The 144,179-nt window shown below is 40.2% G+C and overlaps 1 protein-coding gene across 1 annotated transcript; it reads left to right on the forward strand.

The window, feature by feature from the left end:
* The first annotated feature begins 6,892 nt into the window (after positions 1-6,892).
* On the forward strand, positions 6,893-116,768 carry LOC121442582 (tetraspanin-7). The gene is made up of 8 exons (XM_041644174.1): positions 6,893-7,034; positions 98,999-99,187; positions 101,756-101,830; positions 103,685-103,780; positions 105,076-105,231; positions 110,264-110,347; positions 115,421-115,496; positions 115,770-116,768. The coding sequence occupies exons 1-7, from the start codon at positions 6,954-6,956 to the stop codon at positions 115,487-115,489; spliced, it is 750 nt and encodes a 249-aa protein (XP_041500108.1). The 5' UTR covers positions 6,893-6,953; the 3' UTR covers positions 115,490-115,496; positions 115,770-116,768.
* Positions 116,769-144,179: the final 27,411 nt, after the last annotated feature.

Genomic DNA, 144,179 nt, shown 5'->3' on the forward strand with positions numbered 1-144,179 from the left:
TCACATAAGAAACTTTGCGAAACAGTTCAAAGATGTCTCCCTTTAAGCAGAGGCTTCTTTTATAAAATATTATTTTCTGATTATATATATACAATTTGGGAAATTAAAAAAACCATTTTTAAATGTATAAAGTACCTATAGATACAACTCTGAAAAATATATACATACTTTGTTTTAGAGACTGTTTTACTGCATAGTCCAGACTTGCCTCAAACTCACTGTGTAGTTCAGGCTGGCCTCAAATATAGGGCAATCCTCCTGCCTCAACACCTCAAGTGCTGAGATTAACGGGCATGTATCACCATGCTTAGCTCATACATACACTTTTTTCCAGTATCCTTCTAGCAAGTCTTTATATAGATAGTTGAGATGATATCACATGTACTTTACTGTTGTTTCTCAGTAGTATGCCAACAATTTCTCTTTAAGACTAAAAAAGTTCATTTGTGTATTTCCAAATGACTGCTACTTTGTTGTCAATGATATGCTATGATTGCCCACCAGCCAGCTCCCAAATAAATACACGGAAACTTATTCTTACTTATGAATGCCTGGCCTTAGCTTGGCTTGTTTCTAGCCAGCTTTTCTTAGTCAAATTATCCTGTTTCTCTTTAACTACATTTTGCCTCTGGGCCTTTTACCTTTCTTTATTCTATATAGCTTCCTTTACTTCTTACTCTGTGGCTTGTTGTGGGGATGGCTGGCTGGCCCCTGGCATCCTCCTCTCGTTTTCTCCCTCCCCCTTCTTCTCCCATGCCTAGATTTCTCCTCCTATTTATTCTCTCTGCTTGCTAGCCCTGCCTATCCCTCAGTCTTGCCTAGCTATTGGTCATTCAGCATGTTATTAGACCAATCCGGTGGTTCAGACAGACAAAGTAACACAGCTTCACAGAGCTAAACAAATGCAACATAAGAGAATGCAGCACATGTTTGCATCATTAAACAAATGCTCCACAGCATAAACGAATGCAACACATCTTCAGCTGATATCCACAACAGTCTAGTGCAGGTGGAATGGAGAAAATGCTCCAACCTGTTCTTCCCAGCCATTTCCTTAGGTCTGGACCTTCTCTTTCAGTTGGACTGTTAAAATGACCTCCCTACTCCTCTTCTGCGCTTTTCTTCTCATCCTTCATACTGCTTCCCAAATTACTCCCCTAAACTTTGTCAGATTAAGTCATGTCACTAAGGAGGGATGCTCCAACATCAGATTGAGTCATGTCACTAAGGAGGGATGCTCCAACATCAGATTGAGTCACGCCACTAAGCGGGGTTGCCCCACTGTTCCAATTGCCTTGCACTAGACCTAATTTATGGCCTTGGCCAGCGTGAGGTCCACTGCCGTCAGAGCAAAGCCAACTTGTTTCCTTTCCCTGGGTCTTCTAGCTAGCTGCCTTGTTACTTTCCTGTGTGAGCTTTTTGCTTTTGTTCAAGCTGCCTTTGGTCATGTTTTTTCTAGCCTGTATTGGGGTGCTTCTGGAACCCTCAAAGACCACCGTTATCTAATTTCTACTTCAAGGCCCCTTTGAAATGCCACACCCTTCTTCAAGCAGTCAGTAATCATCTACTGAGTCACTACTGGGTATCATTCATTTGTTCAGATCTTTCTTTGTATTCCGACTGTATCTATGTGCTAAGGACACAACGGTGAACAAAACAGACAAAACCCCCATCTTCCATGTAGAGTTTGCATTTTAGTGAGGGATCTGGTGGTGCTGGTGGTGGCATTGGGGGAATCAACAGCAAAAAGTTTCAAGAACACATAAATTCAAAACCAAAACTAAAATCAAGTATATAAACAAGAAAATGTTAGAGAAATGCTGTCAGGAAATAGAACAGACAATGACTAGGTAACTGTGTTGACTGAGTGACTGGTTTAAACCAGAATGGACTCTCTGAGGGGGCAACATCCTGTTTTGTTTATGCGAAAGCAGCTAAAACACAGGGCAGAGCAGATAAAGTTGGAACCTGCTCAGGTGTGCTTTCTAAGCTGAGGTAAAAAGTTGAAATTTGATTCCAAGGCAGTGATAGAAAGCCTTTTAGAAGGCAAGAGAGTGACATGCTAGGAATTGCACTTGAAGATTCTGCTAAAATGTTAGTCAACAGATTAGAGAGAGGCAGGTCAGGGTTTTGATGGTGGTGCTCTTCATCTTCAAGAGATAACAAAAAGTAAATGCTCCCCCTCACTTTTAGAGAAATTTCTTATTATCACCACAAAAGGCCTGGAGAACTGACTCCTCTCTAGCCTTTCACACTCCACTCCTCTTTGCCTCCAGGAAGGGCTTTCTGTTCACCAAACACACCCTTTCTTCAGGTGGCAGAACCTTTGGACTTGCTGTGGTTATATATTATTTCTGTACATGGTAAAGTAAATACAGTATAAACGTTACCACTTTACCTAGCTTAAAGTACAATTTAGGATAGCTCACATGAGTCGGGTAATTAAATCCATGGCCTTTGTGTTTGGTTTCTTTCACCTAGCATAAAGTTTTCAAGGTTCATCCACATTCTCACATATAATAGGTTATCTATTCTGTTTTATGAGTGAAAAACATTCCATTGCAAACATATGCTACATTTTGTTTATCCATGCATGATCTGACAAAACACTTGGGCTATTGTAAATAGTGCTAATGTAAACGTCCATATGCAACTCTTTGTCTAAATGCCTGTTTTCAATTCTTTTTTGATATATACATAAGAGTGGGTTATACTTTCTGTGGCTGCCACCAAAAAGCATGACAAAGTGTGTATCTTTTAAAAAATTATTTTATGTTTAATTATGTGCATGCCTGTATGAATATGTGAATGTAGGTGCCCAGAAGAGGGCATTGAATACCATGGAGTTAGAGTTACAACAAGTTGTGAACTACCCAATGTAGGTACTGGGAATTGAACTCCCTTCCTCTGCCAGAGCAGTAGGCACTCTCAACCACTGAGCCTTCTCTCCAACCCCCAAACTGGGTGCCTTAAAGCAAGAGAAATACTTTCTCTCCCAGGCGTGAAGGCTAGAAGCATGAGATCAAAGGGTCAAAAGAGCCTGCTCTTACTCATACTCTGCACTCCTTAAAGCTTCTGCATTAATGCTCTTCGTCTAGACATTGCATTACTCTGATGTTTGCTTTTGCTGCTAGATGGCCTTTCCCCTATGCGACTCAGTCTTCACAAAGACTAACTTACTTATCACTGTTTTAAAGGACCCAATCATTGTAGTTTAAGGGCTCCCAATAGTCTACTATGATCCCATGTTGACTTAATAATTGTGTTTGCAGCAAACTTACTTGAAATGAAGTCCATTCAGAGGTACTGGGGTTAGAACTTCAATTCATCAGGGACCTCCTGCCAGGTACTTATCTGTAACTAAATCCTAGCAATTTGAACACAGAATTGCAGTGTGATCTTGAGGTTTCACAACTCTCCTAATGGGTGCCAATGCTACTAGTTCACAACAGATGACATGATCTGACATTGGGCCATAGTTTGCAAGCAAGACAGGCAAAGCTTTATTAGGACATTGGTCCAAGCTGACCAACGTCACCTGGAACCAGAGGGAGACCACAATGATCAAGAGGAGAGCCATATTGCTGCTTGTCAGACAAACTAGAACAGCAACTTTCATATATTTGGTGGGGAATGGACTAGAATTTGGTAACTGTTCATGAGTCATGGGCAAAGCTTCAAGAGCTATTTCCCTGCTGGGGCATTGAAATCCTAGATTTGTACTTGGTGAGCTAAGGGGCCAGGAGGCTCACTCAGAAAAAAACTGAGCTACTAGTGGCGTCATCACGCCACATAAATATTCTTGATTTACACAGAACTGAAGGATTCTCAGCGCTTGAGCTGCTGAGAAATCACAAGGGCAGAGCAGAAAAAAAAAAAAGTGTATCTACCCCGAGAGTCAATAGGCTGCGCTAACTCTGTAGTACAGTTTTGAGCCAGAAGTTTCTCAGTTAGTCATCCTGTCACATGCAGAACTGAGCAGAGGCTGATGCAGAGGTTGAGGCAGCAAAGGTGAGAAAACGATATGAAGACAGAGTTACCAAGTTTGGCATCCCACTCCCATGGGATACACGTTGACTCTTTTAAGGAAGCAGATTCTTAGCAAAGACACTCTTTGAGGATTTGTGTATTAACCTAGCCAACCGTTATAATTCCCATGGCAGATGCCTGGTATCCAACAAGCCAGTGGAAGATTTTATGTTGAAAACATGTATTCAGCTTTGGAAATCAGTGCTATTTAGATCAACTAAGAAGAAATGAAGTCAGAGGGCTTAGTTAGATTTGTCTTCAGTGACAGTTCCTTCTTATCTTTGTTTTTTTACTGTGTTGCTTATCTCAGATTGCACTAATTTTAGCTTGGTTCAGTCTTAAGAGGCTCCTAGTCTGTAAACATTCTGGCCTTCTGGCCTTTAGACAGAACAAAGCTGTTGACAACATAGGAGGAAAAAGGCAGAAGAGAAGTTAATGGCCCTGAGGATGTTTGCCTTCTGTCCCTTTGCAGTGGTCCCTATCTTGTTTCATCAAGACCAATTTGTCCTCTTTCCGGCAAGACTTTTTTGGATTTAGCAATGAAACTTGTGGATGCAAGGAAATTCCTCAGTCCTCACTGTAAAACTAGAATGATTTTTTAAATCCCGAATCACAGATCACAATTTGTTAGCAAGGCTGTCTACAAAATATTTTAATTTACTTATTAGTTATGTTACTTAAGATAAGTATATATTTATCTCTGCATTTAAATAGTTTATTTGGGGTAGAATAATCTAAGTTTTCAAGAAATTAGACTTAATTAGACATTCCAAAATAAAGCTTCAAAATTGGAATGATGAGCTGGTTTAAGCTGATGCTTTTCATCCGTAAATATCCTCTAGTCTGTATAAACTCATCAAATTATCTTTGAGGGGCTGTTAGAATTTTTGACTTTACAGAGTCACTTATACACGGCCAAGGTATTTTTCAGCTATGACCTTGAAGTCATTAGAAGCCTTTCCCTGTCCCTCCAGAGAGTTGTAGGAATCAGTCTGCAACCTCTCAAGGTAAAGGAGGAATCTCTTTTGTCAAGACAAATTTAATTTCGTCACAGAAAGGAAACTGGCCCTCAGCTCTCGCTTAGTATTAGATCCACCTGAAGGGCTTTAAAGCCTCTGGAGCCTTCAATTCATTCGAGATAATTGAGACTAGCCTGGACCAGGCAGGGGCATTCACTGTTTCTTTTCAGCTCTGCAGGTGGGACAACTGAGCAGCACTCATTGAGAAGCACTGCGAAGTCTCCCTTTCTTTGACACTATTTCTTATGATTGGTCATTTTCTTCACCAGGTCTTCTTTCTCATGTGTTTCTTGTTTGTACAATGACCTTACTGACCTGCAACCATGCCTAATTCATTGCAGGTAATAATTACAATAGCTGCAACCAATCTTGAAAGGCTTTGCCAAGCTGTATTGACTCTATTATTTTACTCTTTACATAATGTATTCTTAACAATGTCCACATGGAGTTAGCCTATGATGCTGTTGCTTCCTATTGTACTCTTCCTGGGGAAGAAGATTAAATCTCTGGTAGAATCTATACTATGAGTCCCTCTTTGAATTAGCCGCAGGAAATCTAGGTATAGTGTATATTATTTTCTATTCTGTAATAAATCACATGCCATAAAAGTCATTCTCGAAAATTATGCCATTCATTAGTTTTATTTTCTCGCTAAATCATGCAACCACCACCATTATGCAATTCCACAACACTTTCGCCACTCCAAACATCAAAGCAAGCACCCAACCCATCAATAGTTACTTATTCCTTATTTCTGTCCCCTACCAACCACTCAGGGCTTTTTTCTCCATGGGTTTGTTTATTTTAGATGTGGCTCATTTGGTATGTGATCTTTCTGTGTCCGGCTTCTTCCGCTCTGTCTACTTTGGAAGTTCATCCACTTGGAAGCACGTACCAGCAGCACTGATGAACAGTTTTCCGTTGTATATGTACGAGGGTGCCATCCATTTGTCAGGCGATTCCACTCATCACCAGTATGAACTGGCGTTTACATCCCACACTGGTTTTCACACGGCCTTGGGCCTTCATTTCTCTTGGGTAGAGTCTAGGGTTGAATTCCTACGGTGCCTCTACAGCCCACTTTTGGAGGAACTACCAAGTTGTTTTCCCTTGTGTTTCCTTGCTGCAGTGTGGCTTCACAGGAGTGAGATTGTGTTCCCTAGGGGAGGCAAGGGATTCTCTCTGGTAGTTTATTTAATCATTTGATTTTTTTATTGTTTTCTGTTAAACATCTTGTATATAAGAATGTTGTTACATCTTGTGATTTAGTTTTGTCATTTTCAAATGTGGGGAAATCTCAAAATACGGAGTTCAAAGGGAACCTTCAAGTTCCAGCGAAGTAGCAAGGATTTTGGGGTCTCTGAACTCCCCGGTTCTTTACTATCTTCCAGCTGTCTCTCTGGATATCACAGTCTGTTCCTGGCACAAACAGGTGTGCTTATCACCAAGGACATGACTTCTGAGTGTCCAAACGCAGGAACACACTACACAATCTTTATGTAGTCAGGGGCACGCCCTGCTTTGTACAAAGCCGAAATCTTAATGTTGGGGTGGTCTGAGAAAGGTTGCCCTGACCTCCGCCCCAGCTTCTAGGCTCTCGGGTTCACTGGGTCCACGAACCATTGCAGCCTCCAGCTTAGCTGGGGGATCTGTGCCCAAGCTGGAGTGCAGGCTAGGGCTGCATTCTGAGCTTCCAATCAGTCACCAGTTGGCCTGCTCCTTCGGCCCAAGTCCCGCAGGGTGCGCGCTTATGCACGCGCCTCTCCCAGCCTGCGCGCGCCCGCCGGGGAAGCTTGGGCTGCACGCGCCCCGCGCCCCGCCTCCGTTGGCCCCGCCTCCTCCCCCTCCCCCTCCCGCGCGCCGCCCCGCCGCCCGCCGCCACCGCCGCCGCCGGAGCTCAGTAGTATGGCATCGAGGAGAATGGAGACCAAACCTGTGATAACCTGTCTCAAAACCCTCCTCATCATCTACTCCTTCGTCTTCTGGGTGAGTGCCCAAGCCTGGCTGCTGGCCGGGCTACGGTCCAGCAGACCGTGTGGTGATGCTCTTAGAAAGAAAGGTGGAAGAAAAAACCCAAACCCGAAAGCCAATCTTAGACGGTGGATAAGGAGACAGGCGCAGGGTCCTGAGTCGGGGCTGCGGGAAGGTAGGGTGCAGGTCTGGGCTGCTTAGACCGTCGATTTTGTCTGACGAAAACTGTAGTGAGCTATGTGGTGGCGGTGGTTGCAGATTTTTGACCCTTCCAAATATATATATATATATATATATATATATATATATATATATATATATATATATATATATATATATATATATATATATATTGAATGCATTGAGTTCTTAAGCTCCCTGGACAGGGTCAGCCCCTGGGGAAAGTTGGGGATTTGTCTGTTTTCTCTTCTGGACTCCTCTCTCTACCTTACCAGCTAGTTTTGGAGGCCTGCTGGATCTAACCTGTGGCGGGTTGGGAGTGGGCGCAGGACAGCGGGGTTTGATCCCCGATTCCAACTCAGTCCTGACCCGGTGGGGCTGCGGGAGACAGTCGCCGGCAGCCTTCTGCCCGCCTGGACAAGGGCAATCAGTCTCTCAAATGCACTAATGCGGGACAGGCGCCGCCACCGCGTGGAGGCGCACGGAGAGGGTCTTACATAAGCAAGGGGTTATCTATCTTTGAGCGTACTCAGTGAGTTGGTCTTACGACCCCTTTCTGGTTCTGTTCCACCCTTTACTGTTTCCATCTGGTCATTGTGTTTACTGTGTGAACCCAATCTACAGTACATAAGAGGAGGACCCCTACTACCTGGTGGCTGCGGTAGCTCCCCAACTCTGTTCCCTACCTAATTGGTACTGCTACTAGTCCTTGAGCTCAATGCAGAAAGGTGACGTCAGCCCTTCAGCCCAGGCCGGCGATGGGCTGCTTGGTGCACCTCGTTGAGGGATGCTTCTGTGCGCAGGAGGAGGGGAAAAAAGGGGAGGAGGGGGCTCCGGGCTTATGCCTTACCTCATCCTGTTTGGCAATTCATGAAATCAGTGCAGCGTTGACACTGCAGTGATTCATTTGCAGAGGTGGGTGGTACCTAAAGACCATTCCCAGTTCTTTCACCACGTAGATGCCCCCAGTTCCCTCTTCCCACCTCAAGCCACAGCCACCCTGCAAAGGAATGGATTCCTCCCCCCCCCCCCCATAATCTGGGTCATTCTGACTTCCAATATAGTCATTTTGAAACATGAAGCTCTGTTTAAAAAAATCTTCTTGCCTTTGGTTTTTTTTTCTTGCCTTTTCCACCCCAATATTAGCCCCGTTTTTTATTCAATTGTGGAGCACAGTATTGAATGAGGTACCTATACTCGGACTGATGGTAAACTGAATTGTTTGCAGAAGCCAAGACAAAAGCTGAGATTTTTTATATATTAAAAAAAATCCCTAATGTGTCTAGGCTTTCGTTGCTACTGATGTTGGTGATACTTCAGGTCTGAAAAGCCATGCAGTGTGGCAACAACGCAAACCAGGGCTCCGCAATGACACAGAGTAGCATGATCGAGACAGCCCACCACATAAGAGAAACATAGGAGTTGACTTTTTTTTAGACTGGATTCAACACAGGTTGAATCATCTCAGTAGTGGGACTGTGGGCTAGCTATACATTCAAGGATCTTGCTATGTATGCCTGAAAAAAAGCGGTCATGCTTGATGACTATCCAACTTCGCAGTAGCCATTGCTGGGAACTGGTTTAGATCTTTATATATCTCCTTCAATCTGTTGTTGTTTTGCCCTTTGTTGTATACACTTCCTATTTGTTACTGGAGTAAATCTATGAGTGATTATGTTAGGGTCCTGAAAAAGAAGGCTTATGGTTCATGGGGAGGAAGGAGGGTTGTTTTCTGAGCGGCTCTGAAGCCTGGTAAAGGAGGGGTTGCTCCAGGCTCCCGATTTTCATATGGATTATTTAACTCTTTTTGTTTGACAGCCTCCCCCCTCCCCGCTGCTGCTTCATGAACAAAATTGCTTCAAGTCTCCTAAAACATTTGAAATGATCACTGTGTTCTATGACCCTGAAAGTTCCTCATGCTGGCATTTAAATTTATTTTTTGTACTTTCAAGATTTTCATGTTCTTAAGTGTTTACACAAAGTATTTTCAGTAGTTTAAATAGGATTTAATGATCTTTTCACACATTTCATACTTTACAATAAAAAGAATGAGCTCCCTTTAGACAATAGGACATATTAAAGATGTTTTTTAATAAGCCATAGTTCAACTGCTGAGTTTTTTAATGTACCTTGAATGTTGTTTTGAACAAAGCTGCTCTAGTCAGACATAATTCATATGATATATGTCATCCATTTAAAGTATGCCATATAAATATAGTCTAAGCATATAAATAGTTTGCATTTTAGTGTGTTTGTTATCATTTTAGTGTGTTCATGGACACAATCATCACTGCACTCCATTTTTTGTTGTTTCATCATCGAAATAACGATAAGAAACCTTGTTCTGCCCTTAAGATCCCATTTTCTCTCCCACTTGTCCCTCTCCTGGTGCCAGCCGTAGGAAACCACAACTCTACTTTCAATTGCTCTAGATTTTTACTGTTCTGAACATTTCTTATACAAAATCACATATTTGCACTTTTGTGACTGATTGGTTTCATTTAGCATGAGATCTTCATGATTCATCCATGTTGTTAGCATGTGTCAGGACTTCATTTGGTTTTATGGTCAAATAGGATTCCATTTTGTGAATATACTATAGTTCATCCGTTGATGGATAGTTGAGCATTTTGACTGTTATGGATGATGAGGTTATAATGACTTATGTGCTATTAGTTTGGGTATGTGTCTCTGTGTCTCTGTCTCTGTGAGTGCCTATATTTTCATTTTTCTTGGCTATATACCTGGGGGTCTTCATGAAATTACTAGGTCAAATAACTCTATAGTTAATTGTTGGAAGAATGGTCATACTGTCTTTCAGAGAAAGTGTTGCATTTTTATATTCCCTTCAACAGTTAGGGTTCCACTTTCCTTTTATGTTTGCCAGAATTTGTCACTATCTGGCTATTTAATTGTAGCCATCCTAATACCTGTGCATTTATACATCTTACTGTGATTCTTCTTTGAATTTCCTTAATAAATGCTAATGTTGAATATTTTAAAATGCTTAATGATTGTTGGTCATCTTTTGAAGAGATACATATTCATATTGTTTGACCATTTCATTTATCTTTTTATTATTGCATTATTAATCAATCATATATTCTAGGTACAAGCTCCATTTTTCCATTCTGTGGGTTCTCTTCCTTTTAGTGGTCTTTTGAACTATGAACATATATATGAAAAAATGTTTAGATATACATGTAAGTTTATATATGTGTGTGCATATATATATATATGAAGTGCAAATGGATTGGCTTCTCGTGTGTTGCATTGTTCATGCTTTTGATCTTATATGGAAGAATCTTTTGCCAAAGATCACAACAATAACCCTTTAAAAACTGTAAGAGTTATTTCTCAGTTCAGTAAATATATTTGATATATGACTATTTCTTGAATACCAAGTACTATGTCTGGCACATGGTAAGTACTCCATTTTCTTTTTTTACATTTCTGGAATTATGCCCTGTAATATAAAAAGGCTGACTTTTCACTCTTTTAAGGGGAATATGGAAAGATGATTAGTCAGAATTATTTACATTGTGTTCTTTGTGAGTTGTCTTAATTAGACTTCTTTTACTTGAATTTAGGTTTAGGTGTGGAAGGTGTTTTATCTTAAAATGGTCCTAAGTTAGTAGCATCAACAAGTACTTTGGCCTATGCCAAACCAGAAGACTACCGTTACGAAAAAGAGATAGTTGTTTTTATCTGTATTCTTTTATTTGCAATCACTCTCCCTGGCCGCCATATTTTGTTAAAGTTTTGATTCTCGACAGGGCACAATCTCTCCATATTTGGCCATGTCTAAAGACTTTTTTGTTACATCTGGAATGGGTTCCACAGGCATTTAGTGGCTAGAGACCACAGGTGTTGCTAAGCAGCTACCTGATGATTCCTTATAGGGGTTGAGCCCTGCCCAATACCTGGCTCAAAAGGTTAATAGTGCCCAGAAGAGTAGTAAGCGCTGTGAAGAAAAGGAGAGGCCTAATGAGAAAGTCACTGTATTTACCCTACCACAGCATGTTCAACACAATTACCTGTCAGAAGAAAAGCATTCCCTATGACGTGCCATAATGGTTTGTTTGAAGACTAAAGGTAAGTGACTCTTTACAGACTGTGTGCTCGTGGATAGGACAGTTTTCCTTCCAGTTCAATGACATCACCTGAGTGCTGATAACATAATCTTACTTTCCTTGATTTCTATGTTTTATTTTCAGGTTTGGCGTTAGAGGGAGGAAAACACCTAGGAGTAAGTTCTCTTGTGCTTTAAAGACTCGAAACAGTATTACATGGGAGTTTACTTGGGGAATGTTTACATTCTTAATAAATGAATGAAAACTGAAACTTAGCAACACTCCTGGCTAAGGTGTTTAACGCACCACAGCTGAATAGAGCTATCCATAGTGAATTAAATGTGTTCTTTTTCTTCGCATGTTGGTAATGACTAGGGAACTTTAAAAGGACTTGCTTACAATAAAGACTGTTAAATCATTATATCTTTGTGGTCTCTTTTTATCAGATATTTTAGTGAACTGTTATTGAACTTAACTTTGGATAAAAATATCTGTCTTGCTCTAAATAAAAAGAAGTTTCTAATTTTTATGAGAAATGTAATTCAGAAGCAAACAAGAAAACTTTCTAAATATATACTTACCAGAAAACTGTTTTGATTTATAAATTTTTATGGACTTTAAGTACTCATCTGAGTTCTGAGGTAAGATATATGTTGACTACATCTGAACAGTCTTTTGAAGAGAAATGTTCTTTGCTTCATTCTAGTGAATATTGGATTTGTTTATTTTATCATCTATGAATGTAATTAGCTTGCTAATGGTATTGTTAAATCTCTTAATGGTGAAATATCAGTGATTTCTCTTTTCCTTTTTAGAATATCATTAATCATTTGGGGGTAATTAAAATGATATTATTTTTCTCTCTTTTCTTCTAGAAACTCTCAGTGATTAGATTTAATAAAGAGGGAAAATCTTAAAGAGAAGGCCCTAATATTTACAGAGTGTTTGAGATTGACACATATTCCTGGCAAAATTTTCGCATGTCAGTTCACTTCAGCCAACATTCACTGACTGTCTGTCATGTACCAGATATCGTTTATCCTATAAGATGTTATCTGTTCACTGCGTGCTGCATTTGGCATTTTTGTCGGGTTAATCAGTAATACAATCACTTCCAAATTGTTCATAATTAGGTATTATCTAATTGTTGTCACACTATAGAAGTTGGAAATTTAGTTCCTTTGAACCCCTCCTTTTCTCTCATAGTCACATCTTGCAAAGATGTTATCGGTTTATCACACACCATTTTGTTTAAGCAGTGGGCTGTGATGAGGTGACAAGAAAAATCTCTTCATAGCAGAGCCAGCCATGTAGTATGGATATTATGAATACTTATACAACTTTTGATTTTCCCTGTAATTAGCAGCCACCTTGCATTTAGAATGTTTACTAAAATTCATTTCCATATTTTTTCAAGAATTATATATCTGTGCTCAGTGTGTTCAAGCACTCCGTGTATCATTTGTATGGCCTAGTGTTTCATTTTGGCTTTCAACGTGGACTAATGTTCTCTGGACTTCTGCTATGTTGAATCCTCAAAGTTCCTAGATGTTTGTTTGTTCTAGTTCTTGATTTTTTTTTATCTCTTTATTTTGGTAGAGCAAGCTTTCATTTAGTTTTCTTTCTAAAAAGATATATGGGAAGTCATATAGTGAATCCTTTACAGATGCAGACTCCTACTTGATGCTTTTAATTGGCTTGATAGTTTGGCTGAATATATAATTGTAGTTTAGAAAATATCCTCAAATTTTTACTATCTACTTTCTACCAATGTCTCCTTGTTATTAATGTTGAAAAATTAATTATTATTATGATTCTTCTTGAATCCTGTTTTTCCCCTCTGGGAGTTTCTTCTTGCACATTTCCAATGCTCTCAAATTTATCTCTGAAGATATTAGGAATTTTTTTATTTTTAAAAAAAATGTTTTTCTTTATGTCTTCTTTGTTTCTTCCAAACTATTTTTTTTAGACCACGTTATAATCACAGATTTCTGGGGGATTCTGCTAATTGTTTCATGTGTGTTTAAGAGGGGGTCATTTAAAACACATTTGGAAGCTGTTAGCATGACTTTATTCCTGTTTGTTGTTTTTAAGTTGTGTGGCTTTGTTGGGCTAGGTGAGTTTTAGAACTAAGATCAGTATTTTTATGCCTATGGTTTTTCTGTTGGTCTGATCATATGGCCTACAGGAGAATCCTTTCATTTTCCTCTGAACAAGAAGGTAGGGATGTGAGAGACACAAATGTCCATTGTTCTTCTGTTTCTGGTTCAGAGACTTTCAGATATAGTCTCCAAAGAATACATCTCTGAACCTATGGTAGAATGAAAGAGAAACCAGAGACAGGAAGTTGGAGATTTCCTAATTTCTCTTCAAAAAGTATTTTACTAGATCCTTGTAATGTCAGCCTTCTCCCTAATGTCAGCTGTCTATGTCTTCTGGAGGTGCTTGGGTATAAATACTTTATTCTAGGCTGTCCAAAGACACTGCCATATTTTTGTTAGCTCTCAGGATATCAGTATGGTTGTCTCTTCCACTCTTTTTTTTTTAACTGTGGGTTTTTAAAAAAGTGTCATGTCAGTGGAATTTTGGGAGTTAACCAAGATAAATGGATATGTTCAATACATCATCTTTAACAAGAAGTCTTTTCTATCTATATTTATACTTTGCATGCTATTAATTACATGAGTTGTTGATTCTGATTGATCGTATAGAACAACTAAAATGGTAATAGTTGGATTATCATAAGTATTGGTACACACACACACACACACAGGGTTAAAATGAACCAAGAGACTTAGGCATCATAGGCCAGCAGTTTATCCTATTAATATATTTTGGAAAAAAAACTCTTTTGGATGACAAGGAAAATATTCTGTGTTGGAATAGGCTTACTAAAGTCCATCCTCGAAAAGGTCATCAGGTTATCAGGGAGAGAACAAATAGGAATGAAGCCCTGAAGATTTCTGGTATTTTGTCGTCACTTCTCATTTCTTTCCACTGGGAAATGACGCAATGTAGTGTTTTCTGACTTAATTCAGACTCTACTGGACTAACGTAATGTAGTTGCATAAGAGTTTAGCATATGATATGTGTGTGGTGGGAGAGTTGATGTTAAATTACTATTTTTATGCTATTATGGTTATGGGGCATCTATATGATAATCTGGAATCTTCTCGTTTTTAGGCAACTTAATTCCCATATACAATGTGAAGTTAGGACATGCGTACTCTCTTCTATACCATTTGGGGAACATTAAGCCATTTTCCCTAGTAGTTGCTTAGAAACTAGCTGAATTTTTAATCAAAATCAAATGAAATTCATTCATCTTAATCCCAGGAAGAGTTATTGATTTGGCATCGCTGTGTGATACATTATGATGACTCACTGGCTCTTCAGCATTATATCCTGTTATAAGTATTTCAAAAGGTACTGAGAACTGGAAGTCATTTGTGACTGTTTCTTTGTTTAAACATCCTAGATCCTTGAGATGGATGACTAATGTTCTGCCAAATGTACTGGAAATGCACCTTAAAAATATATTCTTGAATTTTTCTACTTTGGTTCCGTTACGGCAGCTTCTGAGCTTTTCTACCACATGGTAGAAAGCAGATCAGTGGATTGATGTGTAAACTCCTTCTGTTGGCTGTTATCCCCCTTGCTGAGATAGATGCTTTTCATTCTTGGCAGAGCACTTTATTCATCTCTATATAGTGCCTCAATATTCATTAAGAAAAGGATGAGTGTAGTAGGAAGCTGCTTGTTTGTTTCCCAGCTGCCCAGACTTCCGAGATAACCGCATAGAAACTGTATTAATTATATCACTGCTTGGCCTAATAGCTCTAACTTCTTATTGGCTAGCTTTTACATCTTAATTTAACCCATTTCCATTTATCTGTGTATTGCCACGTGGTTGTGGCTTACTGGCAAGTTTCTGCATCTCTCTCTGGTGGCTGCTCCATGGCTTCTATCTGACTCCACCTCCTTTCTCCCAGCATTCAGCTTAGTTTTCCCCACCTAACAAACTTCTACCTTGCTATAGGACAACCCAGTTTCTTTATTCATCAACCAATAAAAGCAACACATAGACAGAATGACCTCCCACACCAGATGAAGGGGAGAATAAAAGAGGAGTTTTTCCTTTCATTGTTTTTTATTTTTGATCAGTTGAATATGTAAACATTTTAAACAATCTAATGATAAAATCAAGGATCCTATTCTGCCTTAAAATATTTTCTGTAATGACTTTTGAAGGTGAACATTCCCCATCATCTATTTTAGAAGAAGTTTGTAAGTATCCATATTAAGAGATGAACAAACAAACAAACAAACAAACAAAAAAAGAGATGATTGGGTGGGTTTGGAATAGATACTAATTGAACAACTTAATTGGTGATTCTTAACCCATTTTGTTAAGCAGAAGAACTGCCTGAAATTTTTTAAAATAATGTCTAAACTACATTCTAAGACACCATGATTCAGTTTGTCCAGATGGGGTTCCAGCATTCATGGTTTTGAAATAAATACCTAGAGATTCAACTGTGCAATTAGGATTGGATTGTAAACCCGTGATCCCGAGAAGACATAGTAGCTAATAGCAGGCCATTTCATCTTGAGTCTCTTGGATTGATGTAGGATTTCCCTCTGTACGCTGTGATTACCATTAATGAATAAAGAAACTGCTTTGAACCTATAGCAGGGCAGAACTTAGGTAGGCAGGAAAAACTAAACTGAATGCTGGAAGAAAGAAGAAGGACTTAGAGAGAAGCCATGTAGCCCTGCCAGAGTGTTCGTGATCATCAAGATATTCATGAATTTGTAAATGACATGTAATATCTAGAGTTGGGCAGTGATGGTGCATACTTTTAACCCCAGTACTTGGGAGGCAGAGACAGGAGGATCTCTGTGAATTTGAGGCCAGCCTGGTATACATGTTGAGTTCCAGAACAATCAGAGCTACACAGTGAGACCCTGTCTCAAAAACGAAAGAAAGAAAGAAGGAAAGAGAAGAAAAAAAAGCAAAGCAAAACCAAAGCAAATGTGTTATCTATTTCTTTTAGCAACAATATAACTTAGCATATTTAGTGTTACCCAAAGTTGCACACATGAAAATCATATTTCAAAAATGGAAAGTAATCCCATAATACCAAGAATTAGACTCTCAAGGCAACTGAAATGTCTTTACAGCCCTATTGGGAGACAAAGATTGATTATTTAATAGATATGATGAGCAGCAGTAACCACCAACCTCAACAGTTAAACCTATCCTAGTGAATGACAATTTAGTTCAATTATGATGGCCAGTTTGTTTTGGAGAACATATTCAGAATTGTAAGGAAAAACAACATTCAATTCAATACCAAACCAATCATCAGCAGATAAACACACTTGACAAAATCAAGAACAGCCTTGCACAATGACATGGCTCAATGGTCAAGGGCACTTGGCATCCAGTGATGTAAACCTGAACCCCCTATCTGCACACTGTGTGCACCCAAATGCACCAAGGATACTGATGATGACGAACAATGTCATCAAAGTGTGATGTTTGTAAGGTCAAGGGCAACAACTCATATCCCCATAATGAAAACCTTTCAAATACCATGATACCTTCAAAAGATATACTTTAGTTATAAACTATGATTTAGTTTAGCACCACCACTGCCCAACTCTAGATATTACATCTCATTTACAAATTCATGAATATCTTGATGATCACCAACACTTGACTATGGTGGGTAAGCACAGATTTTTTAAACTCTTAAGAGAGGACAGAGTCTCACAGAGATTATGTGATTCACTTAATATTATAAAACACATGTCCAAATTAAGACTTCTCATAAATATAGTTTGAAATCCCCTTCAGTAGAGGCAATTGTCAAAAGAATAGCAAGTGTATGATATAGTAGGATATGAAGAATAAATTGGGAAGGATAAGGAATTCTTAAAAGCTTCATCAGAGTTGAAGCTTGAATCCAAGTAAAAACAGGGAATATGGATTCTCATTCAATCTCAGTTTTTGTATATGTTGGGTTCACTTCCAAGCCAAAGGAAGTCCGTGTCCAATCACTGGAAACAGGAAGCTCTCAAATGGTGTTTGCGGGCAAAGTTCTAGCTCTGTATTCTTGAGGAAGGAGTACCAACTATTATTTTTAACAGAAATTATTTCCATCCACACAAATGTACTAACAGGAAAATGTTAACATAGTTTTAGTTGATCCGGAATTAGAAAAGAATTTTTGATTACATGTATTTATTTTCTGACTTTGGATTTGGGAGACATGGTTTCACTGGCCTGAAACCCCATTGGACCAGCTTCAAACTTGTGTCTCGAAAGTGCTGGGACTACAGAAGCAAGTCACCATGTGCCACTATTATTTGTGATTTGATTTTTCTTTCAAATGCAGAAATGCAAAACATTAAAATGGAAAAAAAGATAAAATTGTCTTTTATAGCTATAGTTTTTATATTCCGAAACTTCCTGGAGAGTCTAGTACAAAGCAAAGAATTGGATATGCTGGCTAGATACAAGGTAAGGATGAACTATTAACTGCCTATCATTAGTTCATTATGCAAGCTTTAGAAGAGAAAATTTGTTCATTTGCAGTACCATCAAGAATCATGACTGCTGCAGAATAAAGTTAATAAGAAATGCAAAGAAGTCTCTGATATGATGGAATAGAACAAAAATTTCATTGAAAATAAGACCTAAACAGATTTAAAGACACCTATATATTCTTTAGTTGGGAGATATAATATCATAAAATTACCAGTTATCTAAAGATTTGTTTGATATGTATTTTCTTTCATATAGAATCCTGGTAGAATTTGGGGAGCGAGGGGTAGTACTTGATTAAATTATATTGCTAATGTAGGAAACAAATAACTGAGAAATTGATAGGAAATTCAGAAGTTTGTACCTTATATGATAACAGTATATACTGTTTAAGGGGAGATAAAGACAGACCTATGTAATCCTCAATTCCTGGCATCCATGCCTGTGTGCTACCCCTTCTGTTCCAGTGTCAGGAGCATCTATGGCTTGCTTCTCATAGAATATAAAAAAAAAAGTGATCAAATGTGCCATACAACTGCGTTACATAGGAGTTTTACAATCAGTCTTGTTGAGAGGCTCTTTTTCTTTCTGGCTTTGAAAACTTAAGCTGCCTTGTTGAGAGGTGCCTTAGAGAGGGCTACACACTGAGGAATTCTGTGTTGACAACCAGCAGGAAAAGGAAGCCTCCAGTTTGGCAATATGTAAGCAACTGCCAACAATTGGACGATTTTGGAAATGGATTCTTTCACCTACTTGAGCCTCCCAGGAGACTACAGTCCTACCTGATTCTTTAATGGGAACCAAAGGCAGATGATATCACTTAGACTCCACAAAAATCTATGGAATAATAAATGTATTTTGTTTCCTGTATCCATATTTTGGCATTATTAATATTATTATGAAATAATACACAACTAGAAAGTCACTAATTAATTCAGTATAATGTTAGTTTAGAAAGAGGTCAATAAATTAATAGGACACTGAGGAGTCCAGAAATAAGGGTGTGTGTATATTACTTAATAAACGAAACAGTATGTTTTACTAGTTTTAAATGCTGCTGGCACTACTAGATTGGGAAAATTATTGGAGGTTTTGCTTAAATTATACAAAAAATTTCAGTTAGTTTAAGTGTTCAAATATAAAATAAAATAAAATCATATTTTTATATATTTACTATAACATATTTTTATTTAGAAGTAATAGATAGAGCCAAGCTAGTTGGTGCACGCCTTTAGTCTCATCACTCAAGAGGCAGAGACAGCTGGATCTCTGAGTTCGAGGCCAGCCTGGTCTATACATTGAGTTCCAGGACAGGTAGGACTACACAGAGAAACCCTGTCTTGGAAAACAAACAAACAAATGAACAAACAAAAAGTCATAGGTATAATATAGGTGTGAGAGAGACATCTTACAAAATTAGACACTCCGAAGCACGTAAAATATTGATGTAGTTGGTTATTAATTTTTTAAAGGATGTAATAAAAGTTGCACTAAAGTCAATAAATTATAGTGAGGCAAAGAACTTGTGTCATGCTGCTTTCTTCATCTAGACATCTACACAAAAGCTCTCATTTACCTTCTATTGGAAGTCTTCTCTCAATGCAGACCAATGACTGTTTCCTGAGCGGCACTAGGTATACTTGCAGAATCGCTACTTTAGAGAAACAGTTGGCACAGCTCTTCTGTACAGGGCCAAACACTAACTATTTTCAGTTTCATGGGCCATGCATCTAATTAGCACCAGCAGTGTTAACGGAAGCCTGTGCAGCATAGATGAGACTATGGAAAAGTGAGTAACCAAACTGTCTTTACCAAACCAGATGGCCAACCGGATTTGACTCCTGGGCTGAAACTGATTGACTCCTGCTCTATAGGATGCAGGTATAAGGGAGGTCCAATCCTTTTCTTCACTAATTATAGTGTAAAATTTGCTATAGGGGTATGGGAGTAGGAATGAAGCAAGCCTCACATTTTCTACCTTGAAAAGGCTACTTATTCTGTGTCCAGCAAAGTAACCACTAAATTACTTCAGATGTGAATACTTCAAAGTAAAATTCACACCAATTTTTGAAGATTTAGTGTAAAGTGTAAAAAAAACCCTCATTTTCTATTAATTGTATATTGATTTGGTAATATTGTAGATATATTGGCTAAAGAAAAACTTATTATTAAGATTAATTTTCTATTTTTACTTGAGTGTCACTCAGATATTTAAAGCTATAAATGTGAGCTGGGTGTGTTGGTTTAAATCTATAGTCCATGTGCTCAGGAGCTCAGAGCATCATTGCTATGAATATAAGGTCAGCCTAGGCTACATAGGGAGTTCCAGGCTAACCTGGGCTACAATGTGAGACCCTGTGTTAAAAACATATGGCTTGCCACTCTGTCTCTTCTGGATAGCTCTGGGTTAGAAGTGTGGTACAGGTGTACTCCTGTTTCGTGGGACCAGGATGAGGTCCGCTGCACTAAAGAGAAAGGTGTGCCATGGATCAGTTAGGCATGGGCTTTATCATGGGTCAGCTAGGATGGTTTGACTGCCACAAGGAAGACTCATTCATAGTTTGGAGCCTGTAGAGGAGAGCTGCACTTTACATGCCTAGCCTAGAAGTGAGTTAAAATACAAAGGCAAGAGGAAGTGAGACCAGATTAGCTAGCTAGGAACTGAGATCTAATAATAGGGTAACCAGAATGAGCAATGGACAGCAGAAGATGGCTGCTTTAGGATTGGCAAGGACATTAGGAAGAATGAATGCCAGTGTTCTGTACTTCAAGAGTCTGACTGATGTTGATGCCCTCATGACAATGAAGACCCTAAGGAACTGTTTGGAGCCTGATAGGCTGAGCTACGTTTTGTTTTGTATATATTTAGCTTGAGATAGGTTGAGTCTCAGAAGTTTGCTGTTTTCTGGCTGATATTGGTGAAGTTCTTTGTTTTGGCCATCTCTGTACTGTGTGGCACTACCCCCTCCCACCCAAGGTGGTCACAGTTGGTTGACTGTACATTGACTGGTCAGTGAAGCATTTGATCAAGAGAGCAAAACCGAACAGCCTTTTTATACTTTCGAGTGTGCAATAGAATAGAGAAAGCTTGGCAGCTGTTGGGCAAGGTAATAGCAGACACACGCACGCTGGAGAGATGGAATGGAAACCACGAAGACTCAGTTAGGAACTTGTGTAGGTTCCTGGAGAGCCCAGGCATGCCCTTCCAGCCTGCAAGTGGCTTTTCACTTTTCTGGGGAGGCCTGTCCAACTTGGGAGTGACTCCTAGGCTCCTCCTCGCTCCTTTGTTCTAAAATTGCTTGGCTGATGACGGAAGGTGATGAGGCGGATGTTTGAAGTGGTTAGAAAGACAGGGGCGGACTTTCAAGCGCATTACAAGAGCAGTGTGGAGTTGTCAGACAAGGCTGGGGAAAGCCCATAAGGTCATTTAAGAGGCATGAGATAGTAAAGTTATCCTTTACAAATGCGCAGTACGCCCAGCATTCTAAGCACAGTTAATGCTACATTGCTTGCTGATAATAGGTGTAGCAACGCATTGCGCCACCGGTGCTAAAGGAAGCCTGTGTTTCCAGTAAGTCCTGTCTAAGGGATAAAGGTCCTCCTTCATGTAGCAAATTATTTGAGCAAGTTACTCATTAAACTCTTTAATAGCAGCTGCTCTTTTGGGGGAGTGAGCTTTGCAGCTCTCTGAGTTCATATTCTCCAAAGATGTTTCAAGGACAAACAAGGAACTGCTTTGTGTGGTGTGTTCTTCAAAACATACAGGCCTAGAATACACTGGGATGACCCACCCTGATGGCTTTATAAACGGTTTCAAAGGGCAACTTGGAGCGGTGGGTGCCTCAATGGCTCCTCCTTGCGCTCTGCAGTGGCAGGTGGTAGGTGGATCTCCTGAAAGTCTCAATGACCGAGGGAGAAGAAAGGCTTGTCTCCATATTCTCAGGAACACAGGTCAGAGCGTGAGATGTGGGAAGTGACTCTGGGTGGAGAGCATCTCGGAAAGCTTTTAGATGAATATAGACAAAGAGGGCCTCATAAGTGAATATTCTGTTTAAGAAGCTATTGGAACAACATGTGATATGATTTGCCATGGAGCAAATACTGAGCAGGTCTCCACACAAAGTATTAGCAGTTATGGTTAAGAGGCAGAGGAATTTGTGAGTTCCTTTTTGGTGTGTTTTCCAAGGCTTTAAAACGCTAAGTACACGTAGAATGTGTTACTTTTATAATGAAGAAAACAGGAAATGCTTCAAAAAGACACCCTACACGTTGTGTAGTATATGATTTTATTTCTCAAATATGGAATGAGTTTTAAATATGCATCATCTTGTTTATCATGGAGCAGCTCATCAACCCAGTCTACGTTTGTGATTGGATTAAGTTAATGCACATCAAAACCAAATTTAACTTGATTTTTAGTTTTTGTTTTTAAAGATTTATTTATTATGTATACAGTGTTCCTCTGCATGTATGCCTACACGCCAGAAGAGGGCGCCAGATCTCACTACAGACGGGTGTGAGCCACCATGTGGGTGCTGGGAATTTAACTCAGAACCTCTGGAAGAGCAACCAGTGCTCTTAACCACTGAGCCATCTCTCCAGCCCGATTTTTAAGTCTCACCTCTTCAAAATAAAGGCAAATGCCTATTCCTATGGGACATTAAATTTCTGGGTTGGGAATAATATGATAATTGCTTATTTGTCTATTAACCAATTGTATCAGATCATACCATATGCTGTGTTTGCCTTAAGCAGTTAGTTTTCAAAGAAATATGAAAAAATTTACAGTTGATGCTCTATCCTGTCCACTATATCTTAAATACAATTCATCAGTTGAGTCTATTTTTACATATTTAATTATATTAAATAGCCATAATTACTATAAGACATCATCTTTACACCTTTTAAACTCCACATGAATAAATCATTCTAAATTGTAGTGTCTTGAAACTTAGCATTTTCTGGTGAGTTTCCATGTTGATACACATGGGTCAGCCATAGGGATTTTTAAGCTACCCCCTATGGGCCAAATCTACAACCACCTCTTTTGGAAACAAGCTTTATGTATTGTCTATGGATGTCTTCATGCCATAACAGTTATTACAGAAGATTGTTGTAGGGAAGGCTGAAGAACAACTTAGACCACCCTACTTCAATAATGTGATATTTGGCTGAGACTAAGAACTCAGTCAAGTTGACACAAGGCAGATTAACAGGAGAATATATACACATTGTACTGATTTTAAACATATGTAGGGACCTTCATAAGAGAGCAACAATCTAAGACGTGACCAAAGCAGGAAGCTTTTAGACTTTTAAACCAAATACCAATAATAAATGATGGAACAAAGGGATCTAGACAAGGGATAGGGAATCCTAGTGATGTCATCGGAAGACATAAGGGGGTGTAAAGATTGTGGCATCTGTTCCCAATATCTAGTGATTATGGGTTATTTCTTATTCTGGTTTGGGAATACTTCCCCTGCCCTTTGCAAAGAAATCTTTATGGTTTGTTAACTGTACAAAGAGGCAGACAGACAGTTCTTCTGAAGCTACAGTTTCTCAGATGTTTCTAGACTGAGATGATTAATATAAGCAGTGAGCAACTTTGGGATGGTATAGCCACAACTTTTTCATTGTGTGCCACGGAAAATATTTACTATCTGTCCCTTTACAGAGGTCTTTCTAGTCTTAGTTCATTCTTTATATAGATATGCCATTGCTTCTTCTTCTCTCCATTATTTATGAAAAGTTACTTTGATGAAATTTTAGATACACACACATACATGTATGTGTGTATTGTGCATCTCCTGACTGTGAGAGTTTGAGGGTCTCCAAAGTAGCATATTGAATATTAACATCAACCAACTCAAGTTTCATGCATTTTGATCCTATTTTTCACAGTTAGAAATAGTAAATCCAAGATAGATATTGCTCTGTTAGCATCTAGGTGTTTTATTTAGCTGTTTGGAAGGAGATAATACCTTATTGTTGATTAGATTATTTTTGTCACCAAGTGAATTATTATCATTTGAAGAGAGAAGAGGATTGTTTTGTCCATAAGGAAAAACATGAGAATCATGACTGGTTCTGGCAGCAACAAGGAAATATCTGCTGTATACAGCTCACTGGATTAGATCAAGGTGATATTATTGGTCCAGATCAACATTGCTACTGTACGATTATTGAACATTTTGTAAAGTCAAGGATAAGGCTGACAAATTCACATGTGAATTACTGCTCCTCATTTTGAGAGGAGCCTCCTGAGGTCCATTGTGTGGCCCACAGTCACGTCTGAAATGGGTTTTTGGTGTAGACTTTTTCACCCCAGCTGGGCCTAGTGCCCAGTGTCCAGGAGCACATTTCTCCAGGGAAAGCCTTTGGAGATGGTTAAAGGGTACTCTGAGAATCCTTGCTACTCTTAGTCACCAATTCTTTTGTCCGCAGCCTTGCCTCTTATGAACTGGCCGAAGCTTCCTGCACAAGAGAGGATCCTCCAATTTCCAGAATGGTCCAAGTTTACACTTCTAGTAGCTCTAGTGTTTTGATTTATGTTTTCATAGAAATATTCACATTGTTTTCTGTCCCTTTAGCTCTCAGCTTCAGCTTTCCTAGTAAGAATAAATGATTTGCAGATTGGGGATATAGGCTAAGGGACTCTAATACCAGCAACTTAGCAACAGCTCCTGGTTCTCTTTCAAAAGTTTGAATATATAATGATTTACAGATTGGGGATATAGGCTAAGGGACTCTTAATACCAGCAACTTAGCAACAGCTCCTGGTTCTCTTTCAAAAGTTTGAATATATAACGAACCTTTCTTTTTCCTTTTTAATTCATGGCTGATGTAGATAGGCAAGACATAAAAAGTCCTGAGAATTTCCATAGGGGTAAATGATAGTCTCCCTCTGTCATTCAAGATAAAATTATCTTATGTCTATAAGATTCTAAATTGTTGCCCCAAAGTACATGAGTATTATTTATCCTGCTGCTATGAAATATGGTTCACATGTGAACTTGATTACTATAGCAACAAGCCCCAGGCCACTTTGAACAAGCCTGAAGCCAAAGCATTAAAAACTGCTAGAGATGCAAGTTTTCTCTGTGTCGTTGCCATGAAGAATTCTAAAAGCACCAGGAGCCATTAGGCATTTTCCTTTGGAGTTGACACTAGCTAAATGCTTATCTAATGCACACGCAGATAAGGCTCATCTGCACAGCTGCCAACTCGGCATTTGTCGGTTGATGTGATCTTGTTTCCTCTCCCTGAATCTTTTAGGGGAAAAAAATCTGGCCATTCATAACTTCTGTGGAGATTTATGGGACGTTTTGCCTGTATAAAGTTAATTAGCTGTATTATCTCTGGGGAGAAGAGTTTAAGGCACTACAGAACATTGGAGAAAGTCTAATTCAAAACCAGAAATTTCCCAAGGCAGCAAAAGTGCAGTTTCAAAAAAAATGACATTTGTGGATAGACCTTTCCATTTTCTGCTTGTAAGAGCAACTCCACAGTAGCAACAATGTTAATAATTCATCATGATTTATAAACACAAATCTTGATAGTATGAATTATTCTTTAAAATAAGAATAATGTAAATATATTCATCACAGAATACTGGGACACCACCTTCCTTCTCCAGTTCCCACTTCATAGATAGTAAAAGGAAGTTCTGAAGACCTTAGGACTTGCCAGCTTGGGCCAAGCTTTAAACAGACCTGACTTGAGTGACATGTTTCTATGGAACCATGGAAATTGTATGCATATATATATATATACTATATAAAACTTATATGTAATATGTGTTAATATACATATACATATATATTAAACATTCCTTTGTGCTTTGATTCCCCCTGACTTCCCTCTGCATCAAGTCTCTATAATTGTAAAGGTTTTATTTATATGGAATTTGGAATATGTGTATTTTTTAAAAATCCATTTTTAGGGCCAGCTGAACGGATCATCCAGTAAATGATCTGAATTCGATTTTCATGACCTATAAGGTAAAAGAGAGCTTTCTCTCAAAAGTTGTCCGCAGACTTCTACACTCATGCTTGGCATGTCCCCACCAGCACCCAAAATAAATATGTGTAAATTAAAGCATCAGAAACTATTTGTAGACTGGGGTCATGGGCCAGACGGGACACTACATTCAGATTAAGCCTGAACTGAGCAGAGCATATGGAGTTGTGTTGCTTTTTTATGTATACTAGTTCCCTGCACTTCCAGCATTAAGAAGAAATGGAATTTGTCTTTATTTTCCCCCCATCTCATTTCTAGGGTTACCAAATCTCTCTTGTGTCTGTTGTATCCAGTTGCCTTATGCCAGCAGTTCTCAACCTGTGGGTCATGATCCTGCATATCAGATATTTATATTATGATTCATAACAGTAGCAAAATTACAGTTATGAAGTAGCAACAAGATAAATTTATGGTTGGGGTCAGTACTAAAGGGTCTCAGCACTAGGAAAGTTGAGAACTAATGTCTTTTTTTCTTCTTTTTTTTCTCCACATTTTTTATTTTATTTTTTAAAAAAGCAAACGAACTTTTTTTTTTTTAAATTTTACATACCAATCCCAGTTCCTACTCCCTCCCCTCCTCCCATTCCCTCAGCTCTCCCTACCCCCCACCCCCATCCACTCCTCAGAAAGAGTAAGGCACATTGCTTTGTGGAAGATCCAAAGCCCTCCCTACTATATCTAAGCTGAGCAAGGTATCCATCTAAAGAGAATGGAGAACCACTGTCTTAAATTCTAAACTTTTGTGTTGCTGTCCTCTCGTTCATATAACACAAATCACCAAGCCCTATTGAGTCTCTCTCTCTCTCTCTCTCTCTCTCTCTCTCTCTCTCTCTCTCTCTCTCTCTCTCTCTCTCTCAGATTTGAGAGATTTCAATTATTAGGAATGGCTGTACATAGTCTTTATTTCTGCCCAAAGCAAACGGACTGAATTTTATCTGGTAGTGATCTCAGAAAATCTTTGGATCACATCCCTTCTCTCCTTCTCATTGCCACTAGCTTTAAATTTTTTATTATTCATTTTCAATTCATTTCATTGTACAATGAACATGATATGTTGTATAACAACAAAATCAGTGCTACCAACTTTTTTCTTGCTCTTGGACCATCACAGCTACTTGTATTCTCTACCCCAAGCCCCTCTTTCACTGCTATCTGTTCTGCTGTGACTTTTATTCTAACAAATCAGACTGATATTTTTCAAAAGCCAGAATCAAAAAAAACTACCATTTTTTTTTAACCTATAAAAACATCTTCACAAATTTTTGTGTGCTGATAAAACATCAGGAGCCCTACACACCCTCCCTCTCCTATTTTAGCTTCCATTCAGGTCACTATTCCCAGTTCTCTGGTTACTAAAACTAACTAGTCTTCAGGATTTCTTTCAGCTGTCACAATCCCTGGGAAGCCATTTGTAACCTTTCCCTCCACCATGGAAGCAATCTGTACTTTTGAACTTTGCCCAGCTATAATAGTATTCTTGTTGTATAATAATCATTTATTTACTTACCTGTCAATGTTCCTCATTCACCCTCTGCCTTTAAGCAGGAGATTTGCTCAGAATACTGAGTGTCTGCAAAATGCTAAGTGCTAGGATTCAATTGAACAAATTGAGCAAGATGATCCCTTGCAAAGAGAGGAAATAGACAATAAACAAGAAAATAAAGAAGATAATTTCAAGCAGCGAGAAGTGCTGTGAATGAGTAGTTCAGGAAGTGATGGTATAGGGTTATATTTAATAAAGATATCATAAAGGGTCTTTCTAAGGAGGTGTCATTTAAGGTGAAACCAGAGGGATACAGAGACTCAGAATGTAGATTTAGATGTTTCAGAATCTAGTGTGATTTTTGTTATTTGCTATCCATTGTTAAGCTGATTACTCCAGTTATCTGAGCTGAAGCAAGTAATTTAGAAGTCAATTTACGGTTTGAATTGCTATTACTTGACTCCTATTGACAGCTGGGCTAGATTTGCCCTCCTAAAGATTAATTCTTATAACGTGAAAAACAAAACAGAACACATGAACCTAATTTTGGGTAATTGGTATCCTGCCTTGTAATGACAAGAAAAACATTTTGCCATGAAATAGAGTTGTCGCTCAGCGCTTGTTTATGGCTAATGCTTTTCATTTGTAGATCGGGCCCACATGGAGGCTTCTGTACACAATCTTAAGTCTCTCAAATCCACCTTGCCTGTTTGCCAGCTGAAATTGCCTATTAAACATCAGTTCAGGCTTTAATTATTCTAAACCCATTGTCAATTGAATCTCTTCTGTATATTGATTTTTCAATACTACCAGCTCTAGAGTTAATCTGTTATGTGACACCGATCAAATTGTTTTGAAATTATGAACCTGAACACTCCTACAGGAAAAAACACATCGTGATCTTGACCACCAAAGCATTTCCAATTCTCTTGTGGCCTTTGATCTCATACCTTCCTAGTAGTACAGTTAGAATCATCCTAAACACATGGAATTCTGCTTTTCCCAGCTAGTGCTATTCAGGTGTGCACGTGGGTGTGACTAGATGGTTGGGTGTCTTGTTTTGTGTCTAAGATGAAGTCTTTATTTTGTGGGAGAAATGTAAAATATTTATGCCTCCTTAAAAATAATTAAAAATCAAGTAATAATGTAGATAAATTATTGGCACTTCCAGAAGTCATCTAAGTTTCTGTGATACATATTTCTCTTTCCTCTCTCTGGTGTCCCAGGAGATTCTATGAAGCTGTTTTACCTTCTTCTTGACTTTCTCTAGAACTGGAGCTTTTGTGAGATTAGAAGGCAATTAGGAATGCAATTTAGTTTTCTTAATGTTTAAAAATACACCAAAGAGGAAGGAAGAACAAAGAAGGAATCAAGAAGAAGAAAAGAAAGCGAAAAAAAAAATCCTGATTTTGAAAGTAATAAATATTGGTGATAATTGTAGCTCTTCACACCTTCTTGTTTAACTATTCAGTATTAGTCCAGCCCAGCAGACATTTCAGTCTTGTAGTGCTTTGGCTGTGTGTCTTTCTGGTTGATAATGAAGAAGTATATTTTTCATATCTTTGCTATCCAGTCTTATATCAATTTGGGTCATATTTCGTTTTTCCCTAAGAGACATCTTATTTTCCCTAACTACTATGATTGGAAAGATTATTCAATAAGAAGTTATATTTTTAAGAAGGATTTTTTGAACTGGAGATGGAGGTACACAGCTGCAATCTTGGATGAGATGGAAGGATCGTGAGTTCAAGGCCAGTCTGCCCTTAGTGAGAACCTGTTCTCAAAACAAACAAACCACCACCAAGCCAAAAGGGGCCGGTGATTCTACTATTCTAATTGTATTTGTATGCAGTGTTTGTTTAAATGCAGCTGTGGCGTGTGTCAACAGCTATGTCTGTATGGCTAGACAACTGTTCATTAGGTCATCATCTGACTCAACCTATTACACTTGCAACTGAGCCCCATTACCTAGAGTGTTGGCCTGTGCATTTCTTTTTAAAGTCCTAGGAGTACCCTGTGTTGTCTTCTACTCCTTCAGATCTGCTCAGTGGCACAGAGACCTATGATGGGATAACATGGGTTGTTCAGATTCCTTCCAACCGCCATTTTGTGTTGTCTCGTCTCCACCTGCAGAGCTGGGAGTCGTAGAGTATTTGATAAGCCGCAGTGCTTTGAATATTTTTGGGCTTGTTTTGAGGGAAGGTTATTTCCTTAAATAAATTTCCAAATGTGAAGTTATGTAACAGTTTATTTCTTTAAAGCTGGTATGGCATATGTGGAGAAATATAAAAATCAGATTAGCTATTTATACAGAGTCTGTGTCCCATGAAGCCTATTAGTAGGCGTTTTTGTGGCACAATTAGTTGTTAAGAGTACTATGGTTTTTAATTGGAATCTTGAAATTAGAGATTAAAAATTTAAAAAGCCAATTTCTTGAAAGTATATTTATTAGAAGTCTAATATTCTCTCGGCAGTGTAGGGGATAGGATCAATTCTTTGAATTCCTGTGTGTTCTGCTAGAACAAATGACCCGTCTATGAAGCTACTTGGGAGAGGTGGTCAATGACAGTGATTAATGATTGTAAAATTTATCACACGGGCTTCATGACAGCTCTTGGAAAGTGGACTTGGAAGCGTTTCCAGACTCGTATATTTGCATTAGCTAGAGAAGACGCGCTGACTGCATCGATTGACTACATTCGAAGGTGTCCCAAATGACTGTTCAGCCATCCGCATTCTAAATTTATTTCCCTTTCTCTGAAATTGTTACCTTTTAAATTTGTCTTTAGTAAAATGTACATAATATACGTTGCAGTGGGTGTGTAATGCATGGGTTTTGAAGGGTGTTAGTTATGTCTCCATTCCGCTCCCAAAGTCATTTGGCAGTGTCTGGAGGGTTGTGTTTCTCACAATTGGCGGAGGAAAGGATGAATAGCATCTAGTAAGTTCACACTGGGAATGCTATGAATGCATGGATAGCAGCACATTGGCCATCACCATTGTATGACAAAGAATTAAGTAATTCCAAATATTAGGAATGCTGAGACTGAGACACTCCTCTCAAATGTAATAAATTTCTCTCTTTGCTTTCGTTTTATTCCAGGTGTTATTGCCATGTTTTTGTGAGTTAATGATCAGTTCTTAAGTCATGTTCTATGAGATGCTAATTAATATTGTTCAGTCACCTTTTTGTAGATTTTATGTATATATACATGCCCACAATCATATAATTTGGTAAATGAATTTTGACACAAACTCACATACACATGCGTATAGCTATATTTGTCTAGGCATATATATATATATATATATATATATATATATATATATATATATATATATATATATATACAGCTTCGAGAACACTAAAATAATCATGTAATTGTGTATACAGAGGTGAAACTTAAACATGGTGGTGGTTCCCTTGCCTAACACACTTAAGGCCTTGAAATCAATTCTTAGTTCTGAACAATCACAATATTAATATGTTTACATTTTAGTTCTGTAGTTTAAAGTATATCTTAGTTAAATGGCATTCCATTCTAGATGAGAAGGATACTTGTAATCCAGGTACTGATTGGGAGCTTATGAATAATTGGTATCATACATGTGGTAATTAATGAAAACACCGACGGGGCAGTGTGGCATTTTCACTCTCTCTTAATAGTAACTTGATGCTGTTTTATTTTACTAAAGGGTCCCATTATGACATTGGGATGATTAGCAGAGAAGATGTGTTTCACATAATAAAACAAAATCTCTACATTTAGCCCACCTCAGTAAATGCCAACTATTATGACCACAAGTTTCTGGGTTCTCATTGTATTTTCTATATCCAAATGTTTTTCATGCAAGTATAAAATAGAACTAGGTATCTGATGCAGAAATCAGAGTGTCTAGTTTTTTAGTGAAGGTTAGTTTCCAGAATGTTGGCTGTTTGGGAGGCTAAAGTTGGCTTTGCTAGGTTGTCTGTGGTGGAATAGATGGGCGTTCATATTTCTCTAGTTGAACTACTTTCTTAGGGCGAGAGATTTTCCTTGACCACTAAGCCCTGTAAATACAGTTGGGGAGGTGGATTTAGATGAATCTTGAACTGTTAAGTGAGTCTGCTAGCTTAGCAGGTGTTTTCTCATTCCTGTCCTTTTCTCAGTCAATGTGGAACTTGCTTTCATGGTTCTGGGGTAAGATTGCTAATGTATCTGTAGAAGAAAATCCAGAAAGTTTAGAAGAAAGGTGGCTGGCAGTTATTCTTGATTTGTGTTCTTCTATTTGTGCTGTAATGAGAATACACCAGTTCTCATATGGTGGTGAAAGACCCTCATAGAGGACCTTTTCCTCCAATGAAGTCCCCAGAACCAGGACACTCTGAGTCCAGACCACAGGATGCAATTAGCAAGAGGTTTATTGAGTAAACACAGGTACCTGCGGGCAGCAAAGTCTTTCGGGGGACTTGCGAGCCTGCCAAATGGAGAGCGGCTTTTTATAGGGAAGAGCAAAAAGCAAGTTTACAGAAGCAAAAGCGTGGTTATCGGAATGAGATGGGGGGCATGACTGTTCCTATCTCATAGATATCCTGTTTTGCAGTCAACCTGCTTTGTTGATGTCTATCTTATTGACATCCTGCCCTGCAGTCTTCCTATCTCATAGACATCCTGCTCTCTCAAGCATGTGGGATGTTCTTATGAGAGCAGGCTGGCTGCTGATCTGGAGAATTTTTTTAAAGCAAACAGGACGTTCCCCCGGGAGCATGCTAGCTGCGGGTTTTAAGGAGGGGGTCTGTAGGGTCTTTCAGTGGCAAAAATAAGCGGCACGTTGGAGCACTGAAACGCTTAGAGGTGTTTAACTGCATGCTAACACTGTTCTAGAGCTTGCAGTCATCGTGATAATGTTTCTGGTTTTATTTGGGCGACTTACTGTAGGCCAACTATCAACAGCACTAAAATGATACTGTGTGAAAAAGAAGAGAGAATGTACACAAAACGAAAATATGCTTGCTGTTCCCCCCTCTCGAACTTACCCAGCAATCAAGAACTGCTAGAGAAAGAAGTCATACTGGAATGAATGCTGCCATATTCACTATGTAATCTTGTGTGGCTATACATGGTACTTTAGTATTTCAGAACATTCCTGATGAAAATAACCTAACTTGACAAAATCAGGACTATTGTGGCACAGTGTTTCAAATTGGTAAGAAAAGACTTTTGAGGGAGGGTCTGGGAAGGACCCAGGTTCATTTCCCAGCACTCACATAGCGCTTCCCAGCCATTTGTATGTAACTCCACCTTCAGGGGATCCAATACCATCTTCTGACCTCCATGAACACCACACATACCTATGGTGTACATATGTGTATGCTGAAAAACACTTAAACATAAAATTAAATGAATAAACTTAATAATTTTTATAAGAAGAGACTTTGGGGACTAATGTTTGCCCTTAGTCCCATTTTCCTTGGTCTCTGAGCCCCAGGTGTCATTTCTTTCCCTAGGCAGTTGAATTCCAAGAATGAATGTGTTATTCAGAGGAAGTGATTGTTTGAAATGACCTTCTTAAAAAAATAAACTCCAAACAAAATGATTCCAATTGTTTTACTGATAAGAAGAGGAAGTGGTCACAAAGTCCCATACCTAACCAAGAAACTATTTGTAATGGAAAACTGCCAAGAGAGGAAAAAAAAATCAGTTTTCTTCAGTGGGGTGACACTGGGTATATCAGCCATGCTCCAGAACAGGCCTCATGCTAAAGAATAGTTTTCCAATACAAAATGCACTTCATGTTTGAGTGTGATTTCTTTTGTTACAGATTAGTGGGTTTTTGCCTTTGGGGGATTTTGTTTGTCTTGTTTTCTTGTTGGATTTTTTTTTTGGTGGGGGTAAAGAGAAAGAACATGAAGATGGATTGTGGAGGGAGTTGATTGGATTTGAGGATTTGGTTGGAGGAGGAGAAAAACATGATCAAAATATATTGTATGAAATTTTAAAAATTAAAGAAATAATTTTAAGTTATCTATTTTTCTATAGTTGAAGTTCACTTACTTAGCCATTTCCCTGCTATATATATATATATATATATATATATGTGTGTGTGTGTGTGTGTGTGCACATGTGCATGCATCCCTTAGAATTATGCCTAGTTAGATCTCTATATAAAAATTAAAGGACACTATGTTCAAAGTCATCTGTAAAATTAATCTATTTATGAATTTATTCTTTGTTTCTTCAAACTCATAATTTACATAACATGTGTGTGTTTTCTATTTTTGGTAAAATTGTGAATAGTAGCCCTTAAATTGATCCCTTCACATTTCAATATTTGCTTCCTTGAGGTAGAAATAAGTATGTTTTTAGATTTTTAAAGCTTTAATTAGAGGAGCATTCCGAAAGGATGCTTGCCAGTATCTTTCTTTTAAGTGCATAAGAATATCCCAAGTACAAGATTGTGTCCTCATTGATCAATCTTTGAACCTTTTTAATTCACAGATTTTAAAAGTGATAAATTATGTATGGCTTCTTAATTGTAAGGTGAAGTTAGACAATCTTTGTTATTATAGGTTGTCTATTATATTGCTCTCACTGTTAGGGTTTCATTCTTTTTTAGACTGTGTATATAAATTAATTATCTAATGTTTTATTGTAAATTAGTAATTTTTCCATTTCTCTTATAGTTTACAATGTAGATGCTGTTTAAATTGCATTGGCTGGACAAGGACATAAAGTCATACATACATACATATGTTCATATTTATACATATATATTTATTTGTGTGTGCAATGTTAAAGACTGTTTAGAAATTCTTGACCATTAACCTTCATATAAAGCCCTAACTAGGCATACTATTAAGGCATCATGGCTGGGAATTGTCTGCTTTTGATTCTACTATAGTCAAAATGTGGTGCAGAGGCCAGAAGAGGGCATCAAATTCCCTGGAGCTGAAGTTTCAGGTGGTTGTGAATAGGTTGTGACCCTGTGGGTGCTGGGAACCCAGCTCCGGTCCTCTGCAAGAGCAATACAGGCTCTCAACCATTGAGCCATTTTTCCAGCTCCTTGCGTGAAGTCTTAGTAGTCAGCCTCCTGAGAAAAATAGCTCTTGATGTCCCTCAGATTCCTTGAAGACTTTTTAATTTGAATCAGAAAATAGAAGGTTCCTCCCGTAATTCTGAGTTAAGCAAAACCAAATTTGTATGGGGCTTTAAGTAGGATTCTTGTAGTACTCTTCTTGGTATCTAACATTCTCCTTTGAGTGTTAGATTTTAAATTATTTTCCTCTCTTTTTAATTATCACTTTTCATATGATTCTCTTACATTATATGTTTTTAGTTGTAGCTTGACCTGAGATTTACTTATAATTATCAGCATTTTTTTTAATCTTGCCAAATGAAAACATATAACACCAACAATATTCCATTATTGAGATATAGTCAAACGCAGACTGTTGCTTTTGCGGAACCACGTGTGCAGAAAGAAACTTGGTGTAAGGGAAAAAGACAGTTGTGGAGAGTTCTCTAGTAGGGTGAAAAATCAAACTGTCTTAAATGGTGGATAAGCCTATGTTTGATCTCTAGTTGAACTTTGAGTTTTTCAATTATTAAACACAAGCTATCAAGGTGAAGTCAGTGATGTTAAAGGAAGAATGGAAAGCATCCCTAAGGCCCTTCCTGGCCTCAGCCTCCCTCAGAAGTCTGCCCATTTGAAGTTTCCATGAACACACCATTCTTTTTGGCCACAGTGGGCTTGTTTTTGTAGCTCTGCAAACCTTTGTGTTCTTCTGAATTATATCTTATAGATCAAATTTCCACTGGGGGTTTGCTTCAAACTGCCCTTCTCCCAGGCTCTTTGGTGCCAGACTTCCTTGTGAAATGACAGGTTGCCTGATCTGCACTTTACTGCGCTCATTTCCCCAAGTTGTCTTTGATTTACTGTGTGTGTCTCAGGGCAAGGGCACCAAAGCAGTGAGAAGCAATGTCTTTATCTGCAGATAAGAGATTTCTAATAACCCTAACCCTTATCTGCATCTTAAAACAGACAAGGGGTGTTTTTGCCTGTCAGTGTCAGCTGCCTGCTCAACTAAGCATTCTGGGCCATTCAGATGGTTGTGCCTTGGCTTTCTCTCTCTCTCTCTCTCTCTCTCTCTCTCTCTCTCTCTCTCTCTCTCTCTCTCTCTCTCTCTCTCTCTCTCTCTCTCTCCCTCTCTCCCCCTTTCCCTCTTTCCCTCCCTCCCTCCTTCCCTCCCTGCCTCCTTCCTTCATTTCTTTTCTTTCTTTCTTTTTTTGAAACAAGGTTTCTCTGTGTAATAGCCCTGGCTGTTCTGGAACTGCTTCTGTTGACCAGACTGGCCTCGAACTCACAGAGATCCTCCTGCCTTTACCCCCTGAGTGCTGGGATTACGCAGGTTGGTTTTCTAAATGCTGGTAAATGTCTGTTGTGAGAAGGAGGAGGAGAAGGAGAAGACAATGACTCTACATGGGAGGTACTATTTTGAAAGCAATAATGAGATCCTACTGTACATTGTTATATTTTCTTTACAACATGGATAGATTTAAACAGATATCATTGTCTATTATAGAATATTTTCCTTGTGTATCTGTTGATATTCTAAAACCTTATTTTCAAAGTATATATCTTGTACTCATGAGCAGAAGAGATTTTTGTTTCCCACAAGTAGTTATTGTCAGTGGGACATATGCCCATGCTGGAACAGATAAATTTCTGGAGAGAGCTTATGATATCCACACATATTACTCAAAGCATGTGCACCATCAGCATTTTCTGGGAGCGGGCTAGGAAGGCAGCTCCTCAGACATCACTTCAGACCTCCTGAGTAGGAAGTTAAAGAAGTTACAACATCCCCAAAGGGAATGAGCTTAGCACAGTTCGAGAAAATCTCTCTCTCTCTCTCTCTCTCTCTCTCTCTCTCTCTCTCTCTCTCTCTCTCTCTCTCTCTCTCTCTCTCTTTCTCTCTCTCTCTCCAAACAGCATATTTCACAATTTTCTAGAGTTTTGATTTTTTTAAGTATCAACTGTAAGCTATTTTTTCAGGCACATGGGACAAGAGTGAAGGACTCTGAGGTCATGAGATCCACTGTGAACTCACTCAAGGAGAGCATGTACCTAAAGAACTGACATAGCAGCAGTTACTTGGCTCTGCGTGTCTACTAAAGTATATTTAGATACCTCAAGGCAGGCCATGAGTTCTTGAAATGGAGTCAATCCTCACTGTTCACAGAGAGGAAAATTTGCCTACTTGACGGAATTTTATTTATATCCCCCAATCAATATCTGCAATACACTTCCTTGCCACTCACAGACATATATAGAGGTGAACAAAATTGAATCACCTAATAAACACATATTTGGGTATGGTCATATAAGACAGTACCTGCCTTATTCTACCTCTCATTATGTAACACATGCCCTTTTCATAGTCTGTGTAGTACCCAGTTCCCCATCGTTTTCTTTGTGGCTTTTGCTATTTACAGTATCCTCAAAGCAGAATGCGAAAGAGCTGTTTATTGTTTCTGAGTCTAAAAGGGTGGTGATATGCTTTACAGGGAAAATATGTGTGTTGCATAAGCTTCCTTCAGGCGTACGTGATAATAGTAATGTCTGTGAGTTAATGCCAGGGAACTAACAATAAAAACAACATATTAAATGAGGTATGTTTAAACAGAAACATACATACATGGTCAGGTATTGATCACTTAATGTGGTGACCACAGGTTTGCAGGACCCTAATTCAACGTTTTCCCAAGGAACAATGCTTTCATAGACACTTCAGTATTAGCAATGACCTTGGAGAACCTAAGTGCTACAAGCAATGACAGGGAACTTTATAGAAAGCAACTGGACTAGAATTTCAGCACACAATCTTTTTCTCTTTGGTGCTTGACATTGAGAAGGTTTTGCACAGTGACAACTAAATAAACTTTGTAATTTACAAAAGCATATTTTAGTATTTGTAGACGTTCTTGTGATCAAGCAGTATTCCAGCAAGGACCTTATTGTCCTGTGGATTAAATGACATTCTTATGGGCATGGTATTTGAGACAATTATATTGCTAGTATCCCATAATAACAAGTTTCTATGTTAAGCCCTTTTTTAAAATTAGGATTTATGTTTAGAAGGGTGTATGTCAGCTTTGGTGCATAAATATCACAGACTCCTCTACCCTCTTTCCTGTACCGTGATCCTTACAGTTGCTTTAGTTTGGGTTCACATTGCTGATTAGCAGAACCCTAGACTAGTGCCCCAACCACTCTTACTATGGCACACTCTGCACTGCCAGTCACTTCCTGGTACATATTATCCTACCCTCTTCTCTATGAAATCGGAGTGCCCCTGTGGGATGATATCACCTTGGAATAAAGTCCTAGATGACCTGAGATTTGACCCCAAGCTTGCTGCTATGCTTGAAGACCTCTGACTGCTTGAGACAAAAGGACTGCTGTGTCCTTTTGAACAAGCTCTCCCTCCACTTGGTGCACCGTTTCTTATGGCAGTCCGGCATTAGTCAGTGAGAGGGCTGAGGTAGAGGAATGGTTTTGTTCACCTTGCTTTCAACAGTCCCCTTTATTTTGTGTAGGAGTGTCCGTCTATAACACCGTAGGAGCTGCTTAGTAGATCAGAATTTAGGGATAAATCTAACTTGAGTAATAATGAACTTTCTGTATTAGCAGCTTGTGTCTGCTCCGTGGTATAGAGCATATACTCATTTGCTATTGGGCAGTGTCGAAACAGCTGAGGTTGAGGACATCAGCTATGAAGGACAGATAAAAGAGTGATAACGTGTTTTCTGTAGCCCGTTATTTTCCAACTAATGATATAGAGTGTAACAGTTGTTAAGAAGCAGAGCGCATAGAGTGAACTGATGCAGTAAAGACTTATCTGCTAGTTTTCCTCTTTTTCTGTCTGTTTATTTTGAGACAGCTTCTCACTGTGTAGCTGTGGCCGGCCTAAAACCGTTACAATACTCAAAACTATAGAAGAATGAAAAGTAAACCATCAGGGTTACATAACTGGACTGTATGAGAGACACACACGTGATTCCTGATAGTGGCGTCTTAGGATGAAGGTAGGGTGACGAGATAGAAAGGATTACATAGAAGTACATGATCTAGTCTCAGCTGAACACTAGGTTTGCGCTTATGTATATATTAACATAATAAACACAAGTAATCAGGGTTATTGTGAGTGGATTATGCATCAGGGATTTCAGTCAATACAGTTTATTCAGTTCTCATCACCAGAACACATTTCACAATCTCCCTCTCAGGGACTATTAATGGGGCCTCCACCCGTTTACCCTACTGGGATGTTGAATTAATCACAGCCACAAGAATTTTGTGTGTTTTGTGTGTGGAGTGGGGAAGAAACAAAATGACCAAGTATAAAATGTAATATTAGTCGTGAATTCAAAGACAATGGGCATTATGAAAATAAGAAAATAATAGGGGTACTACACAAAGAGCCAGCCTTTTTGTGTCAATCAGGGACTGGGGGATGGAGATGAATTGCAATCAACTGTAATGGAGTCCCATTTTGTGCTGCTCGTATTAGCTTGTCCTACATTTTCTTGGCAGCAGGGAGGAAGCAAAGAACACTATTCAAAGGAAAGCAACTGTGCACGGCTTCTAAGGAGAATATTCATCCTATTCTACATTCCGCATCATAAAAAGAAGCCCTTGCCTCCTAATTTTATGAGAAATATCCTTTATTGGGAAGCCGTTCTCTTTTCCATTTCCTCCAGCAGTGCTCATTCTCCGCTCTTTCAATCTCTTGTCAATCATACATTCTCTTTCCAACTTGCATCCTTGAAATTGCTTTTTAGTATCAGTTTGTACAAGACAAGGTGCATTTATTTTAGTGACAGCTTTTTCCAGTTGCCAGGCCAGAATGTCTGCCTTCACAATGAGCTGGTTTTAAGGTGCTTCAGGTTTCTACTGATTCCCAGCATCAGCTATGAAGAGACAAAATTCTGTCTGGGAATAAACTTTCTCATTATGAATCAGGCATTTTAGTTAACCTCTTGACAGAACCAGAGAACCAGAGAGAGGAATAGGGTATTGTTTGGAGTCCCAGGTCATTAAAGACTATCATGGGGGTCTTCCTGTCTCTGTGGTGATGTGCAGCCATTTTCTTCCTAGAACAGCTAACTCATGTATTTTTAGTAACAGCAGGGGAGGATGGCTATTGGGTGAGCTATCTATCCAGCTGGAAAATCTAAACATACAAAGGGTCTTAAGTTTCCCTTGATCTTGTTTTCCTCATCCTCTACTTTTTTTTTCAGAAAAGTACAGAAATGGATGGTACTTCTAAGTGGCGCCCTCCAGGCTTACTGGCTAAAGTTCTCGGCCCCTTTGTTCTGTTTCTTCTATCACTGAGAGAAGCACATAAGCTCTGCCAGCTGTTCGTCACTTTCAGAGATATTATGCTGTTTCTGTCACGTCTGTCTGGCCAAGCGAAGAGGAGAATCTTATGATCTGACCAGCTATAAATAGCCTGAGCGGGGCATAATTTCACTTGGCTTTTATGTCTTCCAAACTTCTTTCTTCGTGCTTAGTTGTAATAGTTTTTAATTAAAAGTAGTGGTTTTATTCATTTCTTTTTCTTCTGATAAATAGAGAAGCCACTTTGTTATTCCTAGTAATTACAATTGGGTACCATGTCAGCACCTCTCCAGAACACATGCAGGACTTATAGTAAACTTGATTTTTTGTTTGTTTGTTTTTTGGGGCAGGATGGGTTTGTTTTTGTTATGCTTTGTTTTATTTTTGCTCTTGTTATTGCTTTAATTTAAAGATGCTAGTAATAGTATTTTGTTTCTGGCATCTTCCTGATGTAGGAATGATGTTGTCCATTTGGGGCCACATTGAACACCATCAATGGATTCAGCATCAGGTTGTACTATTTGAATTTTCCTTCGTTGAGGACAGGGAGATATGCCCTGAATAGATCTTTGCTTTGTCAATCTCACATCGCTTTTGCAGAGGGTGACTTCCCATGAACACCCTAGGAACAGGGCCAGGAATAGTGGGTAGAAAATGCAGAAGAACATGCTATTCTTCAGCAAATTTGGAAATTGGAAGTGAATAATCTATATAGTTGTTAATTATTAAAGCAGAGCAATTTCTCTATCTGGAGGTATACAGGACATGTCATGTAAATGAACTCACTTCACTTTGAGCATCTTTAATAATAAAAGTCTGCTTAGATAAGAATTGCCGGATTCATTCTTGAGGCTACATTAGTCGAGATGATACCCCTGCCGGAAAATAAAGTATGGTTACAGAAAAAGCCACAGATTACAAATACTGCAAATCTTAAAATTTTTCCCCCTGAAAGAATTTCAGTCTACAAACTGCAGGGGCATTTTATGAAAATTATCATAAATATATAGGCTAGTCAGTTCTGTGTAGTCTTTGGAAGACAAGGCACAAAGGTAATGAATACATTTAAAGATCAACAGACATGCTAACAAAGAAATATTATAAAGCAAACACCCTGACATGAATAAACAAGGAAGACAGAAACTGGGAAAAGTATTGATGGCAGACAAATGAGCAATATTCTTAAAAATTATTGCCAGTGAGAAGGCAAAGAATATGAACAGACACTGCGCGGAAGTGTGTCTGCAAAAGCCAACGAACACATGAACAGTGCTTAATATTATTATATTATTAATCATTAGGAAAATTCAAATCCAAATGATATGATTCAAATGTCCATAACAAACACAGTGTTTCTAGCAAGGATATGAAAAAAAATTCTGGATGGAACTTACAATCGTGCAGATGCTTTGGAACCGAGCCTGGTATTTCTTTAAATGAATGACAGTTGCTCTGAGCCAACAGTTCTGCTGTTAGATATAGATTCAAGAGAACTGAAAACACTTTGTGGGATAGAGAGATAGTTCAGCGATTAAGAGCCTGAGCTGTTCTTCCTGAGGACTGTTACGTGACATATAACCACCTATAATTCAGGTGATCCAAAGTCTTCTTATAGCCTCCGTTGGTACCCACACATATATGAACATGCCCACAGACAAACATGCATATAAATAAGTCTTTTAAAACACTTTTTGTGGATGTGGTGAAGAAAGAGTTTACTTGTTCTGATCATAGTTCATCATAAAGGGAAATCCAGGCAAGAGTATTAGAAGCCTGTTCTTTTTAAATTTTTTTAAAAATTTTATGTGTATGGTTATTTTGCCTGCATGTATGTCTGAACCACATACATGCAGTATCCTTGGAGGCTAGAAGAAGGCATTAGATCCCCCCGTTGACTGGGATTACAGATGGTTGTTAGCAATCATGTGGGTACTGGGGATTGAACCCAGGTCCTCTGCGAGAATAACAAATTCTCTTATCCCCTGAGCCAACTCTCCAGCTCTCAAAGACTGTTCTTTTCTAATGAGAGACAGAAAGGGAGTAGATCCAGAGGGGTGAGAAGGTGGAGAGGAACGTTTAAAAACAATTTTATACAATCATTTGTATAGAAATGTTTATAGAATCATTATTTGCAATAACCCCAGAGTGGAAACAATCCAAACATTCACCAACTGATTATTAATAAAATTTACTGTATTTAACATCAACTGTTATTTGACATTTTAAAAGAATGGAATATTGACCTATGCTACATCATGGATGAACCTTGAAAACAGGCTGACTCTAAACACCAGTCAGAAAAGCCCATGCAGTTCCTAACTCTGCTAATATGACATTTCCAGTTGGGCTCTGTAGAAACAGTAGTAAGTATTTGCCTTAGGGAGAGGATAGGTGAAGGACTGAGGAACAACAACTAAGAACGAGTTGGAAAACTTGTGAGAAGAGGCAGTTGATTTGGGCCTTAGGAACCAAAAGAGCCAGAGCTACGTCTTCTTGAATGGATTAGGTCAGAGTTTCTGGGCTACTAGGTGGTAGGATGACTGTGCTCTCTTGGTCTTAAATCCTGAGTCTCAAGTTCCATAGTATCTGTGCTCTCCAACCTGGAGGCTATGCATGTACAGAGGGTGCCTTCCCCCACATCTCTGTCGTAACATTAGAGTTACTGCTGTGATCCCCTACCTAGCGTATCGCCTGTAGAAGTATCTGGAACTTGAGCATTTTCCCTAAGAAACTACATTTTAAAAATGATTTCGTTTTGTTAACATGAAAGTTTATTCCAAATCTAGTGTGATTTCAGATCATCTGTTATGTGGTATAAAGAATGTGTCTAGGCTTCAAATAAATGTCTCAGACTCCTCTTGGTGAGATGGAACCGCCTATATTCAGGGGAGATAATTTACAAAAATAAGATGAGGAACTTAGGTTATTTAGGTAAAAGTGTAGTCACTGTCAAGTTCCCATTACTAACTTTCTGGGAGTTGTAGCGATGTGCAGTGTAGTTTGTTAGATGTGATTTGCATGTAGCTGAGATCCAAGAACATCCGTGTGCAATGAATTTCATGAATCCAGTCATTTGCTCCTGAGACCACATTGAGGTACCTGGTATTGGTCAACATTTTCTCCAAATACAGTGAAGTAGAAAAAAAAATCAAATGACAGCTAGGGATGCAAGATGACTCAGATACGTGGGCATGGCATTGCAGATAGTGGAACAGGGAAAAGAACTGTAACTTTATGTAGCTGTCCCATTTAGAATACCTGCTTTTTTAGTTAACGTTGATGAGATAAAAAGTTATGCCCTCACTTGACTTCGGTTTCTTCTCCTGAAGGAATAATTTTCACAGATGCAGAACGCAAGCTCCCGGAGAGCTTGTATTCACGTAGATGCACAGACCCAGCACTTGGTCCTGTGGGGAGGCCATAAAATGGACATTTTAAATAAATGCCCAAGCAATGCTGTGGCTGATCCTCCTGCAGCTGCTAAACCAGCTGCTCATCTATAAAATTTAGAAAATTACTTTTAACTCTAGGGTCCTTTAGTTTGTGGTTTCATGTTTGGGTATCTGAGACACATGCTTGAGAATGAAGATGAGTGCTGATCATTTATCTTGCTCGTAGGGTTCATTGTCTTTCTGACCCAAAGTATGACCATAGTTAATGTGGCAGAAAGGCTGCTGTCTGGTCTAATTTGGGTTGGGAGTGGTAAAAAATAGGTGGGAACCAAGAGAAACTGGTTTTGAACAGAAATTAAGATTCTCGAGTGAATTTTGAATATCTTCCAAGGCTCTATCATTTTTCTTCTTTGACATCATCTGGAATCTCCTAAAACATCCCTCACGTAGCTGGATCTTGGATAGGGAAGTACTGAAGCCATTAGGAAATGTGGGGAAATTAGAGAAATAAAGCAAATGCTAAGGTTACAGGCAGGGCTGAGAATTCTCATCAAGGACATTCGGGTGGGCTTTTAAACATGGGTTTCCTTTAATTTGAATGTGCAGTGGCTCTCTGGAGATGGTGCTGTGTAAAAAGAACACAGGGAGGTAGTGGACCTGATGACCTCAGTTATGATCCAGGCAAACAAACATACCAAATAGTGTGTCTGCCCACCCGCACTGCAGCAGGCTTGAACCATGGTCGGTGGCTGTCCTTTCAGGAGACATTGTTTGTTTTGAAATTCTCAGTACTGCTGTTCTGGCCACTTCTTAGTGGATGAGCGCTAACATAACAATTTTATAAGATGCTATTCTTTGAGTTTGTTGCAGATAATTGCTGAGAAATGTGGGGAAAGTGTAGGAGTGCTCCCCTCCCTCCTCTTGTGACATTCCATATTAGTCAATGTATCTGTTATATTTAATCTAACATCTTGTTACATTTAACATTGTGCTGCACACTCATTTTCTTCAGTGCTTACAAAATGGAGCCCTGCTACTCAGATCATGTAACCACTCTTTCCTGAAAATAATATTATATGCTTGTTTTTCTTGCATTATTATGTTGACATGCATGAAGACCATTCCATAAATATATTTTCCTCTAGGTAATCAATGCTTTATGATATTCTTACTCCCATTTTTTTTGCCATTATGCTATGCTGGAATGACCCTCCTTGGAAGTGCATTTTTCCAGGAGTGCCTCCTTATTTCTGCAGGAGAGCGCCCTTGAAGCTGAATCTTCAGATAGATAAATACATACTTTAAAATGCTTTTGGAGCCCAGTGCCTCATTGCCCTGTAGAAGTGCGAGTCTTTTCATAAGCTCTTAGTACTGTCTGAAGCAGCCTGTATGCTATAAAATGAGCGGCTGTTATTTTGAAGATGGGATACCACAGCAGTAGAGAGCACTGGGCTTGGTTTTTTGAATGAAAGTGTTAAGAAGCAGAATGGGGGATATTATTGGAGTTTTCTGTCGTCATCCAACCCCCTTGCATTTGTGGACTGCTGGGATAAGGAACAGGTTCTATTCTTAGTGGAAGCCAGTGTAAGAGACACCAAATGTTTACCATCGGGGTTCTGCTGTGTTTAGAGCTTCGTCTGTGGAAATAGTTTTCCTTAAATACTGTTTTATATTTATCTGTAGTTGAAAAGCTTATGCAGCCAAGTATCTGCTCACACATTCATTTCAAGACTGCCTTCAGTTTTGATCACTAACTTTGATATCATTTAGAATTAATGGATTTCTGTATGCTGTGCCTGCAGGGTTTTTTTTTGGAGTTGGGGAACAATTATAGTAAGAAAATTCAGGAACCTCTGTTTCTTACAAGGATGCAGAGAACCCTTTGAGGGGAAAATGTTCCTATATTTTCCAAGTGAGGCTGTGGCATACACCCTTGAAAAGAAAGCTCGTGATTCTAAAGCTTATGGTCTTGCCAGTCCTTGCAAATGCCCTGCTCAGATTTCACAGCAAATTATTAACAAAGACATGGATGCCCGAAATGAGGAAGAGAAGGGTGGAGACAGCAAGAATGTCTTGGTGTGATGTTAAATTCCCATCTCGGTTCTCAAAAATATCCCCTTTGCCAGAGCTAAAATTCTTTTATGAGTTTGTTCAAGAAGTTTGAGAGATTTGTATTCCCCGTGTGTGCATATTGTTTCTAGGACAATTCCATTTGATTCTGTGATTTGCTGTTAATTCAGTTACTGGTTTTTTTTGCAAATATTTTTATGTATATGTATATAACCATGTACATGTCTGGTGGTCATGGAGGCTAGAAGGCGGCATTAGATGCCTGGAACTGGAGTTACATGTGGTTGTGAGCCACAATGTAGATTCTGGGAACCGATCCTGGTTCCTCTGCAAAGAACAGCAAGTGCTCTTAGCTGCTGAGCCATCTCTAGCACCAAGTTACTTTTTGTTTTATTAGTTTCTTTTTGGCAGAAAATAATGACTCACTAATAGTCACTCATTTAACAAACATTTCTGAGATATATTACAAATCTTAGTCATTTTTTTGAGATGTTTGTAATTACCAACCAACTTAACCACCTACTCCTATTAGCCCATTTCACTATGAGGAAGGAGAGGCACAGGGTCCTTGACAAATTGTTCAGAATCACCCAGCCAATGAATGGCAAAGCTGGAAGTCTAAATTGTATGACAACCTGGACTGTCTGGCATTTATATACTTTACTACAACCATGCCAGGTTTTAAAAAAAAATCGTAATTTATAATTTTTAATATATATGTATATTAATTTTGTTAACACGTTCATAATATAAAGTACTGAATTTCATAATAACATTTTCATTCAGACATAGCTTGTACTTTGACCATATTCATCCCATTACCCTCCCTGCTCCTCTCACTTCTACTAGTTTTCCTCCCCGTTCCATGTACATGGAACATGGAGTACATGGAACTCCCCTTTAGACTTTCATGTCCTATACATGACATATATCTAGCATCCACACGAGAGAAAAGTGTGATATTTGTGTTCTAAGTCTGTCTTATGTTGCTTGACAGGATTATCTCCAATTCCACCATCTGTTTTCTTGCAAATGATATTTTGGTAAGAGGAAAATGGTCACCCTTATTCCAAAAAACAAAAAAAAAAAAATCCTTGTTTTTAGCCTTGATTGGTTATTAGATTTACCTTTGAAAAATTCGGAAAAAAAAAAAAGAAAAAGAAGGAAGAAGGGAAGAAAGAAAGACTCAAGTATCCTAAGCTGGCCTCTGACCTTTTATTTGGGGCACTCATTCCAAGAAGGTAAAAACACTAGGAGTTTTGAATGCTCCTTGGATGATTCTAGTAGCAGCCAAGATTAAGAATCTCCAGTGAAGAGACATTTTCTGATGGCCTATCCTTGTCAGAATTTCCGATAAAAATTATAGCTGGACTTTTGTCTTGGTGTATTTCACTGTGGAGTCTATGAGGGGGAAACCTGTTCTCAAAGGTCAAGGCTTCTTCAAACACGGGTGCTAGAACGTTGGGGAAAGCATTGCTTCTGAAGACCCTGTTTCTGATCGCATTGCAGAAAGCCCAGATGTGGATCCCTTTGTGGTGGCATATATCAACTAGCACTTTCCGTTTCTTATTTCAGTGACTGGATTAGGTTGCTTTTATTGAAATCAGCTAGTTGATTTGAGTTTTCCATACCTGAACTTAGAGATGAATCTAAAAAGAAGAGAGCCTACCCATGGCGGTAGGACATTCAGGCCATATTTCAGCTAGTGGGAGGAGCGCTCTGAGGCACGAGCGTTTTCAGCCCTCTGCCAGTGCTCTACAGTTGACTGGCCAAGCTTTCAGCACATGAACCTTTTGGAAAGGAGTTTTCTACTAGAGCAATTTAGTAAAATGAAACAGCAAAATGCCCCTGAAGAAATGTAGTTCTTGCTCACGATGTGAGCATAGGATGTATAGCATTTAAAGAAGCCCCTCCAGCAGGGTTCATTAGTTAATGGAAGGCATTATTTTTCTCTCCCCATCTCAATCAGGCTGGGAAAGTAAATTTGTTGATTGGGGAATTTATCTTGGAATTACCTCTTGTTCAAGCTAAGCTAAATCGTGTTGAAGAAAATGGCAAGAGCAGTCCCCTTTGAACAGACACTGGTTTGTTGTTCTTAGAAGCCTGTCAGCCTGCAGGAGTCCTCTGGGTTAAAGAGCGTGAAGGCATTTTTATCATTATGGCCGTCCATAAAAGCTAATTACAGAGAACCCTGTCTTTGTTTGTTCCTGCCCAAAGTGTCTTCTAGACTTGTGTTTTGGTGACTGCTGTCTCTGAATTTGTGGTGATAAAAATATACTCCCACTGCTGTTTGTGGGGGAGAACAGAGACAAATAGCACAGATTGTGATACACTTTGTGACATAATCTCTGGCTCAATTTGTATTTAAATTGTGAAATGTACTGGAAATATAAAAACATTAACAGAGAATAATAAAATACATGCTTGTGCATTCTGCCCCCGTTTTAAGAAATGATGCAAGGATAGGTTATTTTAAGTGTCTTCGCCCACTTGCAACACCCTCCCTTCCACCACAGATAATCCGGAGGTTGATTTATATTACTTGTTTTCTTGCGTTTTTATTTTAGCTTCTGCTAAACAGTATGTTGTTCAATTTTGAAAACAGCATCCAAGATAAATTCAGTTTTGTGAGGAAGGGAAGACATCGCATTCAATAAAAAGCCCCAAAGGGAAGGTGAAGTAAACTCAGTCTCCGGGAGACCCTTGACTTCAGTTTCCATGAGTTTATGTGTGGGGGAAGTGCTGTGTGAAACTCTGGCTGAATCTGGAGAAGATAGGGTTCTGCACAGTCAGGACATCTGACCACCATGTGGAGTGGGCTGTGTATTGAGTGTCAGCAAGAATGTGGTCCCAGGCACAGGTCATTTCCCATTGCCTGCTCTTGAGCTCCCAGACAACCCTTTCAGCTCTCAGGAATGGGTTAAAGCAGAATGCTGTGGTGAAGGAAAATGAGGACCCTCGCTGCTCCCAACAGCACAAAAGAACAGGAAATTGCATCAGCCTAGAGCATAGCAAAGCCAAACAGAAAAATCTGGATCCAGTTTGCTGGGTCACCGTTTTACACTTCAAAGACAGCAGACTTACAGCTTGTGATAACAGTCCTGGGGCGCATATCTTTTGAGTGGCAATGCTTCGCTTAGACTTGGCTTCCCTACTTTTGGTGCAGGTGTCCAGTCTTTGCTTTGACGCATCGGTCTCCTCAACCTCTATCTTGTGTCTAAGCTCATTTTATTGTGTGTTATTCATTTTAAATTTTACTGGAATACATCCTCCAGTAACATTCTGAGAAAGTATACATGGGAAATATATTTTTGAGTCTTTTACTTACTTCAGAATACCTGGTCTTCTATCATTTTCTGAGGGATTGGGAGAATTCTAAAGTAGAGACCTGGGGACCGATGTTCAGGGATAGAGCATGGCCTTATCCTGTGCGATCCCTGTGTTCGTCCCTTGCATCAAAAATGAAGGAGAAATCAAATTTCTAGTAAAAGTTCACATATTGTTCTCTGTTATTTTCTGTTTTTATTTTTGTTAGTTTTAGGGGAATATGAAGGCATTTAGGTCCTTATGGGCTATATATGACCTGACTTCTTTTTCTTTGTGTGATCATGTGATGTCTTTTGCTCCTAAGGCTCTTAAGTCCCACACGGAAGGGCCATGGTCCGGCTCTGCTTTTATCCACTGTTTGGAGTTTTCTGTCGTCTACTCTATGTTCTTTCATTCTCACATCTCAATTCCAGAAGGATTAGGAAAAAAAAAAAAAAAAAACCTCTCAAATTATTTTTCCCCTTTTCTCTTTTCATCCTGAAGGTCATATCCAGAGAATGAAGTCTTCACAGCACTTCTACTTTGGAATCTAGGCTGCTCTTAAACCCCTAATTCTCATGCTTCTCCTTCCCATATGCTAAGACCATAACCCTGTGCTCCCATGTTCAACCTTTTCTCGTATTTTTAATATCTTTAAATTTGCTCTAGCATTCTCATAGAGGTAGCTCTTAGTATTTCTGTTGATTTTGATTTCTCGGTATTTTTCATTTCTAAACATATTTAGGTTTTCAAATTTTGTTTATTATGTTATGGATACCATATATTATCTCTTTTAGACTGTAATGGATTTATATTTGTTTATTTTTGTTCTAGCTGTGCAGTCCCTATTCCATTTAAGTTGTTCCCTTGTGCGCTTGTTTTGATTTGTCTTCCTTGGCAGAAACTTTTCTCAGATATCTGATAATCCTTGGTTGCTTAGAAACCAGATAGCTGCCGAAGCTCTAAATAGGTGGGTGGAACTTTTAAAATTTGATCTGGGTTGGGCACTTATTGAGAAACTTGATGGTTAGTATCTTTAGGTCATTCTTTTACCTTAGGTCGCTTATGTGCCCCAGAGAAGCTAATGGAAGTTAGGTCTGCTGTCTGGTCTGGGAGACTCTTGGTGTTGAAATAGGAGAGGCTGGGCTGCGTCCCGCCACCCGGTTGCCCACACGGCTAGCTTTATACCCGAAATAATTACATGGAAACTGTATTCTTTTAAACACTGCTTGGCCCATTAGTTCCAGCCTCTTATTGGCTAGCTCTTACATATTGATCTAACCCATTTCTAATAATCTGTGTAGCCCACGAGGTGGCTTACCAGGGAATATCTTAACCTGCGTCTGTCTGGAGTGGGAGAATCATGGCGACCGCCTGACTCAGCTTCTTTCTCCCAACATTCTGTTCTGTTTACTCAGCCTACCTAATTTTATGTCCTATTAAAGGGCCAAGGCCGTCTCTTTATTTAACCAATGAAATTAACACAAAACAGAAGACTCTCCCCCATCATCTTGAGATGAGAGGACTTGGCGAGTATCTCTCCATTCAGAAGTTGGCATGCACCTGATCACTTCATGCCCATTGTTCTAGCAGTGTGCTCATGGCCTGCCTCTGCCTCGCAGGCGTGGATGCTTTCCTTGGTGGGGATGGGCAGGCCCTCCAGGGAATAAAATGGGGAAGTAGGTGGAACTGGCTTTCTTTTCAGCCCCTTTGCTTTGTCATCCTCTTTATCCCAGTTTCAGTTTCTCCCTCCTCTGGTGTGAGGTCTTTTCTTCCACACTGCCTGCTGGGCTGCTCATGGTTTGCCTTTCAGCTTCTAAAGTGGTGTTGCTGTTGCGACCCGCTTCCACCTCCCGAGTTTAATCTTGTTTAAAAAAAAAAGACAAATAATTTCTCTTGGTGATCTCGGTGTACTTTCAAGGGAGTGAATTTATAATTATGTTTTCTGTCCATCTTAGTAGCTGGAGTTTTGTTTTCCTTTTTGTATTATGTTAATCCTGTTCAGATTTGGTGACTCAAAGTCAAAGCCTTCTGAGTGTGGAGAGAGGCCTGTTGAATGAATGTCATCCTTACTTTGCAAAAGACAACGTTCAACATGGAATTTCAAATAAAGTGCTGCCCAAAGGTGGATCAAAATGTAATTTGATGGGCTGGAGAGATGTCTCAGATATTAAGAGCAACTTCCAGAGGACCCAGGTTCAATTCCCAGTCACCAACACGGCAGCTCACAATCATCTGTTACTTCCATCCCAGAGGAGCTGATGCCCTACTCTAGTCTCTGTATGTTCCAAGTACCCACTTGGTGCACAGGCATACATGCAGGCAGAATGCATATACATGTAGAAAAAAATGATAATGAAGGTTTTTAAAATGAATATAGAGCTATGTATGATGGCAGGTAGAGGCAGGTAGATCTCTTGAGTTCAAGGACAGCCTGGTCTACAAAGCAAGTTCCAAAATAGTCAAAGCTGTGTAGAGAGACCCTGTCTCAAAAATCCAAAAGAGGAAAGAAAGAAAGGGAGGGAGGGAGGGAGGGAGGGAAGAAGGAAGGAAGGAAGGAAGGAAGGAAGGAAGGTGATGTGGGAGTGTCATATATCAATCTGTTGATTTCATTGATTAAGCAATAAAGAAACTGCTAGGCCCATTTGATAGGCCCACCCTTAGGTGGGTGGAGTAAACAGAACAGAATGCTGGGAGAAAGAAGCTGAGTCAGGGAGTCGCCATGGTTCTCTCACTCCAGACAGATGCAGGTGAAGATCATTCCTGGTAAGCCAGCTCGTGGGCTACAGCAGATTATTAGAAATGGGCTAGTCCAGGTGTGAGAGTTAGCCGAGAAAAGGCTATACAGTTTCCGTGTAATTATTTCGGGTAAAGCTAGCAGTGGGGGCGGCCCGGTGCCGGGGACGCAGCCCGCCACCCTTGTTTCAACAGGAAGGAAGGAAGACGTATCTAAGATGTGGCTCAAAACCCTGTGAAAGCTTTGGCCTAGTCTGGTTCCTTTGCCAAGGGCTCATTTGTAATCATGCCTGTCAATCCCATCAGTATCAGCATGAATTAACTAGGCTTTGAAGGAGAACTATTCCAATGTGGTTTGAGTTGACCAACCTTGATTCCCCTTTCTGGAAGCAAATAGGGTCCCCGGAAATCATGAGAGGCATCTGCTTCGCCCAGCTGCAGGAACTCTCTCCCAGCTAGCTTGCCATGTGGCAATGTCATTGTAATGCTATCTGTGCAGAAAACAAAACACGCATGATGTTCTGGCCCACCCAATGGAATATATGTCCTATAAGTGAGATTGTGCTCTCATGAAGGACTTATTTTCTATATGAGTACAAGGTTAGGCAACTCATTATCTATTCAATGTCATGGGCATCAGCATCTCAGTTCTCTGTTGAGGCTTTTGCTTTCTTTGTGCAGAAGTAGGAAACCATTGATCCCTAAAACAAATACAGCTATTCATGTGATCTTCAGAGTTTTTGCAGATTTAATTACTTGCTATTAGGTATTTTGTGCAGACCTTTGTAAAACCTACCAAAGTATGTATCGAAGCTACTTCAACACTGAAGAGACTTAAGTAGGGGCTAGATAAGTTTGTATGTTAGAGTATTAGAACTATTGACAAATACATTTTTATGAGTACCATGGATTTAATTCTTAGCTTTCAAAGAACAGACATCCTTCTATTCATGACTGCTTAGTTATTAACAATAAGATTCTGTCTGTTTTCTTTCCCATACCTATATTTGCTTAGAATAATATAGTATAAAATACCTACAAATAGCTGAAAATATAAAGTATTATCACCCTGTTGCTGCCTGTGAACCCTGGACATGAGCTGGGCTTCCATTTCAAAACCAAGACTTAAGCCAAATTAATTTTAGTACCTATAGAGAGAACCCTTTTCAGTTAAAAGGATTAAACAAGTGCTGGACCAGTTTTAGCTGTTCTAAGATACACATTTGGGTCAAGTTCTAACAAAAACATTATAAGGACATGTGGTAAAGAACCTTACTCTATTTAGCTAGACCTTGGGGAGACAATGATGAAGAATGTGTGGCTTGAGTATTTCTTTTTTGATAGCTATTGCTTGACCTTGTATTTTAGTTTGTTGTTATTGTGGGGATGATCTCTAAAATTCTTACCCAAAAGAAAAAACTAGTCTTTCAGACTAGAAAAATTTGCTGTCTCAAAAGCAGATTTTGAATTCCAGAGGACATAGAAGATGCACGCAAGCCTGAGATTTTTGAGGACATGATTATTTCAAATCTCTCAGGAGAGAAAGCACATTGGACTTAGGAGTTAGCCTTAGGTTTTGAGTCTGCCTTTATTTTATATTCTAAAAAAAGTTCTTTGACCTCTCTAGGCTTATTCTATATCATAAAATGAGGGCAACTGGCAGTTTGAATGGTTAATGTGAAATTTGAAAAAAAAAACTACCTCTGATGGGTATAGATGGACAACTATAGTGTAATGGGGGGGGGGCTTCTAATGATAGGCGTGACACCAATCACCAGTACTTTGTGCCTATTAACCTGTGTTGTAAGAATGTTGTGTATATTAACTTGCCAGACCATCTCTGTGGTAGGTACTCTGTTAATATTCCCACTTACAGAGCAGAAAGCTGAAGCACCGAAAGTGTGGGTTACACCGCCTGGAAGTGGGAGAGCAGGTCTTTCCACTGGGGTCCTCCTCCAGACCCTCTGTCTTTCTCTGTCTTTACTGCTACACGGGAAGTGGCTGATAATGATGTGCTCGGTTGTGTTCATCAGCAGGATAGTGTCCTGTCCTGTTCATTTGCCTACTCTAGCTGGTGATAGGCCCTCCACAAGTATATAATGGTAAGTGGGCGAGGAAATTTCCATAACCTACTGAGGCCACTCTGGGTTCCCCAAACCTGACCTGCTGTGTTCAACTTCCACACACCTCTGTAAGCATCCTCTTAGCTCTGAGCGCCGAGTCAAACCTTGTGCTGATATTTTTACTAAGCGTTCCAACCTAGCCGTAACTACCTTGTGGTGGTTGTGAAAGATTTGCTCGATGAAGACCTTTAGAAGCTATTTCCTAAGAGTGGTGGTGGGAGGTACGGGGGTTAGCCAGGTTCTCGAAAGTGCCAAATAATAAACGGTTTAGGCTTTGTAAGACATAACATCTCTGTACTACTCCACTATAGCTGTAAAACAGCTGCAGGCAGTGTTTGTGACTTTGTGCCAAGAAAACTTTATTTACAAAGAGCCTGGCTTTCTACCATCTGCCTGAGAGTTGTCTTTTGCTGACCCTGCCTCACGGTGCTGGCTTCCCGACTTTGTACTGCTGAAGAGTCACCTTTTAAAAATAGAGTTTCCTGAACTTGTCTGGGCACAATGATAATCGCCATAAAAAAGCAAAGTCATTAGTTCATACAGATAAGACGACTTCAAGATCTCATTCTATTCATGTGAGGGAATCTGGCTATGCTACAAACAGTTCAGAGGGGGAGAAATCAGAATGCACAAATTTATATTGAGGAAAAACTGAATTGCAAATGAAGGTAAAACTGATTTTTTTCCCCTTGCAGGGGGAAAATGGCAGTTTTTATATATTATAAAATTGCAACGAGGGCTTAGAACTTGGAAACATGGGCATATTCTTTGTAGACATTGTCCAGTTTTCCATTGAAGTGAGTGCTTTAGACAGCCCAGAGACTGCTTCTTTATAATTGTTAACACATTGAGAAAGCATGACTTGGTGAAGCAGGATGGCTCCATGCCGCATTTGGAGTAGCAGTGTGTGCATCTCCCATCATCAGGAGAAGTACGCCTCCTTGTACAGTGTCTTCTCCATCCTTTGTGCCCTGAAAACTTCTTCTCTGACTTAGTGAGAGCACCTCTTCATTGTGAAGCGCACCTTTCCATCTGACCGAATGGATGACAAGTGGTTTGCTCTTTTCTTTCTTCTTTGTTTGTAGGAAATAATGGAGACAGAGGAAGACTGGGTGTTGGAGAAAAATCTCATCCTTTTATCTGTTTGCTCAGGTCAAAGATAAGGGCCAAAGAGATGGAAGGAATTGTAACTTGTATTGACTGATCATAAAAATATTTTAGGTAGACTAAGAAAATAATATTTGCACTGGAGAGAAACTAACCCTTCAAAGTTCTTGGTGCAGTTATAAGAAGGAATGGAAGTGGAGGAGAAACAGTCTCCCTCTGCACAGGACTGTCATGTTGTACAGGCTGGGATAGGAGCAAGCGGGAATGTGTAAATAGTACAGAAGACAGAGACTTCAGTAAATATGCCAAGGAAGCAAGAACTCCTTAACTTGGCAGGCCCACATACATTTCTGTTCTTGCAGAAGAACTCTGATTGCAGCAGCTTTCCTGAAGTTGGAATACTCTTCCTCCCTTGACAGAGCAGCAGATCTGACCTGTGCATTGCTGAAAAGACGGTGTTCAGAGAGCCCCTTCCCACCCATACTTTCCCTTACTCACCTTGCTTCCTGTGAAGGTGCAATGAATTTATCAGGTGGATGAGTGGCTGTTTATGACAGGAGTATTGGTAAATTATGGTTAAGTTAGGGTAGAAGGAGCAACATTTGCACCTCTGCTGTTATTTCCTGTGGAAACAACCCTCATATGTGGGAATGCTGACAGAATGGTAGGGACATTCAGTTTCCCCACAAATCTTTTGCAAAAGCCGTCTTCCTTCTCCAAGTCTACCCACTATCATGGAGCTACCTTCAGTGCCATTTCATACTAGGCCAAGAACTTGGATGCAAGTCTTCTCATTTGATGAGCTTACAAACTTCTAAGGCAGGTGTCTCCCCATCGTTTTCTGAAAGTTATCATGCTGTGTGCCCAAGAGGTCCAACCCAAACCACGGGTTTGCAGGCTTGTGAGAGTGGTGTCTCTGTGGAGAGGCGTAAGAGGGAAGATATGCCAGGGTGGCAAAGGCTGTGAGGCAAAGCCATGGAAGCTTTACTGAAAGTTGGAGTGGACAAAGGGGCTTGAAATTCTGGAAGTAAACGTGACTCAAGCACATTGGGCTACTGTGTACCCATATCTTGCTAAGGGTTCCATTGCAAGTGTGCCTTTTCCCCAACATGTGATCTTAGGACCTGTCAGTTTTCCTGGAAATATCAATTCACTATTCATTTTGAGTTCTTAGACAGGCCAGACATGCAATTTTCAGCTAGGGTCAAGATCCCAAAGAATAAGGCTGCCCCTTAGCCACCACTGGCCACGGCATTTCTCAAGCCTCTTGCTTAGTGAAAGGCAGAGGAAGCAGAAGCTGCAGCAGCTGTTTGCTCTCTTGGGGCACCAGGAATGGACACTGGAATCTGGCCTGCTGGGATTTGGTATGCAACCCTCCTGCTGGCTTCAGCCTGCTCTGAATGCTTGGTGTTTCCTAAAAGAGCACAGCAAATGTCCCATATTCTTTCCCCACATGTTCTCATCTTGTTTAGATGCCAAAGTCTGTCCCAAGCACAGGATGCTCATCAGTATTCCTTAGCTAAGGCACAGGCTTGTCCTTCAGTCCCTCTCTGAGCACGGCAGGAAAGAACTTCTTGTCTCTGAAAGAGCCATTTGCTTTTAAAATGGTTTTTAGAAAAGGATTTTAAAGTTGTGGCCGCAGAGCCTGAAAGGGCGCTCAAAGCTGCATACAAGACAAGAACCTGTTTTCACGTGATACTTGTGGCCTCTTTCTACTCATCACCCCTATTCCTAATTTAGACTGACAATCAGAATGGCTCTGTGAATGCCATAGCATTGACATTCCTAGTTTTGTGTCCATTAGTTGCCTGCACAGAGCATGTTGAAACCAAACTGAATCTTCTTTTTGCTCTGTTTTTTTTTAATTTTATGTTTTGTTTTTAATTGCAGATAATTGTGTGTGTGTGCGCATGTGCCTACGTGTGTGTGTGTTTTATAGTGTAATCCTTTGCTACATGTGTGTACTTTGGAAGGATCAAGCCAGGTCGGTTGGCATATCTATCACTTGGAGTATTTGTTGTGATAAGAGTAAAGGTCCTCTTGACCATTTGGAGATATGATATACATTTTGTTAGCAACAGTCCCTGTTGTATGCAATAGGACACGGGAATTCATTCCTCTTATCTAATGGAACTTTGTTCCTATTAACCAAAATGTCTCTCCTTATGCTGTCTATTCTCAGCCTCTAGAAACCTCCATTTTATTCTCTATTAATATGAATATGACTTTTTGATTCTATATCTGTATAAAAACATAAGGTATCTGTCTTTCTGTACCCACCTTATTTTACTTACCATGTCATAAGGAAACCCATCCTCAAGCAGAGGCTAGACCTAGGGAAGCTGGGGTTGACTGCATTTTGGTACCCCATTTGGCAAAGAATAATGAATGTGGGAACATGTGTGGCTAGTCTCTGTTCCTTGACATTCAGAAATTGCTGACTCAATGGGGCGGAGCATGTAGTTTTTACTGCTCTATTTCCAACACAATAGTTGCCACACAATAAACATATTTGGAACCTGCCAGAATTGGAGATGCTTTCCCATATGAATAGATTGGATCATATGGATCCTCTTGACAGGAGTACCATAAACAAAAACAACAACAAAACATATACTACTTCACTTTTCTTTTAAAGGCAAGACCTGCCCATGATACAGAATTTTGTTTTTTAGTGATATCGACAGTGTTCTTTTTGTGTCATTTCTTTTAAATATTTGTTAGACATGGTAGTTAATAATAAATTCTAAGTAGGAGCTTGAGATATGGCTCAGTGGTTTAGAGTCCTTGTTACTCTTGTAGAGGACTCAAGCTTAATTCTCTTCAATATCTATCTTCTTGTCTCTTTTACATGTTATATTGAACTTATTTCTGTTCTTTCAGAAAAAAATGAATTAAAAGCAAAACTGCTTGACTTCTTCATAAAAAAACAGAGTAGTGTCTATGTCACTTTGCCTTTCAGAAAAATAGCAGGCAAATTGCTGGTGGCTGTGCTGAGCCACCGCACTGGCTTTACTGACGTGGCTCCTGTCACTAAGGCTGGACCTAGAAACAGATAGATGTGGAATTGATTCAGTATATGCTGAAGTGATAAGGTACTTCTTCTGTTACAACCTACCATTTTCCTTCTCTACCCCCGCCTCCTTGGTTTTTCAACACAGGGTTTCTCTGTTGTAATAGCCCTGACTGTTCTGGAACTTCCTCTGTATACCAGGCTGGCCTCGAACTCACAGAGACCCTCTTGACTCTGCCTCCTGAGTGCTGGGATTAAAGGTGCGTACCACCACCATCCACCTACCATTTGCCTCCTTATAGCTAATAGTTAGTCTCCAACATAAACTAACTTATTAAGCCAAGAATAACCTATTTAATGCAGTATGTACATAATTCCAGAGCCCTGAAGTGAGTCAGAAAATTTTCAGGTTTCTAGATCTTGGCCATGCAAATTATTGGCTTGGAACTTAGCTCTTTATGACAACATGAAACTGATGATGATTCGTTATCATGTGTAACATGCTTTGGTTTGTCCAGGCTTGTAAAGCTCAGAATAACTGACTTTCTTGGCTCTAGGTAAGTTTCTATGCCGTTGATAAAGAGTTTGACTATCTGGCATGTGTTATTTTTATCCTAATTAGGCTGTGTTAAGAGTAGATTGATTATAAGCTTAGCCATTCCCCCTCCATGAAAGTAAAGTAGGACCATGTAAGGCAAAGAAAATGGTGAGAGACCTAATGTCTACCATTAATTTTGGTTCTCCTAACTTGCTCAATTTGGACTTATTTTTCCCCTTTCCATGATATTGACCATGCTACTAATATGATCTGAAAGAGAGTATGCAAATATTCTTTATGGTCAGCCATGGTGGTGTGTGCTTATAATTACAGAATCCAGGAGACTGAAGCAGAAGGACCATAAACTTGAGGCCAATCTAAGAATCATGCTGAAGCCGCTATGTCTCAGAAAAAACAGAACAGGTGTTCACTGTGTGCTTATTTCGGTGTTTGACATTTTCTGCCTTGTCAAAGCTAAAAATCTGAGTTTTCATCATTTGTATGACAACTCTTCTGGTGTGAGCGGCAGGACCAAAGATCTAAGGTCAGAAGATCCAAGTGCTCGGCCATCTTTTCAACAGTCTATGGTTGATCTTAACCATACACTGAGTTGTAGGTATTGAAGAATTTTCCATCTTCACAACAGAAGCCAATGTTTCTCCAGCATGGGGAAGTTTTGGAGTTCCAAGGGAAGCTCTGAGACAGCCCTTTGTCTACACTGAAGTGTTGGCATTGTCAGTTTTGTTCATTCTCACTCATAAGCTCTACCAGCGGCAGGCCCTTTGGTTTAGACGTGGTTTTATTACAATAAGGAGACAAGCTGTTGAAGCTAATGTTATTGTATGGTAAGCTCAAGGGTTCCATTCCTCCAAGCAACCCAGAAAAAGATGCCTGAAGCTTGTATGTGTCACCCTGTATTCTGGAGCTTTCTCTTCCTGACTTTGCAGAGTACGTTGCTCCCTTAGTTTTCTTCTTACATCATTTGTTGTTCTTTCTCAACCTCCTTACTAACTCTTCCCCTTTGCCCTAATTTCTCCCATTAGGGCAGGTCCCAGGCCTCAGCTCGTTGATGACCTCATCCAACCTTACAATTTTAAATACCATCTCCATCTTAACAACTGACTTTTTCTTGATGTTGAGGCTTGTATTCCATGCTTTCCCGGCTTTGATATATGAAGCCAACATGTTCACAAGCTCAAATGGTCCTTTTCCTTTCAAACAAAACCACACCCAGCTCTACCTACAGCTGTACCCTTCCTTAAACTGCGACTTCTTTCTCTCCCAAAACTATGTTCTCTACCCTCCTTCTTCTCACACTCTCATTCATTGCCAAGGGCAAGACATTAGAACTGAAACACAATACAGGTTGTGACCTCAGAGTTTAAGGATGAGAAAACAGTCCCAAGGCCGTGTATAGCCAAATTGTGTAGATACTTCTTCTCTCAGAAAAGAACTCTGTGATGATTTGGAGGATGATTTTTATTTCCTGGGCCATCCAGGATGATCCTTTATAAATATGAGATATCCCAGGCTGACTCCAAGTAAGAGAGATAATCAGTCCAGTGATATATAGCTATAATTTTCTCAGTATTTTTCTTTCTACTTGGTAAGCTATAACCTCCAGCCCACAAAATTATATTATTAAAACACTGAGTCATAGAGTTTAATCAGGCCAACCTATTGGAAAAGTGCTGCCAGATTGGCTCTGAGGCCCTTGAGTCATGGGAAGAGGTGCTGTGGAACAGCAGATTTCTGCACTTAGGTTCAGCTTATCAAGTTATTCCGTTCATATTTGAGAGGCTTCTTTGATTTTTTTAGGCCAATAATTGTTGAAGTCTCTTTGTAGGGTCTTTTTAGTCCTTAGTAATCTTATAGGGTACATAGAAACGGGATTCAGTTCTTGGTACTTACCAGGTCCAGAAGTATCACTTACAAATAGTTTCTAGAGCCTAAAGGATTAAGAAGCAAATGATTAAGGTAGAATCACCTAGTCGGATCATCAGTACCATATTTGACTTTTCTGCATGTTGCTCACTTGAAGTAAAAGGCAAACATGTCAGATTGAATGTACTTATCTCTAAGATTGTGATTATCTACATCGGGTTCACATCCGCATCACTGAAGGTACTTATGGAGGGCTGACGCCTAGAGCTCACAGCCAAAGACTCTGATTTTATTGTATTTGAATGTTACACAGGCACCTGAATTTTCAAAGTTCCTCAGGTGATGCTAATATGGAATCAGTGGTGGAGAATCTCTACAGTAGTGCCCTTATAAGTATGGGACTCAAAAAGAGACCCAAGGGAGACAGTAGTTAGTGGTCAGTGTTGGTGTTCTCGTCTACTGACAATAGGATTCACGGGAATTTGTCACTGCCAAGATGGTCTTGCTCAATGCTGTTTCTCCAGGGCTTTGTATGATGCCAGGGAGTGGCCGGCCATGAGTAAACGATTGACTGACTGACTAGTAAATATAGAGGCATTGAAGATGGGAGAGCTGGAACAAAATGGGGAGGGGGGACGACAATGGGCAAAAGGTGTGATTTTTAATTGACTATTCTAGAAATCAACTAGAAGTCAACTAGTCCAGGTGCTAACAAATCGTATGCTATGGTCATGGAACTAGCTGCCAGGGATGGAATGGAGGTGTAGATCATTGCCACTGGAGATCCTTTGGAGTGAGGTGCCAAAAAGAAGTGACCTGGATGATAGGGATGGAGTGGAGAGCACAGCAATGAAGCAGTTGTCAGTACTGATAAAATAATAAAGAGATTCGTAGTTGAAGCAAAGAGAAAGCCAGATAGATTGTGATAGACGGAATAGCCAGATGGTCTGAGCCTCAGGGGAGAAGGCTGGCTGTTAGGGAGTGGCAGGACAGTGGTCTAGTAGCTGCACCAGGGTACCAGAAAGAAGCCAACTGTACCTGATGGCGATGCGTCTGCTGAGGCTAAGGGAAATGGCATGGAAGACGCAGGACTCTGAGGAGAACTGTCTTCTATAAAGTGCCAAGAAGTGAGTGACACTTTCAGAAGACAGGCACTTAATCCTCAACAAAGGAACTGGTTTATGCTAGAAAAGGCCTTGGAGGGGGGTTTCAGTATGCACCAGTATTTCTTGCCAGATGACTACTGCGTAACAAGAAACCATAAAACCTCAGGGGTGTACAACAGTAAGTGTTGATTGCATATTTATTGTGTCAACTTTTGGAGTTGAATGGGAGTCACTTAAGTGGCTATGGTGATTTTTTTGGCTGGGCTTAATCACATGCCTGGGAATTAACTAGCTGTCAGATGATCTCTGCTGGCTTGGGCTGGAGGCACTTGAATGTACTCTGTGTGTATCTCATCCACCCCCTGGGACCTGTGAACTTGTCTAGACATGGCCTTATCAGAGTGAAGATGAGGGCAAGGTTAAGAACAAGTTCAAGTGCTCAATCCCTTTCAGGTTTCTGCTTGGGTTATACTTCCTAACATCCTGCTGTCTAAAATTGTAACTAGACTCAGAGTAAATGGTACGGGTGTATGGCACAGGGTGGGGATGCTAGGCAGGGCAGAGAACTGCGACCATTTTTGCTGTCTGTCACATGTTGGGAAAGAGGATAAGGAGAGAAGTTGAAGACTGGAAGTGGGGAAGTTCCCACCTTTGGATGAGCAACAACTCCTATGGGCAGCAGGCATGCCGCTTGGCTGGCAGAAGCATCAGTTTCCATAGCCATCTTGGTTGATAGAGACAGACTGTCTGAGCCCTCTCACCAGAACAGGGGTCTACTTACCCACTTGGCCTTTGTTCTTCGCAGTAAATAGGGATTTTTACATTTTTTCCCAAATTGCTGGGTTACAGTAAGATAATAATTTTACATATTATGAACTTAATACTAGGAGTAGAACATACCTCCTTCTCTTTTCCCATGTAGATAACTGGCAGTTGGCTGACACCCAGGCATGTATGCAGAGCCACTTGAAAGAATGCGGTGGCCAAATTACTGCCTAATGTCTCTCTATCAAAGCCCTACTCATACTGCAGTACCTCAAGCCACAAATGTCTTGAAAAAAGTTTTTATTTCTAAGCCATCAAATTGAGTAGATTTTGTCCTTGGGGTAGTTTACATTAATGACTCTGGGTTAGTCTGTTCTATTTTATTGTAACAAAACTACTTGATGCTGAAGTTTTGTTTTGTTTTCTTTCAGAATAGAGGTTTAATTGGATCAGAGTTTTGGAGGGTGAAAGGCCTGAGCTGCTTACCCTCTGGTGAGGCCTTAATGGCTCTGACCTTACATGACTGATGGCACCATAGTAGCATGTGTAGGTGAGAGTAGGGAACATGGGAAGAATTCCTATAATGAGAGAAGAAGCAAGACACCAGGCTAACTTTCACAACAACTCATTCTCAGTAGACTAACCTGGCCCTTTAAGCAATACATTAATGCCTTCTAAACAGGATAGCCCTGGATCCGAATCACGTTCTTGTAGGACCCCACCTCATTTTTGATTTTTACTTTTATTTTATGTGAATTGTTGTTTTGCCTGCACATATGTCTATATGAGGGTGTTAGCCCCACCCCCCGCCCCAGAACTGTAGTCACAGATGATTGTGAGCTGTCATGTGGGTGCTGGGAATTGAACCCTGGTCCTTTGGAAGAACAGCCAGTGCTCTTAGCCACGGAGCCCTCTCTCTGTGTTTGTGTCAGGACACTGAGCCAGATGTTCAGATGATGCCTGAAGTCATCACAGTTACATCTGTGAACAAGGACATGTTTGTGACTATGAAGCACTGGGCCCAATCTGGGTTTTCCACCTGGGATATACTTACGGTGGCCATTCTGATGGTTTGGTTGTTATATTCTTTTCTCTTTTGCTCAACAGGGAAAGAGACCTCTCCTGTGTGCTGTCTGCTTCAGTGCATGATATCCACTTGTGAGAGCTTGCCAATGAATGGCATGAATTTTGCTTAACTGGCGTAGTAAAACTTGCACATGCTCACTTGTACTATTGCCTTATTCTTCTGTGAGTCATCTCAGATCAGTATTAGAGTTGGATGTTAAAGCTATGTGTTTTCTGCTCAGCTTGCAGCCAGCTGTTCTTGTAGTTCTTAATGTCTCTGATTTCTTGGTCATTCATTGATGAATTTTGAAAACTAGGTTACTTCAAATATTCATATTTATCAAGTTGATTCTTCTTCATGACTACTAAACATTTGTCTTGGGGGGTTTTATGATACCATCTTAAAGAGGAGCTCTATATACTAGCTATTGTGTGTTTAGATTTGCCTTATGAAACTGACATATGGGGTGTACATAAAAACTTGTATCTATAATGTGAAATTGCTGCCATTTATTTTAGAAATAAATATGTAATTTAGTATTGGCCTCAAGTTAATAATGTGACTTTCTACTGTGAGGCTTTATATTTTGGCTACAGTCCATCCCATTTGCAAATATACTAGAACAGAAACATATTATAGAAATATGGCAAACAATTCAGAAACTCAAGGTATAATTAGCCTATTTGCTGCTTATATGTTTAAGAAAATGTATCTGCTGTTGAGCGTTGTTGCCTAGAAGATTTCTGAGAATTAGGGCAGAAAGTATTGTCATTATGGTATCCCAAGAGATGGCCCAGTGATTTTAGTCCCCCAGAGATATTGAAGTATTGTTCATGGCTTTCCTGGTTGGAAGTCTACAGTCCCTGGGAGGAGTTTGTCCTTGGTTTAGCAGACACCATGTTCTGCTAAGATTGATGGCTCTACTGTAGCATGATTTTGGCCCTGGGAATTTTTTTCACAAGTCATGTAATGCAACCTAGTGTTGTAATATGAGCAGTGGGTCTGTGTCCCCAGCACCCCGGCTGCCTGCTAGCTTATGCCAGAAATAACAACACACAAACTGTATTCATTTAAACACTGCTTGGCCCATTTCTATCTAGCCTCTTTTAGGCTAACTCTCGCACCTGGACTAGCCCATTTCTAATAATCTGCTGTAGCCCACGAGGTAGCTTACCAGGGAGATTCTAGCCTACGTCCATCCTGGGTCAGAGCTTCATCGCGTGTGCCTCAGAGAGCAGAGCTATGCATCTGCCCAGGAGAGGGGAGCATGGCGTCTCTGCTCCAGAGAGCAGAGCTGTCGAGTCTGAGCTCACTTCCTCTTCCTCCCAGCATTCTTTTCTGTTTACTCCTCCCACCTATGTTTTAACCTATGAGGCCAAGCAGTTTCTTTATTATTTAACCAATGACCTTCCTCCATCAACCTAGTTCTGCCAGTCCTTTATTTTTTTCATCACCTACCAAGATGTTTTCATGTCCTAATGAGGAGTTGTATCGGGAGACACCAAGAGTGCTCCTTTGCTTATAAGTAAAACTGAGAAACTCTGAGTAGGGCTTTGCATTTGGACAGTTACTTAGAGTGGCCAGTTCGTTTCAGGCCTCAAACAGTATGTGAGCTTGTGATAAGTAGCAGATATATGTATAGTTAAAAATCATAGTATAAATTTCAGGTGTATGTGTTTCCTATTTTTCTTTTCCTTTTAAGGAAATCTGCCGAAGTTTTAATTCAACAAGACTGTAATATATACTTAATGTTCTAGTACCCATCTTCAAAATAAAACATAGGTAGGGGGATTAGGTGTCTTGTAGTCTTTATTTCTCATTCACTGGAATCCTCCATATGCCTTTCAGTTACAGTCCATCCCAGTTTTCATCAGGCACGTTTGATGTGCTCGGTTGGCCCTGTGGTTAATGGCAGCTTGTGGGTAGTACCGCGCTATGAAATTGAGACAGTGTGCATGTCAGGCGCATTGGCACGCAGCTGTAATCCTGTCTCTCAAAAAGCAGGGACAGAAGAATTTTTGGCTTCGAGGCCAACTTGAGCTACAGAGTGAGATCTTGTCTTTAAAAAGAAAAAAAAAATCTGTGATACAATGTGGAGAGCCTTTGACCACAGTTCTTGTGGAGTATTATGGTATTGTTTTCTCATATTTTTGTTGTTAGCAGCAGCATCTTCATTAAGTTTGGGACAGTTCCCCTGAAGCACTTAAACTGCATCCAGAAGCATCTCACCCTTCACCACCATGTTGTTTTTTGAATAACATTTGAGAAAAAATGAGAACTAGTGATATCTGTAAAAAGGCTTTTCTAAACTTAGAATTTTATTAACATACACAATAATGGGTTTTATTATAACACGATCCTCCACCTGTATCTTTATCCTTTGCTCTTAACATGCCCCATTGCCCTCCCATGCTCTTTCCCCTCCTGCTGGTCCCTTTCCTACTCTCTCTGCTTTCCTGTCATTTTTGAAATCTAAATTCCACATGAGAAAATACACATGTCTCCTCCTAATGGAAAAGTGAGGCTGAAAGTTTTAGGGCTAGCTGTAATAGGGGTAGCATAGACGTGGTTGAAGTTTCTTAACATCAGCCACTCCCGAGGAGGAGGGCAGGAGATGAGAGAAGGGCCGAAATGTCTAAGTACATTAGAGCTCGTTCAATTTAATGCTGCTTTTGCTTGAGGCCCTCCAGCAAAAACCTGAGGGATGGCTACCACCACACATGTAATTAGGAGCAGATAGGGCTTCCAGACATTTGTGATGTCTCCTGACATCTATCCAACTCCAAACTTGTTTCATTTGAGGTCAGCTCAGTTCAGTATTTGCTGTTCTTCAATGGTAGAGTTGCCTTCAGAGCCTCATCCGTCAACTCTGGAGACTAGTTACTTCTCGCCTCAACACCGCTGGTTCCTTTGCATCAGCTCTGCAATGGGCAGTTGGATATTTGTGATGAGAATGTTTGGCTTCTAGCATAATCTTCTAGTATGGAAGATTTAAGACTCTTGTCTTATATGTCTAAATATTTTCAATATTTAGAATGTTACTGGGGGGAAGAGGGGCAAATAATGATAATGCTAATTTATGAGTTTTGTTTATTTTTATGTTAAGATATATTCCACAACATTTTAGGATATGATTGTATCCTTCATGTAGGCTCAAAAGTACTATCATACACTGCTCACTATGATTTCTGGTTTTGATTTATTGCCAAATACGTAACTGTTGAGAGCAGATGATGTCTCCTTTTTTCTCTTTTTTTCTCTAGTTATCTTTAATATTAGTGCTTCTTGAAAATTAACAGGGCTTACAGTATAGGGACCACAGAGGCTTCTCATAACAATGCCTAATTTTATGGATTTACATTTTAAAATTTGAATTTAAATATTCCATTGTATGACTAAATTTATCTCTATCTAGATTCAAAGTTGGGCCTATTTGGTCTGGAGGTGACTAGTTTTGGAAATCAGAGCATCCTTTCTCTAATGTAATTTTTAAAAATGCAAACATCCGAATGGGGACCAAATATATGTGGAGTGGCACGTTTGCATGTTCTGCTATTGCTACGCTTTATTTACTGTGTGCCTTCAGGTGATTTAGGAAGATAGCATGCATGTCCTTTTTCATCTTCCTCTTGTTTTTCTTTCACTTTTAGGAATTTCTTTTGGCTGGTTTTTATTGGTTTTGGGTTTGGGGTTTTGTGGTTGTTGTTTGGTTTATTTGACTTTCGTTTTGGAGACCATGTCTCTCGTGTAGCCCAGATTACTTCAAACTCGTGCTTTCCCTGGTGCTGAGCAGGATTACAGATGTGCACCACCACTCCTACGTAGGACTTTCCAGACGGTCTTCTTTTGTGTCTGAACTGCCTAATGAAGACTCCTGCAACAGAGCAACAAAATGGCATAGCAATGTCCCATCTGTGAGTACAGATGATGTTTACCGCTACCCACTGGGAGGGCGGAAACAGCACCAAGAACTGGACTGATATCAAAATCCCAGCCTTCTTGCTTGTGCCGCCCACTTACACATCTTTGGAGGGGTAGAAGGAAGAATACATGTTTTTCCTCTTATATTAGACACTAAAAGTTTAAAGAGCTAAAAATTTCCACTAACTAAAATATATTTTTGAAACTATGAACTGCTTTTAAATAAATTGCTTTCACATTTTTACTCTATTAAACTGGAAGGACATATTTTTCCACATGGATATTTTGTTTGCCTGTCAAGCTCGAAATCTCTGTTTTATTTCCTTATCTTCTTTCTTAGCACAAATTCACTATAGGAAGAATGGGCTTCAACACAGCATACGTGATGCATAAGAATAATGTACTTAGATCAGATGTACCTGCCCATTTACCTATCTTGACCCCCAATACCCTTTCCTCTTTCCTAAATAGCTCCCCTCTTACTTTTAGTGCACGCGTGTGCACTCGCGCGCGCACACACACCCTAACTCTTGATAACACATAAGAATGGAACATTGGTATTTGTCTTTTAGAGTCTGGCTAATGGCCCTTAACGTGGTCGTCAGCAGTTCTACTCAATTCCAAATGACACAATTTCTGCCGGGTGGTGTTGGCACACACCTTTAATCCCAGTACTCAGGAGGCAAAAGCAGGTAGATCTCTGAGTTAAAGGGCAGCCTTATCCTACAGAGTGAGTTCCAGGACAGCCAGAGCTACGCAGAGAAACCCTGTCTTGAACCTTACCCCACACCTCAAAAAATGATGCAATTTCAATTTTCTTTGTGGCTGAGTAAAATTTCCTTGGAAATTTTACTTTGCCGCCTGTTTATATAAACACTATTTCAGTAAGAATTATTTTACTCTTATTTGTATTTTTTTGTTTTTCTACCAGAATGTAAGGTTTAGAATAAAGTCATTGTTATTATCTGTTGCTCCCCTAATTTGAGGGATGTGGATTGACAAAAACAGTAATTGCTTCTGGACTGTTTTGCTTTCTTGGTGTTACACTATCCTATGAAAACATTGTGTATGTGTGTGTGTGTGTGCATAAATTTTGAAAAGGTTTTCTCTACTATTTTCCAGTTGAATGTATAATTTGTGTTTACTTTTGTATTAATAGCTCTTATGTCCTGCCTCATGGTAAAGTATAAAGAAGACATATGACTTAGAGAACATCCTCTGGAGGATTGGGTCTAAATTTAAACCTTCTTTAATTGGTGTAAACTGCTCACCTTCTAATTGTGCTAATGCTATTGAAGTTTCAAGAACACTGAATTCCAACATTGTCCCAGACTGTTAAGCAGCATTTTGTACCTATAGCAATGATTACACTAGTTAGTAAAATGCGCCTGGATTGGGCTATAAGATTTTTGGCAAGTGCATATTTTTTTCACTTTGCCTAAAATTCATATTCTTTACTTAACTGCTCTAAAAATCCTCAATATATACCAATCTGCTAACTTCCTTTCTTATTATATTCTTTTAATGACTGTTTTATTAGTTAATGTATTAATTGTGCTGATTAATGCATCTCACTGTGACATTTCCATAAATGTACATTTTCTGCGTGAATCATGCCCATCTTTTCCTTCTTGTGAGGAACTTCCCTTTGACACAGCTCACTACAGTGTCCAGTGGTTGCTCTCCTGACCTCTTTCCCAGCCTCTCATGAACATGAGCCGCCAGACTCTTAGAGATGCAAGAGTGCTTGACCCTCAACCGGCTCATCCTCCTAAACTGCTTGAGCACAGAGACCGCTAAGAAGCCAAGTTCAAGTGGATACCAGAAAGTGAACTCTCTGCAAAATACAGAGCTAGGACGTCCAACTAGGGCAAAATCCTCAGGGAAGCAGGATGGGGCACTCCAGGGAGAGGCCAAAGGTCTGGTTCCCAATCCATGCTGAACTTCCAGGCAGGGGCCTTGAGTGCTGCTCCTTCAGATTGTCCTTCCTGTCCGCGTCCTTTCACGGCTGTGGGTTAGAGGAGACACTTCTAAGACTTATGACTTCCCTTAGCAGAAATAGATTATCTTTTCAAATTGAAAGTTTGAAGATTATCCACAAGAAGGGCCAATCAATCCATCCTGAAATTGGTTTTAAATAAATTCTAAAGGAAACATTCACCATGATCAAGTTTGCATTTTCTACATTAGCTTGGGAGCAGGGGGTTCTAGAAGAGGCAAAGAAACCTTCCAGGGAAGAAAATGTTATGTAACATCCCTTCTGTTAAACGTTGGTAAGACTTGTGGGAACAAAGATGGTGTCATCAATGATTTTCTGTAATAGTTTCATTTCCTGAGGAAGATTATGCAGACACTGGGTGACGTTTCTTAAGAAATAGATTCTATTTCCCATCTCTTTTGAGGAGTACTAATAATATTTTGTTTTCGGAAAGAATAGAAATAAAGTTCACTCTGTAATAATCTAAAATAATAATGGTAGCACTACCTCTTGAATGTTTACCATATGCCTCAGAGGGCCTGAACATTCACTACGGAGTGAGAACATCTTTCTGGAGATCACAGTAATGGTAGGAATGCCATTCAATAGACGAGGACACTGAGGCAGAGAATGTGTCGCCTGTGCTAGTTTCCACAACAGCAGGCTGTGGAGTGGAACTTCTGTAGCTCTGTGTGTGTAGCTGCTAGCACAGCTGTGTGGGCTCCTTTGGTTGAGGTGGACTGTGGGTCAGCATGGACACTGCATTGGGAACTTCAGAGATGCGATGTGGCCTCCTTTTATGAAGACAACACTGGAAGTATTGTTGCAGGCATCTCATTTCTACTAAAGTATTTAATTTTTCATGTTGAGACAGTACTTTCGAAATTCCATAATCGTAGCACGAATAAATTTATTTATGCTCACTAATTAAGACTGACTGACTTTCCTTCCTTCTTTCTTTCCTTCCTTCCTTTCTTTTTCTTTCTTTCTTTTTTTCTTTCTTCTCTCTCTCTCTCTCTCTCTCTCTCTCTCTCTCTCTCTCTCTCTTTTCTTTCTCTTTTTTTTTCCTGGAAATCTAAGTGAGTCACAAATGTAGAGTCAATGAGTGGACATGGATTTGTCCCCTATAACTTCTCCAATAAAGCTATAGTCCTATTGAAAAAAAAATGCAGGGCAGCTAGCCAAGGTACTACAAATCCTGTGGCTTTAAGAAATAACCCCTTCATAATCCAGGCTCATTGTTTCCTCCTGACTTTCTGGAAGGTGTTTCCTTACCCTGCCACACTGGAAGTTCCTGTGTCTGGCTAGGGTTTCAGCTTACTGCTGCATTTTGGTATCTTGAAAACTGCCCTTTGGGTGGCCTGATGGACCAATCTCCTTCCTGTAAAATTCCAAAAGTGTTGCTTCAATTTCATGTGACCTGTGTATTCTTATGAATACAATTAACTCAAAAGGCACTTTAATCTTGTGACTTCTGGCAATGCTTGCTTATTTTAAGACTCCTTCCCGAGTTTGTGTCTGGCTTACATGCTTAAGGCTGGTCTATTCTGGTAATGTATAATCTAATGGCCTTAGTGTAAGACTTAGAAATGCCCTACCAGTTTTGGGAATCATGTTGGGATTTCCTGGAGGGGTCAGGTCCATGGAGCTTCTCTTCCTTCATATGGTACTTATTGGTGAGGATGCTGAAGTAAGTTTTTCCTTCAAGCTGCCTCTTGAAACACAGCCGTCTTTCCTAACAGAACAGAAAGCCCCTGCTGACAGGAAATCTTCCTGTGTGTGCACATGCACACAGCAGTTTGCCAGCATGGGTGGCCGTCAGCAGTTTTCTCCTAGTTGCAATGCCTTTATTTTCTCTGGACGGCAGTGCTATGCAGCCCAGGTGGCCAGCAACACACTAGGCTCCCATGGATAGAAGCTTCTTTCTGGCGAAGTGCCTGAAACATACTTGGGGTTCCCACAGGCATGTGTGACACTTGAGTGATGAAAAATATTTTCACATTGCAGTGGTTTTTGTTTTGTTTTTGTTTTGCTTTTGCTTATTCTGTGACAAAGGATGTGTCACTCTTACAATATGCTGCAGGTCTCTTAAGAGGTTATAGGTTGTCCAGTTCTGGAAACAGACTTGGTGCCTCTGGAGAGGGCCAGGTACCTATGGCCGATCTATTGAATGGTGCCAGTAAGAATGTGGAAGGCATTGCTTGGCCAAATCTGTGAAGGGGAAAGAAGGAGCAACCCTCGACTCTGTCTTCTTCCTCACCAACTTTCCAATTCAGGAAAATGTTACAACAACCTTCCTTCCATTGTTTTGAAGTAGCCTCTCAAGTAGCCCAGGATAGCCTAGAGATCCTTATGTAGTGCTAACTAGCTTGGAATTCCAGGATCTACCACCTTCAGCTTCCCAGTGCTTCAGTAGCAGGTGTGTAACTATACCTGGTTCTTCATGTTTCTATTAAGTGAACTTGTATTAACCTACCTTCTTTGCCTCTGGGATTACAGGTCGGCCTCCTATGGTCCAATCCCAGGGGCTAACTGTAAGAAGGTTTATCAGACTCTGGAATACTAAAATGAATTTAGTAATCCATATCCATCCATTGAAAACTAAAATACATAAAGTAGAAAATACATACATGTTCTCAGTGAAGCTGAGTATGGGTTTAAGAAGCCTTCAGTACATGTATGTATATTAATGGATTCAGCATAAATATCTATTTCTTTTTTGTTGGTTTTTTTTAATTCAACTAAGGTTTTCACACTCTAGCCCAGACTGACCTGCAACTGGCTAGTATCCCAGGATCACCTGAAAATGCAGTGATCCTCCTGCCTTAGCTTCATGAATGCTTATGTCACAGACATATGCCAACATACCCAGCTAAACCATATTTCTTCTGTGGTTCACAGTCAAGTCTGACAGCCCTAACACTGAGGGCCCTGTCTTCTTTCTTTTTCTCAAATTTTCTCCTTCGCCCAGCAGTTTGTTTTTGCAGTTGGTCCAGATCTTCATCTTCAAAGTGTCAATTATGTGGAATCTTCCTTAATTATCTGGACTAGCACTGCTTAGTCATCACAGGTAGATGAAATTATGGCCACTCTGCATGTTATGAGGCAATGAGTATACACACTGACTTAAGGAATTTTTGAGTAAAGACAAATTTGTTTTATAATAATTCTTAGTTACTGTGAAAATTCAGTGAAACTCCTGTAAAGCTTTTTTTCTTATTTTTAGCTTCTCTTTAGAATACAAGTGTTTAAAATCAGGACCTTGCTGCAAAAGTGCTTGGTGCCTTTTGTTTGCCATGGTTTAGTGGATAGGAGCTCTCTAGGGTACATGGAGAAATAGCTTCTGCCGTGAACAAATGGCATGGGTTACAGAATTATTGTAGCTAGCTTGTGTGTGTGTGTGTGTGTGTGTGTGTGTGTGTGTGTGTGTGTCTTGTGTACATGTATACAATCATGTGGGTATGCACTTGCCTGTGTGCATACACGTGGAGGCCAGAGGCTGGTGTTGGAATGTCTTCCTTCATCCCTTCTCCACCTTCTTTTTCTGAAATGAGATCTCTCACTGAGCATGGTGCTCATGGCTTTGGCTAGACTGTCTGGTCATTGTACCCATGGGCTCTGCTTGTCTCCATCCTCCAGAACTAAGTTTATGGGCGCACACTGCCATGCCCAGCTTTGATATTGGTGCTCATGATTCAGGTGCTCATGAAATGCAAGTTATTTTTAGTAGGGACATTAAATGAGGAAGGTTTTGTCTAAGGTCACAGGTGAGGGATTCTTGGGAGATGGGCTTTGTAGCTCCAAGTACTTGGCCTTTCTCTGAGGGAATTTTGTTTGTAAATTCTTCACCTTGGAGACAAGGGCACAGCCTCCAAGTGGGAGACCTCAGATGTGTCTGTACTATGATGGATGGTGACTGAGTACAGTAGCCCAAGTATTTCTTGCTTCTGCCATTCTGAAGAAAGGCTTAAGACTTCTGCAAGTGAACATTGGTTGGTCCTTTCCGATGTTTGTTTGTAGTTGAGGAACAAAGAAAATTGTGTAAAATGAATAATGCCAGTTCCCTTTTCAGTTAACTTGCTGAATGCAGGTTCTCTCTTATCCTTACCTTCAAAGGGCTGGTACCAGAGTTAACTGAGTCCAAGTGCCCCACCCAACACCAAAAGAAGCAGCTGTCCTCTGAACAGCTCCATGCAGAAGTAGGGCTCTGGTCATCATGTTTTCTAATGCTATACCAAGAAAAGGAAGAAACCATTCTGCCCTTCCATCATTCTTTCTGTTTTCCCCTCTTACTTCGCCTTTTTATCCTTTCTTTAAATTTCTTTCACAGACTTTTTCAAGCTCCTATGAGCAGCAAATTTTGAAAGTTGTTAAAATTCAGGATGCCCTCCCACGTTGTCCCTCACAGAGCAAGTAGCTTCTTCATTTTTCAGCTGGAAGGTTGAATCAGCAATGTTAGCCAGGATCACAGCAAGGAAGTGGCCAAGGGCAGATGAAAAGGAGACAGATGGAGTCAAAAGAAGAAGAAATACCTTTTTCCGTGACCTCTTCCTCTACACTAGTAGGTTTTTATCATCTCATCCCCACATTGTGAACTATCTCTGCCGCTCAGCCTCATACTACCATTGCCGGTTTAGTGCGCATTACAAACTAAGCTAGTGACATCGCTCAGGTAGGAAAAAGTCTCCGTCTTTCATTTTCATTGAAAGAAGTTTTCATACAGTATATTCTCATCACTGTTTCCTCTTTTCCAACTCCTCCCCATCTCCCCTCCCACTCAAATCCATGCCCTTTCTCTCTCTCTCTCTCTCTCTCTCTCTCTCTCTCTCTCTCTCTCTCTCTCTCTCTCTCTCTCTCTCTCTCTGGCAAATAATTAGAATTTATTAAAAAAAACTAGAAAAGAAACATACACTGTAAAAAAAATGGCAAACATAATATACAAACAAAAGACCATTTTTATCCTAGATGCTTGTCGTGTTTTCCTGGACGCCATCAGCAGTTTCTTTTGTTCTGTTTATGGGGAGCATTCAGTGTGGGTGTGTTTTAAGAGCGGATCTGTAGTTTATCTATAACTTTCTTGGTTATGATTCCCCAGGTTAAAAGGTACACACGTTGAATTTGCAAGTGCCATTATATAAGACAGCTGTGGCTAAGGCATGTCAAGACTAAGGTAGCATTCTTGGTGGCTGTGGTTAACTGGGAGACTCTGAAACTATTTGTTGACTAGGGGAAAGTGGACAAACACCATCCCATCTTCCAATGTGTATTCATAAAATAATTGGCTGCCCAGTGTACTCAGTACTGTGATGGGCTCTGGTGGGAAGTTATTTCTACCAGCCCCCTTTTCATGTCTAGACCCAGAATGACATGATGGACTGGGGAGGAGTCTACAACTGTTTGAATATTGTTGTGAAATCATATTTCAGTGTAAGACATTTAAGTCCTGTGAAAAATGTGACCCTGGTTAGACGTTAAAAGATCAGTGGAATAATAATCATTATTACTTCAGATTAGGGAGACTATATAAGCAAATATGTGGTCAAATAATTTAAAAAGAGTATATTGTACAATAAAAAAGGTCGAGAAAGGTTATATATTACTGCAGTCTTTGATTGCTAAGACTCAGAGAAAATATTTAATACTATAACGTGAAATTTGGCCTGTAATAAACTAAAACTTCCTCTGTTCTACTAAGAGAAGCAAAATTGCTGCCTAGGAAGCTAGACATGAGAGGGAAGGGATTGTTTACAAAGGGACAAAGCCATGATTAAGGCTTTAAAGCAAGTTGGGAATTTATACCCATTTTCCTACGGAATGAGAGATGATGGGAATGAAGGACCGGGGGCCTTGTGTATATTGTACAACTGCTCCACCATTGAGTGACCCGCTCGCCCTCTGGATACTGTCTTTGCTGTAAAAGGCCAATAGGAAACTCTGGAGTTCATGGGAGCCTATCAATAGGAACCTGTGCGTCTCTGGCTCTGATGTGGTAGGTGTTGCTCTCAGAATGGGACAATTAGCTCCAGTGGATGTGAAAATTTAGCAGAGTCCAGCTCCCAGCCCTCAAGCCACACACTTGGCAGACTCTGCTGGCCTCTGTAAACTATGCTTCAGAGAGAGAGTTTACTTCCAGAGAATGAGCTATAGGCTAAAATTATTTCCAGCTGTCTGTTTGGACGAATATTTTGCTGACAAGAACTGATGCTTCTGACCTCGTGTCAGTGTTGTTCTGATGGGATTTCCTGATATTAATTCTTATCTCAACATAGCATGACCACCAGATGGTGATTGAGAGTAAGAGAAGGCACCCTACTATGAAAATAAATCTCAAAGCGACATATTTTAGTTTGTTTTTTCAATCATTTCATGTATCTTTTTTGATTTCTAGTTTTTGCATTTCCTTGATAAAGTGAATCTCAAATTATTGTCACATGTTGTTATAAGTGTTATCACTACCAGCAGTCCCGAGAACTCTGTCCAGGCAACCCAGAGACTTTCTAATACAAGGCGCCTGGAAACGTAAAGGCGACATTTTGATGGCATCTACAGGGATTCATGAAAGGCTTGGGTTCTAGTTTTGGTAACGCCTCCAATTCACTGTGTTCTTGGGCAAGTGCTTTGCTTCTCTGGACCCCGGTCTTCTCATATGTAAAGTTGTAAGGATTCAACTAATGTTGATGTTGACAGAAAAATGGTGACTGACATCAGTCGGACGCTTTCGATGCATAAAGTATTATTTTGAGTATCTGAGATGCATCAATGCGTTTACTACTCCCACCAACACTATCAGGTAGATGCTTGACCCTAAGGTTAGCCTGCAGGTGAAGACTCTGACAAGCTCCCTTTCTAAGAGCTCTTTTTGAAAACAGCTATCTCTCCTTGATTAAAAAGAAAGAGGAGCAAGTGTTCTCTGGGGTAGTGAGCTAGAAGTGACTGTGCAGAATATGGGGCCTTCAGTCTTCTCTAGCTCCAAAACAGGATGGATAATTTTCCCTGAAATCTGAAGCAGACCTCTGGATTCACAACTCCCTGAATTCCTAACTGAATAAAGACTTTTCTCCAGAAGCACTAGAATAGAAAAGGATTCTAGGTAGTACAGTTTCTCGGTCGTCAGCATAGCTATGGAAATAATCAGACGTGCTCAATAATGTCAACAGGATAACAGTAAAATGACAATAGGAAAGCCACGGCTTCCATTTCAGATTTCCTGCTTCCCATGCCTGGCTGCCTGCTGAGTTTGTCAGCAGTTCTGTCTAGCCCAGCTGCTCAGCAAGCATGGGAAAGAGACAGGCGAGCTAGTTTGCGCATGTGAAACTGAAACCCATAGGGCTATGGAGGGGGTTCTGGGTTGGTTTTGGTGTCTGCCTAACCTATATTTAAGTTGGTATACTTCTTGCCAATCCCTGGTAATGAGTTACTGACCTGGAAAATTCCTGACTTCTGTTGGTCAAAAAGACTTCAGCTTCTGTTTTTCATTTGTAACAGTTGGTGTGCTTTCTAACAAAGCCTGAAAAAGCAACGAGACATTGGAGAAAGGCGCCTCACGATGAAAGCAGAGGCAATGGCTCCCAGCTTCTGCTGTTCTCCCTCTCCTGCCTGCGTGTGGGGCAGGTGGGCTGTGGCGATGCCTCTGTTCAACATACTCTGTGGAAGCCTGCCTCGTGTATGTGATATGCATAGTTCTGGGATCGTGTAATGATGGTGGCTAGTTTTGTGCTTGCCTGGGTGTCAGCACAATCAAATAGACAGATGTAGAGGGATGAGTAGCTGTGAAATAGGAGATGTTTGGAAGCACAGTAGAGAGATGGCTATTCCTTGTGCCTTAGAAAAGCTTCTGAAGTTCTAAATGATCTTCAAGGGGGAATGGAGCCATGATGGGTTTACAAAAGGAGAAGTTTGGAACTCAGAAGCCCTAGTTGTTTCTAGGTTCAAGGGCATAGATGCTACAAATATATGCATTTCCATGGGGTGAATTGATTCTGAATTTCACCTTTTACATTAAGGTGATGAGATTTGAAGGTGTGATTCAACTTTTAAGATTCAGCTTTTAAGAGAGAGGACAAGAGCTTAGGTAGCTACTGCTTTTTCCATTGACTTCTGGGATTTTTGTGTCCTCGTGATACCAGATATTGGTGGCCACAGGAGAGCAGATTGTTTTCTCGGTTCCCAGTCCCTCACTGAGCTCAGTGCTTGAATTCCCTAGTGTTCTACTTTGGAAGAACAGTGCTCACAAGGCTCTTGGAGGTGATTCAAGCTGAAAGCCACCTTGCTGCAGCGAGAACAGGTCTGTGCTGCAGGAGAAGGCCCACATCACAGTTGAGAAATACTTGTTATGATGCTCAGGATGAAAGGAACCCATGTAAAAACTGTTCCTAGTGTGCTCCAACACATTTCTGAAAGATGGTTCTCCTAATTGCACTGCTTTAGTTAAGTTCTGTAAATGATTCCCCCACTTGGATGAAAGGGGAAGAGCCAGCACAGTTAACTCAGAAACCACTATAATAACATTGCCCTGAGTTTTACTGAAATCCTTTTTGTTCTATGATATCAAGTCTCATGCCAGAGAATTGTCTGCTTGACACTCATACTAGAAGGTGCCAAATGTATTGCAAAACAAGCATTTATTGAATATGTACTATATATATATGGAAGGCACTATACTGCATGCTCCTGGAAGTATAAAATGTTTGGTCTCTAACTTCAACTGATCACATGCTGTTAAGAGGACCAGGTCGACATTCATGAAGCTGTAACAAGTTGAAACTACAATCTACAAAGAGACACAGTTATGGTATTAATTTTTATTAATAGAATTTATTTTAACCCATTGATTATCAGCTTTCAATACTGTAGCTTGATTACTGGGAAGCCTAAATGTTAGACCCAATGGAATGCAGTAATTTGTAGACTTGATCTATATATATTTAAGTAATGATGACGTTAATAAACTTATTGCTTAGGGACCTAGTCACTTAGACAAAGACAGATCAGTGGAAATTGGATATACAAAATGCAGTGAGTTAAAGCAAGTAAGCAAACTAAATTTAAAATATTCCCAGCAGAGTGTAGTCCAAAGGACTTGGCCTAAGAGTCACGGTATTAACTTTTTATTCTTGGTCCCTTAGAGACTGTGGGACTTGGGTAGCATTTAATTTCCTGTGAGCTTGCTTCCTCATCTTACAACCAGGTGTGCTAACTATGTGGACTTTGTGGGGGTCGTTGTGATAAGTGGAATTGTGTGAGTGACAATACTGTACAAATTGGAGAGCATCTTGGAAATGCTACCGGATAGTTTAAAGTGTTGTCAAACATTCAGAGCCGTTTTCTCTCTCCTGTTGCCAGTGAGGATGTGCTAACATTTCTGCACTCTCTTTTTCCACTTGCATTGTGAGGTCCTTCCTTACAACCCCATGCAGACTTTTTGCTTTCTCATTGTTTCATGAACAATCGAGTACAATAGCTTTTTCCACAGCATTTGCTTTCCATTAACTACCACAAATAGTCTGTGGATATTTCAGGCTATTCAGGACAAGGTGTGCAGATTGTAAGGGAAAACTACACCTTTTATAAAAGAAACTAGAACTTAGGAAACTTTTGGTTACCACTGATTTTTTTGGAACCAAGTCCCTGAGTAACAACTCTTATCTACTTGGTAATTAGGCCTTTTGACTTCCCAAATGAATACAATAACAAATTGTGCAGAATATGGCATCTTTCTATATGCTATGTTCTTTTAATGTGTGTGTGTGTGTGTGTGTGTGTGTGTGTGTGTGTGTGTGTGTGGTTATTTTGTTGACATGTAGGTCTATGAACCATGTTGAGTGTCAGGTGCCAATGGAAACCAGAAAAGGATGTCGGATCCTCTGGAACTGGAATTACAGGTTGTTGTGAGTCACCTGACATAGGTGCTAGGAACAGAACCCAGATCCTCTGCAAGAATAGCAAGTGCTCTTGAGACATGTCTTCAGCCCCTGTACTATGGTCCTGTCTCCCCTATTAGCCAAGACCATGTTCTCATGTGCTCCAGTAGTGGCAGCAACTGTCAGCTAAACTTGCAAGTTAGAAATGGCTGGTATCTAACTAGATGTGAGAGGGTTACTGTGAGCTGGAGGCTGTCCTTAGAATCCCACAAATGCCCCTAGATTGTTTAAGAGGGATGTTCTGTAAATGGTACATAGAATATGCTGAGTTTGGCAACAGACCTGATTGGGGATTCTTTAGATGCTCTTCTGATCAAGGCTTCTGCCAATAATTTGTCTGACACTGGAATTTTCTAGTTCTACATGGACTACAGACTGTTTCGAGAGAAGTTGAATACCTACATACGCTGCTTCATAGTCCCTGTACTCTGTTTTAGGGAGAAAGTCTCATAGAGCAGGCATCCGTGAGTTGCCTGGATCATAGCATTTTCTGGGCCACTGTTTTCCTAGCACTTACAGATATGATGGTGTCTTGGGACAAGGCTCTCCCTGTGGCACCCAAGAGCTCACCTGACTTGAGATCCCTCAGTGTCTCTCTTCCCTGGATGTGAGATTACTGTCCAAAGCCGCTCATTGGTCTCTATTGGATATTGGGGTTGGGAGGTGATCTAATCAGAAGCTTTTGATACTGTATATAGAAAGATGATTTGTACATATAGGGAAGTAGATGTTAGAAATATAAAAGCAAGGAGCATGCAAAAGGTGCTTGCTGTGGAGACTTTAAGACCCAAGTTCAAATTTCCAAGATCCCATATAAACTTGAAAGGAGAACTCCACAAAGTTGTCCTCTGATACACATCCACATACATCACACACACACACACACACACACACACACACACACACACGTAAATGAAATATAAAATGTGCACAGCCTTATAGAAAAGAATGATTCCTATGGCTTGTCTATGAAGTTACCAATTGCTTTTACTTTCCCACCAGATAGGCACTATATATATATATCTATATATATAGATACATAGATATGGATATATATAGTTCCAGAGAGCTTCCTGTCTTCCTTAGAAAGTAACTGAGAATGCAAACAATATATTCATAAAGTTTCAAAATGCAAGGTGAAATACCATTCACTATTATATATATATATATATATATATATATATATATATATATATATATATATATATATACATCCCTAGGCATGTTCAGAGAAGTTCATTGTCTTTACATGTCAGAAAAAAAATTCTTGGTGGAACACAGTTTATTTCACTTGTATTTGAAGGGAGAATGCATTCTGTAGGAGTAAGCTTGGCAGCTGTGCTACTAATCAGTACATATTACAGCTGTGTTTGCTTAATACCCATCTAAAGAACTACATAATCATTTAAAGGAATGGATCGCTAATGAAAAAGACCACTATTCATAGGAGTCCTCTAATTCCAGTGTGTATGTCTGGTTTGAAGAAACAAAATTCCTTGTATATATGTTAAAAAATTATGCAAGTTGATTCTATAATTTTTGAAAATTTACCTTCAACCCACTTACTTGGCTGATTTTTAAAGTCGCACATGATTTCTGACTATAGCTAAAAAATGGAAAGAGTGTATTTGCCTTGGGAAAAGAGAGGTTTGAAGATAACAGGGCAAATGTTTTTTCAAGTGCAGAACATGGCTCATTTTAGTTGCAACCTCATTACACTGAGCAGGTATTTCCATTGCTTTTCGTGGGACAGAATTGTGTGGCCTATCTGGGATTCCAAAGGAAATGAAGCTCGGGGTCTGAGAAAATGGTTTCTGTGGTTCTTACATTGCCACGGGTCCTGCTCATTCATGTATGAAAATTGAGGGAGGGAGCTAATTGGGGGGAGACCATAAGGCTTCCTTGATCCCAGAGAAGATGATAAGAGCTTCGGAGAATCAGTGTATTTCAGCCTGGACATCTTAGCTCTGCAGGCTCCATGGAGTGGAGATTGCAAAAAGTTCTTTGCCTTCTGTGATAACACCTCTTAAGGCCAACCACACCATTTGGGGCAATGACTGTTATTTTAAAACTCTATATTGCGCCAAAAATCTGTTTGACTCTAGCTTTCCCTAATACTGGCTTAAATACAGAATTTTGAATACTGGCATAGGAACACAGCCACCATATATAACTCTATTCCCAAAGAAAAGCAATTGCAGTTCCAAAAAAGTCATGTATAAACAGTATTCTGGAACACAACCCTGCTCTTCCATTGGAGCATGCTCAATAATGGAGAATGCCCAAGGAGAGGAGAAGGGACCAGATGAGTGTTCAGAGCATCAGGCTGGAGAGGTATGTCTCCCTACTCTGCCTTTCTTTTCCAGGATTAGCAGTAATAGACAGCCTAAGAAAATTCTCTATGGGAAATGCTTTAGAGGGCTGCCTTCCTCATAACTGACTCTAGGGAACACCTAAAATGTGTGTGAAGAAACCGAGCTTACCTTTATGACTCTTCCTTAGCTGTTGGAGAGTGGGTGACTGGACAACATTGAATGAAGCGGAACTTGGTCCTCCACCCTGCCTGGATTCCCTTACCCAGCTACGGCAGGCAGAGCACTATAGTGGCTTAGAAAACTGCCTCCAGTTGGACAATGAATTTGACTCTAGGGTAGACCATTCATTAGCTCCATGACTTTGAGCAAGTTATTGACCCTGGCGCCTCAGGTCTGCATCTGTGAGACAGAGATTGAGAATACATGTCATTAGCCATAACAGGAACACGGTTTGCTCAGTAAAAGCCATTTATCACACACATACTCTGGGAAGCGTGTTTCTACACTGTTTGGAAACAAATCAGATCCCACTCTAGGCCACAGGGAGCATAGATGTGATATGACTCAACCCATTGCTTTGGCTGAGAGCCTGGCAGTTCTGCATGTTCAGGATTTTCTTTCTATTATTTCGCTATGAGTCCTTCTTTCTCTTCTCAGGACTCAAACCAGGGTACTTTAGTTTAACATGTTTCCCCCCAGAATATGTTCGATGGAAAACAGCACTCGTGACACTTTGGTTTTTGTTTATATGTCAAACTGGACTGAATCTTCAGATTGATTACTCCATAGGTTTGCACCTGCTCTTTGTAATGTTTAACACCTCTCGTTATCCCCACATATACCCGAGGATATTTATTCCTTGGCCTGGATTTTAAAGAATTGAACTAGATATAGCTTGATGTGGAATATATTTCCATTTCTGGAGATGTATGTACTAACAGACTAGTGCCCATGCCTGCAGATTTTAACTTTTCGTGGTAGCCGTCAAATTTTCAAGGTTGTTTCATGATAAATCAGTACCGAGAGGTACCACACTGGCTTGTGCGTTCTTAATATAGGGATAAGGAGAAAGAGAATTCTGGAGACAGGCTAAAGAATACATTAAGGATTGAGGGTCAGAAGATTTGTGTTCCTGTTTTCCTATTAGTGGTAAATAGCCTAGGGCAAAATTTTGGGCTTACTCAGGAGATTGACAAAATATTTGGCTTATCTAGCAGATTGGCACAAATGAAACACCGAAGCCATTAACATAGTGCCCAGCACCAGGTCCTGGTGATGCATTTCCCTCCCCCTCCGCCCGCCCCTCTCCCCCTCCCCCCACTCCTCTCCCCCTCCCTCTCCAGTCCCAAGAGCAGTCAGGGGTCCCTGCCCTATGGAAAGTCCAAGGTCCTCCCCACTCCATCCAGGTCTAGGAAGGTGAACATCCAAACTGGCTAGGCGCCCACAAAGCCAGCACATTATGTAGGATCAAAACCCCATGCCATTGTCCTTGGCTTCTCATCAGCCCTCATTGTCAGCCACGTTCAGAGAGTCCGGTTTTATCCCATGCTTTTTCAGTCACAGTCCAGCTGGCCTTGGTGAGCTCCCAACAGATCAGCCCCACTGTCTCAGTGGGTGGGTGCATCCCTAGTGGTCCTGACTTCCTTGCTCATGTTCTCCCTCCTTCTGCTCCTCATTTGGACCTTGGGAGCTCAGTCCTGTGCTCCAGTGTGGGTCTGTCTCTATCTCCATCCATCGCCAGATGAAGGTTCTATGGTGATATGCAAGATATTCATCAGTATGGCTATAGGATAGGGTCATTTCAGGTTCCCTATCCTTAGCTGCCCAAGGAACTAACTGGGGACATTGCCCTGGGCACCTGGGAGCCACTCTAGGTTCAAGTCTCTTGCCAACCCTAAGGTGGCTCCCTTAACTAAGATATGTGCTTCCCTGGTCCCCTATCCAACCTTCCTTTATCTCCAATCATCCCGTTTCCCCAAGTTCCACCCATCCTCCCCATCTCACTTTTCTCTCCCCATCTCCCCTTACCCCATCCCATCCCACCCCTAAGATCCCAATTTTTTGCCCAGCAATCTTGTCTACTTCCCATAGCCAGAAGGATAACTATATGTTTTTCTTTGGGTTCACCTTCTTATTTAGCTTCTTTAGGATCACAAGTTATAGACTCAGTGACCTTTATTTAGGGCTAGAAACCAATTATGAGTGAGTACATCCCATGTTCATATTTTGGGGTCTGGCTTACCTCACTCAGGATAGTGTTTTCTATTTCCATCCATTTGCTTGCAAAATTCGAGAAATCATTGTTTTTTTACCACAGAGTAGTACTCTAATGTGTATATATTCCACACTTTCTTCATCCATTCTTCCATTGAAGGGCATCTAGGTTGTTTCCAGGTTCTGGTTATTACAAATAATACTGCTATGAACATAGTTGAACAAATGCTTTTGTCATATGATAGGGTATCTCTTGGGTATATTCCCAAGAGTGGTATTGCTGGGTCCAGGGGTAGGTTGATCCCGAATTTCTTGAGAATCCGCCACACTGATTTCCAAAGTGGTTGCACAAGTTTGCATTCCCATCAGCAATGCATGAGGGTACCCCTTTCTCCACAACCTCTCCAGCAAAGGCTATTGTAGTAATAGGGGCGGCGGGGCTGCATCCCCAGCACCCCAGCCGCCCGCACGGCTAGCTTATGCCCGAAATAACAACACACAAACTGTATTCATTTAAACACTGCTTGGTCCATTCTCTTCTAGGCTAATTCTCACATATTAATTTAGCCCATCTCTAATCATCTGTGTATGGCACCCCAAGGTGCACTTACCAGGAAGATTCTAGCTTATGTCCATCCTGGGTCGGAGCTTCATCCCGGGAGCGGGGCATGGCGTCTCTCTCAGGCATCTGCTCCTGAGAGGAGAGCTGTCGAGACTGAGCTCACTTCCTCTTCCTCCCAGTGTTCTGTTCTGTTTACTCCTCCCACCTATCCTCTAACCAATAAAATGGGCCAAGGCAGTTCCTTTATTAGCCAATGACCTTCCTCTATCAGGCTATCATTGGTGTTTTTGATTTTAGCCATTCTGACAGGTGTAAGATGATATCTCAAAGTTGATTTGATTTGCATTTCCCTGATCGCTAAGGAGGTTGAGCATGATCTTAAATGTCTTTTGGCCATTTGAACTTCTTCTGTTGAGAATTCTCTGTTCAGTTCAGTGCCCCATTTTTTAATTGGGTTAATTGGCATTTTAAAGTTTAGTTTCTTGAGTTTTTTATATATTTTGGAGATCAGACCTTTGTCTGTTGCGGGGTTGGTGAAGATCTTCTCCCAGTCAGTGGGTTACCTTTTTGTCTTAGTGACAGTGTCCTTTGCTTTACAGAAGCTTCTCAGTTTCAGTAGGTCCCATTTATTCAATGTTGCCCTTAATGTCTGTGGTTATACATAGGAAGCGATCTCCTGTGCCCATCTGTTGTAGGGTATTTCCCACTTTCTCTTCTATCAGGTTCACTGTGTTCAGATTGATATTGAGTTCTTTGATCCATTTGGACTTGAATTTTGTGCATGGTGATAGATATTGGTCTATTTTCATTCTTCTACAGGTTGACATCCAGTTGTGCCAGCACCATTTGTTGAATATGCTTTCTTTCTTCCATTGTATACTTTGAGCTCCTTTATTGAAAATGAGGTGTTCATAGGTTTGTGGGTTAAAAACCGGGTCTTCTATGCGATTCCATTGGTCGACTTCTCTGTTTTTATGCCAGTACCACGCTGTTTTCATAACTGTAGCTCTGTAATAGAGTTTGAAGTCAGGGATGGTAATGCCTCCAGAAGTTCCTTTATTGTATAAGATTGTTTTGGCGATCCTGGGTTTTTTGTTTTTCCATATAAAGTTGATTATTGTCCTCTCAAGACCTGTGAAGAATTTTGATAGGACCTTGATGGGAATTGCATTGAATCTATAAATTGCCTTTGGTAGAATTGCCATTTTTACTATGTTGATCCTCCAAATCCAAGAGCAAGGGAGGTCCTTCCATTTTCTGGTATCCTCTTCAATGCCTTAAAGTTCTTGTCAAATAGATCTTTTACTTCCTTGGTTAGAGTTTCCCCAAGATATTTTATGCTTTTTGTGGCTATCGTGAAAGGTGATGCTTCTCTGATTTCCCTCTCTGCTTCCATATCTTTTGTGTATAAGAGGAGACTGATTTTTTGGAGTTGATCTTGTATCCTACCACATTACTAAAGGTCTTTATCAGCTGTAGGAGTTCTTTGGTGGAGTTTTGGGGGTCACTTAAGTACACTATCATATCATCTGCAAATAACAAAAGTATATCTTCTTCCTTTCCAATCCAAATCCCCTTGATCCCCTTATGTTGTCTTATTGCTATTGCTAGAACTTCAAGCACTATATTGAAGAGGTATGGTGAGAGTGGACAGCCTTGTCGTGTTCCTGAGTTTAGTGGGATGGCTTTGAGTTTCCCTCCATTTAATTTGATGTTAGCTGTCGGCTTGCTGTATATAGCTTTTATTATATTTAGGTATGACCCTTGTATCCCTAATCCCTCCAAGACTTTTATCATAAAGGGATGTTGAATTTTGTCAAATGCTTTTTCAGCATCTAATGAAATGATCATATGGTTTTTTTCTTTCAGTTTATTTATATGCTGGATTACATTGATAGATTTTCGTATGTTGAACCAGTCCTGCATCCCTGGGATGAAGCCTACTTGATCATAATGGATAATTTTTCTAATGTGTTCTTGGATTTGGTTTGCCAGTATTTTTTTGAGGATTTTTGGGTCTATGTTCATGAGTGATATAGGCCTGTAATTCTCTTTCCTGGTTGAGTCTTTGTGTGGTTTTGGTATTAGAGTAACTGTAGCTTTATAAAAGGAATTTGGCAATGACTCTTCTGCTTCTATATTGTGAAATACATTAAGGAGTATAGGTATTAGGTCTTCTTGGAAGTTCTGGTAGAATTCCGCATTGAAACCATCTGGTCCTGGGCTTTCTTTGTTAGGGAGGTTTTTGGTAACAGCTTCTAATTCTTCGCGACGAACAGGTCTATTTATATTGTTCACCTGGTCCTGGTTTAACTTTGGTATATGGTATTTATCTAAAAAAAAGTGTCCATTTCTTTTACGTTTTCCAGTTTTGTGGCATACAGGCTTTTGTAGTAAGATCCAATGATTCTCTGAATTTCCTCTGTGTCTGTGGTTATGTCCCCCTTTTCATTTCTGATCTTATTAATTTGCATATTCTCTCTGCCTTTTGATTAGTTTGGATAGGGGTTTATCAATCTTGTTGAATTTCTCCAGGAACCAGCTTTTTGTTTTATTGATTCTTTGGATTGTTTTCTGTGTTTCTATTTTGTTGATTTCAGCCCTCAGTTTGATTATTTCCAGGCTTCTTATCCTCCTAGGTGAGTCTGCTTCTTTTTTTTCTAGAGCTTTCAGGTGGGCTGCTAAGTCTCCAATGTGTGCTTTCTCTGTTTTTTTAAGTGCTATGAATTTTCCTCTTAGGACTGCTTTCACAGTGCCCCATCAGTTTGAGTATGTTGTTTCTTTATTTTCATTGAATTCAAGGAAGACTTTAATTTCTTTCTTTATCTTTACCTTAATCCAGGTATGGTTCAGTAGTTGACTGTTCAGTTTCCATGAGTTTGTAGGCTCTCTGGGGGTAGCATTGTTATTGAATTCTAACTTTAATCCATGGTGATCTGATAAGACGCAGGTGGTTACTAATATTTTTTTTGTAACTGTGGAAGTTTGCTTTGTTATCGAGTATGTGGTCAATTTTCAAGAAGGTTCCATGAGCTGCAGAGAAGAAGGTATATTCTTTCCTATTTGGGTGGAATGTTCTATAGATGTCTGTTAAGTCCATTTGATTCATTACCTCCATTAATTCTCTTATTTCTCTGTTAGGTTTCTGTCCGATTGACCTGTCCGTTGGTGAGAGAGGAGTGTTGAAGTCTCCTCCTATTAGTGTGTGCGGTTTGATGGCTGCCTTGAGTTTTAGTAATGTTTCTTTTACATACGTGGGTGCTTTTATATTAGGGGCATAGGTATTCAGGACTGAGACTTCATCCTGATGAATTGTTCCTGTTATGAGTATAATATGTCCCTCTCAATCTCTTCTGATTGATTTAAGTTTGAAGTCAACTTTGTTAGAAATTAGTATGGCCACACTAGCTCGTTTCTTAGGTCCATTTGCTTGATAAGCCTTTTCCCAGCCCCTTACTCTGAGTAGGTACCTGTCTTTGTGGTTGAGGTGTGTTTCTTGTAAACAGCAGAATGTTGGATCCTGTTTTCGTATCCAATCTCTTAGCCTGTGCCTTTTTATAGGTGAGTTGAGTCCATTGACATTAAGTGATATTAATGACCAGTGGTTGTTAACTCTGGTCACTTTTTTAGTAGTAGAGTTTGTGTGTTTCCCTTCTTTGAGTTGCGCTGGTGAAGGGTCTCTAGATGTCTGAGTTATTGTGGTCATTGTTGGACTCCTTGGTTTGTGATTTTCCTTCTATTACTTTCTGTAAGGCTGGATTTGTGGCTACGTATTTTTTAAATTTGTTTTTATCCTGGAAAATTTTGTTTTCTCTATTTATAGTGAACGAAAGCTTGGCTGGTTATAGTAGTCTGGGCTTGCATCCATGGTCTCTTAGTTTCTGCAGAACATCTATCCAGGACCTTCTGGCTTTCATGGTTTCCATAGAGAAGTCAGGTTTAAGTCTGATAGGTTTACCTTTATAAGTAACTTGGCCTTTTTCCTTTACAGCTCTTAATATTCTTTCTTTATTCTGTATGTTTTATGTTTTGATTATTATATGGCGAGGGGATGGTTTTTTTTTTTTTTTGATCCAGCCTATTCGGTGTTCTGTATGCTTCTTGAACCTTCATAGGCATATCTTTCTTTAGGTTGGGAAAGTTTTCTTCTATAATTTTATTAAATATATTTTCTGGACCGTTGAGCTGCACTTCTTCTCCTTCTTCTGCTCATATTATTCTTAGGTTTGGTCTTTTTATTGTGTCCCATATTTCCTGAATGTTTTGTGATGAGAGTTTGTTCTACTTGCTGTTTTCTTTGATCAGTGCATTTATTTTCTCTATGGTATCTTCAGAATCTGAGATTCTTTCTTCTATCTCTTGTATTCTGTTGGTTATGCTTTTTTCTGTAGTCTCTATTCATTTACCTAGATTTTCCATGTCCAGCCGGCCCTCTGTTTGTGTTTTCTTCTTTGCCTCCATTTCATTTTTCAAATCTTGAACTGTTTCCATTATCTGTTTGATTGTTTTTCCCTGGTTTCCTAGGGTATCAGTCACTGATTTATTCAATTCTTCAAACTTTCTGTTATACTTCTCATCCATTTCTATAAGGGCATTTTTTTACATGCTGTTTAAGGGCGTCAATCACTTTCATAAAGTCAATTTTTTCTACTTCTTCTTGATTAAGGTGTTCATGTCCTCCTGTTGTGAGGTAGCTGGGTTCTGGTTGTTTCATGTTGTTTTTCAGATTGTTGGGTGAATTCTTGCATTGGCACCTGCCTGCCCATCTCTTCCTCCGAATGCCCCCCTATGGATCTTCTTTTACAGGATCAGGTCTCCTTGCCTACTGATGTACCTTCCCAGTGATGGCACTCTCCAGTGATAGCTCTCCTGGTGCTCCAGTGATGTCTCTTCTGGTGCCGAGATCAGATCTCCGTGCTGGTTGGGTAGCTCGTAAACAAAGCGCCTACCTTGCTTGGTGCATGCAGGCTATTGAAATAAAGGAACTTCCGCCCGCCCGGTTGCCCTCAGGATTCGGCCCCAGCGCCCAGACAGGCTGAGCTGGGTGATGTTATGTGCCCGAAGAGGGAAGGGCCTGGTGATGAATTTTTAAGAGAAGAGAAATCTCACTGTTGCAAGCACTGTTTGTTCTCTAGGCTCCTGCCCATTAATTGCAGCCACTGTAGAGGATGAAAGATATTCGAGCTTCAAATTAGTTTTCTATTCGTGGGAATCAACTGTTTCCATGCTTGCTCATTTAGTCCTCATTGTGGCCCAAAGCAAACATTCGGAAAACATTGTGCTTGACTAAAACCAAAAAAACAATTTTGACATTTTTCATTTTTGTTGTTTTATTTTTATGGTAAAATAGATACATGGGTCATAGCAGAGTCAGTCGTCCGTGTTTGGCTTTCTCAACATGGTGCTGGTGAAAGTATGATTCATAGCCTCAGACCCTACCTACCATCTTGTATTTCCGCATTTAACAGATACATACCGAACACTTAGCTATAAACAGGCATCTGTCTTGGGCTGGGGAAATAAACCAATAAATAAGATCAAATCCTACCCTTGTGGAGTTTAGATTGGTTTTTGGAGATAAATCAAATAAATAGCGTTCAAGTCCAGTGGTATAAAATAAAACAGGAGCCTTAGTGGAGAGAAGAGCTCATAGAGAAAGACCTTGAAGGAAGCAGAGATTTCAAAAGTCTTCTAGAAGGAACAACAAATGTGGAGAGAAGGAAGTAGGGAGCTTGAGAGGCAGCTAAGAATGGATCAGGGAAAGCAAGAGGAGAGTCACAAGAGGTCACAGAGAACACCAGTGGAGGCTGCAGGTCAAAGAGCGCCAGCCCAGTTAGAGGAGAACGTTGGCTCTTTTCCTAGGAGATGAGACACTGGGCAAGAATCTTGAACAGAGGAGGGGTGCTGTTGAATGTAGGCTTTAGTGGAATCACCCTTGCTGCTTCGCGGGGAATAGAGTATGGGGACAATATGGGGACAGTGAAGGTTCAGAGAGCGACAGAATCTTCTAGTAGCAGGGGTACTGCGGCGCTCTATCACTTTTCTTCGGAAACAATATATTTCTTTTTTTTTTCCTTTCTTTTTTTAGTGGCTGGAGAAACAGACGTGGGTGCTGGAAACCCAACTCTTATATTTTTGGTTGGGAGCAAAGCCTTCAACGGCTGAGCCATCTCTCCAGCCCAATATTTCTTGTTTAATTTTTGTTGTATTTGTTTATTTATTTGCCAAGAACATATTATCTTAGGGTCCATTGTTTTCATACTTTCTCAGTAGTAAATGTGTGAACTTTACCTGTATTACTCACACTTACACATCACTTAACTGGGCTATATCCTGAGAAATGCATTGCTAGGCAGTTTTATAGTAAGTACTATCAGAGCAAGTGTATACAAACTTTAGAAGTCCGCATGTCATAGCAATATTATCTTGTGGGATCACCATGACGTTAGTGATTACTTGTTACTGAAATGTTGTCATCCAGTTCAAAACTATACATTTTACTTGGTGGTATTATCACAAATGTGCGCAATATGGACTTGTGAGTACTGAGGGAAACTTAATTAAATCGCTATTTTTATTTGTCTTTTAAACTATCTCAGGGGAGAATTAAGGAAAAACTCTGCCTTGTTTTGTTTTGTTTTTTTTATCAGAATCTTGTACTTGCATTTTCTTTGTCTCGTATTTCCTCATTTAATAGCTGACCCTCTTTTGAAAGTATGCCTCCCAGCCCCAGTTTCATGCAGAAGGAGACCTGAGGCTCCCATCCCACATCCCGCCCATCACACTCCCAATATACAACCACAGAGAGTATGGGAACTGAATGACTACGACTTGAGGTCTTCCTCTTATTTCCATATGTACATATACTACATATATATATATATATATATATATATATATATATTCAGATAAAGTTTTATTTTTGTGACTTAGAGATGATAATCATGCCAAAAGACTAGGCAAAATACAGTCTCCCTTTTGGAAATAATTAAACCCCAGAACAGGAATGTGTTTAATGATATAATCATAGCATGCATGGTACTCTGTCACAGAGTGTTGATTAGGTTCATATTTATGAGTAATTGTTAGGATGAGTTTATTTGGGTTTATTCCCATCTGATACCTCTGAAGGATACAACCCATGAAAGGAGCATTGCTAAGATTCATCCCGTGTTTGTCAAATTCCCATGATGGGCCCCAGAGGGACATTGCACTATAGGCAGTGACTGATTTTCAAATTGAAAATTTGGACTTCTAATCCCACAAGCAGCTCTTTTGCTGGGCAGATATTAGGACAGAATGAGTGCCATGTGGTCTTGGAGAATCAGACACAGGATGTGGCTGAGGCACTGAGTGCTATAAAGAGGCAGAAGACTTGAGTTTCCTTCACATGACTCTTGAAACCTTGCTGTGTATTCAACAAGAAAAAATGGGATAAACGTGGTTACAGGCATTTTCAACACCCATTAATACCATTGTGGCTCTTGGTTATACACTTACTTGATGTGGTCTTTTTAAGAAGTCTCTTTTCCTTACTAATGTGGGATTCGAGCCATCTTCTTCTCACAGGGCTAGTCCCATGAGGAATGGAAGCCAGGGAAGTGGCTTCTCGCACCACTCTTCCTTCAGTGGTGGCTGGCTCGCTGCCAATGTCACTAAGCCTTTTAGTACTACTGGCACTCATGTGGCCTCTTTGTGTGTTAAGCTGCACCAACCGATTTTCAAGACAAGTGATCGACTTAGGAGTTTGATGGGGGAGGCGTACCATAGAGGGAATTCCCCCAGCATTAAGCTTCTGCCACTTTAACCACTACAGCTGGTCTTGGATTCTAAGTACATAAATCTCCTTGTAAGTGGCTTTGTTAGTTCCAATTCCTAGTTCACCTGTATGATTTCTATTTCCGTATCTGGGTCATCGTGAAGCCATTCTGATGTGAGCTCATTCTGGATAGTCTTCTGCTCTAGTGTGCTTAGTTTTATACTTCTGTTTTGGGACAGTTAAAAAAAAATAGCAATACACTCTCTGTGAGCGCAGGTCAAAAGCCTAAGGCTGCTCTTCAACTTTTGCAAGTAGTCAACAGTGCTTATTAGTATAAAACATTCATGCCACACAGCTCACAACGAGCTCCCCTTGACATTCGTCCCTGGTGTTCACTTCACCCCTCCAGGTGAAATACAGGGCTGGCTCAGGCCAGGTCCTTGGCCAATGCAGTTAGCAACGCAGAAAGCAATTGGCTTGTCCTTTCCTCCCTTCCATCTTCCTCTCTTTCACACACACACACTCCCTCTCCTTTTACTGTACATAGATTTTTTTCTCACATAGTTTTTACTAATTAGTTTTCCCTCTTATTACTCCTCCCAGTTCCTCTCCACCATCCCTCCCATCCAGATCCACCCCCTTCTGTCTCTCATTAGCAATGAAGCTTCTAAAGTGTAATAATCATAAAATAAAAATGAACGCATCGGTATAGGACAAAACAAACAAACAGAAGAAAAAGGGCCCAAGAGAATGTATAAGAAATGAAGACCCACTCATTCACACACTCGGGAAGCCCATTAAAAACACAGAACTAGAAGCCATAATAGATACACACAGTACCTATAGGGTAAAAGAGAGAGAATATTATATTAAAACCAAAAAAGCTCCAATGCAACATTTTGAGCCCAAGAAAGCACCAAAGATACCCCTGTTATGTGCTGGCCCCCACTGCTGGGCGTGCAGGCCAACTTTAAGAGTAGTTTCTTCCCCGAGTGAGCCCCCCTTGGTGGAAGCTAAATTTTCATTTGCAGGTGAGTATCAATAGGAAATGACTTCAGGATTAGAGATGAGGGAATGTGTCTACTTCTTATAGCTCTGGGACCCCATCTCGTGCAGATCCATGCAAGTCCTGTGCATGCATACTGCCTCTGTTTCTGTGAGTTCATATGTGCTTTGAGGATTGGAGGAGAAGGTCTGTCTACATTATCCACTGGAGATGGGGATGGGGGGGGTGTCAGAGAGGAAGGGGAGACCACAGCAGGTGTTCCACTGCAGAGCTGGAATGAGCCTGGGGCAGTGGGTTTGGAGGAGGGGTGGGGGCAGGTGAAGAGCCGCAGCTAATCTACCAACTTTCCTGACTGGGGTGACCTGAGAATTCCCAGCAGACAGCTGATGTAGTTCAGTGCTACCATAAAGCAGTGAGCTGAAGAAGAAAATGTAAAGGCGAAATATCTGTGATACACTGGAGGTGGGGTCGGGGGGCCTTAGCAAGTGGTCTAGTACAGAACTGGGATGGAAACGGGGAAAGGATTTGGAGACGCCGAGGAAGAGGTAGCTAGCCTCCCTGCCTCCTTAGCTGGACTGGCCTGTAGTTCCCAGGGAATGCCGGCTGGAGTTGGGCAATGGAATAAAACAGTGGATGGCAGGAAAGGTGGTTTCAAGGGAAAGATCTGTGCGACACACTGGAGGTTGTAAGGGGAAGGGGAAACTATAGCAGGTGTTCTGAGCTGAAGCAGAGGTGAAGATCTGCAGTCAGCCTACCTGCCTCCTTGACCAGAGTGCAACCTTGGCCCCTTTGAGGACCTTTGAGCACTTCAAAGAAAAGGAAAACAGCAGCAGCAACAACAACACTCTAGTGCTATAAGGAGCCATGTAGAGTCATTGGATCCGGTTCTGTGACTTTATAGATGACAAAGTAAGACAAATATGTGTATACTGACTGAGTCAAGCTGATGGAGCCAACTTGAAAAGATAATTGGAAAAAGAAGCACAGTTTGCTAGTCTTACAACATGCCCAGAGCCATTTCCTGTGAAGTGATCACCTGCTTCACTAAGCACATGGAAAGTCTATGCTGGACGCAGAGCCAGAGCTGAGTGTCTAGCTCTTTGTAGTGTCTTTCAAAGCTCTTGCGTATCTTCAAAAGGATCTGGAACCTCTTACAAAATCTGCGCTATAGAACTTGGCTGTATAGTCACAGATAAATTCAAAATAGTAGTTCGGATTTGTGACAAATTATTCTAGGCTCATGCTATGGGTCTGGAAATTTGAAGTCTATTGAAATGATGTCAGATGAAGTGATATTTTCATGCAAAGCATTGTCTTAGTGGGCTGTGGTGATTTGAATGAGAATGGTCCCTGTGGGTTCATATATTTAAATACTTGACCCCCAGTTGGTAGAACCATTTGGGAAGGGTTAGGAGGGTGTGCCCTCAGTGGCAGAGGTGTGTCACTAGGGATGGGCTTTCAGATTTCAAAAGCCCATCCTTTCCCAGGTAACTCTCGTGCGCTCTCTCTCTCTCTCTCTCTCTCTCTCTCTCTCTCTCTCTCTCTCTCTCTCTCTGTGTGTGTGTGTGTGTGTGTGTGTATGTGTGTGTGTGTGTGTGTGTGCGTGCGTGCGTGTGCCTGCCTCCTACTTTTAGATGAGGATGTAAATTGCAGCTTCTGTTCCAGCACCATGCCTGCTGCCTGCCTGTTGCCATGTTCCCCATCATGATAACCACGGACTCTAACCCTCTGGAACCGCAAGCTCCTGCTCTTTCTTCTAAAGGTTGCCTTGGTCAGAGTGCCTTTCGCAGCAATAAAAATGTAGCTAAGACACAGGCTTTTCTGAATCTATAAGTAAAAAATACCACAGCTGCTAATGAACATGGAACTATGATGGTGTTTTGTTCCCCATATGCCTTTAAAATGTGAAGCTTCCCTCTCTTCCATAGCTTTTTCTCATATTTAGAGCCACCTTCATAGGTATGGCTACTTGGTTCTGTGTCTCTCACCATTTTCCATCTGGCATTTTCTTCTAGTGCTCTACTGCTCGTCTGCCTCAAGCCTTACCCTCTGGCCTTCTTACCATTCTCCTCTTCTGTTTCCAGGCAACACGATTCCCTCAGCTAGCCACAGCCCTGCAATCATTATTGACGCTTTAACTCAAGCCCCATGCTCGCAACTGTCTTCTGAACATGGTACATATATGACCTTTTGTCTTATCCAAGCCCCACAGAAAACAGAGCCTGAACTCTGGAGCTTTTGCTGGTCCTCAAACTCAGTTTGAGCAAAGCAATGATTAAGGTGCTCCCATTTCTCTCATTTCCCAGCTTCTCTTTTCTTTGTACTGAAAATCTGTTGGCTGTGCAGCACATTCTGCCTTCCACATTTGTGCTGCTAAATGCACATGCATACACACTCACACGCACACCTGTGCATGCACAAGATAAAGAAGAATTGAATGGGCCAAAAGAACTTATTTAGAAGGAAATAGTTTGTAGTAGTGTCTTATTTCTGTTGAGATAACAGCTATCTTCATATAAAGAAGAAAACTGTGGTTATGCCAAGAAGCTCATGGATTTTGGGGTGTCAGTATAAAAATGTAATCCACTGGGCATTCTCCTCTCTCTGATTGAAGAGCTTGGTGACTTCTAGAAAAGTGACAAAACCGAGAGCTTTGTGTCTAGAAACGAACTGACTGGCTTGTCCTGTGCCTAATGGTTTGTCACGTGCAAATAGAACCTTGTAAACTTTCCTTTGTTTATTTTCCCAAAAATCACACATAAAATTTATTACAGTTAGTAAACAACCAAAGTTTGAAGCTCAGGTCTCTCAAATCGGAACATTAGAGCTAGGTCACGGGAAAGCCAGATTTGTCTATCTCCTAGTTGTACTGGAAAGGGAACTGAGACCCAGAAAGCTTTGGTGATCTGTCCAAACTCACACAACTCTCTACAGAACTGCAAAGGCCTTGTCTCCTGACCTTCCAGTCTAGAACTCTGGCTTTGAAATACTCTGAGTCCCTTTCCTTTGCCTGTCTTCCAGTGCTTTCTCAAGCCTACCAGAAACCCCATACATTCTAATTCTTAATCTAGTACATTTTAGTGTACTAGATACACAGACACATAACTCATAATAAGAAACAAAGCTATAAATATAACGAGCATACTTCTCAAAGTTTAAAGAAAAAAAGACATCTTAAGATAATGGAGGCTTCTGGTTCTCTGCAATCTGGCTCCTATCAGTACTCTCCAGAGCCAGACCCCAGTGTCTCCAGTGCTGCAGAAAATACGCAAACACACTCACCTAAGAATTAAGTACAGGAATACTTTGTTGCCCAATTTTCCTCTTAAAATCTGACACCAGAGGGAACTGTATTTTAACCACTGATAATTGCCATAGGCTTTCTGCATCCTGTATTTTTCTGAGTTACAGAGCCATGGAGGTGGAAGAAGACTACTCTAGCATACCTCTATGAGTAGTCACCAAGAACAAACCAACCTGTGACATTCTGGGATGTTCGAGCCAAGGCTTTCACATAACATGTGATCTAGCTGAGATTTCTGCCTGCTGTCTCTTTGGCATTGCCTTTTCTTAGTGCTTAGATACAGTGCCTTCTAATCCCACACAGCGTCTTAGGACGGGACTCTTAGTTATACTGTATACCCCCATCACGTCATTTCTTGCTGCCCTTCACAACGTTCCTTGACTCTTGACATGCTAAATATGACCTCATCTCATCATTAAAGTGATTGGGCGTGTTCACTCCGAAGGTGGAGCTCCCAAGCTGGGTGTTAGGGAGTGAGAGTGAAGACAATGGGGACTTTACCCTTTCACAACCACATTGGTCAGATCTATGCTCTATGTAGTAACAGAGTGGGAAGGTGTCACATGGCTGCGGACTCCTGAGAAAGATCGAGATGGTACAGAATTGGCAAGGAGCCTGCCCAATATTACGTGGAATGATCTAATAGGAACAAGAAGAATCACTTACGTCTGCTGCCTGCTCCCCAAATATCCAATTTATGATGAAAATGAAGCCTAGTGAGTCTATTCCAGGAGCCTCTGGGAACACTGTGGCACATGGCCAAACCTTTCCATGACGCGCTTTCATTATAACTTTAAAGTAACATATGCTATTTTTTAAGTCTGAATTAATGTTTTGGGTTTTATTTTCTCCTATACTAGAACTTGAACTTAGATTTTCATTCATGCTGGACTGTGTTGCACTAACATTCCAGCACTGATATACCTCTTCTAATGCTAATGATTTTGTATTCTTCAGCCTCGTTTCAGAACCTATATTAATAGCAGCTAGTGGTATTCTGCTTCTGTTCGTCATAATTCAGAGTTGTGCCCAGACTGTACTGACACTTACCCCTTAGCTTCCATCACATGGGCTCTCCCCACCCTCCTTCCGTCCCATTGTGCCCCCTCATGTGTGTATGTGTGTGTATGGTGTCTGTGGCGACCACTGCAGCCATCCAACACACATGACAGCTGTCATATATACCCTACCTAGACCTAGCCCTTGCTATTGAATGTCTTAGAATCCAATTATTATGGAATTCTTTGTAGCTAATTTGAGAGTGGAAGGTTGGTGGCAGGCATCTTATTTTACCAACATGGTCTGTTTTTACCCTGGGTAACATAAGAGTTGATTCTAGTGGGTAAAGATCATTTTAGGTTTGTTCTTAATTGTCAGAGTACAGCTAAACAAACTGTTCAGGGAAGGTGCATTTTTAAAATGACCACCAGGTGTCAGCAGAGGATGTGAAACTCTTGGCAGCATCTGCAGTCTTGGTTTTAATTCAATGAAGCCATTCCCATAGGCAGTCAGCCTCCACTGGGCCCCCTGCTCTTCAAAATTAGTGTCAAATTCTTTCTCCTCAAATCTGCATCCTATATTTACTCTTTTATCATATAACATGTAATTCTCTCATGCACATTGATAGATCTATAAAATAGGCTACTGGGACAAGACCGGGGAGTTAGTACCATAACAAATCTCATATGCATTTTATGAAATTTCAAGCAAAGCCTAATTATACAGCATGCATTGTTAACACTACTTTATGCCTTTCCTTCTTTCAAAAAGTAATTTGTGTGTGGATGTGTGTGTGCGCGCCCGAGCACCCGAGCACGTGCAGACACACTTTGCTAATTTTCTTGAGTTTCTCATCTTGCCTCTTTGGTAGACTGACAGAAATCTGAGATCTTTAGTGTGGAGCACTGAGCTGCAGCATGGGACAAAACTGTGGAAATACTTCAGCCTCAGTTGGAAAAGTAGTGGTAATTTGAAAACTTTCCCTTTTGAATATGTCACCAAGCTATTAGTGAATTTAAGGATCTAGCAACTGTGGGATGGTGGGGACACAAAGACACTCACGGCTTCACCATCCCCAATTACTGAGGCCTGGGAACTGCAGGGAATGAAAAGCAGGGCCTAACACACAATCTTGAGCCTGCTACCCTACGTAAAGGCCTTAAAAATACACAGGGCTAGAATTTAGACATGTTGTAAGGTTTCAGTCAAAATGGTTGATGATATTTGACAAATAGCATCATAACCAATCTCAAGAGATCGATAATCAGACTCTTCTTTTGCTTTATAATGAATAAAGTATTGTGTGACAGTACTTCAATAGGGATTCTAAACTATCTAGAATATTTTCTTCATAGAGAGTTTGATGATAATGGACAAGAATACCCTTGTTCTTCAAATATTCAGGATAGCCTTAAGACTTGCTCTATCCTCATATGCCATTGAAGGAAGGAGCCAGCATTCTTTCTGGGATCATGCCTAGCTCAGTACCAGACAGACACACACTGGAAGAACGCCTCTCACACATGTCTTATGATGTTCTTTAAGAGGTTTTTTTTTAAGTGTCTTTATTGACTTGATTTCCAATTAATGTAAAAACTACATTCAGGATATGTAAGGGGCAGGTCTAATTGCATACCAATCAATGTGCCTTTACTCTGTGACAGTTTTGGATAATGGCCTCTGACATTTCTTGCTGTTCAGGGAGTCCTTCAACAAGTGTGCCTTGCTCATATATGCTTTATTCTTGAACTGTAATCATATTGCTCTATGTCTATGGTGGTTTGAATGAGGATGGCCCATGAATTTAGATGCTGTATTTGTATATATTCATATTCCCTCTGTCGGTGAAACTGTTTGGGAAGGATTATGAGCTGTGATCTTGTTGGAAGAGGCGTATTATTGGGGCCAGACTTTGAGATTTCAAAATCCCATGCCATTTTTAGCTTTCCCTTTTCGCCCGTGCTTATGGATCAGGATGTGAGCTTTTAGCTACTGCCATGGCACTGTGACTCCCTGCCTGCTTCCATGCTCCCTGCCATGATGATCATGTGCTCCTTCTGGAACTTTAAGCACCAAGTAAACTCTTATGTAAGTTACCTTGCTCATGTCTCTCTTCACAGCAATGAAAGAGTAACAGAGACAATGCCCATTCTCACCTCTTCTGACTATAGTTTCATGCTGTCTTCTCTTCCATTTACAGATCACCGGAGTGATCCTGTTGGCTGTTGGAGTCTGGGGAAAGCTTACTTTGGGCACCTACATCTCCCTTATTGCTGAGAATTCCACAAATGCCCCCTATGTGCTCATCGGAACCGGCACCACTATTGTTGTTTTCGGCCTCTTTGGATGCTTTGCTACATGCCGTGGTAGCCCATGGATGCTGAAACTGGTAAGTTTATTTCAGCATAATGTGCTTTCTCAGTTACTTTCTGTAAAACAATAAATCCACATGATGGTTAAGTAGCCCTTCTCTGAGCCCCACACACCGACACAAAAGACTTTAATATTCATTGATTTTAATTTTACACCATACTTGTAACTAATCCACCTTTCAATCCTCCCAGTGGGAAAAACAATCCCAGACACAGCCTGGCACAGTAAATATAGTCCCAGTTTCCTGAGGTAGATTGGCAAAGCGCTGGCCATTGATCCCAGTGAACAATTAATGTCTTCTTGGCAAGATGCCCTGTACTAGTCTTCAACTGTGGCTTGGAAATCTCCTCAGGCATTCATTGTGTGACTTTGATGAGCAGGAGATCATCCTGAGCCCAAGCATCCTTACATGCCCACGTTGCCATTGGAGCAGGCCTTCCTGTGTCTTTGAGTTTTGATGTGCAAGGATGCCTGTGTATGCTTTTCTCTCCCCTCACACTCTCTGGCCCACTGTGGGAGTTCAACTAAGGTAGACCCTCTCACTCAGAGGACTGATGCAATGACATGAACCGGCCTGTGCACTCCTAGTGCAGACAGAGCAGTGACGGTGACGGATCCCCAAAAGTATACCGCCAAAAGGCTCTTACTGCGCCTTTAATAGTATTTAGAATCTTAGGGGCCTCTGTTAGCTTTAGCCTTAAGAAATGAAAAACCACAAACAATAACAACTTGTCCTATATGGAGGCCCAAAGAGGTTGTCTGAACACAACAGTAAATGCTCTTTTTCCCACTTGCCTTCTTATAGTTATCTTCCCAGAGAGCTTTCAGGTAGATGGTAGGCCTTGTATGCACTAGGCCTTTTATGCACAGAGTAATGACACTTCTGATCATATTTTCTTTGAGGTCTAAAGATAAATTATATACATAGGCATAGGGAATCATAACCTCATGCTTCATATTTTAGTGGTTGTACTGTTTGTAGAGAATTTCACTAATATTTAGAAAACATAAATATTTTAACCCAGTGCTTTCTTAAAGTATGTGTCACTAAGAAGAGTTATATATGACCCTATGTGTATTTGTATTTGACTTATATACTTATAAGTCATATGTACACATTTATGGGTAAGTTATGTGACATTGTGTAGTCCATCCAGATCATCATTTAGGGTCATTACAAACATTCAGAACTGCTATATTTCATTTGGAGAGGAGAAGAAGCAGGTCATAAGATATATGACTTGTTGGTAAGGAATTAATTCCTCTTCTTTTTGTCTGTTTTTCAAAGTCAGAAAATGGGGAAAGCCTTCCTAACTCCTAAGTGCTGTGTAACATCTTTGAACTCAGATGTTTGCCTACGTGTGTACAGAGACCCAGAGAAAGAGTGTGTGTGTTTCCAACTGGGAAGCGCAGGTAGAATGAGATGAGAAACACTTGGGATTAGTAGTAGTAGTGCCTGTACTTGTAGAGGCTATAACTGAATTTGAATTTGTAGAGGCTATAAATTCCATTCCATTCTCAGTCCAGAGGCAAGCATCCCCACAAGAGCCTGCTGAGGGTACAATGTTCAGGGGTAGCCAAAATAGTGAAGAGGCACATCCTGCTATACACATCCTGGTCTTTGACAACAGATAAGATGGTGCACTTCAAAATAAAGTGGGTTTTTAGTCATTTACTCTGAGATGTGGCCAAGAAGATGGAGAAGTTTGCCCAAATGGCTGATGTTCATACTAAGTCTGAAAGCAGGACCAATATCAGCAAATGGAAATTGGAAGTAGGTAGACCAACAACCGGGGGGAGAAGAAGTCTTTCCAGTAACTGGAACAGTTTACAAAATAGAATAGGGAGGGCTGGAGTGGCAGTTCAGTGGCATAATACTGGAGGTCCTAAGTTTCACTGCAGAAAGAGTGTAAAAAAGAAATGAAAGTTATCTGCATAGATTGACTTTACAGGCACTCTCTCACCATTAAGAAGTTGGCTGACGAGTCTCCCAAACACCACAGAATTATTTCCTGTGACCTGACCTATAGAGCGGATTTTTTTTTTTAGCCTGAATATTTTCATATTGAAGGTAGATGACACTTTGGAGTGGGTGGTCCTTTTAGGTCTCCCCTGATTGGTCTGGGCAGAAGGGCACAGTGTCAGTGTTAGCTGAGGTCTCCCCAGCATCCATGCCCCAAAACGTTTGTGCATATTAAAAAGGCAGTTTTCTATGTTGATACTCATGCGTGAAATTCCAAGAAGGCTATTTCCATTTCTGAACTTTCTCGAGGATAATAAGGACTTGTCTAATTGCCCCTAGCAGAAAGGTTTACCCTGAAAAAGCACGCTTTTTAAATATCTGTCTGTTTCTCTCTCTCTCTCTCTCTCTCTCTCTCTCTCTCTCTCTCTCTCTCTCTCTCTCTCTCTCTCTCTCTCTTTCTCTCTGTGTGTGTGCAGGGGTCTGTGTTTGAGTGTGGGCATATGCACCCAAGTACAGGTACCTACAGAGGCCAGAGGGATTGAATGACCCATTTTTCCAACCCTTCAAAGTCTTCTTCTTAATCCTGCCTTGTGACTTTGTCCCTGTTTGCTTCATTTTTAGTATGCCATGTTCCTGTCCCTGGTGTTCCTGGCTGAGCTTGTAGCTGGCATTTCTGGATTTGTCTTTCGTCATGAGGTGAGTATATTCATGGTAGGAAACTCAGTTCAAGAGGCTTTGTGAAGAGGAGTTTTGAAAATGAACGGAATGTGTAAAGGGCGCATACGGACTAGCCGGGAACATCCTCCAAACTTTAGGCCCTTCATTGTGGATCCTTCCTTGAGCTTTCTCTCTGGCTCTTTCATAAAATGAGTCTCCTCTCTGTTTTAAAGCAGTAGCTTCCAATATGGAGTCCTTTGAGAGTAGCTATTTGCACAAAGCACATGTATTTCTCTGTAAGATTTCTGGCGCTAGAAGCGAGCTGAGATAATTGGCTTGCTTATAAATCCATTATTCTACCACAGAAAGAGCGGGAAACGCTGCAGCAGATAGGCGCATGGGAATGGAAACCTAGCACACGGATCTAGTGCTCCAAGAAGTAGTGTGGCTGCGGTTGAATTCTAGCAGCATGCCTTCCTGGGTTCTGTTTTTGCATGCTGAGTTATATTCCCCAGGAGCTTGCCTTGTATATGTTCTCTTACTTTCCCTATTATCCTGATTTTGACGTAGACTGTAGGTAGCATCCCAAATACCAAAGCTATGTTCCAGGACCAGTTTCCTATGATGCTGCATCTAGAGGTAGACTGCCCACTCTTTACTGTCAGCTGAAGAGAGAAGGGGGGCAAAAGCATGACCTAAGTGCATGTGTGAAAAAGAGAAGTTCTCTCTTTTCCATGTAGTCTCTAGGGATTTCAGTCTCGCCCTGATCACTTTGACTAAGTGGTACAACTCATGGGGTGGCAGTCGCTCACATTGGTACCACTTGCTTGGACTAATGCTGTCAAGAAGCCTGGATTACCTAGAGGACCGCCACAGCCTTGTTTCTTGAGCATATGTCCTCAGGGTGACACAAGGCCTATTCTGTATACAATTCCCCACCCTGAGATACAGCACGGGAGTAAAATGAGGTGACAGAGTTGGATCCTGTAGCCACTTTGGCTTGTAGCTAAATGTCCCATAGCTAGTGTCCCTTAACTAGCCCCTGGACATTATTTCCAGGATTTAGTAAGGAATATGCCTAATTGGGAGGGTTACCATATTTAGCTTTGAGCATGCTGCCAGCCAATTACTGCCACTTGCTGCTTTTGTAATTCAGAGGCACTTCGCGAATCAGGGGTAAGGTTTGCCACAAGCCGCGTGACCCAGTGGTCTACCTACCAACTACCTATCTTCCTCAGATTTTCAAAGAGGTGAGATGGAACTTAAAAATGATCCCAAGGGCAAATGTGTTCACCGACAAGGAGAAAAGGCTTCATTAGCTTTCTCCTAACAAGAAAAGCTTTTGTCTTTTAGCCTCTTCTCTTTTGGTCGTAGTAATCAGAGCTAACATGAGTGGTGGCTTTGTCCCACTCCAGTCAGGTAGAATAGAGGTCAATTTGGAGCCCAAACCTCAGTCTTCCCATCCTGCTGGTGGCCTGTCTGCTACAATTCAGTCTGCAGAAAGCCAAAGAAGGTCGTAAAAAAGGAAGTTTGGTATGAATCAAGTCAAAGAAAAATAACTAGCAAAATCATGTCTGAGGTTTGGCCAGTCACCCTTCCAGCCCTTCCAAAACCCGCCTAGCCTCTTCAGTGAGCCATCTGACGGGCGGCAAGCGTGCTTCCTTCTAAATTGGTGGTTGAAACCAACTTTTTTTCTTTAAATCCCTCAGCTAGTTAACCCTTTGGTGAATTTTTTGAGCATCTTTGTCTCAGAAAACAACAGGGCTTGCCCTCCATAGTCAGCACTTCCTGAGAAAATTTCAGAAGAAATGGTGCTGGGGTAGAAGCTGGGAGGAATCGGAGTCAGTTAAGGCTACAGTGACCTGGAACCGCATTCCCCTTTACCTTCCGTAGATCAAGGACACCTTCCTGAGGACTTACACGGAGGCCATGCAAAACTACAATGGCAATGATGAGAGGAGCCGGGCCGTGGACCATGTGCAGCGCAGCGTAAGTTCCCGGAAAACAGAGGAGAATGGAGCTTGCGTAGGAAGTTTCAGGCTTAGACCTCTAGGCCTGGTATCGGTAGTTTAGATCAGTTGCTTATGCTGTTCATCCTCACTCTCTAACTCTTGGTCCAATTCTGTTCTGAAGAGTTGGTTCCAAACATTTGTCCAGGTTTCGGTTTTCCAGAAAGTTAGCGTCAAGAAGGCGTCCTCTCTCCAGCGTGTCTTGTGTTGGTAAAAGTGCTGAACGTGCCAAGAACACCCCCATTTGTCCTGAGAAGGGGCACCGTGGGAAAGGGGCTAAGGTGGTGGATTCGTGTCAGTCTAGCTACCAGCTAATGCCTGAAGGCTGGCTCTCTGGAATTGGCATCTCCAGGGTAGATAGAGAAGTCAGGGGAGTAGCATCCACTTGTTGGGGTCCTGTAGTAAGGGTAGAGAGTAGACAAACAGGAACTGAGAATCTGTTAGGTATGATCTGCAAAGGGGGAATGACGTAACTGTATTTAAACTCCCAAAAATTTCAAAATTTGAAACAGTAAGATTTTAAATTTTATTTTGACAACATTTCAGACTTCTAAAAGTCAAAACTATAAGGAACTATATGCTCACATTTACCAGTCAGTAACGTTTTTTGTTTCATTTGCTTTCAAAGTCTACATGAGAGATCAGAAAACCTTTTCTCAGAAGGGAAAAAGAGAAGATACTTCAGGCTATAGGGGAGGGCCTTATACTCTGCAAAACCAACTCTGCCACCACTGCACAAAAGAAACCATGGGCAACAATAAACAACACATAAACAAACAAGCATGGCCAGTTCTCAAAACAGCTTTACAAAACCAAGTCGGTAGTAGACTATAGCTCACCAACAGTGGCTTTCTATCCCATAGATCAACTGTTCTCTCGAAGCTATTTATTTACTTATTATTGCACATCCAGTGGAAAACTTTGAGAAACCATTGCCTGCCCATCAGGGTTCTGGGTGTAATTAATATATGCATCTGCGTGTTTAAGAGCACTCTTACACAGCTGTAATGTTTAGCAAGGGCAGAGACATACTACTTCACAGTGGAGAGGGTAAGAAAAGCAGCATAATGTAGAATCAGCTTCCTTCTCTGAGCTCAGATGGGCACCATAAACAAGATGATCGGCAGAAGAGCTTGAGTTCATTTCTTCCGCACCAAAGGTGGGTGCACTATTATCGGAAGCCTGGCTGCTCCTTTTCTTATAAAAGTTTCAGGGCAGAAAGGGAGGAGGCCACATTCCAGTGCGCTTGAATTCTTTCTATTTCCCTGTTACCAGCTGAGCTGCTGCGGCGTGCAGAACTACACCAACTGGAGCAGCAGCCCCTACTTCCAGGACCACGGCATCCCCCCCAGCTGCTGCATGAATGAAACTGATTGCAACCCCCTGGATCTGCACAATCTGACTGTGGCCGCCACCAAAGTGAACCAGAAGGTACCTCTTCCTCCCCGCGCTAGTGGGACAGGCAGGTGCTGGCAGGCTCACAACGATGGCTCCTTTCATGAAATTAAGACAAATAGGTTAGAAAGGATAGTCTCGTGGGAGTCGAGCTTCTTCCTTTGTGGCGTTTGCTTGTCTAGGAGAAGCACTTGAGGCTGCTCACTTCTGAAAGAGGAAGCTGTGCCTCCAATTGGTCTCACGTGGCTCTCCCACAGCAAGCAGCTACCAGGCACAGCTATGAAGGGTTAGCAAATGGTTTCTGTTAACCTTGATGCCCGTGTCAGACAGAGACGGTTTGCTTTCTTCTTTCTGGGTGCCTTTCTTCTACTTAATATACCATCGAAACATGAAATTATTCACAGCTGGGTGCCAGTCTTTGGCAGGAAGAAGGGAGTAGAGTTGACAGACAGTGTCTGCTTCTGCTAGGAGGGTGGCCTTTATTTTAGGGAGTTCACTGTTGTAGGAAAAGAAATGAACAGCTCCAATTCAATTCACTGTCAACATCCCGATTCCAAAAGAAGCAGAGAGAAAAAAGGATGGTGGGACGAGATGTGGAAGTCTGCTCATAGCGCAAAGGAGAGCAATGAACTTCCAGGAGTCAGAGAGAAGGGAAACCAATTCTGGATTACTCTTTATAGGGAATGCAGCGAACACATGGCAACTGTGCGTGAATGCTATCAGCTGTCTTAAACAGTTCAAGAAACGCCCTATGATTTGAGAAACAAAAGAGCGGAATGTACAGTTGGATTTGCCTATAGTTAATCACCCATGGGGCGAATTTTCTTCTCTTACCAAGAAAACTTCCTGTTCTTCTAATGTCGTCACAGTTCTGTGTTATCTGGGCCATCTATTGAATAATTCATAAAGCGATGATAGCCATTCTCTCAAGATTAGAATATGATGAGGTCTTTTCTGTATCTTACCCATTTTATATTGGGCTCTGTAACAGGAATGCTGCAAGGCCTTGTTGCTGCCCTGGGTGCTCATTTTGTCATTCTGGAATTTTGACTTCACTCTCGATATGATTCACAAAGACTGGGTACTGACTATCTCAGCTTCAAGAACACCGACTGCTATTGGAATATTCTTAGGAACTCAAACTTTGAGGTTTCCTTTGCCTCTCATAGACTATGTCTGCCTTTTGGATGGGAAATCGCCCCTGATTAGAGAGCCATGTGTATCATTTTGCTGCCATTTTATGGAGTGTGCATATACACCTACTAGCATATGAGAGACTCTTGATTGACAGATAACAAGAAGTAATCTATGGGCGTGAGTGCTTTGGTCCATATGGCTTGTAAAAACAGCACTTACCAAATTTTGGTAAATTTCTTTTTTTTCATGTAAATACCCTCCTTTGTGAAAATTAAGAACCTAGAAATCTGAATTCAGAGGCTAGAGTCAGTTTAAATTTTGAATCAGGCACCTTCTCGTTGTGGGATCTTAGTGTAGTTACTTAACCTTTCTCGGGTTTGTTTTTTCCGTATGTAAACTGTAGATTATAAGGGTTCTTGCTCCTTAGAGTTAATATGAGGATTGAATGAAATAAATTATCTAAAGCATAATGCCAGGCACAGAGTGAGATGCTCTAGGTATTATCTGTGATGCAAATGTGATCTCAGCAATGTTGAAATTACCTTTATTTTCTCACAATGATTTTTATAGGGGATATTTTCTGTTAGCATCTGAAAGAAAGGGGCTGGAGAGATGGCTCAGAGGTTAAAAGAGCTTGTTGCTCTTGCACAGGGCAGGAATTCAGTTCCCAGCACTGAGGCTGGTTGGCCCACAACTGCCTTTAATTCTAGCTCCAAGGAATCTGATGCCCTCTTCTGGCCTCCACAGACATGTGCTCTTGTGAATACACACACACACACACACACACACACACACACACACACACACACACACACATTAAAAGATAAAATGCATCTTGAAAACATAAAAGAAAACTTGGGGCCTATGGTGTATCTGTAATTTGTAAAATTATTTCTAGAAGAAAAGATATGTATCAATTTTTTGCCATTTTGGTGACAGCCTATACTTTGACCTCACTCCCGCTATTTATTGTTCCCTGAGTGCCTCAAAGACTTGGGGAAATTACATAACTACTCTGTCACTGCATTCATATTCTTGCCAATTTCTAAGAACAAGAGGAAGAAAGACTAACTCTGCTTGGCAGCTAAAGAGATACCTCTAGAACCTTTCTGGAACTTGCCTTCTCCAAATAGTAAAAGTCTCCCACAGGCAGATGCTTTTCCCTTGGCGACTGTAGGTTTAGACATGCCACAAGTACAAGGGAATTAATTGTTCTGTTTCTCAGTGTTTCCTAGGAGACTTAGCAGGTCTCTGGATTTATCTCATGCTTGACAACCAGGCTTTCCTATTAGGAAATTGAGAGAGATGGCTGTAGGTAGACAAGCTCATGCCCTAGCGCAGGACTTAAGGTTGAACGCAAACATGACCTGTGGTTGTAGTACAAAGCAGTCCTTGCATCTCCAGAGCTGTGCTACTTGAAGAGTAGGCCTTAGGACTGAATGATGAATCATAGAAAAAACCTCTTCATTAAGGGGTGGAAGACATTTTTAAAATCATTCTCATTTTCTCATTTTGCTTTACTCTATTACTGGTAGGGTGTATTAATCTGGTTTCTTCTTTGTAGTAAAACTAGATAACTTTTTGTTTTTTACAGAACAGTAGTTCTTTTTCAAGCTTTAATGGGTATGTGAAAAACAGCTGGAGAGCTTGTTAAAAATGCATTCAGAGTCACTAAAAATGTTTTAGAAGGAAATATCCCGAGCACCCAGCAGAAGCTGGTTCTACAGGTCTGGGTAGGACCTCCAGTTTGGCATTCCTCCCGAGTTCCATGCTGCTCTTTCAGGAAATGCAGAAGATTTAACAGGGAGAACTATTCTTGCCACAGGTGAACTCATACCATGCAGTTACTTGGGTTTGTGGCTTCTCCCACTGGTTGACAATGAGCATATCAAAAATAAAGTTCCTCTTGAAATGTACAGAAACAGAACTGGGATATGACTCAGTGACAGGGCTTACCTAGTGTGTTTGAAGCCCTGTGTTAAAGCCCCCTCACTGGAGAAACAAAAACAAACAAACCCCCCTCTCAATAGATCACACTTATAGAAACACAGATTGGGTTTAAGTACAGAATTAAAGCCGTGATGGAGGGAGCAGAGTCATCTCTGTCAACTAGTTTCCAGAGTAAGAAAATTACCCCTGTTGTTTCTATTCGTGTGGGATTATCAGGCTAGTGTTTTAATACTTGGAACAATCTAATGCTGATGATATGAAGGTCACTTCCACACTTGGACATCACTAAGTGAAGGGAGGTTGTGGTGACGGCCAGCTTGGAGAAACATCATTTGGGAAAGGGTTAGAATAGCTGCTTATCTTCCTGCCTATTGAAGCCTTCCTAACCCACGTGTTTCTCCTTCCTGTTACCGTTTGGAAGGTAATGTGATGTATCATATCGCGAGTAAAAGTGAAATCAGCAAGCTTCACCAGAAAGAATCAAATTGCACAACTCCCCATGAGCCAGCAAGCACTTCCCTTCATATTTATACCAGATAGTGAGGAGTATGTTTTGTCAGTTGAATCCATGTTATAGCACTGCTCTAAGCTAATGTAACCTCTCTCTGGAAAGATGCGGTGGATATGATAGACAATATAGAGCAGAAAGCTATTGTAGAACTTCCACGCGCTATGAGCTTTGTTAAACAAAATTGGAATTTAAAAATGAAAGACAGTGGAGGTGGTTGTTGTGGTCATTCAGATGTTATTATGCCTTAGTATGATCTTCCAGAAAAACAAGAACCACTTTGATTCTGTTTATTAAATGTCTTTATTTTTTTACACAATTTGTATATTCAAGTCATAGTCCTTTATTGGAAGACTGGATATTCTTTGCTGAATAAGTCCACTCAAAAACAGGTAGATTTGGTTAGTTGCATATAAATGAACGTTTAAACACACGTATCCATGTACACATATGCCCATGTACACTTTGAGTCCCACTGTTTGATCTAAAACCCTTTCTTTATATTATGGAGGATGCAAAATAAGTGGGTATTTCCTACCTGGACTAAGTTGATAAAATATAATCTACCTCAACGACATTTTAATTTTAACATTAAAATGCTGTCGATTGTTCTATTTAGCTATTAATATTTGAAGATTAAAGATGAAGAGGAAATTTACTTGGTCTTATGGATAAGGTTAATGACATTCTGAAAGGTGAAGTGACTTACTCAAGGTTACATAGTAAATGTTGACAAAGCTAATTCTAGAATATAGAGTTTTGTTATTAAGAAAAAAATCTTAAGGAGTAACTCAAACTTTGTAAAATTTGTAGCAATTTGAACATTTTCCTCTGACCAAATGATTTCTCTTTATCCAAGAGTTCATCATTCCCTGACAAAATGCTAATGGCGGTGTTTGTTTTTGTTTTGAGACAATATCTCATTTTCCAGCCCTGATTGGCCTAGAACTTGCTACATAAACCAAACTTGTGTCAAACTCACAAAATTCATCTGCCTCTGCCTCCAAAATGCTGGGATTAAAGGTGTGCACCACAATGACCAGCCTAATGACTGTTCATGAAATTTTCAGCTCGAAGTTTTGGAATACCTTTTGATCTTTGAATGTTTCCATTTGTGTCTCTACAGAGTATACTTCATAGAACTTTTATATTTCTTGATAAATTTAGCCCTACTAATGATAACTCCATGGGTGGAATTATGTCTGGAATTTGTTAGGGAATGTGTATTGGAGAAGTCTCAGTGAAACAATATTGACTATATATATATATATATATGTACATATATATATATATTAATTATAATATTAGGGAAGTGTCCTGTGTGGGTTCATTTTGCTATCCTCTATACTTTTTGTATGCTTGAATTCTTGTTTGGTTGGTTGGATGGATGGCTGACTGGTTGGTTGGTGGGTGGGTGGGTTGGCTGGCTGGTTGGCAGGTTGGTTGGTTTGACTACCTGTATTCTCTTTGTAGGGCTGTTACGATCTGGTTACCAGTTTCATGGAAACTAACATGGGGATCATCGCAGGAGTGGCGTTTGGAATCGCATTCTCCCAGGTACTCAGTTCATGGTGCCTTTCCCAGTCTCCCGGTCTTTTTTGCCTCCCTGACCTCCAGATTCTCAGCCTGTCTTCCCATGCTCTGGGGAATGCTGGTCAGAGGTCCTTGCTCATTAGGCCTCAGGTCATCTGTTTATTGATTTTTCTTTTTCAACTTAAATGAAGTTTTGCTGTCAAGGGAATATTGCCAACAGTTCAACTAATGACTACCTCCAGTAAAACAACTTGCTTCCTCACAGCTCAAATGGAGGGTAACAGAACAAGCTTCTGGCTTTATTGAACTATAAACAACTCCAAACATCAACTGGCTGCTCTAGATTTGAGGGAGCCTCTTTCCCTGCTTGACCTGGTTTTTTTTTGTTGTTGTTGTTGTTATTCTTTTTTAGTTTCTGTGGGTTACATATGGCATTGCTCCCTTTAAAGGAAGCTCATATTTAGCAATCTTCATCTTATAAGCATTATTTGAATCTTTGGATTTGACTCTTCTGTTTCTTAGGAAGGAACTTAATTATTTGTGTATTAAACTTTCCATCTCCTGATCTCCGTTCACATTTTACATACCAGTGGGAGATATAATTATGCCAATTAAGTAAGCCATACATACTAAAGGATAAAATACATTTAAGCTAATTCTGAAATTTAGCCTTCTTCTAGCCAGTAAGGTCCTGTTTTACTGGCTTCTGATCTCTTGAACAAGCGGTATATCCTTGTTATGGATATAACATTGCTATGGGTACAAGGACTGACATGTATACTTAGAAGCTTAATAAGAACTTTATGTTAAACTCAGATTTTTTTCACACTACCAGATCATTTTTCACAGAAAGCCCAGTTGGTGTCTTAGTAGTGACTGCAGAATTCCATGTCTCTAGAGGTTATCGCAAAGTCTTTCCCCCTCTGCATCTGTTGTTCTGCTTAGCAATGCAAATGCAGCTTTGCTTTATTCAAACTTGTTCCAGAGATGTTTTTATTGAAATATGAAGTTCAAAGAAAAGTAGCTAAATTGTATTTTTATAGTTTAGTAAATTATTACCTACATGGCCCTTGCTTAGACCAAGGAGTACTTATTAGTATGTCTCTGCCGGGCAGGGCTTAGCATTAAAGAAAGTGAAATGCTTTTCTTCCTAACCTGTGTGACATGTCAGCTCCCAACGGTATGTAAATCACTGTGATTGTCTCTTGGGTTGCAATTTAAAAATCCTCCGGAAACATACTTCATTGTTTTTGCACTCTTGGAGTGAATTAAACCCCCAACATGCCAACACACGGACAAACCAGAGTGGGATCACAAACAGTGCAATTAACTCAGTCTCCAGAGACATTTCAAAGGCAGTTACTGCCCTGAACTTTCTCCCAATTGCGGTAACATTTCAGTAATAACACTTAGCAACATTCTTAATGGCCTAGGGACAATTTCAAGGAACCCAAACCTTGTGACTCATGCAAATGTTAGGATACAATTGGCGGCCTTGAGCATGTAGTTTCAACACAGGTTGTTAACACCAGAAATGTAGAAGTGGTTGGCATGTGAGCATGTGTGCACGCACATACACACACACACACCTGAAGTCTTCCATCATGGCTTCCATAGAGAAATAAAGTGACATGATGCCAATACACTACATAAGGAGACGTGATCCTGGGAGCTTGTTGATCAAGCTTCTTATCTAAGAACATGCCTGTGTAGTTATATGTGTGGAAGTGAAAGGGTAGGAAGATCCTGTTTTCATCAGTGAGATGCATCAAGTGTTGTCCATGCTTCTCTCGAGCATCCCTGTAGAGGGCTTTATGCTTAGGCAAGTAGCTAGCTAGCATGATGATCATTAGTCTAACCGTGCTGTCTTTAAGACATATGTGACTTGGGAATGTTTGAAGATGCTTGGTGGCACACTAGAACAACGAAAGAGGAGCTTTGACGTTGAGGATCATGAAAACAGTCTCACCAGAGAGCAACACAAATGTTGAGATAAGAAGAGACATCACGGGGCTGGAGAGATGGCTCAGAGGTTAAGAGCATTGCCTGCTCTTCCAAAGGTCCTGAGTTCAATTCCCAGCAACCACATGGTGGCTCACAACCATCAGTTATGGGGTCTGGTGCCCTCTTCTGGCCTGCAGACATACACACCGACAGAATATTGTATGCATAATAAGTAAATAAATGTAAAAAAAAAAAAAGAAGAGGCATCACAAAGCCCACTAGCATGGTGCATGCCTTACCATTCACTCACATGGCCAGGCCGATCCGACTTGACAACCGTGTTCAACTTGTGTCTGGGAGGGGAATGGTTATGGCTGGCTCTTCCCGGCTGGGAGGGAAGGGGATGGATGGTCATGGCTGCTCTTCCTGGCTAGAGATAGTAGGAACTGCAGTTATTTTCTCTGTCTCCATCAACCAAATTCCTGGAAGATAAGGGATGGCTTCCACACACCAGTAGATCCAGGACCTCCCTGGAGCAATGGTAGCTAACCACTTACAAGATGCCTGTTCAGGAACTATCACTCCATAGAGCCTAGTCAGTGTCCCAGAGGCCAAGCTTTACAAATTTAATTCAGATATGGTAAAGCCAAACCTCACAAATGCTGGTTGCTATGAATTAAAGTGTTCTGCCTTGGTTTCCCTCTACTGAATAGAGGTCAAAGTGTGTGGGAAAGATCAGCGGCACCCACCCCTTGCTTTTCTCTCGTCTTTTCCCACTTCTCTGTATCTGCCTCTCCCTCTCCCTTTTCTTCATCTACTTTCCGTCTTCTCCTTGCCCTTTCTCTATATGCTGTTCTGAGAAACTGGCCTTTGGCACACCTGTTGTGCCACATGGGACAGGAGGTGTAAGGGTGCAAGGAAAACTGCGCTGAGTCCAGTTTTCTGACTGAATTGTAAGCACCACATCCCTTGTTAGCTAAGTTGGCTTAGCTCTCCTGTGTGGATGGCAAAGTTTGAGCTACCGCTCCCCAGAGCTCCCATTCCCTCTGTCCTCTCAAGGAAAAGCACATTTGGCTGAGCTTGATGAGCACATCCTGCCTGCCCTATCAGTTTACAGTAAGAATTGAGTGTGCTTCGATGGGGTGTGTCTTTCCTTTTCTTTGAGAGGAGACGGTCTCACAGTTTATCCCAGACTCTTGGAAGTCACTGTGTAGCCCAGGTGAAACTCAGTTCAAAGAATTCCTCCTACATGGGCCTGGTCTCCCTAATGCTGAGGTTATAGGCATGAGCCAGCACATTTCTGTCTTTCCCTGTGATTTTGATAGCTGCCATCCTCAGAGAGAGAACTTGGGCAGGAAGAGAGGAGAGGATGGGGGGAGAAGGTGGGAGAGAGGGAGGGAGAGGTGATATATGTGTATTCTTTCCATCTTTCCTCCCCCTCTCCCTTCCTCTGTTTTTCCCTTCTTTTATTAGAAAAGTCTTCTAATTCAAAGGCAAAAGGTTTTTACCAAGAAATACAGAATCCATTTCTACCAATTCATCTCCTGGCCTCTCCCCTCCTTGCAGGACCTTCCTTGGGGCCTACAGTTTGATGGGATGAACACAGTTTTATTCTGTGTCAGTAATTTTTTTAGGAGTCACTTACCAAGGACCTGTTTCTTTTTCCATGTACAGGGCAGAAAAGAGCTGGGACTAGTCCCAGATACAGAAGTGGCCGCAACATTAATCTTTATGAAGACTACCTGTGTAGTTTGAGGAAGATAGTTGAACCTATTAAACACATTCCCTTATCTGGAAGGCTGAAATTAAAATATTACAAAGAGTTGTGGTAAAGAATCAAAATTTTGTTATATCTGAATGTGTTATACCCTTTCAATACTTATTTAGTTTTTTATTGGAATATTTTTTCACGCTGTAAAATATATTCTGGAAGTTGCTGGCCTCAGAATATATCAGTCTCTATATATAATATAGAAAGAGACACACTGTAAGTTTCAAAGTCCCTGTGCTCCTGGAGGAATTTAGGTTCTCATTCAGCAACAGAACCTGAAAGTTGCAGCCACGATACCTTTGACAACTGCACAGTAAGTGCATAATATGTATTTTGTGGATGGAATAATGCAGTTGTATTTTCAGAGGTCACAGCTACCTATGCAACAACAAAACATAGCCAGTTGCTTAAAGAGAAAACACTATTACCAAAGGAAAATGGCCTCTGGACTCAAGTGTGCCATCAGGCGCCTCTCCAAGAAATGCCAGTCCTTGAGGTTTATGACTCTTGGTTACTAAACGTGTGACTAAGGGTGTCGTCCTACTGCCAGAATCATTTTTCATCAGATTCACCTGTGCCACTGGCTAATCCAAGGCACAAAGACTAGGGGCCAGAGTTCTCTATGGAAGTGGTAAGATTCTCTGTGGGTGGCTTTTGTGTTCCCCTGAAAAACTAGGAGATGGCCCCTGAATGAATGTGGGCCTGTCTAGGCCAGTAATAGCTACGTGATTGAGAGACAAACAGAAATTAAAGCTCTGCTTTCACACTTACCTTCTCCCCACCCACCTCTTACAAGTGATAACCTTGTTATCTCACTGGAAAGTGGACCCAGTCAAGAATTAAGTCTCTCTTCTTGTCTCAAGGGAAAAAAGCCACTATTCTGTCAGCCAAGTATAACTAGAGTATCATACTAGGTCGAAAAATCTGCCAAATATATTTAGCCTTCCAATAATTCAAAGCTTATGTGTTTGAATTAAAATTTAGCCTTTCCGTTAATATCACACCAGCTCTGTGCCATTTAATTATTTTTTACGTTAATCTCACAGCATGATCATGTTTCAATACTAGTTGGTATTAGAAGTTGTTCTGAAATAATCAAAGTGAGCTGCTTCTGGACCTGGTAGCCAGTTTTAAAACTTCCCACTAGTACTTAGACTACCTCAAGCTTAGATACGACAAGTCAAATCCATTTGTTCTTCACTCCTTATCTTTGTCCTTTCCACATAAGGACAGCTCCATTTACTAAAAGTTTTATCTAGGGATACACGAGGATCATGTCAACTCTTTGTATTGACAGAGAGATATATGCAGTTATTATGTATCAAAACTAAATACATCTGTTTGTGACTTGATTTTTTTTCATTTGTTTTCCTTGGCAACAGTTGATTGGCATGTTGCTGGCTTGCTGTCTGTCCCGGTTCATCACTGCCAATCAGTATGAGATGGTGTAAAGAGAAGGTAAGTGGCAAGTGGGCAGTATTGCATATGGGTATTTTTCCCTTTGGTGCCCGTACTACCCTTCAAGTGGTCAGGAAGAGGGCTCAGCCACCGAACTACCCAGTGTTATCCATGTATAGAAATCTCATCTCCTTGTGCTGGGGAGGAGACGGGGCGGGTGCCATGATGAAAAGATGGGCATGCTTACTCTTCACCTTGGGCCTCTGGGTGCAGGCTGTGTGTGCTGGTGTTTCACTCACATATTCTCTCTCTCTTTCTCTCTCTCTCTCTCAGTCTTTCAGAACTATGGAAAAGAGGCCTGTTTTTAAAAGAAACTGCGCAATCTCTGAAAGACTTCCAAAGAACGTTAGAGCACAGTACATAATAGCCCTCCCTGCTCCCCCCCCACTCCCCACAACCCCACCCCCTATGTGCAACTGACACACCTACCCAGTCTATGCTCTGCCTTTCAGCCCACATCATGTGTAGTGTCCATCTCGTGAAGCCCTGTAATGCCACACAGTGTAGCCAGGCCCCCTACAGCTAGTCATAGTAAACCCCGCCCTAAGGCCCCGTGAGTGCCAGCTCTCTCACATGTACTTGGTCCAACTGTAGGTGACTGGTTATCACATCATCACTGGCCCCTTGTGGCCCTGCATGTAGTAGGGGAGGCTTCAGTCAGTCCCTCACTGTGGTCCATGAATGCCATGCACCTTTCCGTAAATAAGCAGATGGTAGTTCTCTTTCCTTTTGCCTTGATCTGATTTGCTGTGGTTTTCCCTTTACTGGGGTTCTTTCCTACCTTCTTTAGGCTGCCTAGGACATGTGGAGAGACACAGTGGGAGTTATTTGTAAGGAGGAAATGGCATGTCTCATGCATGGTGGAATCTGGTGTTAACATTGGGTGACCTCCTTGCTCGGAATTGTTCCACACGTGGGTTTGGAGAAACAGCTTAGTGAAGGATTTCCTCTCAGAGGAAACCTGTATAATCCTGTTACAAGGCTATGTCGTTACTCCCCTGAAGGCACAGATACTCCTTTTGATTTGCCCCGCCCAACTAATTTCTATCATTTTCCTTTTTCCTGCTCTCTCTTTTTTTTCCTTGCACTGACATTATAGACTTTGAGGACCTCATCAGATCAATTTCAAAGTGAGTGTAGAGGGGAAATGAAAGTCAAAATATTTTTTAAAGATCTTAAAAATAATGCCTCTGTCTAGCATGCCAACAAGAATGCATTGATATTGTGAACATTTGTGATAATATGTATTAATAAATAGAGCAATTCCAAATGGCTGTGTTGTGGTTCTTTTCTTTGACTGTGATTACAATCTTTAACACACGCTCCCATTCCATTCTGCTCTTCCTGGGATTGGGAGAAAGCCCCATTTTATACATGGATAGCTATCCACATGTATCCCTCCTAGCCAAAATGCTGGAGCGTTGGGCTTTTAGCATGGGTATTTCAGAATCGTGAGTGGGCTATCATGAATAAGAGAGACTGTTAGGCCACAGTGCCTTTGTAGCACTTCGTGCCTCTGCAATTCTTGAAGACAGTACAAAGATTTCATCAGAGTTTTTAAAGTCTGATTTCCATTTTAAAATGAAATGAGTATCTGTCACTTCTTTTATCATTTCTATAAACACGTATTCTTTCCTCTTCACTTTCTCCTCCAGATCTGATTGAGTATGCATGATGTAAGGAACAATTCAATGTCCCAGTGCCCTAATCTGAATTAAAGTATGAAATGCTCACATTTGATTTAAATGCCATTTTAATAACAGGTACAATATGATGCATTAATTGTAATCATTGGGTTTTTTCTTCCAGCAGCTCCTGCTGGCATGTGCCACCACAACCAGCACCAATCATTGCTTTTTGATGAGTTGTCAAAAAGAGAAGTGTGAGTGAAAGCATAAATTTATTAATTAGCAAAGTAGTGGATCTGCAAAGCTTTCTCCCCCACAGAACAACCTGTAATTAGGGCAATAGTGGCTTTCCAGCTAAGTGCATTTGTGAGTCTGAATGCTGCACACCATAAACCCTACAAGATGTACAAAGACAGTGCCCCAGCATTCACATGTCCCCTTTGGAAGGTCACTGTCTTAGAAACAAATGCCTCTCAAAACCTTTTCACTATTTCAGTTTTAAGGCTGCAGTGTATATTAAAATGGGGCTTCTCTGTAAATTCTTAAATATATCTGAGCTCTTGGTTCACCCTCTTGAATACTATAGGTTTGTTTGGTCTTTTTAGTGTATTTTGGTAACAAATCTTTCTAAATTGAATTCAGATCTCCGCATTCCATATTTTAATATGAAACATTTGGACTGAGATTGCTTTTACTTCAAAATTTAAAGTAGCCACATTTCAACTCTGAATAACCTGTATACAATGCATAGTCCTCCTTTAAGTAAAATGTAAAAGACCCAAATTTTAAAATCATCCTTGAATCATTAGAAATAAAATGGCAGACAATTTGCTAAATATATACCTCAAACTTATTATGCATAGTGGAAGCCAGTATACAAAATATTAGCACTCCTGAAGTTTCCTATTCTCCATTAGCAACCACACCCCATTTCCCCACCTAGGAGTAGCCAATGCTCAGTACTCTTTTGCCGAAGGTTGGTTTTGTCTGTTTTTAAACTTCATGCAAATATAATTGTATATGTGGGCTGTTTTATGTACATTCTCTCATTTCCACTGCCATACAGGATTCCACTCCATAAATATGGCACAATTTGTCTGTTTTATTATTGCTGTGAACTGACCTTATTTTCAGGTTTTGGATCATATGAATGAAGCTGGAATGAATACTATGGGACATCCTTCTTTATGGCCATAAACACGCGTGTAGAATTACTTGAAAATAATATATATTCCAAGTCAGGAGGTACTGCTTAACATTTTTTCTAAAATGAATGTAATAATTTCTAGTAGGAAGGCCACTTGGTCGTTTCAGCCATTTAGACCCAAAATAATCACACAGAAACCATATTATTTAAATCACTGCTTGGCCCATTAGCTCTAGCTTCTTATTGGCTAACTCTTACATCTTAATTTAATCCAGTCTCAGTGTTTTATATTTTACTATGAGGCTTGTGGCCTACCGGCAAAAATGCAGCACGTCTGTCTCTGGAGGTGGCTCCATGGCTTCTCTCTGACTCCACCCTTCTTTTTTTTTTCTCGTTTCTATTTATTTATTTATTTATTTATTCATTAAAGATTTCTGTCTCTTTCCTGCCACTGCCTCCCATATCCCTCCCCCTCCCCCAATCAACTCCCCCTCTCTCATCAGCCTGAAGAAGCAGACCAGGTTCCCTCCCCTGTGGGTAGTCCAAGGACCTCCCACCTCCTTCCAGGTCTATCATACAATAAAAGTATATGCTCAACTATGTTCATAGCAGCATTGTTTGTAATAGCCAGAACCTGGAAACAACCTAGATGGCCTTCAATGGAAGAATGGATGAAGAAAGTATGAAATATATACATATTAGAGTACTACTCAGCAGTAAAAATCAAGGATTTCTTGAATTTTTCATGCAAATGGATGGAAATAGAAAACACTATCCTGAGTGAGGTAAGCCAGACCCAAAAAGAGAAACATGGGATGTACTCACTCATATATGGTTTCTAGGCATAAATAAAGGACATTGAGCCTATAATTGGTGATCCTAGAGAAGCTAAATAAGAAGGTGAACCCAAAGAAAAACATATAGACATCCTCCTGGATATTAACCTTCATCAGGCGATGAAAGGAGACAGAGACAGAGTTCCACCCTTCTTTCTCCCAGGATTCAGCTTAGTTTTCCCCACCTACCTAAGTTCTGTCCTATCAACAGGCCAAGGCAATTTCTTTATTCACCAATGGTAATCACAGCATACAGAGGGGAATCCCATATCAATGATTTATAATTCAAACAGCAGTACAAAGAGTTCTCTAATTCCATATCCTCCCTAGAACTCACTATTCTCAATGTATTATTTTAGCCATCCAGTGAATATATAGTGGAATCTTACTTTAATTTGTCTTCTCCTTGTGACTAACAGTACTGATTACTTATTTTTCTCCCCATTGGCCATTTTGATATCCCCTTGACAGGTGTTCAAGTAATTTTTGGTTGTCAACAATTCAGCAGTCTTTATCAATTTGTAGTAGTTCTTCATATATTCTAGGTACAGGTCCTCTCCTGGATGTACGTGTGGCAAATCTCTTCTATAGTATGTGTACCATATCTTTCTTTGGACTGCCTGCTCCCAAATAATGACATAGAGTCTTATTATCAAGTATGGCCTTAGCTTAGACTTGTTCTCAACTAGCTCTTAAAACTTTATTCTTAAGCTATGGTGTTAGGGACATGCAAATTTAACGTCTCCTTGGTGACCTTGTTCCCTTTTCCCGCTGACACTGATTTCTCTCAAATGTTCACTTTGTGTGAAATTACAGTTGGTCTAGTCACTTTCTTTTGACTTGTATTTACTGAAAGAATTGTTCCCTATATCTCTCTTTTTAGTATTTTTCTGTGTAGTTCAGATATGCTTCTCAGTGGCGTATGACTACATCTTTAGATCAGTTTGAGGCAGCCTTCATCAATTGACAGCTGAGTTTAGTTATGTGTTATTGTTACTGACACATTTGATTTTATTTCTACCATGTTACTTTTTTATAACATTGTGTATCTTTTTCTTTGTCTTCTCTTGAATTGTGGTGTCATCCTGTTTACTTTTTTCAAAAAAATACGCATGAGGGCTGGAGAGATGGCTCAGTGGTTAAGAGCATTGCCTGCTCTTCCAAAGGTCCTGAGTTCAATTCCCAGCATCCACATGGTGGCTTACAACCATCTGTAAAGAGGTCTGGTGCCCTCTTCTGGCCTTCAGGCATACAGACAGAATATTGTATACATAATAAATAAATAAATATTTAAAAAAAATAATAAAAAAAATAAAAAAATAAAAAAAATACGCATGATATATTTATAGTATAAGATAATTCACATTTCAGTGATCAACATTAATTTCTTAATGTGCAAACTTGAAATTTAAAGTTAATCAGAATCCCCATCTTCCTCCAAAATGACACCAAGACTGTAGAGTAATCTGATCCCAATCAACTGTCAAAGGCATGCTTTTGTTGCCTGACATTTTTTTTTCTACAATCGCCTAAACCTAATCCTATTAGTGTCTTTAAAATTTAAATTTTCCTAAATGTGTTTCAGTCTCATTTTCTTTGTTGCTTCTTACATCTCAGTCCTTTGGGTTTTCAGAGTGTATTTGTATGTGATTAATTACACTGAAAATGCTCGCTACTCTTGCAAAGGGCCAGTTTGGTTCCCAGCCATCCTTAATTCCAGTTCCAAGGATCCAACGCCATCTTCTGACCTCTTCACTCATCTTACACACACTTAAAAAATAGATAGATAGATGGCTAGATGGCTAGATTAAAATATTTTTAAATGAAGGAGATGGATCATTGTCTTAGTGGTTAAGTACACATAACTGCTCTTAAGGAAGATTGGAATTTGATTCTTAGGACCCACATAAATCAGCTTACAACCACCAGTGACCACAGCTCTGAGGGATCCAGTGCCCTCTACTTTCCTGCATCAGGACACACACATACACACACACACACACACACACACACACACACACACACACACACACACAGTGCTCACATGATTGAGAAAATGTCCTCGTTTAAAATCTAGTTTGACATGAGTCACTCCATTCTGTTTTGGTTTCACCTTTTAATGCCTAATACAAAGAAAGGTTCAGTCCAAAACACCTGCTTTAGGTTTTATTTATCAATGTATATTGAATGCAGTTCAGCATATTTTTATCCAGCTCGTAAATTTCTGCTTGTATAAGTAGCTTCATCTTCCTTCAGGTTGTCATGTTACCAGGAACTATTATTTACGTTATTTTTAATGTATCATAGTCTGCTTTCAAATTTCCCTAATTGTTTCTCATGCAATTTCCCTGACATTTGATGGAGAACTTTGAATAGAGTTCTTGAGAACAAAGACAGTCTAACAGTGTCTTTATATCCCTACAGTGACATGCAGAATTGATCACTTTTGGGGTTCTCAGATTCCTTTATGAATAATGAATGAATGCACTCCCAATCTTTAGCTATGTGCCAGAAAAGTAACTTATCTTATGTGGATATATTTTCTTTGTTTCATTTCCTCCTTGAGTTTTATTTGTGGATTTAACTCTAGAATTCTGAATTTTGTAGTATTCCATTTTTGTGCCATGTTCTGTTTGCTAATTAATGATCCATATCTTTATCTCATGGGTGTGCCTTCCCAATAAAGAGTTACATGTCTTGAGTAATAATGGAATGATCCCATCTGGATTTTTATGTAGATTTGGATTGTATCCCTAGATATTACTTTTTAGGTTTTGTTTCTTGAGTGAAGAAATGTAGGTTGTGCCCTCTAACAGAATCTGGTAAGTGTAAAATTGGCTAATGGATAAGAAGAAAAGGATCAAAGAATTGACAAATGAGCTAGTGCTAGTGGTTCTCTGCAGAAAATAGTACTATGCAATACATGCACAGAAATTTTAGTCTATATACTTTCCAAGGACTTTTGCGGTTTAATTTAAAATGATTATTTGAAGACGTCCTGAATTTAGACTGTGAGACGTGAAAAAGAATAATGCATGCACCTTCAAGCAATGTTGATTAATTGTTGTGTATAGTATAGGTTGTGAAAGTGCTTGATGCTAGAATAATTCAGAACTGTAGAGTTAAGTGAAAAAATCAAATACAATACAATCTGTGTGTACAACTGCATTAGCTGTCTATTGCTATTTTCAACTGATAAATGATGGGACATGCATCACTTATCAGTTTAAAAGAGCAACTACTTATTATTATAGGTTTCAGGGAATCACCATGCCAGGATGGCTTAACTAGAGGTTTCTGGCCCTAGAGTTCTTTGATGAGTTAATAGTGAAGCCATTGGTTGGGACTGCAACCTACTGTGAAAATTCAACTTGAGGTGGGCACGCCAGCTTCTAAGTTCAGTCACTTGTTGACAGCCCCTGATCCCTTGCCACATGTGATTCTCCACAGGGTATCCTTTAGACTAAACAGTTGCTTTACCCCAGGATGAGCAATCAAAGCAAGAGTATCTGAGACAGAAGCCACAATTTTCTATCCTAACGTCAATTCAGTAGAACCCAGTTGTTAGAAGTCTTTGAATAAATGTAGCTGATGAAAAGGGAAGAGGTTGATACACAGTTGGAGTTACTGGGAGGTTAGGATCACTGAGCACCATCCTTAGAGCCAACCTACACCAATTCTACTTGGGTTTGCTTCCCCTTGGGACTTGCTGGAAAACTCACATAGGTCCTAGGTAATGGCAGCTAAACTAAGAAAGAAGCATGATTTGCACTAACTTTATACTCACGGATCTTAATGTTTTCTGTTTCTTTTATGATGAGCCAAGGCTTTTTAAAATTATCTCAAATAATCTCCCCAGGAATTATAAGTTCTGGTAAACAAATAAAATGCTACAAGTTTCAAAAAATATCAAACTATCTTTCTCTTATCTTCTTTTAATTGCTGGATATCTATCTATGTTCTCTTTTTTTAAAAAAAATATATACTAATGACCACAGTTCCATATTTCCACATATGTCATGATAAAATATAGCCCCCAAAAGAAATCATTGAAAGTAAATTATTTGGTATTTGATTTTACCCTTTCTTCTGTGAATTTTATTCATTAGGACTAGTCCACTTACATGATTCAAATAAGCTTTGTAGTCATCTTCTCTGTAAGATCTTTGTGGAAGGAGAACATTGGCAAGCTAGTAAATGATGTCAAAAGTACTCTTCAGACTAGTAAGGGTCATCTTTGAGTTGAAGGAATTTGTGAAGCTCATCGTATAAGTCTGAATGGATGGCAATGGGGGCACATTAAGGAAGAAACTCATTGTCTTCTTTAAACACTGAGTTCATGGGGAATCATACTTGGACCATCATCTCAACCCTCTCCTTCTGGGCAATTGTATCCATCCAGGTTGTTTCAATTACTATATAGATGGCAGTGTCTTCCATTTTCACTTACCCAACTCACACTCTTCTTGCAAACTACACATGTGTATAGTTTAGCTGACAACAGCTCCGATGCAGAAAAGAGCCTAGAAATCCGAAGTGCTGGTGATGATGTGACTAACTGGTTCAAACCCAGGAGAGGTCCAGATCAGTGTGATTTGAACTAAAAGAAATGAGAATCCAAATTTCTTTAGGATTCTCTTTATGTAATAATTCTGAATGCAAATGCTATGTGCTAACCACCACTTTCAGTGCGAGACTACAGTGCTGACAAGACAGATCAGGCCATTGTCTGTTGGGGGGAGGCTGCTCGTTCATTTCCCAGCCACCAAGACTCCTGACATAATCACTCAGAAATTATTGTTTAAATCACTGCTTGGCCAATAGCTTAAGCATATTTCTGAATAACTCTTACATTTTAAATTAACCCATTTCTATTATTTTATATTTTACCATGAGGTTTGTGACCGATTGGCAAGGTTCCAGCTGGCAGCTCACATCTTTCCCCTCTGGCACCTACATGATGTCTCGCAATGTTGCCTTCTTTCTCCCAGCATTCAGTTTAGTTTTCCCTGCCTAGCTCTGCTCTGCCCTATCACAAGCTAAGGCAGCTTCTTATTCATTAACCAATAAAAGCAACACGTAGACAGAAGGACTTCCCGTATCAACTATCCATATGAAATTTTTGTTTTAAGAGAAGATGGAAAAGAACTGGAGAGATGGCTCAGTGGTTAAGAGAACTGGCTGCTCTTTCAGAGGACCTGAGTTCAATTCTCGGCACCCACATGGCAGTTCACAACTGTCTGTAACTCCAGTTCCAGGGAATCTAACACCCTCACACAGACATACATGCAGGCCAAATACCAATGCACATAAATTTTTTAAAGAGATATTTTTTTAAAGAGAAGATAGCAAATAATGTTTTTCTCAATAAGACTAGTGATAGACTTTAAAAAATAAATGTAAATGGACAGGAGAGATGTCTCAAGAGGTTAAGAGCACTGACTGCTCTTCCAGAGAACCTGAGTTCAATTTCCAGCATCCACATGGTAGCTATTAACCACTAATAATGAGATCTAATGCCCTCTTCTGGCCTGCAGGCACATATGCAGGCAGAATACTGTGTACATAATAAATAAATCATTAAAATAGTAAATGTAAATGAGTGACATTGGTGACCCCACTTTAGCAGTTGAACTCTCAGTTTCATTTACGAACCTGAACGGCCAAGCTCTGTCACCTCATCTAAGTTCATTTAAAAGTGGCCTGGAATCAGATGATATATGCTTAAGGTTTGGGCTCAGGCATTGTGGCTACAAGAGAATAAGAGTATTAAAACTAGCCATTTACAATAATATAAACAAAGCTAACAACTTCCCCAAATGTGGACCCTGAACAATTTGCCACAAAGACAGTACATCAGTATTTTAGATATCCTTTTACATAAAAGAATTGACTTCAGACAGAAAAGAATGTGTTTGTGCAAGAATATCCACTGAAGGGGTATATTGTGATCCTGCTAGATTAGCTTAGTGCGCTAGCCCTGGTCCTTCACCCTTGTCACCCACATCTGTTCTTTCTCACATACAAGGCTTTGCTGTAAGGGTGGATTTAAAGAAAGGATGCCAATAGCCTTAAGAAAGGGTGTTTTCTTCCAAACCATTGTGCTAGATTACCATACCAATGAGAGGATTCAGAGCTACACAAATGTGATCTTGATCAGCACTGTGTGCAGTGTGTGCAGTGCGCATGTCACCTGAGAGCCTGGTGAGAAGAGCAGAATTTCAAGGCACACTCAGAACCAGCATCTACATTTTCTGGAAAGACTTTACAGGATTCATATTCACACAAAGTTGAGAAGTACTTATTTAGGACTTAGACCACTGTTTTCCCAACTTAGCTGTAATGCTGAATGACCTGAGAGTTGAGTAATTGGCTAGGCATGGTTTTGTTTTTGTTTTGTTTTGTTTCTTTGTTTAGTTCTGATGTGCATCCAAGTTTGAGGACACTGATTTAGACCACAAATTGAGCCCTAATGTGATTGGTGTCTAAAAATGTGGGCTGTGTGGCTACCCAAAGAAGCAGATTTATAGTGTGAGTCTATCAACTACAACCCTCTACCAGTAAAGCAAAATAAGAGCCCCTCACCCAACCCCATCCTTTCACGTGAAAGCTGGTAAGTAATGGAGAATGGCTATTCTGGTAACTGGGTGGGACAAGTGTCAAGGGCATTGAGAATTCCTTTCCAGCAGATGGAATCATTTATCAGCTGGATTCGACAGCAGCGATATCTCATTTATATGCAGTGATTTTTTTCCCCCTCTTCGCTAGGGATTAACTCCACAGAAACAGTCAGAAAAACTAGCCTGCCTGCTCCTCACCCTATTCAGTTTAAATTTATTTTATGTAATTGTATGCAATAATTTATCTGTGAAATTCCTCCAGGGAAAGAAGCCACATGGGTAGTTCCAACTGCTGAAGACAGTAAATAGAAAGGTCTTATGCATTCATTAAGCCATAAAGCAAACTGCAGAGGATTGGTGGACAAGGGAAAGTAGTTTCTAACCATTCATGAAAGGACCTTGGGGTTTCAGCGCCCTTCTTTTATCTCTGTCCATCTCCCAGAAATGTGATTTGAACAATTAAATCTATATGAGTACTTCCAGGTTTCTAAATGAATATCAAACCATGGAAACACGCAAGCCATACACTACTTTAAGAATTCTAATATATTAAATTCCCCATGGTCCTAAAGCTACATTAACTGAGACATTGTTAGAAGGAGGCATGTGTGAAGTGAAGTTTTAGCTTGATGCTCAGAAGGCAGGTAGCAGTGAGCTTTTCATTATGATTCAAGCATGCACACTTGTAATAACAAGTGAAAACTGGTTTTCTGAGAACCAATGTTCTTTATGTTACACATATGATAGCACTAACACCTCTGAGTCCTGTGCTCTTCCAAACTGAATGTCCATGGTAGATGAAAATGCCAAAATGTGCTTATACTGCAACTATGGGATTCATAATTCAGATTTGTGTTCTATTTTTATACAAGTTTACCACGGAAATGCCCACAAGTCTACCACTACACATGGGATCCATAAGTAAATATAGCATAGCTGATCCACTGGAAATAGGTTATTACAAGTAATTTCATCCCAACCCACTTTCTCCACAATCTTAGCATTCATTCTCACGTCTGTGACTCTTGTCTAGAGGCAGGTGCTGGGACTTTTCATAAGCTGGAGACTAAAACTCTCAACCCTGACTCTTGCCTCTCAAGTATCATGTATTCTATGAGAATGTTTTCAATGAAGGTGTTTTAAATAGGCCTGGAGAGATGGCTCACTGGTTAAGAATGTGTACTATTCATTCTGAGGACCCAAATTTGGTTCCCAGCAGCCAGTGTGTGTGTCTCACAATAATCTTTAACTCCTTCTCCAGGGGATCCAATTCCCAATTCCCTTGCCTAACTTCCGTGGATGAAGACATGTGCGTGTGTGTGTGTGTGTGTGTGTGTGTGTGTGTGTGTGTGTGTGATCGCGCGCACCACAATTAAAACAAAATTTTAAAAATAAAAATAAAACAAGAATTTATAAAAATAATTTCAGTTTCCCCAGTGACCTTTGTTTTGCTTAATCTCTTCTAGACAATGTATATAGCATAGAATTCTTCTATGAAATAGTGAAGTGAATGGAAGATTTTTCATTTTTTATCTTCTTGATTCTAGTGCCTCTTTATATCTTCACTGTTTCAAGGAATCTATGCTTTCAAATGATCAAAAATGGTGGTGGGGAGAAGGGGAAATGGCAACACCATCTTTTCTATCACTGAAAACAAAATTATGCATATTAATTATCAAAATTTGTATTGTGTAAGCATTTCTTACCGATTTTTTCCATATACTCCTGTCCTGATACTGAATGAAAGAATTGGAAAGAGGAAGCAAATGGCTCTGGTGTATAAAGCATGAGGATCAGAGTTTAGATCCCTAGCATCCATATAAAAAGACGAGTGGCATCTTTTTTTTATAGCATGAAGGCCTGCCTGTAATCTCAGTGCCCCAGAGAGGTGGAGGCAGAATTTCTGAGACAAGCTAGCTAGATAGACAAGTCAAATCAGTGAGCTTCAGGTTCAGTGAAAGAGCCTGTCTCAGTCAAGAGTGATGGAGGATAACACCTGACATGAATCTCTGGCCTTCATATGTACGTGCATGCATACCCACACAAATGTGCACCCACATTCTTGTGAACACATGCAATAAAATTAGCAAGTTTTGATTGATAAGCAGGGGCAAGGAGAGATGCATCAGAGGTAGGGAACCTGACCACTGAGGCAGATAGATACAAAGTTAGGATCTTTGTAGAAGAATGAAAATAGACCCATATCTATCACCATGCACAAAACTCAAGTCCAAATGGATTAAAGACCTCAATATCAGTCCGAACACACTGAACCTGATAGAAGAGAAAGTGGGAAGTACTCTACAACACATGGGCACAGGAGACCACTTCCTACGTATAACCCCAGCAGCACAGACATTAAGGGCCTCATTGAATAAATGGGACCTCCTGAGACTGAGAGGCTTCTGTAAAGCAAAGGACACTGTCACTAAGACACAAAGGCAACCCACTGACTGGGAGAAGATCTTCACCAACCCCGCAACAGACAAAGGTCTGATCTCCAAAATATATAAAGAACTCAAGAAACTAGACTTTAAAATTCTAATTAACCCAATTATAAAATGGGACACTGAGCTGAACAGAGAATTCTCAACAGAAGAAGTTCAAATGGCCAAAAGACACTTAAGGTCAAGCTCAACTTCCTTAGCGATCAGGGAAATGCAAATCAAAACAACTTTAAGATACCATCTTACACCTGTCAGAATGGCTAAAATAAAAAACGCCTTGTTCATATTTTAACATTAAAAATAAATTGCAAATGTTTTTGGACAATTATATATATATATACACACACACACCAAATGTCCTAGGCTAGGTTGTGGTCAATGTGGGTAAGAAGAAAAATGAAGCCAAAGTTAGCAAAGTTCACCAGAAATAAGAGTCAGCTGTTTTTGGAATGAAAGCAGTTAATCAATGAGAAAGGAGTTTGAAAACCCGCACCATATAGACTATTATGTACTGTGTTTCAGGTCACCATTACCATTTCCTCATGAGTTTTAGGTTAATTGCCATTCTACTAGCAACCTGGAGGATGTTATTGTGCAAATGAACCGTTTTGTAGACTATTCCAGATGCCAGGATGTTTCTCCGAGACAATAATCCTCTGCAGCCTGATTTCCGGCCCACAGTTGAAATAGAGTAGTGGAGTCCGAGCTGTCAGCCCAAGACTCAGCAATCTGTTTCCACTCCAGCATTGATTGCACTTCTGTACTGATGTCCAAAAAAAAAAAAAAAGGATTCTTTCCCCAGGAAAGCCCAAATGTGGCTGTGAAGTCCTTTCTCCTAATCCCATTCACACTCTGTCTCTTACATTGAAGCCATCACACTGCTGGTAGTAGAGACTACCAAACAGTACAGTGGGAAGGAGAGAAGGGAGGGAGGCAATGGAAACACTTCAGGTACATGATTGCTTCACAGAGAGTACTGAGATCTCAGGGAAAGAACATCTAAAGTTCAAAATAACTACATATAAAAATTAGCTAAGATAAGCAAGTGAGTGCTGTAAATTGTACACAGATGAGCAGTCTAGCCACAGCAAGGATATTAATCCGAATTCAGTACTGTCTTCTGACCAGTGTTTGATGAATAAATGTGGCACACACTCTGAAAGAGAATCAACAGCTGGAGACCCAGCCCTGAGTGCTTCGTGTTTTCAGATAGGAAAACAATCATAACCAGGAGGCCAAAGTTCCTTGGGTCCCACAACTTATGACAAGGCGGTCTCCCTACAGAGAGTAGATAATCATGCTGATGAGCATATATGTTTGGCTTGCTGTTTCTTTATGTCTGGTTTAGCTGAAGAAAATCAAGCATTTCCATTTTCCCTGCTGATGACAAAACAGTTTTGTTCACTGGCATACTTTGAAGATCTGCTGTCATCCATCCCATTCATGTGAAAACAAACCAACAGGAATTCATTTTAAAACTTCCAAGCCTGTTGGGGGCTATAAGGGATTAGCATAGTTGTGGCGGACACTACACAGGCCCAAATATAATCTTGAAAGTTGTAAAATATTCAACATGTATTTTTACTAAAATTTTGTGGCAAGGATAATCGTAGCAGCTTCCTTTACAATAGGTTCACACTAGACTCAACTCAAGTGTCCATTAATGGGAGAATGGATATTGAAACTATACTATATGAATTAAATTCTAAACATCCTTAACAAAAAACAAACCTTTACACAATGATATTAATGAATATCTTAGGCAAAATATAAAGTGAAAGACTATACAAAAGAGGATGTTATTCTACTAATATGAAAGTCAAGAGCAGATAAAACTAAGCAATACTCAGAAGTCACAAGAGTGGTTACAAAGAGCCAGAAAAAAATTAGAACTGCCATATGATCCAGCAATCCCACTTCTGGGTATATATCCAGAGGAAATGAAATATGTATCTCAGACAGACATCTAGACTTTCATGCTCATTGCAGCACTAGCCATAAAACCAAGATATGGAAACCACATATGTGTCCATCAACAAATGGATGGATAAGAAAATATGTGTGTATTGGAAGATTAAATCTTTGTAAAGAAAGAAATCCTAACGTTTGATAACACAGATGAACCTGGAAGGCATGCTAAGCGAAAAAAGCCAGACATCACATGACAACTCCTGATGGCATGATTTTACTTTACAGCTAGAGTTTTACAAAAGACAAATTCTATGGAAGCAGAACAGAGTGGTAGGAGGCAGGGGTTAGAAGTTTTCTTGTTAGAGGAACAAGCTCAGTTTCAATACGTTCTGGATGTTGAATGTAGAGCGTAGCGATTATAATTGTTAATGTATACTTCCAATATGCTAAGATGGTCGATCTTAATGTTCTCACCACATACACAAAAGCAGCTGAAGGGCTGGAAATGATAACTACCTTGATTGTGGTAATCATTTCACAATGTATGCATATATAAAAAACATACTGTATACCTCAAATATATAAAATTTTATTGACAATTATATATCATTAAGTGAGACATGGGGAGGAAGGATTTTTAAAATCCTATCTTGAGAACCACTACTTCCCAAATTAACTCCCCAGAATTATCCATGATTCAGTTATCACTAATATCTAGTTTTTAGACCCCTCTGCTTCAGTATTGGGAAATGCCTCATTCTGCTCTCAGGCCAAAACTTACCTATGCGAGAATCTAGGGTCTAGATTACTCACGAGCAAGGAGTGAGGTGACACTAATAAGGAGGTTGGATTAAATGTCAGTCAGCAAGTAACAATGTGTCCGCATTGTCATTACTGCACACTAACATTCTCATGGTTAGCGAGGGGCGCTATGGCACCATCTAACCAGAGCATGGCCAGAAACGAGCTGAGGGAAACACGCGTCTCAGCTTACGCCAAAGAGTTTCCTGGGGCTCTTTTAAGTGTTTTACACTTCTCTTTCTTCATCTACAAACCAAGTGTGGAAATAGATGGTTGTAAACACCCTGAACTAATGACTGCTACTCGAGTTCCTTTGAATTCTTTGTTTTCTTTGTTCTTAAGACAAGTGGGAACCAAACGAGGCCTCCTTGACCAGAAAGTGAACACAATACAGACCGAGCCTTCATTTATACAGGTTTTTCAAAACCACCATTTGTACAATCTTTCTGGCAGTGCACATCCATAGCCACGCAATTATAGGCAGGGTTCCCAGTGAAGCACCTGCCTAAAGGAAAAGCCATCTTTGGAGTGTTTTCTTTTTGCATGAATTCCTGTCTGCTAGGGAAGCACACAGTGTAAAATCATTAATTAAAATACTACATCACTTGTAAAGCACAAAACTCAGAATAAAAGCTGCACAAAGAAAATAGGACAATGTAATAGAAGGATTGGGAGGGAAAGATCTCTTCTATTTGAAAAGAACTATAGAAAAGAAATGATCAATTGCAACAAAATGAGTTGCCCTCATACCTGAAACAATGGCAGACCTTGCCAGCTCCAGCTGCATGAAACAACATTGTTCAAGACTTTGAAATCAAGTGATGAGGAACAGAAATACATTAGGTAACGTTACTTTATCGGACATTTTTAATAGGAACAGAAATTCCAGAAGCAGGAATCAGAGGAGATGAACCTTCTGATATCCTCAGCTTTACTTTCTTGAGAATTTTGATGGCTTCATGTTGGAAGAAGGAACTCTCTGAGGTCAAGACCCTGAATTGAACAGACACTTCCTGATTCCAGGAGACCAAAGCAGCTAGAGTTTCCCAGACAGAGTAGCTAGTCTTTTCATCTTCTTACCAATAAATTTAAGAAATTTAAGAAAACTTCATGTGACCTATGGCACTTATACTTCTCTTGCATATGGACAAGAATAGAATACACATATACATATTTGATGTACAATAAATGAACCTATCTGAAGGGTATAAACTGATAAGTTGTGATATGTATATACGCACTTGAAGCCATCACAGTCATGAATAAATACATATATATTCATCCCAAATCTTCTCAAAAAAACAACCAAAGGCATCTTCTATATAGACAGGAAATCTGATGAAATCTCAAAAGCTGTGAACTAATAAATGAATCGCCAATGAGTCATCTGAAATTAAAGTCTTAAAAATTTCTCTTAAAATTAAATTCTTCCTCCACCCCACCAGTAGACTAGAGCTGACCTTGTTGGTCGTGGTGCATGTCAGCCAGCCCTTAGGGGCAAGAGAACAGCAGTGCTGACCCCGTCCTGCCCCCTCCCACATATGCCTCCCCTTCAGCAAGAAAGGGAGAAGGAGGAAGAGAGAGAGAGAGAGAAAGAGAGAGAGAGAGAGAGAGAGAGAGAGAGAGAGAGAGAGAGAGAGAGAGAGAGAGAGAGAGAGAGAGAGAGAAGCTCTGCACCTTGCCTGGGCAAGACAATGGAGCTGGTCCTGGTTGTGTGAGTGTGGATTAGACAGATGACGGCCACAGAGCTGAACTAGCTCTGCTCAGTGCTGGAGAGCTCACCTGGGTAGAGTCTGTTGGAGAAAGCTGGCAGGCTAACCCAGCTATTACCCAGGCCCACAAACAGAACCATGCATTCCCCCACCCCACATCTGCCTCATCTGTGAACTGTTGGAGCATGTGAAGAGGACAGACCTACAGATCCAAAACTTCAGGATCCCCACAGGACGATCAAAGAATATGGAAGAGGCACCCCAGTGAGAGTCCAGTTTTGTTTGCTTGGGTTTTTGTTGTTGTTTTATTTGTTTTGGTTGGTTTTTGGTTTTTCTTTTCAATTTTTTGGGAGAAGGTTGCAAGAACAGAGGGAGGGTGTGTGGGGATGGGGAGATGAGTGGGCTCAGAATGCATGATGCGAAATCTGCAAAGAATCAATAAAAGTAGAAAAATATTCAATAAATAAATAAAATTAAATTCTTAATGATAAAATTGACAAAAGATCACAAAATCTATAGGTTGAAAAGTAAAAAAAATCATTACTGACAAATTATAGAATATATATATATATATATATATATATATATATACCATGTTAATTGTTCAGAAGACTCCAAAGTGATGTCAGTTCCTATAAATTAACAAATTCAATATAGTCTCAATAAAAACTCTGGAAGGCTTATTATCTTAGTAAAAATGTATGCTTGACATTAAAGCTCCATATGGAAATATGAAAGACTCACAATAGCCAAAATAATTCTAACAAAATTGAAGAGATTTGGAAGTCTAAATGATAGAGCAACACAGATGTAAGATGGCTGAGTTTTCACAAAGGTTCCAAAGCAAAGGGGCAAATAACAGTCTTTTTATCGAACAGTGTGGAAAGGTTTGAGTGGCTGCATGCACAAAGAACTTGTAGTCACACTTGCATAAACAATTAATTATACATTTACTATAAAACCCAAAACTATAGTAGCTCCTGAGTGAGTGTGTAAGGAATTGATGAAGTCCTAAGTGAATATCTATTATTGACAAGGACCAATAGACCTCGGATCCATGGGAACTGGAAAAGCTTTCCTACCTATGAGGCTCAGGGGCATAGCAAAGCTTTTCTCTGGTCCAAATTCAACTGTTTGCAAATGATGAGACCAGGTGGTGGTGGTACACGCCTTTAAGCCCAGCACTCGGGAGGCAGACGCTCGCGGATCTCTGTGAGTTCAAGGCCAGCCTGGTTTACAACAGCTAGTTCCAGGACAGGCTCCAAAGCTACAGAGAAACCCTGTCTTGAAAAACCAAAACACAAAAAACAACAATAACAAAGATACAAATGATGGACAAGTGTGTACTAACCACAGCCTCCTCCTCGTGTATGACTGCAACCTAAGATGGCTTTCCTACAGAGATCTCCTACAAGACTAGCCAACTCCTTCTCATGCTGCACATGATAAATGCCCCAGGTTCTGGTTGTTGCGTAGTTGGTGCTGATCCATCAGAGTGAGCACAGCCCTCCTGCTCCCTGCTGTATGTGTGTCTGTCTTTTTTCCATTGCTTCATCTTCCTAGTCAAATTTCCAGGACCAAGCCATGCTGGATGTGGCAAAATTCTAAAAAAATAAATGATTATATGTCACACAAAAATTTCTTAGATAAAACACCAAAAAAGAAGTGAAAAGACAAACTACAGGTTGGAATAAAGTCTTTGCAAACCATGTACAATAAATGATGTGTTATTGAATACATTTTAAAATGTCACAAAATCAAATAAGAAATCAATCCTAGTAACATAGACAAAATAGTTGAACAGGTATTTCCCTAAAGAAGACACACAGATGCTACATAAGTGCATACAACTATGATTGATAACTTTAGTCATTTTGAAAATGGAAATTTAAATCATAATTGTATAAATCAATACCTAATAGTGTAGCTCATCTTTCTTTGTCTCACCAGCCAGCTCACAATCATAACACAGAGACTTCTTATTAATTATGAAAGATCAGCCCATAGCTTAGACTTCTTCCTAACTAGCTCTTATTACTTCAATTAATCCATATTTTTATTAACCTAGTTCTACCATGTGGCTTTTACTTCTATCCTATTTTGTGTCTCTCACTCATTCTGCAATTGTCTGGCTTCTCTGCTCTTTTTCCCAGCGTTCTTTCTGCCTTGAAAATCCTGCCTAACTATTGGTAGTTTATCTTTTTATTAAACCAATCATGGTGACTTATGTTCGTGCAGTGTAAAGGAATATTCCACAACATAATACTTAACTATGTAAATCATAATTACCTATGTATTCACGACAATAACCAAAATTAAAATAATTTACTATATAATACTGATTACCATATCCAAAATATCATAGGTAGAATTGGCTGTCAGCAGGTAAATTGGTGAACAAATTATAGAATATTTATACATGGGACAATAAAAATGTGATGATGAACTAATACAGAAAGGAACATGGGTTACTATCATAATATCAAGTGAAAGAAGCCAGCCAAACGAAGAGTATGTATTTTATGATTCCATTTATATGAAACTATGGAAAGTTCAAATCCCCTCAGTGATGAAAATCAGATTAAAGTTTTTCTCAGGGCAGTACTGGTGATAAAGAGTGATGAAAGCAAATGAGGAGATTTGGGAGGAGACATGATAGATGTGTTCATGACCATGATTCTGATAGTTTGAGGTGTGTGTATTTATACATCATCCTTTACCAATTTCTATGTTATGGTGGATTCATTTGCTGTATGTCAAATATGTCTATGTATATTCTACTCAAGAGAAATGAAACCATCTCTTCTCCAGACTGAAAGGGTCACAACAGCAGTTTTCGTAATAGCCAAAATGTTGAAATAACTTAAATGACCATCTACTGCAAAGTGAATCAAATGTCCATAGACCATTTTCCAAGCCATTGAAAGAAGTGAAATACTGGTACATGCTATAACATGGATGAACCTTGAAGCATCCTGCTAAGTGAATGACAGAAGACTCAGAAAGGCAAGTACTGTATAATTCTACTTGTTTCTAAATAATAATATAAACTCAGAAAGTAGAAGTGATTGCCTCGAGTGTGTGGTGGTGAACACGGGAGAGAATGAAGAATGCCAGCTGCAGAGTGTGGAGTTTCTTCACGAGATTATCAACGTGGTCTACAGTTAGTTGTTTCAATAGTTCTCCAACTCTAAGAAACTACTAAAATCATGATTTATAGTCTTTATATAATTTATAACATAGAATTATAAAGTAAAACTATTATAAAACGGTGTGTCAACTATTTCAATAATAACCAATAACAATATTAATTATTTTAAAGGAAATCTTTTGTCACTGAATTCTTCTGAGTCTTCCCCTAAAAGTGATTGGTTTTTAGAAAGTAAATGAGCCGAGTGGTAGTTTCACACGCATTTAATCCCAGCACTCAGGAGGCAGAGGCAGATGGATCTTTGTGAGTTCAAGGCAGTCTGGTCTACAGAGTGAGTTTCAGGACAGCCAGGGCTACATGGAGAAATTGTGTTTTGAATAACCAGAAGACGAAGCAGAAAGAGGAAGAAAGGAAGAAAGAAAGAAAGAAAGAAAGGAAGGAAGAAAGGAAGGAAGGAAGAGAAAAAGTATATAAAACTCTAGTGCATACTGAGTAAGAATTCTATCTCCATTGCACTGCCAAGTTTTCCTCAGTTTATTGGAATATTATGTGACGGGTGTAGAATTTTTTACATTCTGAGCACACCTGCAGACTCTGGATGATCATTTCTGTATGGAAATACATTGAAAATTATTTCTCCAAACAGTTGTATATTTGTCCTGGCTGCATGGCTGTATGCTTCAGTCAAAGGAAATCCCATTCTTTGAAACCCTTTCATTAGTGTAAAAGACATATAGGAATTGCTTTTTTTTTTTCGAGACAGGGTTTCTCTGTAGCTTTGGAGCCTGTCCTGGAACTAGCTCTTGTAGACCAGGCTGTCCTCGAACTCACAGAGATCCGCCTGCCTCTGCCTCCCAAGTGCTGGGATTAAAAACACGTGGCACCACTGCCCGGCTTACTTTAAAAAAAAATTAAAAACATGTTTTGACAAAATTTCACCACCCACAATACCTAAAACTTTGACCAAGGTCAAGAACAGAATAATTACATGTTCCAAGAAACTCCCAGATTTTCAGAACAAAATGCCTTTTTTTTCTATTGTTGGTAAAACTACACACAGACACAGACACACACACACACACACACACACACACACACATTTACCACCTTTGCCATTACTGGTGTAAGCTTAGCAGTGTTGTATATAACCACATAGCTGTGAAATGGAATGCTGCAACCTTTTCATCTTGGGGACCCGAAATTCCATACCCATTAAGCAATTCCCTCCCTCCCCTCCCTGGAAGCCCTGTGAAGCATCACTCCACTGTCTATAAGAATTTGATTAGAGATCTTATGCAAGTCCAATCATGTAGCACTGTGCCTTGTGGCTTATGTCACTTAGTGTAATTCCCTTCAGAAGGTTTATCTGTATTATCACAGACACAAGGTTTCTTTTGTGTTAAATATGAATGATATTCCACATTGTGTGCTTCACTTGGTTTGATACATTTTGTTTGTCTAGGGACCTCCTACCTGTTTTTTTTTTTGGAGGGGTGGGGTGGTTGAGACAGGGTTTCTCTGTGTAGCTTTGGAGACTTTCCTGGAACTAGCTCTTGAAGACCAGGCAGATGCACCTGCTTCTGCCTCCCGAGTGCTGGGATTAAAGGCATGTGCCACCACCGCCAAGCCTCTACCTGTTGACTGTAGTGAATAACACTGCTATGAATATAAGAATTCTTCTACTATTAACAATAGCAAAAATGTTGGTCCTAATATCTGCTAGTGTTTTCAAGGATTTGTAAATCTCATTTACTCTTCACAACAAGGATAAGAATTAGGGAGTGTTTTTCTTCCCATTTTGCAGATTAATAAACCAAGTAATGGACCACTTTCCATAAGGTCACAGCAGTGGAGCTGGTCCCACTGAATCAGTGGGAACAGCCAGGGATGGACTGTTACCCAGAATGCACTACTGCCTCATCTTTATTTTCTAGAAAGGGTCTCCTACGAAGCATTGTTCATACATGCAATCATAAATGTTCAGGTTACCCCATTACAGTTCCCTATAATTAAAAACATGGGTATTTCCTCTTAAGGCCCCAAATTTCACTCAATTTTGACTCGTTCACAAACTGCAATACATAAAGCATGTTTATTAAACACTCAACCTTCAAAACCTCCTTTTCTTATTTTGGATAAGCATTTCAGATACTCTGTACATTGGATAGAAGAAATCAAAATTAGCTTCATGTACTCAATTCTATAAAAAGTTATTAGCAATTAGTACCGACTTAAGGGGGAGGGGAGTAATTAGCCTTCCTGCTCTGAAAATTAATGGGTCCCTTTCATTATACCCCTAAGGGGTATTTCACCCAATAACATTCCATTTCAGATTAATGTAAAACAAAATGTACATCATTTGAGAATGCTGGTTACATAACGATTACAAATCACAAATCTCGCCAAGATTAACAGAGAGAGAGATCAAGCAGCATAACACACCATTAATAATTCTAGACAGGATGAAAGTAATGAAACCAGTATGTCAATCATTTCATCAGAATCAAGAAACCATAATATGTTTTGAAAGCATGACCAGGCTGTGTAAAGTAAGAGTTGAAATAGTTCTTTTTAGGTTAAGCTAAGCTTTTAGGAGTGAGTCAGTATGGCATGATAGCCAAAGAAATAAAATGTACTCCATAAATTCCAAAATCTATACACCAAGAAAACATTCAAAGCAGCTCAAGTTACGTATCAAGCACTCCAAATGAACCACTAGGGGGCAGAAACGAACAAGCTGGCTACCAGGTTACTCAAATCCATTTGTCACCAGTGGCTTCAAACTGCTGCAATTGCCCCATAGAATTCAAATAGACTTTGTATCTTATTTTTCTGTAAAACACCAAGATCCAACTGGGGAGATAATGGTTCAGTGAGCAAGATGCTTAGTGTGCAAACACTAGTTCAAATCTCCCGCACTCATGTAAATTTGGACACGATGGAACACATCTACAATTCTTAGTACTGCTTCACTGATACAGGAAGCAAAGACAGGAGGATGTGCAGAAGTTTGCACACCAGCTACCCTTGGCGTATGGAGCTACAAACAATGAGACCCTGTCTCCAACAAGGTGGAAAGTCTGATGCTGAAATGTGCCCCATGACCTCACATGTACTCTGACATATGCATACCTACACCCACACACATAAGAAAGCATGCACACACATGCCTCATTGACTCACACAAGTCTGACATCACACATAGCATAGATTTATACAAGTCTCACACATATGTGCACACGCACATAAGAAAATGAAAATAAATACCAGGAGTCAATATACAATTGACAAATCTCTTCTACCTGATAGGATGCTTACATAACTGTTAGTAGGACATAAACTCCCCAGGAGTCACAGCAGTTTTATGTGAAGGCACAGACAATCCTGACTTACCTTCTGTTTTCCTTCCTCATCCTTATTGTAATATTGGCATTTTTAAAAAGCCAATCATTGTAGGCTTACATTTGTAGCTCCCTGTACCATTGGGAGACTTTTGGTCTGACTGCGGAAGTAATATCCAAGTGAATCTTGCTTTGTAAGAGAGTCCATTGCTACATGAAACCTATATCATGATCATTGCCTAATAAGAATAGAATTTGCTTTTCTTCTGTGGAATGCTAATATTTAGGCAGAAAAGGTTATGAAAGATCAGGCCCCTAGATTCTTTGTCTTAGCCAACTCAGCACAATTAAGACTTTTTTAAAAAGATAGCAAATGCTAGTGTTGATGCTGACAAAAAGAGTGCTGATTCGCTTTCGGTGGGAGCGCCAATTGATACAACCACTGTGGAAATCGGTGTGATGGGCCCTCAAGAAAAAAAAGACTAGAAATCGTTCTACTATAATATCTATACTACTCCTGGACAGACTCTCAAAGCACTTCCATATACAACCACAGACATAGCCGCTCATGTATGTTTATTGCTGTTCCACTCACTATAGTCAAGAAATAGAAGTAGCCTAGATGAATAAATAATGAAAATATGATACATTTACACAAATAGAGTATTATTCCATTGTAAAGATAAATGAAATTCACTGGTCAACAGATAAAACTAGGAAATATTGTGCTGAGTGCGATAACCAAGGCCCAGAAAGACGAACATTTCATGGTCTCTCTCATATGTGGGTATTAGATTTAAATCTTTAGATACATGAGTTTAAACTAGAGTACTCATAGGAGTACAAAAACTGGTAATGAGGCAGGATGGGGATTTCAATAGAACGGGGATGGAACACTGGTGGTATGGGGGGAGAAAGGGGTATCATTATTGAACCAGGAAGGGTTAAATATGGTGGAGGATAGAAGGCGGAGTCCAGGAAGGAGTATAAGGAGGGGGAACTAACACTAAAGACCTTTGAAGTGGCATATGAAAACCTTCTGTGGAAGCTTCCTAAAATCTATAATATATAAAAGGAGTTTATATGCAAGTATCTTATATCAAGGGAGTGGAGACAATTCTTCTCCCAGACCCCATTATCTATCAAATCAAAAGACCAGTACTAGCAATGGGTTGCCTCTTTTAGAGTGATGGTCAGTGGGGTCCCACAGACCACCAGACATTACAGACTACTGCCTGTGCTCTTAATTACCCTCCATACCTTGACAGTAAGACTCTGCTGCTGAAGATACCACATACTTGTGTCATAAGACATGGAGAAATCAAATGAGTACAGATCCGAAAGCATCATGCCTCTGTAGGCTAGCTGTCATAGAGCTGGGAGTCTGTGCACACTACCGCGAAGGAGAGTAGCCAACATCTCTCACCCATTTGTACATCATTTGAGTGATGACAAGACAATGACAGCCTGGCAAGACTTGCCCACTGGTGCAGTCATTGGACGAATGTTATGATAGCAGCATTGAAGCATCCCAAGATGGAACTCATGTCTGGTAGGGCCAAATCCTGTGGGCAGCTAGAGCATAAGCCCTAGAGAAGACTTTACCACTATTATTCTGCCAAATGGGCATAGTAATAAACCGCCCACAAGATCTTATCTTTATACACATAGATTAATGCATCCCCCCATCAGAGAAGTTTCTTTTTGCCGTGAGTGGTGATTAATGAAAGTGACCCACAACTGGTCAAGGTGCAGAGAATAAGAATATGGTGTACCCAGTTCCAGATGGGATATCGGTACCATATCCTCTCCCCTCAAGGGTCATCATGTAGAAGGTAGGGTAGAAAGAGTATCAACGCCAGAAGTAGCAGACATCTTCCGTGAAACAGTACCTACTGAATACGACAGAATCATTTCACACACGAGCTCACAGCAGCTATGCCTGCATGCACAAGGCTTATGACAGATTAGGCCAGCCAAACTCCCAGCATGGATGAGGGAGGACTCACAGAATTCCACTCCTGGATTGCTGAGGAGCTATTGGCAATTGATGGATGCTGGGGAAAAAAGAATCAGTTTTCTATAGGGATACAGCCCCAGGGAAGCTACGATGACTAACTGTCTAGCATCCATGTTTGTTTGAGCCACATAAACCTATGAATGGCTCCAGACAGGTTTCAGCTTTGCTCTTAGGTCTCTCACAGAAAAAAAAAAGGGGGGGGGGGTGATCCAGAAAATGTGCAGAAACAAGGTAAGGCTGTTGTAGAAAGGTTTGGAAAGGACTTCACACTGCCACTGAAGAACATTTAGGAGTCCTCCTGTCACACTGGAGTAATAGCACTGTGAGACCTCCTTCCGCTGTAGAAGAGACACAAATATGTCTAACACAGAATTTGTGACCTTAAGAGCCGCACACTACAGTGTGGGGAAAAAGCACATTCTTCAAAGAAGTTAGGTGGAACCCTAAGGACAGGTCAAATGGTGAGGAAGGGCAAGCTCTCCTGGACTCAGGGTGAACTAAAGTATCAAAGATTTCAAAGACTCGGATGACCTTGAGAGTCTCAAGAGGCAGATTCACTAAGGATTCACTAAGGCCAGGGCACACAGGCTGAGAGGTGGACAACCCAGCATCATCCACTGTGGATGAGGCAGCCACTTCCCACTAGAGAATACACAACGCTCCTGGGAAAGTGGGTCTAAGCAGTGATGCTCACCTGCTGAGTTGGGATCCAGTACGCGGGGAAATGGAAAGTTCGGTGTGAATTTTCATCCGGTAGAGGTGAGTGGGTCTTCTTCAAAAGGGACTGAGAAGAAACATCACTCCATCTCAAAGAGAAATCAAAGCATTGTTTCAGAGAAATTAAGACAATGGACATCTCTGTCATTTTCTCCTTTTGAAATGGTCTTCATTATTAAATTTTTATTTCCTTTTCAGAATGTGTATGTTTTCTGATCTTTCTGTTGTCAGTTCTCCAAGATACTGTTTGTTTTTTCATCATAACTCTCAAACGTCACAGAATAAAACACTATCTAGCCCACGAGAATCTATAAACTTGGTATTTCATAGTAGCTTTTCTCCTTCACTGAGGCTCTGAGAAGCCTCTGTCCAGACTCTTCAGAAATATGAGCACATTAGCCAAGTGAATGATAAACTGCAATATCAACGTGAGGCGATAAAGCAGAAGAAAATGCGATTGAATTTCTCCCTTATTTAAAATCCTTCAGTCTTACAATTCAATAAAAGAAGGGCTAGCGAGTTAATGGAAAAATGGGCAAAGGGCACAAAGAGGCCTTTCTAAGTGAAAGAATTGCATACGGGTATCAGCACATGAAAAATGCTTCCCTCCATCCTTATACCTCACTAACATCTAAGGAAATGCATATAAAGCAGATGAATCGCTGCTTCGCCCATCTGAAAATGTTTGTGATCATCCACTCTTGGTGACGGCATAGGGATTCTTGTCTGATGTTAATGGGAGTGTAAACTGGTGTGTCCTCTGGGAAGGACAATTCAACACTGCCTTTTACATTGTAAATGTCCGCATTTTTTAACCTAGCCATTCTACTTCTAGAAACTTTCCCTACAGATATTTTTGCACAAGTGCTTTATGATATGTGTATGAGGATATCTGGCACTGTACTTTCTGTTGCGGATTCCTACTGCCCCCTTTCCTGTTTGGAAAGCAAAATCTACCTCCTGTGATTAGAGGTGAGGGGTTAGAGTTGCTGTGGTAGCCACACACACCGAACAGTGCAAAGTTAGGAGCAGAATGGTGGAAATGGAAGAGTGAAGTTGTGATCTTGTTTGGAATGCACAACCTTCAAGAGCCTTCTACACCTTCCCTTAGAGACAGGGGCTTCTCGCTGAAAATCTTCCCACTATGCAAAAAACTGTTTCATGAAAACCTGAGCAAATTAATTTAACTGGGGAATATTGTATTGCACTGTAACCCAACCCCAAATACCCCAAAACGGTTTGCAAGTAGAATAATAAATCAATTAAACTGTGAAAGCAAGTTTGTATAAGGAATAAAAATCAATTTGCAAGTGTGTACAAAAGTAAAGCTCATTGTTGTTGCCCCAAGGAGCAGAGACTTAGTAGTTCCTTGAAAGGTGAATTCTGCTTTCTGAGCATTTCTTCACCTTAATATGGGCTTTTGCCTATCTTGCCCTGAAACGCTACTTGAAAATAAATGTGTAGCATATAACGTTGTGGGGGCACAGTATAAGCTCAACACGGGTGGGTTTGATCACACGGAAACAAAGCACGTTATACAGACTACAGATGTGACACTGCCATTCCTCGGATCTTGCTTGGCCCACATATGAAAAACAAAACAGCTGCATTCACCCAGTGCACACCTCAAATTAGCTCTGCATCCTAACATCTGAATAGACTTCATTATGTGAGGAAATTAGCACATATACCTTGCTCCGAAAGCTCGGTGTCAATGCATAGTTAGCATATTTTGCAGAGAAAAATCCACCATAACCAGTTTTTCAAAGGAGTCCTTCCACTAAATGGCAAGCCTTTTCAGAAACAGCCATAGCAAAGAGCAGTAATTAACTAGAAAATAAATATGGCAAGCTACACTGCAACACAGTAAGCTTCGTTTTTAAAAGGACATGTACCCATAGTGCACATACATTCCCGGGGAGAGAATTCTGAAAAGGCACAAAAGATGCTGTGGTGCAAGGGAATGGGAATGAAGATATGGATATGAATTAACTTTTCACTGGGTGGAAGCAAGATTATTTTTAATGCCACAAACAAGGGGCTGGAGATGTGGCTCAGTGGATAAGAGCATTTGCTGCTCCTCCAAAGGTTCAGGGTTCAATTCCCAGTGCCCATATCTGATGACTCACAAGTGCCTGTGACACCAGTTCCACAGGCTCCAATGCTGTCTGGCCTCCCCAGGCACCTTCATGCAGACAATGTACATAAGCTCACGCCAGCATAAACATGTACATATAAATAAAAAAGAATAAATATTTTTAAATGGCACAAAGCAGGCAAAATAAAGAATTCTTCAGTGGCTAGTGATTTTGTTAAAGTCTAGAGAAAGGGGTTAGATATGATTCTCTGCTG

Source organism: Microtus oregoni, unplaced genomic scaffold (genome assembly GCF_018167655.1).
Source record: "Microtus oregoni isolate MIOR12 unplaced genomic scaffold, Mior012 000092F_000, whole genome shotgun sequence".
Taxonomy (NCBI): domain Eukaryota; kingdom Metazoa; phylum Chordata; class Mammalia; order Rodentia; family Cricetidae; genus Microtus; species Microtus oregoni.

Coding starts and splice junctions, on each gene's coding strand:
- LOC121442582 (XM_041644174.1), top strand. CDS start 6,954: ATGGCATCGAGGAGAATGGAGACCAAACCTGTGATAACCTGTCTCAAA. Junction 101,831..103,684: donor GATTTGTCTTTCGTCATGAG/GTGAGTATATTC, acceptor TACCTTCCGTAG/ATCAAGGACACCTTCCTGAG. Junction 103,781..105,075: donor TGGACCATGTGCAGCGCAGC/GTAAGTTCCCGG, acceptor CCCTGTTACCAG/CTGAGCTGCTGCGGCGTGCA.